At 32.7% G+C, this 144179-nt stretch overlaps 7 protein-coding genes across 10 annotated transcripts; all 7 read right to left on the reverse strand.

The window, feature by feature from the left end:
* Window positions 1-2248: 2248 nt before the first annotated feature.
* LOC148597436 (uncharacterized) lies at window positions 2249-10511 on the reverse strand. 2 transcript variants are annotated; one of them, XM_088563570.1, is made up of 3 exons: window positions 10281-10511; window positions 8796-9077; window positions 2249-4827 (listed from the first exon to the last, which is right to left on the reverse strand). In XM_088563570.1, the coding sequence occupies exons 1-3, from the start codon at window positions 10378-10380 to the stop codon at window positions 4568-4570; spliced, it is 642 nt and encodes a 213-aa protein (XP_088419696.1). In that variant the 5' UTR covers window positions 10381-10511; the 3' UTR covers window positions 2249-4567. The 2 variants fall into 2 exon arrangements, 1 of the variants encoding a protein (XP_088419696.1); XR_015919090.1 differs by lacking the exons at window positions 2249-4827; window positions 10281-10511 and adding an exon at window positions 6188-6516 and having other exon boundaries at window positions 8796-10144.
* Window positions 10504-25763, reverse strand: LOC148597437 (uncharacterized). Of its 2 annotated transcripts, XM_088563568.1 has the most exons (9): window positions 25038-25763; window positions 24414-24471; window positions 23520-23855; window positions 22549-22842; window positions 21951-22205; window positions 20809-21063; window positions 19539-19862; window positions 18701-19021; window positions 10504-15778 (listed from the first exon to the last, which is right to left on the reverse strand). In XM_088563568.1, the coding sequence occupies exons 2-9, from the start codon at window positions 24466-24468 to the stop codon at window positions 15357-15359; spliced, it is 2262 nt and encodes a 753-aa protein (XP_088419694.1). In that variant the 5' UTR covers window positions 24469-24471; window positions 25038-25763; the 3' UTR covers window positions 10504-15356. The 2 variants fall into 2 exon arrangements, with proteins under 2 accessions (XP_088419694.1, XP_088419695.1); XM_088563569.1 differs by lacking the exons at window positions 24414-24471; window positions 25038-25763 and having other exon boundaries at window positions 23516-23656.
* A 2094-nt stretch (window positions 25764-27857) lies between these two features.
* LOC148597438 (uncharacterized) lies at window positions 27858-38243 on the reverse strand. Its single transcript, XM_088563321.1, has 8 exons — window positions 35700-38243; window positions 34167-34219; window positions 32949-33266; window positions 31848-32150; window positions 30808-31062; window positions 29896-30237; window positions 29226-29554; window positions 27858-28879 (listed from the first exon to the last, which is right to left on the reverse strand). The coding sequence occupies exons 2-7, from the start codon at window positions 34213-34215 to the stop codon at window positions 29355-29357; spliced, it is 1467 nt and encodes a 488-aa protein (XP_088419447.1). The 5' UTR covers window positions 34216-34219; window positions 35700-38243; the 3' UTR covers window positions 27858-28879; window positions 29226-29354.
* A 132-nt stretch (window positions 38244-38375) lies between these two features.
* On the reverse strand, window positions 38376-48958 carry LOC148597439 (uncharacterized). Its single transcript, XM_088563322.1, has 9 exons — window positions 48801-48958; window positions 47655-47678; window positions 43602-44468; window positions 43196-43234; window positions 41432-41440; window positions 40274-40309; window positions 39692-39754; window positions 39163-39216; window positions 38376-38541 (listed from the first exon to the last, which is right to left on the reverse strand). The coding sequence occupies exons 1-9, from the start codon at window positions 48868-48870 to the stop codon at window positions 38438-38440; spliced, it is 1266 nt and encodes a 421-aa protein (XP_088419448.1). The 5' UTR covers window positions 48871-48958; the 3' UTR covers window positions 38376-38437.
* A 14627-nt stretch (window positions 48959-63585) lies between these two features.
* On the reverse strand, window positions 63586-85788 carry LOC148597440 (uncharacterized). The gene is made up of 24 exons (XM_088564402.1): window positions 85660-85788; window positions 81781-81816; window positions 81170-81190; window positions 80856-80885; window positions 80061-80078; window positions 79358-79653; window positions 78310-78604; window positions 77275-77576; window positions 76481-76766; window positions 75172-75504; window positions 74821-74949; window positions 73877-74095; window positions 73187-73240; window positions 72636-72686; window positions 71662-71850; window positions 71009-71113; window positions 70574-70726; window positions 69967-70077; window positions 69073-69258; window positions 68209-68298; window positions 67636-67743; window positions 66157-66201; window positions 64503-64556; window positions 63586-64203 (listed from the first exon to the last, which is right to left on the reverse strand). Exons 1-24 carry the CDS (start codon window positions 85721-85723, stop codon window positions 63647-63649), a joined length of 3732 nt encoding a protein of 1243 aa, XP_088420528.1. The 5' UTR covers window positions 85724-85788; the 3' UTR covers window positions 63586-63646.
* Window positions 85789-89326: 3538 nt separating this feature from the next.
* On the reverse strand, window positions 89327-113465 carry LOC148597441 (uncharacterized). Of its 2 annotated transcripts, none has more exons than XM_088564403.1 (32): window positions 113350-113465; window positions 112068-112103; window positions 111239-111271; window positions 109638-109676; window positions 109308-109346; window positions 108659-108697; window positions 107241-107279; window positions 106814-106849; window positions 106165-106460; window positions 104897-105185; window positions 104012-104038; window positions 103647-103682; window positions 103077-103112; window positions 102666-102692; window positions 102067-102093; window positions 100888-100914; window positions 100599-100634; window positions 100130-100156; window positions 99012-99038; window positions 98670-98696; window positions 98265-98291; window positions 97513-97539; window positions 97097-97141; window positions 96601-96690; window positions 95638-95763; window positions 95090-95197; window positions 94708-94815; window positions 94368-94412; window positions 93519-93644; window positions 93001-93108; window positions 90601-90654; window positions 89327-89557 (listed from the first exon to the last, which is right to left on the reverse strand). In XM_088564403.1, exons 1-32 carry the CDS (start codon window positions 113399-113401, stop codon window positions 89418-89420), a joined length of 2199 nt encoding a protein of 732 aa, XP_088420529.1. In that variant the 5' UTR covers window positions 113402-113465; the 3' UTR covers window positions 89327-89417. The 2 variants fall into 2 exon arrangements, with proteins under 2 accessions (XP_088420529.1, XP_088420530.1); XM_088564404.1 differs by lacking the exon at window positions 109638-109676 and adding an exon at window positions 109780-109812.
* Window positions 113466-120043: 6578 nt separating this feature from the next.
* On the reverse strand, window positions 120044-142442 carry LOC148597442 (uncharacterized). The gene is made up of 28 exons (XM_088564405.1): window positions 142314-142442; window positions 142055-142090; window positions 140717-140755; window positions 140137-140172; window positions 139114-139409; window positions 138127-138415; window positions 137693-137716; window positions 135880-135924; window positions 134967-135002; window positions 134669-134695; window positions 132974-133000; window positions 131170-131196; window positions 130387-130422; window positions 129791-129817; window positions 129022-129048; window positions 128590-128616; window positions 127484-127510; window positions 127124-127150; window positions 126674-126718; window positions 126007-126096; window positions 125071-125196; window positions 124778-124885; window positions 124335-124442; window positions 124156-124200; window positions 122210-122335; window positions 121357-121464; window positions 121000-121053; window positions 120044-120284 (listed from the first exon to the last, which is right to left on the reverse strand). The coding sequence occupies exons 1-28, from the start codon at window positions 142363-142365 to the stop codon at window positions 120160-120162; spliced, it is 2040 nt and encodes a 679-aa protein (XP_088420531.1). The 5' UTR covers window positions 142366-142442; the 3' UTR covers window positions 120044-120159.
* Window positions 142443-144179: the final 1737 nt, after the last annotated feature.

Genomic DNA, 144179 nt, shown 5'->3' on the forward strand with positions numbered 1-144179 from the left:
GTGGTCAAATTTTCTGGTAAATCTGTTGTGCCATGTTATAGGTAGTACTCCACTAAAAACTGGGAGCATGGACTAGGTGCACCGGTAGGGCAAACGTCCTCTGCTTTTTAGAAACACCCACCGAGTTGCTCACAATAAGTCAAGTCCCGTGGTACTGATTAAGCTAGAAGACGATCTTTTTAACAAAGTCGGGGTCAAAGGTCAATATTTAGAACACATTGAAATGTTCAGTGGTAATTGAAAAAACAACATATAGATCATTTAGGTTCTATTATTCTAAATATATTTTTAAACAGATTTACAAAAGTAATATAAAACATGACATTATTTGGAAACATCATTTTCTTGAAAATCACTAATTTTCTGCAAAATATGGGATTAAACTTTTACGAACCATATAGTTTTCTTCTTTTAATTTTCACACAATTATAAAATAAAAGGAGCAAAGTAATGTACAATTTATATTTTGGGTACAGTTTAAAGCGCTTTTAAATAAAAATGATTTCTTAAAATTGATTTATCCCCTGAATTTTCCCAAAAGTAGCATTGTAATCATTCTTATAACTCAAACTATGGTAAAATATGTTGTATAAGACATATTTATCCACACAGAAGGTAACTTCTATTTTTATTTTGGTAGGCTGAAGCACTTTAAAAGACGTTCACATGAAAAATGTCGTGATATACACAATACATAAGGCAAATTATTGTAAATCTACTTTAATTGTCTTATAGCACCTTTTCTTTTCGTGCAAATCTGTTCAGCCATGTCGGAGTTATTGTTGTTCTGCTTTTTACAATGCAATTACATTCAATTTTTTTTCTCATCAGAAACTATTGGACAGAATTCAAAGAAAGTTGGTATGATAGTTCTTTATGTATGAGCGTTAGGAAGTTTAATCCAAGACAAAACATGGCCGAATTTGCGAAAAAAATAGAATGAGGCTTAGGAGACCAGGCGAGAAATTCAGGCTCTTAAAAGCCTTTAATTTTCATCATATTAAATTACCTGGTTCTGGTAAGTCATTAGTGCAGAAAAATGAGCCGTAGTCAAATTTGTGAATGTTAAACCGACAATTTTAGATAGTATTCCTTGGTGATTTCTGAGATGTTCAAGTTAGGTTTGGTAACGGTCATACTGCACAAAGAAGGATGATTAGTTTTAGTACAAAGTTCATTTCAAACATGTGAGGAACTATTTTTAAAGCTCTAAAAGTACCGATTTCGCTTTATTGTTCCCATGAATATTTGTCATAAAATTTATGCTCTTAATGTTTTTTCCTAAAACAAAACAATATTGAAGACTAAAGATTACTTCCTTCATACTATGTCCTGATGATAACAAGGAAACAATGGAACGAGACATTTATAACAGGTGTTAAATGTTTACTTCCCTAACAACTACAAAATATATTGTCACATATATTACTGATGTAATAACATAGACCAATTTGGGAACCATTTTTAATTCATGTTATAGTTACAAAATCAGAAAAGTTAAACACATCAGTTTAAATAAAATTCAAACTCTGTTTCTAGAAAAGTAGAGGACGCTTACCCTACCGGCGATCCTGGTTCAAGCCCCACGTTTTTTGAGGAGTCCGAGTAGCTCATTTACTTATGTTGTTTAGTATGTATTATTTCATATTCTTTGTTTAGTGTGTCTGTTTTTCATGGCTGGTCTTTGTCTGAATTACATTCACATCCTTATGATTTCCGTTAGAATCTTGGTTCCCTTGATTACTCTTTCAGATATTTAACAATAACCCTAGTTCTTGTCCGTGTACTATTAAAATACAATTTAAGTATCACTCCAGGTCAGAATCGTGCAAAATGTGATTCATGGTTGGAAAGCCTACATATTTTTATTTTTTATATCTTGTTTAAAATGCTTAAGTAAACATATAATAACGTATGGATTTTCATAGAAACTGTGTTCATTGGAGATAAAAAATTATATAGAATGTACCGTAGAATTCAAAATTAAGGGAGATAGCTCTATAAATAACACTAAAATACAAACTGTTGAATTTTCAATGTAGATTATCTCCTAAGAGCAGACAGATTGGAATGAATAGTTAAATATTTCATCATATAGACCTATAAAGCAACTTAATAATAATAAAAATGTATGTTTCTTTTGGTTTATCATATATCACGAAATTTGCATGATTCTTAAAAAGACTGCTACTTAAATCTTCATCAGGTTTTATGCTGTGTTCATTTTCTTAAATGTAAACTGGATGAGCAATTTGTTAACTTTTTTATTCTTCAAAAAAGTGTTCTCACATATAAAACGATGTTTCATTAATATGTTGCACGAATTATCTTAACTAAACTTTTACTTAAAGTAACTAAAATAATACATACAAAGTAACAAAGGTAAATGAGCAATTCCGACTCAAATAAAAACCGGGTGCATGGACCAGGCGCACCTGTAGGATAAGCGTCCTCAGATTTTCTAGAAACACCCGCCGAGTTGCTCATAAAAAGTCAAGTCAAAGGTAGACGAAAGAGGAAAGGAAAACTATGACACGTTGAACAAATCAGTTTTCATGGTGCAAATGGATACACTGCAACGATCCTCGAGTTCATGATGACGAACATAAAACATTTTAAGTGATGATTTCAATCTTGTAACAACATAACCCTGTTCGAGAAGCCTAATTGTCTGTGTGATAATGGCAAGCTCTGGCATAATGTTATTATTTGTGATATGAAAATTCTGAATGAAAAGTAATCACGTTTTTCGTAAAGTCTGGCTAATAGTTTTCCTTTACCATCGATCTCTAAGTGTAGGTCAAGATATGAGACTGACTTCACAGTGTCTGTGGTATCCATTATCTCAAGTTCTATGGAGTAGATGCGATGTATCAAACCCCTCAAACTAGGATTGTTTAATGATAATTCGTCATCTATATAGCGGAAACTGGGATTAAAGGATCTAGCTTAACAATGTCCTATCTTCTGGATCAGATCAGCTATAAAGTCAGCTTTATAATAAATTTGAATTTCCGTATAGACATAAAATCATGAGGACGATACAGATAAACATAAACAAACAGATTTTCGAGAAAAAAAGACGTATTAGCGGCTGAAGCAAATCAAACATCTCTGTGCTCAAACTGTTGATAGAAAAAAAAACATGTTGGTCGATACGCTTATGGTGTGGTCCGATAAATTTCATAGAGATGTTTTCTTTTCGGAAGAACTTTATGCATATATAACGATGTTCGCTCTTTTGTTTAGAAAAATAAGGATTACAAAGGGCTGTAAATGCCTTAAAGATCTTTCATCCTATAACAAAATGAGTGGAGAAAATATAGGGGCAGTCTACTCATTTTTTGAGGTAGACTGAAAAAGTATTTGAAACTTTGGCGGAAACGGATTTCTCTTGATTTGCCATAGATTTTTTTCTTTGGAGGTTTTTTCTATTTTCACAAAAAGCCGAGGAAAATACAAGGATTTTATAAAATTTTCTTTACTAACTTGTAAAGGTAAATTTGATGAAATTATCAAAAGAAAAGTGGGCATCACTGCGCATGAAAATAGAAATAGAGTCTACAACTTTAGTTTGTTGAGTATGGAATTTCTAACACCTCAAGAAACTCGATATCGTTGAAGATTCTATATTTCTACTACTTCAGAGAAATTAAAAAAAATATAGAAGATATAAAACTAAAATTAAAAGTATAAATAAAATAAATTTACACATACAATGATGGTGACCTAACCAAGATAACTGAATTCAGAAATATTCACATATGTTTTCAACTAACAATTTTTTTTTCATTTTACCATCTATGACTTAAGATTCTAAAAAAAATAAAAGCTAAGTTGGTATCTTCAAATTATTGTCTGTTGTCTGTTGTATACACTGCACTTTGGTCTTATCTGTCACAAATATGTGCCATTGTCAACAGAGCTGTCATTACTATGAAGAGAATTGATGTCTCCACCGAGGGCAAGAGGATGTCGTATGGATTGTAAGGTGTCTATAGATGTCGACGTTCTAATTCTGTTTTCGTGTAAGTTATCAATATCATTATATTCATTCATTGATGAATTCCCGACTTCATTCCTTGTTGTTGTCATTTGTTCAGAGATAGGCGAAGGAACATTTATGACACTATAACCCAGAACACCTATTTATTCGTAGTTATGAGTGTTTTCTCCTGGTTCATTTGGCCCAAGGGACAGTATTTGTTGTTCCATTTGTCGGAAACATTTGAAAATTGTTAGAATTATAGCCAGTGCCACTCCGAAACCAATTAAAACAACACTTATCAATGCGTACTTGTTGCCAATGTGTACATTTTGTCTCTCGGAAAAATAATTTAAGCATCTTTAATTATTCAAAGACAAATGTATTCATAAGCCAGAAAGTCTAGAGCATAACGGATACGAAATTGGAAACAGTTATCATTATCTAATTACACATTTTCCATCTAGTAAATGCATGATGAGGGTCTTGTATGTTAGTTTGTAAATATTTACCTTCAGTTTCAACGTAAATTCGAAACATACTCTCCCCAGCGCTATTCTTTACCCATAGATCTATTAAATGTTATCCAGGAGATGTGATTGGTATATCAAGCGAAATATCATAACTTTTGATGAAGGTACAATTCTTCTGACATAACTCAAATAATGTCTCACTAATGATAAGTCCATGTATTTCAGCTTTGTTTAATGACCCATTATTTGACTCTGTTACGCGCACTGTTTTGATGTTTGTATAAATTTGTACCAAAACTTTGATGCTGACGTTTGAGTTGACTTTTCCTTGTAATACATTTCTGTTGTAAGGTAAAAATTCTGGTTTACCTGAAATTTAAGTTTGGTCTGCGTTTAAAATACAGATAGGATAAAATAGCAAATTTACTTATCAACAATTTACATTGGCATTTCATTTACTAAGTATAAACGTCTCTTAATTATACGACTAGTGTAACGAACTTGACTTCCTATACTGTATGCCTACATCCGAGAAGGGTATATATCTACCCTTTGCAATGGTTGTCTTTAACTGAAAGTGGTAATGTCAAATGTTTGGTGAAATATTGAAGGAACAATTGAAATAAGCACTTAATCTCGTGTTTTTCCCTGCTTTCATTATTCAAATTTGTAAGCTAGGTCTGTACACCATTTTGTTTAAAAAAATCAAATTAAAAAAATTAAATATACAAAAACATATCTAGTATTTATAAATGACATATGTAAACAAAATTTGATAATTGAATTCATAAACATATTTTAAGAATTTCGAAAGCTCCAAATAATAAACTGTATCAAATTCTGACATAAAACTGTAAAAAAACACATATTTCCTGAATCTTGGATCTTATAATAAAAAAAACTTAAGAGGGCATCCACGAAAAAAAACAGACAGTGGGTGGCACATAAAAATTCTGTTTAAATTTGTTTTTATCCATTTTATTTCCCAAATCTATCCTTTCTCAAAGCTGAATATTGGTTTTGATTAACGGCAACGATGCAAGATAAATTACATAGAGAGCATTGAAGCTCTTTGAAAAAGGAAGATAACTCTTTCATTTGTGCAAAATTTGGTTGCTTCAAGTCTGTTTCAACGTCGATCCGAAGTGGTTATTATAACAAGAACGTTGAACACAAAAAGGCATATAGCATCGAGAACAATGATAATCTTTAAACAACACATCGGATTTCTAAAAACAGATAACAATAATGTTTCATTATGATCTTTTTATTACCCTAATTTAACAGTTTTGGAGGTATTATATTTACCGGGTAGCTACTGACCGCTAACCGCGTTAAATTGACAAGTTCTTAAGGAAAACGCTCTACATACCACGATTACAAACATTTGTTTACGTAACCACTTCATTGTGTCATATAATGTAAGTGTAAGTTTTTGTAAAAGTCACGCAAAATTGAAAACATCAGAAATATGCATTTACAAAATTTACTGAGCTGACAACAAAATTTCTCACAAGGATGTATTTTCAATTAAAAGACCACTATTTGTTCTCTGCATTATTCGATTTGTACAGAAATTTGTCAATATTGTGTTAGAAAAATAAGGTTTTTGACTGAGTTTACTGACCTTTTCAGTGCATTTCAATGAATTTATAACTCAGTTGACCTAAATGACATGGAAAATCTTGTCATCTTTGTTTAATTCTATTGATCCAAAATGGATTTTTTTTTTACACAAAATATCACTAACGGCCTGATTCTTACAGAGAGTGGTACTTAAACATCGGCAAAAGAAAAAAAAACCTTTATATTTATAGACAAGTGACTTATTCTGTGACACTGCTGATTTTTTGTTGTCTACATAACTTATACATTGGTAAACACCATTATTGAGGTAAGGTATTGACAACATTGGTAACGTTAGTGTTTTATTTCCAAGAGCTTCAATCTGTCGGAGAAGGTCTCCATCATACCAGTGTTCTAGACGTTTGACTAAACTGGATTCCGTCGGTGTTTCTACACACATCACTGCGTGCCTATCTATCACTATTTTAATATCTGAAATAAGTTTATTGTTACTCATTGAACCAGTTTTTTTAACTGCAATAACTGTAGCTTAAAAAGACTATCCAATCCGTCCTAATTATAATATTATTGTATACAATTATAAATAATTGGTTTATGCAACCATATTATCACTGGTAGGATAAAATGAACTGAAGATAAATGTTGTTGCCTTTGTCATTACAACGCACGTGAAAAACGTTTAAAAACAGAAATGTATAGAATTTCCGAAAAAGTAAAAGTTAATTTTATTTAATTTGGTGAATACACATCAATACGCATACATGTGCAAGTCAACAATTAAAAAAAACACTATAGAGCTATTTAACCGAAGGTAATATTAAAGATCGTTTGGGAGGAAATCCCAATATTCTAGAGAAATAGGATAGATACAAGGAAACGTAGACATATGTGGGGGACGAATCAATGGCAGTGTCAATTCTCAACCTATAGATTGCAAGTTCCGCGTCTTGACCACTCGGCCACCACTCCATGAGTAATTTTTTCCCTAAACCATTTACGTATCGCAAAATTTCAACCACTCGCTTATTCAATAAAACTTTGATGATAAAAAAGCAATGATGCAAGTAAATAAATAGAATCTTTTTTATACAAATAAAACAAGTAACCCTTATGAAAGCGGGAGATTTGGTGCACACAAAAAAATTGTTAAACCGACAACAGTTTCATCGTCTTAAGGGATCATTGCATTTGTTTGTATGTTGCCTTGATATTACCATTTGTTAAATAAATATGTCTTTCTTTGATTTTTACGTTTTACAATTGCCTGGAAATGTTGCCTATTAGCTCGATACTTTTATCACTATCCTTTATATATATTTATAATATCGTCAGACCAATGGTTAAGATTTTATGTATGATGATTTGGTAAAGATTGAAACTTTTTTTTTTTAATTCTGAGATCATTTTCACAAAAAAATCGTAAGAGTAAAATTAGTCGTAAGTTATGACGTCATAGCAAATAAAAGTATTGAGACGTCATAACTTACGACTAATTTTACTCTTATGAATTTTTGTGAAAAGGGCCACTGGTTATTTTGGTTATTCTCATGCCAAAAGGTCATACATTGTGCATTGAAAAAATAATAATAGTAACTGCATACATTCCATCAAAATGGGTTAGTCAGTTCTTTCGTTATGGAGTCTATTGTATGTCAATGGTGATAAAATTGACCGTAAATGTAAACAATTATTATAATTGAAAATAATACAAGGAAGGTGAAACATTAAACGCTCCCGAAGAAACATGAATTCAAACACCTTTCATAATTTTTGTCAGCCCTGTTACTTTTAACTTCCAAATTGGTAAAAGAATGTACGCTTTTATTATGCTTATGCATTCTCCTATTTTCATGGGGTGAAATATGTATGGGAAGAAATGTCCAGATTTGGTAAATAATTGTGAGTTGTAATTGTCCGAAATATCTTTGGGTCGAGTTGTCCGGAATAAATTACGTCATTTTCCTAAAATTCTGGTGCAATGTTTTGACTATTCCTTTCATATCACAACTCATACGTTATGCCAGAGCTTGCCGAAACTACGCGCTAGAACTCTAACAAATAGGTTTCTGGAACAGGGTTATGATGCTACAAGATTGAAGTCATCACTACAGAAGTTTTATGGTCGTCAGCATCAGCTCGTGGATCCTTATGGTGTATCCATCTGCACCATGAAAACTGATTTATTCAACGGGTCACAGTTTTCCTCGTTAGTCTACCCCAGACTTGACTGTTTCTAGAAAAGCAGAGGACGCTTACCCTATCGGTGCACCTGGTCCATGCTCCCATGTTTTAGTGGAGTCCGAGTTGCTTTTGTTACTTTGTATGTATGATTTTAGTTACTTTATGTTCTTTGTTGTGTATGTCTGTTTTCCATGTCTGGTCTTTGTCCCTGGATTGCATTCTTTTGATTACCGCTATAACTTTGGTTCCCTTGATTACTCTTTCGATTTGTATTTAATCATCAAAGCTAGTTCATGTTTTCTAGACTGGTGTAGTCCCCAATCTCATTTGCCAAGTATACGAAAATGAATTTGCCATTATACTGATTGCAAGCTCCCGATTTTACATGCATAAACCGAATATTGATGCTTTTTCTGCCCGTAAGTATACAGGCCCCAGTTAATAATATAGCCATTTACGATCCCTTCGGGAGCCAATATGTTGACTGCTTCTATATTATAATTACAATTCATCAATTTAAAGTCTGACTTCGTGGCTTCTACAATCGGATTAAAACAACAAACACTTACTATATAACTTGAGGACTTGTAGGATGATGTAAGTAAAATAGCGTCGTTTGGTAGTAAATATATAGCACCCTTCTTGTTCATCTTTTACGTTGTTGATGACAAAACATTTTTCTGTCTCAAAACAATCATTGGATCTAACTCTTCGCCACTTCTTCCAACTAGAATACATTGTCGATTTGAAATTGTAAATAGTTGACTTGTATTTTCGACTGAGAGGAAACACAGCACTTGATCCATATCTAGCATAAACGACAGCAGGTGTATTTTGTTTGGATTCATCAACTGAAATAAATGTAATAAATTAGAATCAAGATTCGACTAGAAATCCAAAGATCAATACAAAACTAAGGAAAACAGTCGCATAAATAACATGAATGCCAAAATTACATGTATGCAAAAAAACAAAAGAATATGAGCAATACGGACAAAAAAACTGGAACTGGACCAGGTGCACATATAGGGGAGGCGTCCTCTGCTTTTCTAGAAACAGCTGCCCAAAATGTGTTCATCGTAATTCATGAACCAATAAGCCATACTATCATTTTTAAAAACGATTCATTGTTTGAAGATTGTTTATCTGTAACCTGAATAGAAAAACAAAACGAAACAAAACAAAACAAAAACAAAACTGAATAAAAAAGCAAAACAAAACGTAACAAGACACCAAATAATTGAAAGGTCAATCGTCATAATATTATTCCTAAAGAACACGCTTTTGCTATATGAGAAGGCAAATGGCTTTTCAGCTTTGCCACTCCATCACTTTGCCTTCAGAAACTGGTAGATGTCCATGTTTTCGATAAGCAATTCATATAGTAAGCAACAATTAAATTTGCATTTCAAATCAATTTGATTTCTTAAGTAGCTGTCTTTGTAAGAATCATGCAAAATCTGAAAAATGTGATACACCCTAAAAAAGACTACATATTTTTATTTTTGTAATTAAGTTGTTTTATGGATCTATACTATGAAATGTGTAATTATTCCTTCAAATCTGCCTGCTCTTAGAAGATAATCAACATTGAAAATCCAGTAGATTCTATTGTATTTGAGCGTCATTTACAGAGTTATCTCCCTGAATTTTGAAATCTACAGTGCATTCTATACAATTTCATCTCCTAAGAGCACGGATTATATGAAACCACTACATGTTAATTTCTGTTTACTATGACATTTCAAACAAAATATCTAAAATAAAAATATGTAGGCTTTTTACCCATGAATCACATTTTGCATGATCCTTAGCTGGAGTGCTACTTAAATATTGTCTGCAACTCAGTAACATTTTGTTCATTGAACCTACATGATAAAACGATTAAAGAATAAAGTGAGCAAAACGTATTTCTTAGTATGCACCACAAATTTGTAAGTGAACTAAGTGGACACCACGAGTTTAAAAGTATGCGTCTCATATTTAAGGTTTTTTTCCATAGACCACAAATAGAAAAAAAAATACAAATTCCTTAATTAAATCACTACACTTACTAGATAATCTAAAGGCTGACAATGGGAATATTTTAAACCTGTCACAAGAGCACACGTATAAACCGTCATCTTCTTCTATTATATTTACTATTGGGAACATGGACCACGTGCACCGGTAGGTTAAGACATCTGTTAGTGTTCTGCATTACGATTAATAAAAATAAATACGAAATAAATCTGTGCAAAACAATCAGAATCAAACTAATGCCTAAAAAGATATTTATTGACAAACATTTCACAATTACAATGTAAATATATATGACAATCATGAGAGGTAATTAATTTTATGTATCGATATTGATGTTCCGTTTCTAATGTTGACAACATTTTTTTAGAGTCTGTTCTGATGCTACCATCAACAACATTGTCGTTTTGTATTAAATTTTTTGTCCACTTAATTTTGTTTTTAATTTTACAGGTACATGTATCAGTACATGATCTTTGAAAATTTTATTTCCTGGTGTATTTAAATAAACACTTTTTTTTGGACATATTAATGCAGCTTTCTTGAAATGGATGAAGCATTTCTCAAAAATTTTATCAAAACAGAAACATAAACCGTCACGGTAATGTAAACTGTCATCGATATACATCATCTGAAAGATAATCAAGGTAACCAAGATTCTAGTAGTAATCAAAAGACATGAAAAACAGACACACACAACAAAAGAACATAAAGTAACTAAAATAATACATACAAAGTAACAAAAGCAAATGAACAACTCTGACTCCACTAAAAAAACTGGGAGCATGGACCAGGTGCACCGGTAGGGTAAGCGTCCTTTTCTTTTCTAGAAACACCCACCGAGTTGCTTACAAAAAGTCAAGTCCGGGGTAGACGAAAGAGGAAAGGAAAATAATGACACGTTGAACAAATCAGTTTTCATGGCGCTGATGGTCACACCGTAATTACTTCCGATCTACTGAAATAATATGTAAAAATCGAAAACACCAAATAAGTGACTACCACACATCTTCCTATGTATCTTCACGACAGTCTAAATGTATTTTTTACTCAGCGAATCAAGCAGTTCCTTCATTGACCTTTCAGCTAGTACATGTAATACATTTGGTTTAAGGAGGTTTTTTGTACAAATCTATTTTTTAAAGCTACGTTTTAAATCTTTTATTTGTATTTTAAGTAGCTGCGTCGGTAAGGATTATTGAAACTAGAATTATATGTTCAATGCTGGAAAAAAATGTCACCCATTTAAATGAAAGAGTAATCAAGGGAACCAAGTTTCTATCGGAAATCTAGTATCACCCTTTTTAAATTAGTTATATTTATATTTACCTTTATGGTTTTATGGTATTTTGGTTTATGTTTAGGAGTGTATCATAAAAAAAACCAAGTATACAAATAGGCGGTTAATTCAGCCTATGCGTCCTGTGGATCGTAACTGTAATACATCATATCATACTTGTTGTACAACTTAGTTCTGTTACTGACCTCACAAGGCTTTGGTTTTACACCCAGTAATCAAGGTCATAATATATGCAACTGTTATTGCATTTTATTTCCCCCATAGTAATTAACAAGACCCAAATATTTTACTATTTTCTTTCATTAACCATTTTAAAGTTGTGTTAAATTCACAATAAATCATTTAATTTGGTTAATTTGAAGTTCTACAATGATCAACACATGTAATGGAACCTCACTGATATAGAGTAATGTTTTATGCTAAGTTTTTGATTTAGTTAATTATTTCAATATAGTGTTTGTTACCTGTCACCTTACATTGTAATTTTAAGTGGATGCTGCAAAAGAAACAACAAAACACGAAAAACAAAAAACACAACACAACAAAATACAACAAAACAAACAAAAAAAGAACAAAAAAAAAAAAACTTTAGCATTTAAAATTTGATCGTATATGTTACATTGCAAAGCGATAAAATTCCAGAACCTCTTTCGAAATCAATTTTGGTTAAACATAAAATGTTCGATATGGGACGTTGCATAAGCGACGTCCTTTACATACAGTGGAAGTTGAAAAAACTATTATGTCGGAAAGTACTTTCATTCGAAAATTACTTTCATTATTCGGAAAAACAATTATTAAAATGAATACCCAGAAAGGGTGTTTTAGGGTGTATCACTTTACCCTGTTGGTCACAAAAGCACCGTTATTTAAGTAAATAATGTTGTAAATTAAATGAGTTTTGAATGTATCATTTTTAATAATGTTAAGCCCTTCCCACCTTGTTTATTAAAAATGTATTTTCAGATAGTGTATATGCAAAGTTCTTTTTTATGACTGAAATGTCATCCTGCTGTTTTTCCAACAAAACATAAGAAACTATGATGCTGACTTCCCTTCAGCAAAAGACACATTATTTTGAGATTTACTGAATTTAATTTGATTAAAGATCTCGTTCTCATTGTAGCCAAAAACTTTCTGATGTAAATGCAAACTGAACGAAGCAATTATTGACTGAAAACAAGAATTAACCAATATAACAAAAATGTCTCATTTTCCGCTATTTGGGCTAATGTTTTTGTCAAATGAAATGTCTTCTTCAGTATTGAATACGCAAATGTTTCATCGTTGAAGTATTATATGTCCCCGATTAAAAAAAAATATACCATGGATAAATATATCTTCTGTAGTTGTCTGTTTTCATTACACAGGCAAAATTATTTCACATGATTTTCACACGAATTTCACATGATTTTCACCTGAATTGAGCAAATAGACTAAGTGACAGAGTTCATGTGAAATTCGGGTGAATGGAGCCTTCACGTGAAATTCACACGAAATGTTCACGTGAAATTTGTGTTTAGTGAATTTCACATGAAAATCATGTTAATTTCATGTGAATTTCACATGAATTTCATGTGAAGCTCGATTAACATGAATTTCACGTGAAAAATATTTGCCTGTGAAGTGCTTCTGTTAAAAGAAAGAATAAACAAAATCGATTAGGTTTCTAATATTAAATTTGATCTACAAAATTAATATGGACACAGTTTTATCAAGTGTACAGCAACCAAAAACCTTATTCAATATTAAATTTTCATTATCATAAAATTGATGTTGTTGTCTTCTTAAACACATTTTTTATATTTCTTAATTAACACTTCGATGATTATATTATTATATCATATATATCTAGACTAAAATATAACTTTTTGCATATGCATTATACGTGTTGGTTTAAACATTATATCGTCTACCCTATACCGCATACACTATATCACACCACTAGACCTTTACCGCACACCCTATATCACACCACTAGACCTTTATCGCATACCCTATATCACACCACTAGACCTTTATCGCATACCCTATATCACACCATTAGACCTATATAGCATATTTTATATCGTAACCCTTCACATACCATACTTAAAGTATGGTTAAATTATACAATATAATAAACATGACATGTTCAAATTTGTATCATAATGCTATATCAACACTCGACCTAAGTCACCCCGCTGGCTGATGAACCTTGGGGTGATATAGGAGTCTCGGGTTGATAGAGCGATATCAAAATCGCAGTTATTATAATGTCATTGTAGAGTTTCGATAATCGATAAGTCTTACTTATCAAAGTTCGTATTTTTTAAGATTCAGCAAAAGTTAATATTCCTTAATGAAATGTTTTCATGGATAACTTTAATATTTCATTGCTAAATAAATTTTTATATGTACTTAACACACACACACACACACACACACACACACACACACACAAAAGTCAAAAGGAAAAAAACTGTATTATAACTTCTATATAACATTAACAACAAAAAAGAGCCATTTCTTTAAATTTTGGTGATTGGAGAAATTTTATGCCATGATCCAGCTAAATTTGCATTTCCGAACAAAAATCTGTACATTTATATCAACATTTGATTTGAACACTTCAGTTTTTAGCAAAATATGGCTGTAGTAACATGTTTTGTGAAGGAAAGAAACATATATTAAGAATATTCTATAAAGAAGCATTAAGCAAAACATATTTGCATTCTGAACATCCTATATTTTGACTCTGCATTATTCCTGTTCTTCCAAAATGACCAAATATATTTATCTGTTTGTGACGTATTTAAATGTCTATTATAAACATTATATTATCAGTACTATGACCAAATACCAGGAATAGTGACTGAATTAAATTATGATATTAAAACTGTATACGTAAATTCTAAGTGATATTCCTCGCAACTTCCGCTATGTCCTGGTCAGGTTTGGGAACGGTATAAGGGAACATTTGATCAGAAAGTTATTTATAAAAAAGGATAATGAATACCACTACAAGGTTCAGGTTAAACATATAAGGAACTGTTTGTGAAACACTTGAAGTACTAATCTCGCTGTATTGTTCAAATGTATGGTTTCATTCATGTATTTCCTGAAAGGACAATATAGTAAACTAAAGTATTCATTTCCTTTAGAACTCTGACATGAATTACAATTACAACTATTAAAAGTTTTCACATACATTACCGATGAAGTAACATAACAAAATTAGGATTTATTTCTATCGTATGCCATAATTACAAAATCGAAAAAAAAAACAAAACAAAAAAACAACGTTTCACACATTAGTCCAAATAAAAGTCTTTCCAATAATAAACAATAACACCAGTTCTTGTCCGTGTTCCCTGGCTAATAGTTAAATATTGTTACATATAAGAAGATACCAAAAACATTAAAAAAAACAAAAACAAACAAACAAAAAAACAAACAAACAAACAAACAAATAAGCAGATATACAAAATAAAACCTATGGCAGATCACAAGGGGCGGTAGGCTTATGGTGTGGTCCAAAGAACTTTGAAAAGCTGTTTTTTTTTCGAAAGTATTTTTTCCAAATATGTATTAAGGATTAAGGATGCTAACAGGAGTCACATAGTCTTGACTTGATGAGTTATGTCAATCGAATTATCCTCGATTTTGTCGACTTCTGATTCAGAAACACCTTCGTTTGGGATCTCATGAAGGTTTAGTTCTTCAGTTTTACAAACAATAGCTTGAATGTCCACCAAGTTGGTGTCTTTAACGGAAGCGTAACAGAATATGTTTGAATCAGATTTTTTTTCCGATACTATATTTCACTTGTTTAATCATTACTACTTTTTAAACAACAACTGTCACCACGTAATGATAAATAATCATGATAAAGATCGTTTGGGATTTGCAGTCCCGATAATTCAATTTGTGTTTCAATAACATTGTCAATATTATTATCGTGTTTCAAAAAGGTATTGACTTTTTGCATAACATTCCTGCGTACCACACGAGGTCGTCTTTCTGGGAGTGGAGGCATATTTTTGGATACTCTATAGTCTAATGTTCCAATTTCGTCGTATGCGTAGTTATACCCACCTTCGTTACCGGTTTCTATAGTGATTCCATCATTTCGTTTTCGTCGGAAACAAAACAACATAGTTGCAACAAGAACAACAATAATGAATCCGACATTAAATACGATACTGATTAAAAGATACTTGTCAAAACCTGAATTCAGTTGTTTATCTGAAACTGGAAATTAAATTTATTTAAACTAGAAAGAACTATAAGAAATGATCACTTCCTTAAAATCCTCTATTCCCCAAAAACCTAACATACACCTTTTAACCTCTAAATTTATTTGGATCAATGCAAATATGTAATTATGGTTCTTTGAAAGTTTCATCAAGTTCCATTCGGAAGTGCAAAAGGAGTGACGAATGGGTACCCTCTACTGAACCATGTAAATGGAAAGACGACCGGAAGGAAGGAAGGACGGATACCCCTATCACTATAAACCCCAACGCATAGTATGAAGTATTTATATAACTTAAAGTTCAACAGGTTTGATTAATATTGAAGACAAAATCGATAAAAATAAACACTCCACTAAATATTATACATTATTCAGGATCTTTACATATACAAAAACGGTTTATCAGTTCCATGGACTTTTTGCTGAAATGGGAATGAACATTATTTAAACATAATTCGAAGATCATTTATTTCAACATCAAAGTATTCACTTATGGATGCACAAAATTCCGATAGTTTTGATTCCCTGATCTTTGCTTCCTAGAGGAAACGAAAAGTATTTATTTGCTGGGCAATTGAAAAAAAAACCCCGTCGGGTTGCATGAATAAGATACATGCTCTTTAAACTCTTTTCACACACACACACACACACACACACACACACACACACACACACACACACACACAATAACATATTGTCAAATTGTTTCTAACTCGGATATAGAAAATGTTCTTTCATGGCCAAAAAAATTAATGTCAAAGAGTAATCAAGGAAACCAAGGTTATAGCGGTAATCAAAAGAATGCAATTCAGGGACAAAGACCAGACATGGAAAATAAACATACACAACAAAGAACATACAGTAACTAAAATCATACATACAAAGTTACAAAAAACAAATGAGCAACTCGGACTCCACTAAAAACTGGGAGCATGGACCAGGTGCACCGGTAGGGCAAGCGTCCTCTGCTTTTCTAGAAACACCCGCCGCCGAGTTGCTCATAAAAATCAAGTCCGGGGTAGACAAACGAGGAGAGGAAAACTAGGACCCCTGAAAAAATTAGTTTTCATGGTGCAGATGGATACACCATAACGAGTTCATGATGACGACCATAAAACTTCTGTAGTGATGACTTCAATCTTGTAGCCACATATCCCTGTTCCAGATGCCTATTTTTTAGAGTTCTAGCGCGATACGAAAATTCTGCGTAGTTTCGGCAAGCTCTGGCTTAACGTATGAGTTGTGAAATGAACACTCCATACGCAGGTGCTGAAGGGATGTTGCCAGGTGATGACAGGAAAGTTGACAATTTTGAATGAAAAGTCATTACGTTTGTCGTAAAGTTTGGTCAATAATTTTCCTTTACCATCTAGTGTAGGTCAAGATATGAGGCTGACTTCAAAGTGTCTGTAGTATCCTTTATGTCAAGTTCTTTTGGGTACATGCGATGTATCAAATCCCCGAAATTAGGATTGTTTAAAGATAATACGTTATCTATATAGCGGAAACTGAGATTAAAGGATCTAGCCAAACAATATTCTTTCTTTCGGACCAGATCAGCTATAAAGTCAGCCTTATAAGAGTAAAGGAGTATGTCAGCAAGTAAAGGAGCACAATTTGTTCCCATTGAAATGCCGACCGTTTGTTGAAAAGCACGTCCACCACACTGGACAAATATGTTGTCGATTAAAAATTCCAGTCTTTTGTAAACATCTTCCTCTGTATATGTGGAAGATGATTTTGAATTACTTCTTATAAAGTATGGGGAATCTCTACCAAGAACTATATATTTGTATCTATGTGTATCATCTTTTTTGAAAAAAAAAACAACGATGTATAATGTTTTTAAATCGGAATTTTAACTGAGTATGGGGAATAGAAGTATACAGTGTTGAAAAATCATAGGTTTTAATGCTATTATATTCAGAGAATAGACTTGAAGTGATTGTCTCCAAAAGATCTTTCGAATTGTTCAGGATCCACATTGCATTAATACCACTTCAGGAGTAACAAGTGTTGTTGTAGGACTGCAAACCTTCTTTGACAGTTGTGAGTATAGAAGTTAAACGTTTTGAAAGGAGGTTTGGTGGAACATTTTGCAGATCCAGCTATGAAACGTTGTTTATATGGATTCTTGTGGAGTTTAGGAAACCAGTACATAGACGGTAAATCACAATCATCGTCCCTGGTAGAGAGACCAAAAGAGAATAGCACATATTTATGGTTTTCAACAATCTCTTCTTTGGAGAGTGTGGTAGCAGTATAAAGTTTTATCACTGCTATCTATTATTTTCTACGTCTACCTCTGATAATAAACATTGGACGTAAAACGTTTTGCAGACAAAAAAAATGTTGTTTTGGGCGTTGTCTGCTGATACGACAACATATTTGTCATGTATAGTAGACAATGTTTTTGCTACATCGGGGTCTTTGAAAACCGATGTAGCCTTGGCACTCATCGACCTACTTAAAACTTTCATTCGTTTCAAAATTAAAGACCTCACGGCCTTTAACTACTCTGACAGAAAATCAATGTCTTCTTGTTGTCGTTTTATTCATGTTTTTGCATAGTCCTCGACGGCATCCATAAGAACTTTAAAGTTATAATTCCAATTTGTGAAGCGTGATTCACGGTACTTGGGACCTAAACTTGCAAGTAATGTTACATTGTAAATATCATGTTCTTAAAACTCAAGACCCACTACCGTAAAATTAGCAAAATTGTAATCAAAACCATAAAACAATATAAAGATTGATATTTTTGGAGTTTTTTTGTATGTTCATTTTGTATTTTGTACATCTGATTGTTTTTTATTTTGGTTTTGTTTGGTTGGTTTTTTGGTGGTATTTCACTATAACTACTAAAAAATATTGTTCTTTTAAATCACAAATGGCTATCAATAATTTTTTAAAATTACCTTTCACATCAACGAAAAATGTAAACATACTTTCACCAATGCCATTTCTCACCCATAAATTCATGGTTTGTTCTGTAGATTCGGTAACAGTCAGAAGAAATGAAATTTCATAAAAGTATGCACTCTCATAGAAATCGTCTGGCGAAAATTTGCTGATATTAAGATCATACATTTTAGCTTTGTACAAAGATCCGTTCTTTATTTCCTCTGTCCATACTGCATTGATTTCAGTACTGCTATGTACCTTAACTTGAATTTTAGTATTTGAATCGATGGTCCCTCTAAAACTATTCTTGTTATAAGGCGGAAAAACTGGAAGCACTAAAAGTACAAAAAGACTTTGTTCTAAATGTATTTACTTACTATCGATTAATTTTACCAGAAAAAAAGGTAAAAGGATCAGTACATATCGACAAGATACACCTCCAACGTGCCTTTAAATATATTTTTGTGGTATTTGCAATTTTATTGTGGTTCAAAAATCAATTTATTAAATAACCGTGAAATTTACAAACTATGTTACCCCAGTGATTAAACACAATTTACGAAACATTGTGTTCACCAATTGTTTAAAAATATTAATTGAATATACAAAACTAAACATACCAACAAATAACCAATCTAACTGTAAGTGTAACGACAATAAGTCTGGTTTTAATGACTGAAAACTAGTTCAACAGCTGTATATCTGGTTTTTAATATCATATAAAAATTCTAAAAACAGTAATTATGATAATTAAATTTGAGTTTGTTCCAACAAGTGTAAATGGGGGCTATATGTAGCTACCTGTATGTTTTATAAAAAGTCCCATTCAAACAAGTATATTGAGATAGTTACCTTCTACCTGGTCGAAATATCTAAAGACATTCTTTCCAGCAATGTTTTTTACCCAGATATTGATAGTTTGACCCCTCATAAACGCCATGGGCAGTTTGAATATCAATTCATAACCCAAGATTGATATGTTTTCTTTATGGTTTGTTTTTAACCAAGCGCGGCTAATTTTGAAGTCATTCACGTCAACTGCATGTAATCGATCGTTCTGTAAATGCTCAATCCAAACGGTATTGACGTCCGTTTTGCTGTACAACAACAATCTGACCGAACTATCTAACTCTCTTCTACGTACGTTTTGATTTTCTGAAGCAAAAACCGGTTTACCTGTAATATAAAAGAGCAGTTTGAGCAAGTCCCCTTAAAGAAGTGAATGCTCAATTTTCGCTTTAATTGCAAAAAAACATATTTTACCTTCCTTTACTCCCCTTATCTTTGCATTATATTTGAAATACAATAACAAATCTACATCATCAAATATCTTTATATCAAGACCATGTATTTTTCTTGACACCAATTGCTCCATTCGGAACCACGATCGAATTTAACGGTTCGACAAGAATATACGTTTGTACAGAATTTTAGTTGATAAGTCTAAATCGTTAAGCTCGTTTATTTGTGTTATTTTTCACGAATTGAAAGCATTATGTTCTTAAATATCCTAATTGTAAATCTTTGCAAGTATTGGCAAACTTTATGATCACGAATTATAATTTTATTAGAGTCAAATAATATACACTTTTATCATATATTTATATTAAACTATAACGTTTTTGTTTATGCACTATAAGTGATTGTTTAAACCCTATATTGTCTCCCTTTTATCGCATACCCTATATCACACCTCTAGACCTATATCGCACACCTTATATCGCACCCCTTCACAGACTAGACTTGAAGTATGGTTAAAATTTATGATATAATGAGCATTAAAATCTGTATTACGTGCTGTATTAACTCTTGACCTATAGAATCCCGCGGGCCGGTTGCCCTTGGGGTAATACAGGAGTCTCGGGTTGATACAGCATGTGATACAGATTTTGACATGTTACATTCAGTATAGATCGTGACCATTAGGATTCTAAAAGTATAATATCAAATATTGTTTTTTTTGTTTGCCTAAAACAAAGGATAAAGCGGGTGTCATCGTAAAAGGTATTGGCATGTAATCAGTGTCAAAATATTAATTAAATGTTAATTGTTATCATATTTGAATGAGCCACTCGTTTAAGTTGTGCGGTCATTGAGAGTAAAAGCAATAAATTATAAACACCTGTGTACTCATAGACAAGTGATTTGTTCTGTAATACGGCTGATTTATTGGTGTCCTTATAACGTATACACAGGTAAGCACCATTGTTGTTGTACGGTACTGGATCCAAAGATATAGAGAGTGTCTCATTACCATGGGATTCAATATGTCGGATAATCTTGTCGGAATAAGTATGTAGTAATTCTATATGGAAATTTGGTCGTTTAGGATCATCACGACATATCACGGAATACGAGTCTATTGAAAGATGAATATCTGTAACAGATTTAATTTTTTTTATATTTAAAATGATATTTGTCTATCAAGCTTACTGTCGATTTGCTTTCAAAAGACATATTTCAAGTATGAAAGTTATTAAATACCGATTTACATAAAATTCAGACATTGCTAGTAGTAAAGTGGTTCATGGTAAAGAAAAACCTACCAAACAAACTATGTTTTTTTCGGTCTACGTATATTTTCACATAGCGATAATTATTACTGTATTCAGATCTGCACTTTTGAGAAAATCATACATAAAACTTTTACTAAAATCAACCAAATTAAACAAAATCAAGAAATACAACTCTTGCAAAAAGCCAATTTTATGTACAATCTATATAATTATTATCTCAAAAGTGCAACAACCAAATGATAAACTAAAACAGGTTATGTGATCACAAACTGTTTTAGAACAAAAAATAAAACTGAATTTGGTGGGTTTTTTTTACATGCATGAATCACTTCCTCTCTGATTTTTATAAAGACTGATACTTAAAAAGATGTTTCATTTCAGTTAAATAAAATGATTCCAAAATTATATTAAGTACACATCGATGTGCAAATTGTCAATGCAGTGTTTTTCTATTGTTCTATTTTATTTCATATGTCTGTATAGAATATAAACATTTTAGATCGGTAACTATTTAATTGATTTGATAACAGGTAAAACAAAAAAAATATACCTTGTATTTCTAAAGAGCTCATTAATAAAAGAAATCGAATCATCATATCGACATGTTACACGTTTACTGAATATTGAGCAGTAACTGGCTTATTTACCGTATATTAACAAAAAAGCGCCATAACGTGAAGGTGTAAACTATAAGCACTTTTAATAATTATATATAAACATTTTATAGACAACTGTAAATGGAACATACCCGTATATTCATAGAAGATCGATTTATTCTGTGATATGGCTGATTTATTGTTGTCTGTGTAACTTATACACCGATATACACCGTTGTTTTCGTATGGCACGAGTGATAATTGCATGGTCAGTTTTTCACTCCCTAAGGCTTCTATGTATCGTGTTAAATTTCCTTCATCAGAGTGTTCTAAACGCATAATTACACGTGATGATTGGGGTTGCTCTATACATGTAATTGTTCCCTGATTTATTGAGAGTTGTAATTCTGAAATCAGTTTTATATTATTTACTGAAACTATGGACGTAAAGACGTCAGACCGCGAAATGGATTAACCGGAATACCGGAAAAACACACTGCCGAAATATTTACATTTACAAAATCCAGGAAAGCAAGCAATTGTACAAATTTGTATTTTCATATATAACTTTTATAACGTTTATTTTGTAACAAATCATTAACGAAAATACTGAATAAGATAATTGCATGCCAATCTGTCTGACGTAATGTGTTTTTCTTTTGGTAACCATTTGGACTCTCACTCCTATTTAAATAATACAGAAAATCGTAAAATGCGCGTATCATTATATCATTAATCTAATATTCTAACCATAAATCTGTAAAATCTTTTTTGCATTTATCTTTAAAGGTATTCTGGCATTATCAATAAAAATATAACATCCTTCTTGGTCAACATAGTCATTGCTTATGCTGATACAATTCCTCATCCGTTTACATTCCGTAGGTACCATATCATTTGTTATTGACACCCATCTATAATTTTCAGCAGTTTTAACAAAGAACCCTAAAGGAAATGACGTATCATGAAAGTGAATCAACGCCTTTGCTCCACGTCTTGCGTAAGCTATATCTATTTCTGACATTGTTTGTAGAACTCCTGCAACTGTAAAGGGAGAAAAAGATTTAAACATTTATTGTAAAAGTGAAGCAAATAATGTACAAATTAAATGCAGTTCTTTTATCCGGAAGTAGATATATACTTGAGGATATGTATGGGTAAGTTAGAGACACTAAATGTTCAGCATAGGTATGTTTCTTCTTATATCTTACTTTAAGTTTTACAATATTAACAGTGGATGTGCATGACTTGTGAAAAACTTCCACAATAAAATAAAAAATACTATATATAATCTTTTAGAAAACCGCTCATGAATTAGTCTTCTACATTTGTTTTGTTAAAATAAGAGAAACATATTTGTTGATTTTTATTTGTTTGGATGGAGTCAAATATATGAAAAAATTATCAACTACTTGGACTTCAGGAATGTTGTAAATTTTGGAACAGATTATACTCAATAACCTGGTTTGCGACAGTTTATACTTTTTACATACAGTTTGAGGTCAAGGTAACAAAAGGCAACCCATTTCACTTAAAGTAGACGGTCAAATGCCATGGTGTGTATTTTGAAAATTGTATTGAAAAGGTAATATAAATAATTTCCTACCTATAACAGATGAAAAGTGTGATTATTATCGTAAGAATTAGTGAAGAAACAATTTCTTTATAGTGCGAATTTTGATTTTCTTCCCTTTTAGTAGGCTTTGTAAATACTTACTTACTCGACAACCTAATCACTGACATGTTTAGTGGATGTTCACAATAATATAGATACAATCCATTATCTTGAATTGTTGTATTCGATATCTGAATAACTGTTTTTCTTTTCGTTTTAGATTCCACACTAAGTATGAAAATATCAAATCTTTTTTCAAGTAAGTATCTATTCTTTAAGATAGTTCTGTTTTCATACATTTCCCCCATCAGTCTTGGCTTATTTTCAGTTGTTAACCAATGGAAAAAAATTGCGGATTTGTAACACGTTATGTCATAATCCAAATTCACATTGCTTCCAATATATCCAGTTTTGGTTTTGTCCTCGCATAGTCCATACACACCTGAAAGATGAAATGTAAGTAGCAGAAGAGTAATCAAGGGAACCAAGGTTATAGCGGTAATCAAAAGAATGTAATCCAGGGACAGAGACCAGACATGGAAAACAGACATACACAACAACGAAAATAAAGTAACTAAAATCATACATAAAGTAACAAAAGCAATTGAGCAACTTGGACTTCACTAAAAGCTGGGAGCATGGACCACGTGCACCGGTAGGGTAAGCGTCGTCTGGTTTTCAGAAGTGATTAAATGAAATGGAAGCAAAATATTTTACACTTTCATAAGATAAGTTTCGCAAGTCAGCATGATTGCAGACATAATAACGCCTTTATGTGATATTTTTAACAAGAAATAATCGACAATTGTAAGGATCTTTATGAATAAAATTACCGTATTTGATTTTTTTTAAATATTGATATAAACAATACACATAAAATAATAGCAATGATTTTTTTTATAACTCCTCATATTAATAATATTCTCATATAAATAATGCAAATGTTGGTATATATGCTGTAGATATGTTTGAAGGAAGGAGCATCAGTAACTATAATTACCAAGTGCTTGAACTTTAATTGCTACCATAATGAGTACGTGAAGCAACATTCCCATTGCCTGTTATGGAAAATATCGTTATATAATAATTATAAAATCTACATATACACATATAAAATATATACAAAGGGTACAAAAACTTAAAAAAACACTGTTTCAACTATCGAATATGCAAAACAAAGTTATGAACGTTTTGGACGCTTTGATTTTAATAACAACGTCGCCTGTTTCTACGTCCAGGGTTCGTAACCAACTAGTATTTATAATGATATGACCTTCGCTGGCTAGATGATTCATCCTCGTAGGTTTAATCCTGGTGTTAAGTTACGAAAACGGTATATGGCACTACAGGTTATTTCATTTTGGTGATGTTTTATGTAGTTTTGTATCCTCGACAGGCTTGTGTACATTATTTGAGCTTTCCCCTCCATTTTGTTGAATCAATATTATGTTTGATACTGTAATATCTTAAATTATCGACATGGAGATTAATTTTAACAACAAATTAAGTCATCGAATAAGTTAAAAATATTGTGCTAACAGCCTCCCATGAAAATCAAGCAATTCAAATAGTAAAAGTACAAATAATAAAAAAAATGTTTTTTTGCAAAGGATTAAAAACTGACCTATGAATAATTGATCTTCACCTTCTTCACTGTAATATTGAATTCATGACATGTATTTATAAAATACGTGTATTGTAAACGAAATATTTCCTTGAATGAAAATAAACAAAACAAATCCCATGACATATTCTAATAAAACACAGACCGGAAATTTCTAAAATATTATTCATTACATTATTAAGCTGTGCTAAATTAGTCAAAGTATACAAATAGGCTCTATGTCCTTTTCCTCTACATTTGTTTTCAATATGCATGATAAAAAGATAGAAAAACAAAACCATTGTAACGTAATCTATTAAATCCATGTAAACATATAACAAATCAAAAGCCCTGACTAGACGTTGACAATACATCTATACATCCGTCAACATGAAAACAGAGATATAGTCATACAAGACTACTAGAGTTTTTATAGAAACTGTCAATCCAAAACAAAATCATAGTATCAGAAGGATTCCCTCAATGTGATTTTGTTTCTATGGGGACCACTATGAGATTTCCTTGCTAATACCTTTGAAGTTTTAATTAAAGTTTTTAAATGTTTTTGGTCGTGTTACTGTCTTGCGTTATTAAAGAATTAAAGATGAATACAATTGAAATTCAAACACCACCCCCCGTTGAGGTTAAAAGATACTGCTTGTAAAAGTTATCTACCTATATTGACGCCATCAAATTTTACATGATGCAATTGCTGAATAATAGGTATGCAATCCTTTGACATAATTGAATGTTGTTTTTTTTCATGTAGAGTATGATTGTATTTATCTAAATACAATAACATATAATGTATATATAAAACCAGAAAGCATGAAAAGTCTTTAACATTTAAACACAAACATCAGTTAGACATTTTTAATAGACATTTTATTTCAATGTCATTATTGAACGGATGTGATCACGGAAACCAAGGTGTTATCGTACTTTTTTCCTCGATATTCCAACATTTATTCTAGTGTTAGGGAAACGCATGATTAGGCCGGCAATGGCGGGCAACTAAAACTTTATTTGAAGCCAAGTGACAAAAAGACACCAACTGAAAACAAGTTATTTAGTACTAAAGGGAACACATAGAAACACACAGCATGACCAAAGGGGGTAAATCCAATCGCTCTGAAAGTGTGCTCATTTTTTGTGCAAGACACGTTCAAAGCGTTATCCTGTTAGGTCAAGCCCATTGAAAAGGGAAAGACATGATATTTTTGAAGTGTCGACAATGGCCATTATAACTTTGTTCTTCGAAATTTTGTGTTACCATCGAGCTTTCTCCCGAATATCGGTTTATGATTGATTGATTGATTGATTGTTGGGTTTTAACGTCCGAGCAGCAATATTTCAGCTATATTCAGACGATGAAAATGAAATGGATGAGAATATGAAATGATGATGATGAAATGAAAAAAGGGACGGGACGCAAGTATAATAGGGTCGGGAAATATTGATTGCCACAAGAGAAAAGAGAGGGATGGGTAGGGTTGGGCAATTTAGCCTCCTGTGACGGAGCGCAAAGGTTCTTACTCCTATCGAATACCACAGTAGGGTTCTTTAACGTGCGAGGAACGTGGCATCTTTCCCAACAGGGTGCACCACTATGGTTGGCTGTCAGATTTTCCGAATTATAGCCTGCCAACCCCAACATGTAACACGCCAGTGGGTACCCCATTCCACCACCTGGTGCACACATCCCAGTTGCTCTATGGGAAGAGCGCCTAGCCCCCAGCTAGGTTTCTTAGCACTATTTAGTCGCCTTTTACGACAAGCTTAGCGCTGCTGCAGGCCTATTCTTTTGACACCCAGACCTGCACGGGGCCAAATATCGGTTTAATGACGACTATTTCTAGTGTGTATGAATTTATAGACAGAAACATAATGTCGCCGGTCCTGCAGTGAAACGTTATAGGACGGGACGTTAAAAAAATGGGAAATCATCGAGATATTAATGTGTTTAGTTGAAAGCTCCTTTTCAGTTCCGAGTGAATGTCAATATCAAAGGCAGACTTGTCATGTTCTACCGTTGTTATTCTAAGTTAATTTTAGTTAGATTAAATGATAAAGTTAATATATCACATGGAATAAAATCTTAATCTAAACGGGTAATAAACGAATTTTGTAACAAAATGACAAAATAGGTCTTAGTCAAAAAAAAAAAAAAAAAAGAAAAAAAAAAGCGGAAAGTACATACAACAAATGGCGATATCAAGTAAAACACCAGATAGATGGAAACAACCGCAATGGTTCAGACGTAGGCTTGGTATTGGCATCTACGACAAAAAATGTAGTTTAAACCTGGTTTTAAAGCGCACTTAACCTCCCTCGTCATTACTGTATAACTATGTGTTTAGTCACATCAATTTGTACAGTTTCTATGACCCCTATGTTCTATTTTTATTAACGGCGGCCATGTTTGTCGATGAATCAAAAATCCCACATCAGTTCTATGCAAGATACCCAAAGGAATATTCATACCAAGTTTGGTTTCAATTGGTCAAGTAGTGTCAGAGGAGAAGATTTTTAAAAGAAATAACATTAAAAATAGCAAAAAATCATTGAAAAAGGGCAATACCTCCAACATGGCTTAACAGATCATACTAGTTGATATATTCATATTCTCTTATATGTCAAACCTGATGCAATTTTACTGAAACTGAAAAAGTGCAAGTTGGAGTAAAGTTTCACGGATAAGTTCAGTGGTTGTAAAAAAGAATAAATCTGCTAACTCATTTTATGTTACATAAAGCGTAAACCTATATATGTTTAAACTATGTTTGAGCAATTTAAAGCTTTTGAATTTTGGAGAGAAAAAAACTGGCAGTTACACATGTATCACGAATAATGTTTTTTACTGGTTGTTTTTATTGATTGCCCATATCACCATATTTGTAGATTCGTATATTGGTTTTCAGACGTCTTGATGTTTTCATCAAATTTCCCATCAATGCTTGAGATTTTACATGACCCATAAACATGCCCGGACGGTCTATCCAATGGAATTACAGAGTACGTATTTACATTCTCGTCAGTCATAAAAGGAATCCCATCACTAGATGAACTGTCATCGCTGTTTTCATATTCTATGTTTTCGTTTTTCAATGCATCAATGCTTATATCAGCAATTAAAGGATCAGAGAAGATTTCACGAATCCTGATCGTTTTTGTAGGAAAAGTAACTTTGGTAATAAAAGGTTGATTTTTGTCGTCATTTGATTTACTGTTAGAGTGTTCTTTGATCGCAGGAATTGAATCTGCATTGATGTTTGGCATATTTTCAAGTACACTACCTTTTGCTTGCAATACATGGGAGGTAATGCCTCGAGTTGAATCACATGAAACACTGTCATTGTCAGACAGATACTTCCTTACACTTTCATTGTTCATCGGAATCAATGCACATGCGCGTTCGCAATTTATTGGAGATTGATTGTGGGTGCTTTCATCTTCATCTTCGTCCAATTGGTGGCTGCCAATATTTATGTCGAAGTCTATACAAGTTGATATATTTTCTTCGGATTGTCCCGTTGGGTTTGTAGTTAAAAAATGGTTCGATACCTCATCTACTTCAGAATATTGATTTGTCGCGTTATCTCTAACATTTACAGCCTGAATTGCTCGAGGTCGTCGTTCCACGATAGGTGGAGGTTCATCAATAACTCTATAATCCAATGTTCCGATTTCCTCGTATGCATATGCGTTTTCCCTTCTTTCACTTGTGTCTATTGACGTTTTTTGTTGTTTTCGTAAACGACAACAAACGATTGCTATAGTTGACAATATCAATACCAGCACTACTAGGAGCCCATTCAAGACTAAACTTATATGGAAATATTCAATTACAATCTGTTCTCTCTCTAAAATAAAAACAAAATCAGGTTAACTATTGTCTTCATTCGATTTGACATCCGTATATTTCTTTTTGTATAACGAAAAGAAACGTGAAATTGTTTTTATTGTATTTGCAGTACATGTCGATGGAAATTCGACATTATATGTATCTTAATTTTTTTGCTCATACCATTGCAGCGTTATAGAAAAGAACTAAGTCTTTTAATCATAATGTAACAAGGTTTGAATTCTACTATAATTTTCTTGTATCAGCTGATTGTATTGACTATCATGTTTATCTAGTAACATCTCAGACATATATGTATAAAACCCTTTACTTTTAAAACGTATTTATGGATGTATTTATTGTACCTTGAACTTCAATATAAAATCTGAAATGGTTTTCTCCAACATTATTTTGCACTTTCAAATCCATCGATTTTTCAACTAGAGATGTGAGCGGAAGTTGAAATAATATCATATAGCACTGTTGTAAATCCATTAATGCGTTACATGAGCGGAATGGAACGTATTGATATGTAAATCATACATGTTAGCTGTGTATATAGATTCGTTCTTTATCGACTCTATCTCTGCATTAATTATATCAGTTTGACTTAGTATTATTACTTTGATGGTGATATTTGTGCCGATTTCTCCTCTAAATACATTTTTGTTTTCTGGTGCAAAGACAGGAATGTCTGGAATAACAAAAAACTGTTATTATTAAGTTGCAACATGTAAGTTAAGAACAACTTTTTACCTTGTGGTCTTTGTTGTGTGAGTCTGTTTTCCATGTCTGGTCTTTATCCCTGGATTACATCCTTTTGCTTACCGCTATAACCTTGGTTCCCTTGATTACTCTTTATCAAAACATCGAAAAAGTTGCTAATTTAACCTATACTACTTTTTTTTATCAATTTTTCGACGACAGATGCAATAGTATCTGCTACATAACCATCTAGCAATTAACTCTCATCAATAGAGAACATATTGGTATAAGAAAAGACAGTTCATCTTTTTAAATGTATGCTTTGTTTACCTGTCAAATGAATTCCTGATGCCTTGACGTAAAACATCAAAACATTTTCTCCAATATAATTTCGCACCCAAAGATTTAGTGTCTGTTCCCTGGGAGAAATAACGGGTAGATCAAAATGTATCACATAACCTTGAATTTGCTTCGTTCCTTCATGAAACGTTTTTAGTGAGACTGAAAAGAGGTTTATACCAGCTTCAATAATAAATAACGGTCCATTTTTTGTGTCTTCAATCCATGCTGTTTGAATCTTTGGGTTGCTGTAAACATTTACTTGTATGTGAATTTTTCCACCTATTGCTCCTGAATACACATTTCTATTCCTTGGATCAAAAATAGGAATGCCTGTAAAGCATGAGAAATTAGTAAGCAAATAATATACATGGGTCTCCTCTTAACACTACAGGGCAGGCTGCAAATGGTCCCAATACAAAAATATACGCAGGTAAAGCAAAATAGTTGGCCATGTATACTTTAGTTACATAAAAGTAAATTGAGCGTAAACTGAACAAGACATACAGTGGCCAATTAAAAGCAAATCAAAACTAAACCAAACCATACATACATGTTTATTGGGAAATATTTTAGAAAAAGTCTTTATGAGATAAAGTAATATTAAAATCTTCATAATTTGCCGCATGTAACCGATATTAACAACATGTCAGTGATAGATTTTATTGTCCTTCGAAGATACAGCGAACAAGATTCAGCGCAGACAGTATATAAACGATTGAAGTTATTGTCACCCTATTATCGGTAAGCAGATTTGATAACTGTTAAATAAAGTAAAATTACTCAAATGCGGACTTGACAAAGACAAAAAGCACAATAGGATGTGAAAAAGGTACCAAAAACTAAAATAGGTTTTGCGTCGCATGAAAGATGCACATAGATCATACGGTAACATTACTTTACCTGTGAATCTGTAAACAAGTGTTCTTTGTGTTGACACAGCTGACCTATTTCTATCGAGATAACTTGTACACTGGAAAACCTCTGTACTGAAGAAAGTATTTTGTTTTAACGGTACATATGCGGTATGGTTTCCAGGGACTTGTGCTTCTTTGACAAGTCGCCCATTCTGAAATCGTTTTAGTACAATGACAAAATCTGTCCCTTGGTATTCATCAGAGCATGATACTGAGTTGTTAACTATAGATAGAGAAACATCTGAAAAGCAAACATACTTAATTCATCATTTTAAGTAATCATTTTGAATATTCAATATCACATTGTTGTTTTTGATCACAGAATTCCCTTACCATGCAAAGCCGACGAAAAGCGTTTTTCACGTCTTTGTTAAAAAAATGTTACTATAAAATTCAAAACTAAAAGAAAGAAACTGTCTATTATTACACAGGTAATTTGATTTGTAAAGTATCATAGAGTATACTAAAATAATGGTACTGGATTTTTCAATACAATCTTAGAAATATAGGCCTTAGTACTTATGTAAAATACCAATAGTGAGTGAGTGGGCGTATGATTACTGGTTAAACATTAACTTAATTTAAACACACTTTTGTTACAAATTAATTATCAACAATGTACACTTAAGTGCAACTCTTTCTCAAAAGCAGGCCAAAGCTTATGAAGAGTGATTCATGCATTTCTTATATCCAAATATTTATTGATTGCAAATCTTTCAGTAGGCCTCATGAAAACGGTATTCAAAATTAAGTGCGAATAAAAGTTGCCCACTTGAGATATTAACACTTAAGATTTGGCTATATTCAAGGTCTACTTAAAAAAAGTACCGGGAAATCAAAACTTTTATCCTAAAATCACTCAAAACTATTTCGGAATATACAGAATGTCCAATAAAATTAACTTAGGAAGAGTTTTTAAGGGTGTATAAAATGTATATGAGCAGTATCATTGATAATCATGAGATGTGATGAATCACCCCTGCCTGATTTTGAGACATAATCATACTTTAAAGTAAAACTGTTTACCATATAATTTTATGATCGGGATTTTGGTTGTCTGTAATGATGGAAAGTAGAAATTGTCAACTGAAATATAACACCCTTCGTGCTTCTCTGTAACGTTATAGATAACCACACAATAATCGTTTTCTTTACATTCTGAGGTTGTAGAGTAGTCCGCCATTTCTACCCAGTTGTAAGAGGCATTCGGTGGTTTTAAAAAGTAACCAAGCTTGTTGTTAGAATTAGACGAATAAAGAACAACTTTTGATCCTCGTCTAGCATAAACTGTATCATACAGCTCTGTTTGTTTTTGAATGAAACTTCTCTCTGTAAAAAAAATATCTAATAAAAGTATATCATAAGTATGAAAGTTGCGTATACATAAAAACTAAAATTGTTTTTTTCAATGTTTGTTTGTTTGTTGGGGTTTAACGTCCGAGCAGCAATATTTCAGCTATATTCAGACGATGAACATGAAATTGGTGATAAAATGAACATGAAACGATGATGAAATGAAAAAGGGATGGGACACAAGGACAATAAGGTCGACAAATTTTGATTGCCACTGGAAATGGGGAGAGGTGAGTAGGGTCGGGCAATTTAGCCTCCTGTGGCGGAGCCCTATGGTTCCTACTCCGGGAGAATACCACAGTAGGGTTCTTTAACGTGCGAGGAACGTGGCATTTTTCCCAACACGGTGCACCACTATGGTTTGCGGTCAGGTTTTCCGTATTATAGCCTGACAACCTCAGCATGTAACACGCCAGGGGTACCCCATTCCACCACCTGGGGCACACATCCCAGTTGCTCTGTGGGCAGAGCGCCCTAGCCCCCGGCTAGGGTTCTGAGCACTATTTAGTCGCCTTTTACGACAAGCTTAGCGCTGCTGCAGGCCTATTCTTTTAACACCCGGACCTGCACGGGGCGTTTTTTTAATGATGATCACGACTATTCATCAAAATCTTACTGAACAAATGTCAAATGCAGTAATTATGTTTTGAAATGACTTAACACTCTGTGGTACCGTATAATTATGATCGAGTTTCATGTAGCTTATTTTGTTTGATTATTGCATGCAAGTATAACGCTTACACAATTTATGATCATTTCCAGTTATAAACTTACGTGATAGCTTTATAACTGACAGTTTAAGTAATTCAGCACAAACATAAAGATAAAATCCGTAATCGTCATTCGATATGTTGAGTACTCGTAAAAAAACTGTCCTCTTCTTGTTTGCATTAAGGATGTGTATCTTATATTTATTGTCAACAAAGTAGGCTATATTATCCTGGCGAATTCGCGCTATCCATGTGGTTCGATTATTGCCTGCATTATAATGAAAGACATAACCATAATAATTACAGGCCAAATTTAAGTTTAATGTCACGTCGTTTCCTACATTTGATGTAATAGTTGTGTCTTCACATTTCCCGTCGACAGCTGAAATGTAATTTTTTTTTATTACATACAGTTTTCAGTGATTTTTCAAACAAATAAAACTACTGTAAAATCTGTCCACCAAACCCCTTAAAGGAGGTCGACCTAGGGTAAGGGACACAACTCTTAAACATCATTGGAACGTTTGTATTCAGCATTTAACATCAATTTCATGTAAGCATCTAAGCAATTTAGGTTGATTTTATTATTCTGCTTCAAATGGAAGCTTGATAGGCTTTGGTGAAATTGAATATGATACAAACATATCACTGATTTCAAGAGTTATGCCCCTTACCCTAGGTCTACCTCCTTAAGAGGTTTACTCTTTTAAGTCAGGAGTTCGGTCTTCAAATACAAAACGGTTATCCGTATTCTAATGAAATTCATCTAAAGGAAATATGAAGCGTGATCTTTCATTCATTAAATCAGGGTCCTAGTTAACCCTCATTGACCGCTTCACAAAATAATATCAAACAAAGTTCGCTCAAAACATGGAGATTCGGGAGTTAATTAGGGTTTAGCTATCTTGTTTTATAGGGAATTTGCGTACAAAATTCATTTGATTGACATGAATACTCTACAAAAGCGTTATCTTCATTGTCAAATGTAGGTCAGCCAACATTGTTGTTTTGCAAATTATCTTGACCGCATATGTCAAACGCGTATAATTCGTGAGTCGGCTGCGACAGGTAGATTCAGACTTTTAGGCGTGAAAAGTGCCAACGAAAAGCCCTGTTATATAATTATTACACTAGAATAATGAATATTCCCCTTAACAATATTTGCTTATTAGCATATACTCGTCTACATATAACTTACGGTTACATTTTGTGTAGTGATATTTTGTCGTTTGAATTATGATAAGCAATATGTTTCTCTTAAAACTTTATCCAAAATACCTACCGAAGGTGCAAAAGGTCGTCAGGAAAAATGCAATCAATAACATTTTCATTACTCTGAAACATGACATTGATTTTTTATTAATCCATAAGTTATGAATATTGACAATAAAAGATAATTCAATAAATATTGAAATCGCAAAGTGCATGAAAACAGGAAACAGAGAAGGCTACATTCAGAGAACAGAATAAAGTATAATAACATATAAAAACTGAGGAATAAAAATAATAACATCAGGTGTCTATTTTGACAAAAAAAGAGACCGTAAAATTGTACGAGGAAAAGGTACATCATAATGCTGAACTGGATTTAATAATCGAGATCCACGCAAGAGTAGACGTTCGTACCTCATCTTACTATACACTGTAGACATTCCTTTTGAAAATCGACGACAAATCATACTGCGTATGCATTTTTGGGTAAATTGGTAGATTGTGTGGGTGAAGTGGATAGAAAACAGGAGGGGGTCCGAAATATATTTACAACTTGCATTTTAAATGGGGTGTTCGGACGTGCTTTCTCCTGAATAACTGACGTTTTGCTAGAATAAACACAGATTTGCAAAAGAATTAACGAGCAACCCTGACTCCATTGAAATATAGAAATACGTGCCAGGTTCTAAGGCGATGTGAACATCAAACAGCAAACAGCAAAACTGCGCAATGGAGGAGCAAAATTAACATTTTAGAAAGAGTAATCAAGGGAACCAAGTTCTAGCGAAAATCAAAAGAAAGAAATCCAGGGACAACAAAGAACATTATATAAGTAACTAAAATAATATATACAAAGTACCGAAAGCAAATGAGCAACTCAGATTCCGCTAAAAAAACTTGGAGTATGGACGGGGTGCACTGGTAGGGTAAGCGTCCTCTGCTTTTCTAGAAACATCCGCCGAGTTGCTCATAAAGAGTCAAGTACGGGGGAGACGTAAGAGGAAAGAATTGAAGAGACAATGAAGGGAAATGTTTTGTAAGCACTGAAATATCATATCAATAATGTATTGCATTGATTCTTCGTCTCTCCTTTTGTTAGATTCGCCATCTTCTTTGAAGCAAGCAAGTTTGAAATGAATTCTAATTGTATCTTGATCTGTCTCTTTTCCAATTATCGCTTGGTTTCAAGTCTTAAAATTTGCTAATACACTTGTATCTACTCATCGCCTGAAAATTTCATTAACCTTTCCCCGGCTTTACAGGACAGTGGACGTCTCCAGCGTATTAAGTGAATTTTAATGTAAGAATATGTTCGAAGCTTGTTAAATGATAAGTATTTCATTAAGAAAATGGAGATGATACCTTTGAGTCTATAGATTGTAAAGAATTGCAAAATAAAACTATATACTCTAAAAGCGGACATAGAACATTGTTTGACCTTTTAACATAGTATAAAAATGTTACACAAGTTTTAATGATACATGGAAAAAAAGTGGTTTAATCAAGCACTAATGTCTGGAGTACAAACAATCATGTGTTGGCCACTCAAAAGATGATAGAGTATCTTCACCGCATGACATTACTAAAATAAAAGTCAACAAACCTAGGAGTGCGTAAATGCAAATTCACTGCTAAGATGGCGGAATAATAAAAACAGTATTTACTATTAAATGTTTCCTAGTATTATATACAATTTTATTTTCATAAAATCGATTATATGATATAAATATATCTTGACATTTGGCGATCATCACTAGGAAACATAACTTTGTTTATTTCAAAATAAAATGTCAGAAAACGTCAAATATACTTGCTACTGTTTTAGTCATCAGATCTTTTAAGTTAGTCCTTATTTACCAATTATCAATGCTCAGGCATCTTGATATCTTTAAACCCTGTCTATTTTTTTTATTTCAAATAATGGTTGTGTAAACACAATTACTAACATGTAGTAGAGTTTTGTAAACTAAAGTCGAAATTCTCTTAATCTGAAAAAAAATCAAAATTTACCGTCATTTTCTTACATTTTAGCATTTGATATGATGTTTTAATGTTAAAATACCACAACTAACATACAGTCCTTTCAAGTTTGGCCCTAATGATTGAAGAAAACAATTATGTGCGTTCCTTCCTAGATTAGTGCACGGTGAGGATGGAATGGAAAAGTCAAAATTCTGTTGACCTGTACATGCAAGGGAAATAGTCGGTTTCCAAAATACCTTGTGCCAAATTATCAGGAAATAATTCATACCAGGAAAAAACAGCGTTTCCGGTGTTGTATTACAAAAAATAAAAAATACTACAGATCAAATATTACTGTTTTAATATTTTAGGACGTATTTTTTTTTATTTCCCCTTCTTTGTAGATATTAAATAGATATTTTTCAACATATTAAATGTTTTGTTTGAAATAAGATTGCTTGAAGCATGTTCAGTTATATTTCATCATGAACTGTGTTACTGATATCTTTCTAGCTGAAGTAATTTAAATCGTATTTCTGTTATTAAGTTGCTTTACCCTACCCATCCCTCCTTTTTTCTTGTGGTAATCAAAAGTTGTCGTCCCTATTATCCTTGTGTCACATCCGATTTTCCATTTCATCATCATTTCATGTTCATTTTATCACCCATTTCATGTTCATCGCCTGAATATAGCTAAAATATTGCTGCTCGGGCAATAAACACCAACGATCAATCAATCAATCAATCGAGCTTTATGAGTCTATATAATGAAATGTATAATTATTCATTCCAATTTGTCTGGTCTAAGGAGATAATTCACATCGATAATCCAAAAAGTTTCTATTGTATATCAGTGTCACATTGACAGTATTATTTCACTTAATTTTAAATTATGCAATGTACATACATAATTGACTTTTTCTCCTAACAAGGGTTACTTTAAAAAGCCAAATGTTATTTTCTGTTTACGTTAAAATTTAAACAAAATATGAAAGTCAAAATATGTAGACTTTCCTACCGTGTATCACATTTTGCATAATTATTAGCTGGAGTAGTACATGTATTTAACTCATACACATGCAAGTCCAGTGTGAAGTCACACGGGGTTAGATTTATTAGCAAGCCATACAAATGTCGCTTAAGGAGGTAGGATTAGGGTAATAGACATAAATATTGAAATCACTTATATGTTTGTATCATATTCAATTTCAATTTCGTTCAAATGATTTGCAAGAGTTGTGTGACAAGGATGGTTAATACATTAAAATTTTAAGTTTGAATTTTTAAGATTTCTGCATCACTACTATTAACTATCATAATCCTTCAAACATTTGACGTGTTCACATCATAAAATCGTTAATTGTTATTATAAGGTTATAACCTCCATGAAACGAAAATTGTTCACAATGTCGAAAATTTCCGTCTGTTGCTTTAACCCTGATATAACGTGAACATTTTAATATTTTAATCATTTTTTTTCTAAATATTTTAATCATGAGAGGCCACTTACCATATTGGTGCACCTGGTAAATAAACAGTTTTATATAGAATTCTGGTTGCAAATTTTTCCTTTTATTTCTAGGTGTTTTATATCATTTTATCTGTGTTTTTAATAAAAACAGAAAGCATATGGTGAAATGCAACAAATATACAAGCGTATAAATTCAAAGTAGTACTTACTTTCAGATATCACCAAAAGCCTCATTAGTGTAAACAGATCTTAAAGTATGATCTGAAAGGCCATACAGCAAAGAAATAAACTCCATGGTGCCAGCCAGAACTATGACAATATATGCTTTCGTATTCTTGTTTTTGTCTCAGGATTACAAACATTATGTTTTACTATATTCTTCCAATCATCATTTCTCTGTTGTTACCTTATTAGACCTTAAGTAGCATTCAAGATAATTGCTAATTTCATATGAATACCTTAAAATTAAGAAGCACTCCAGATAACAATCATGCAATATGTAATTCATGGTTGAAAAGCCTACATATTTTGATTTTTTATATTTTGTTTAAAATATTATAGTAAACAGAAACATATGGTTTTTCATAAAACCCTTGTTCTCAGAAGACAAAAAACTTATATAGAATATTATGTAGATTTCAAAATTCAGGGAGACTGTAATTGACACTCAAACTGTTGGATTTTCAAGATGGATTATCTCCTCAGATATTTCGTCATATGAACCTATAAAGCAACTTTGTAACAAAAATCAAAATGTGTAGCCTTTTCGGGGGGTTATCACATATAACAGAATTTGCATGATTCTTACAAAGACTAGTACTCTATACACAGATACAAACAAGTACAAAGTACAAAATACAATTTATTTCATCACACGATTGTCTGTAAAATACTCTTTATGTGATGGTTTATCCGTATGCCGGAGGAGCAGTCCATGCGGTCCAACCATGTCCATGTCCGGCGTTCCAAGCAGTCCAAGCCTTGGCTACGGCTTCCTTGATGTTCTTTCTCTCTGAAAGTACAACATGAATCATTATATGTGTCCTTTTGAGTTTTGTAAATATCAACATTTTCTTTCTAATCTGCTATTCAGGAAGCAAACAATTGTTAACATCCAAGTCAATCTCCTTTACGAAGTATTTAAGGAGGTAGACCTAGGTTAAGGGACACAACCCTTCAAAATAATTGGAATGTTTGTATTCAGCATTTTACATCAATCTTATGTAAGCATCTGATTAACGTGGATTGATTGTATTCTGCTTCAAACGGAAGCTTGATAGGGTTTTGTGAAATTGCATATGATACAAACATATATTCCTTAACCTAGGTCTACCACCTTAATGTGGCTCAGAACTTATGGATAATAGTTGAAGAAAGGGTAGGTAAATCATAAACAAAGACACTGAAAATTGTGTCAAAAGTAATCCGATTATTTATAACAAAACTAATGATATTAATTCATTTTTTAGTTGGGATAGCAAACGGCTAGAATGCGTTCATAAATATACTTCTTTCTATTTGTTAAATTCATTTAACTGATCTTATACAGAAACGGAGATTTAATCAACAATAGATGTGCATATACCAAGTAGGCATAAACTGTCAATTGCATGAATATTGACATTAAACTTACCAATCTTTCCGATTTTCCATTTGCCATAACCGTCAAAAACGATGTGGACGTAACCTGTGAAAATAAAATGTCAGAAAATGTCAAATATACTTGTTATTGTTTTAATCATCATATCTTTTAAGTTAGTCCTTATTTACCAATTATCAATGCTCAGGCATCTTTATGTCTTTAAACCCTGTCTGTTTTTTTCTCGATTTAAATACCTGGATAGGTCCTATTGATTATTTGTTTAATCCATATATTTTAATGAGTCGTAAACGTTGTTGTATGCAATTAACTTATTGGTTATGTAAAAATGTTCTTTATTCTTTCTAATGAATAATTTTGGACTAGAGTCCATAAGCATTTTGTTAAGGTTCGTTTGAATTATATTTACAAAGTCATGGTTTCATAACCAATATCTGAACAATGTACGTGTGTATACAGCATACACTGCTCCGTATTTGGACAAACTGCATATCTTTTCCAAATATTAAAAAAAAAAACTTTAACGAGAATATTGGGATATATAAGCAACAAATGATCTAACCGTTCCTTCCTGGAACACCTGGTTTGCCTGGGTATCCTGGTGGACCTCTCTTTCCTGTAGCTCCTGAAATGTAATCAATTTTTTTGGTTATTATCGTCGCTTAATATTAACTTTAACGAGTATGATAAATTGTAAGCTTTTAAATTGGTAAATATGTATTGTAAAAAAAAACACTTTACAATTTCAAACTCCTACCGTATTTAATAAATAAGATCTATATCAGCGTGAAAGTTTTGCAGAAATAGACAAAAGGACCAGCCTTTGTGACTACAATGCACAAGTCGATGACAAATATTAGCTATATTTATTTTCTCAATGGGAACTTCCGAAAACGTTCTATTCGTTTTATTTTTTTTGGTAAGGAGAAAAACATCATTTGAAAAAACTCACAAAAGAAAATCCCTTCTCCCCATCAAGTAACCACAATTATGGTCAAGGTTTACTTGTGAACAAGATCGTCAAACGGTCGTCAAGTAGGAAAGTTGATGTCGCTACAACCTGAATTCGAATCACAATTAAGTGCATTCTTATATAACGTTTCTAAAATCGTAAGTAGCTGTGTTAGTTTTATCATTTACTCACCTGTTCTTCCTGTCTTGCCGGTTGCACCTGGAGGACCTAAGGTAGATATTTAAAGGTATTTTAATAAGTAAAATGTTCATGATGCCAAAGTAGGTTGAATAGTTTGGGCGACCAACAGGTCCATTTTTTTCAATTCATCCCGTATCATGAAGTATCATAAAATATCATGACCTATTGCAGAATGTTTGAAAAATCATAGTTTTCAAATAAATTACAATTTATGTATAAGGTAAAACTGGTAACAGATTTTAAAACATCTTTTAATTTGAAAGTGAGGCGGTCCATAAAATAGGGATAAATGGAGCAGCAAATATACTACGACATTTAACAAATAAAACTGTTAATAATTTTTCTAAAAGAAATATTCCATTGTGTAGTGTATTGCTGTTTTGGAGTACTGTTTCTTCATCTTGTTTAAATCATGGTGTTTTGTTGTTTTTCCCCCACACAATTTGGAAAGGTAGAATTATTAAATACACCGATAATAAATCACAGTAATAGACATATTTTATAAAACGAACGGTAACTCTAAATAAAATAATCAAATACTTGGTAAGATAAAACAAATAAATTGACCTCTGTCTGTATTTAAATACAGTAACTAAAATAATACATACAAAATAACAAAAGCAAATGACCAACTCGAACTCCACTACAAACTGGGAGAAAATTTTACCTTTGAATACGTTTTATATGTATTTTATTTGTATGGAAAAGAGTAATCAAGGGAACCAAGGTTATAGCGATAATCAAAAGAACGTAATCCAGGGACAAAGACCAGACATGGTAAACAGACACAACAAAGAACATAAAGTAACTAAAATCATACATACAAAATAACAGAAGCAAATGAGCAACTCGGACTCCACTAGTAACTGGGAGCAAAATCATATTACCTTTTAAATGTGGCTATTGTTCACTTAATTATTATTCTTGTGTACGCTTAACTGAGCCTCCTCAGAACTTATACTATTCTTTTTTATAGTGAAATAAAGTTTAATTTTGCTGTTATACAGATTGTTTTCGGTGTCATAACTCGCCGTGTTGTTGACATGATTAATCTCCTCTACTCTGTTATTTGTGAAAATTATGATTTATTTATCTACCTTATTGAATACTAATTATTGTATCGTAATGAAAATGAAACAACAAACTTACCAGCTGGTCCTGAAAAATATTAGATATCGTTGATAATTTTAATAATATGCATGTTTTATGAGAGTTTCCATGGGAGACCTAGGCAATTTATTTTAGAAGGAAATTGATAAGTTGCGCTGTTCATAATTTAGTTCATTTGTTCAGGAACTATTTTGAACATATACTTTTGGAGTCATCCATAATTGATGAAATAATATTCAAGTTCTTTCTGACATTGTCATGTGTTTAATATTACACTGAATCGCAAAACAAATGAAATAAAATTTGCCATGTGCTTTCCATATAGTATAGGGTTTGTCTAGATTTCCAATTGACAAATTGAAATTCAATGAAATTAATAATTGAGTAAAACTGTATGAAATAAAGATTGTGTGTCAATTGCCATACTGATAGATAATTTATATTTTACATTGGTACATGCTTGCAATTAAAAGTAATTATTAGTCCCTCTTCAAATATAAATATATTGTATGGATAACTGGATAGTGGAAAAGGTTTGAAGATAATCATTCACGAGTTCCATATTATGGTTGTGTTATGGATGTGAAAATAGAAACACACATTAATATACATATATGTTTATATCTATATGAGAAATTATTAACAAAAAAATGTAAATGAAAATTGAAATGATTCCTGAAAACAGCATATGCATAATAAGGTTAAATTGATTCAATGCCTACGTAATGTACTGTAAAACCCCTAGAGTTTATTAACTATTCCTTTGAGTATAATCGAGCATGGAATATCACCATCATAAATCCGAAGTATTTAATGAAACAGATGGTTTAACGCATGATTAATAGGTGCTCAATTACCAGAAAGGTGAAAAATCTACTTAATTGACTGATAAGATGATTATGCGAAAATATCACAAAGGAAAGTACTTAAACTTTTGCATTTCAATTTAGTATAGTGACTATATATATATATAACATTTTAAATATGTGATGACCAACGTGACGTCGCACATGTTAGCGTAATTAAACTCCAACTAGAGTAAGTTTGCTTGTTTCAATATTGGTGTAAAACTAAAAAAATCTGTCACTTAAAAAGTTGTATAATAATGTATATAATTGAGAAATCGTATTAGTAAAAGGCTCATTTTCCTTACATCTAATGAAGAATTTCTACAGTATCATATATTTTATTATTATTATTAATATCTTTATTATTGTGTATAGACTTCGTGCAAAATGATGCATACATCAGTCTTTTCATGATATACATTTAAGTGTCAATGTCTGTAATAATCAGGCGGCGGGTGAAACATGGTATGAAAAATCCTACCATTTTGAAAAATCCTAAACATATCCAATGACCCAGAGAGTAAATTGTGTTCTCTTTTTCATATAGAAAAATTATCCTTAAATAAAATAACATTTTGAGATCGGCGGGGTTTTAACATGCATGTTTCGGTTATTTTGGTTTTTGTTTTTTAATTTTGCCTGATTCTTACAAAAACTTACACTTAAGGATCAAAAGCTACTTTTCTTAGTATAGAATTGTTACAAGCTTAAGTAAGTAGACCTAGGGTAAGGGACATAACTCTTGAAATAAGTGGTATGTTTGTATCATAATCAAGTATATCATATACCAAAACCTTTCAAGCTTTTCTTTGAAACAGAATGAAATCAATCCAAGTTACTATGGTACTTACATGAAATTGATGTAAAATGGTGAATACAAACATTCCAGTGATTTGTGAGAGTTGTGTCCCTTAACCTAGGTCTACCAACTCATATGAAAGATAGAACAACTTACCTCTTGGGCCTTTAGAACCGGGTTTACCTGGTTTGCCAGCTGTTTGAAAATAAAGTTAGAATTAAAACAGCGTGTTTCTTATTAAATATACCTCGAAGATATTTTGTGGGAAATTTGACCTGTACTTGTTAATCTTTTATAAACATTCAAGACGTTTTTGTAGACATTCATCATACTGTTTTATACCAATATATATTTAAGTGATAAGGTCAAGTGTTTTTTTTTTCACACATACATTTTTTCTTTTACAAAATTGTGAACCTCGAGTTGGCCATAAATTTATTATTAGAATTAATACCATGAGAATATACTGATAAAATGAATTATAAAATAGATAACATTTGACTCAAAAGTAAACATGGAATAGGGCAGTGTATACTTGTGTTTTACTAAAAATAATACATACGTTTGCCATATCCACCATAACCATGTCCATGCCATGCAGTCCATGTTGGTGGTGGGGTTGCCCTCCAAGCAGTCCATGGTTTAGGGGTTGCCTTCCATGCAGTCCATGGTTTAGGAGTGGCCTTCCATGCAGTCCATGGTTTAGGGGTTGCCTTCCATGCGGTCCATGGTTTTGGTGTAGCCTTCCATGCAGTCCAAGCAGGTGGAGGGGCTTTCCATGCAGTCCATGGTTTTGGCGTAGCCTTCCATGCAGTCCAGGCAGGTGGAGGGGCTTTCCATGCAGTCCATGGTTTTGGCGTAGCCTTCCATGCAGTCCAGGCAGGTGGAGGGGCTTTCCATGCAGTCCATGGTTTAGGAGTTGCCTTCCATACGGTCCATGGTTTTGGTGTTGCCTTCCATGCAGTCCATGGTTTTGGAGTTGCCTTCCATGCGGTCCATGGTTTAGGGGTTGCCTTCCATGCGGTCCATGGTTTTGGTGTAGCCTTCCATGCAGTCCAGGCAGGTGGAGGGGCTTTCCATGCAGTCCATGGTTTTGGTGTTGCCTTCCATGCAGTCCAGGTCGGTGGTGGGGCTTTCCATGCGGTCCATGGTTTTGGGGTAGCCTTCCATGCAGTCCAGACAGGTGGAGGGGCCTTCCATGCGGTCCATGGTTTTGGTGTTGCCTTCCATGCAGTCCAGGTCGGTGGTGGGGCTTTCCATGCGGTCCATGGTTTTGGGGTAGCCTTCCATGCAGTCCAGGCAGGTGGAGGGGCCTTCCATGCGGTCCATGGTTTTGGTGTAGCCTTCCATGCGGTCCATGCAGGAGGATGTGCTTTCCATGCAGTCCATGCAGGTGGATGAACTTTCCATGCAGTCCAAGGCTTAGGAGCTGGGAAAAAATATGTTTAACCAATCTTATCATGGTTTTTATGCTGACGATTTCCCTGATTCAGTATGCAATAAACAATTCATTTATTTTTAATTATGATACTTTTCCAGAAATTGAGGAGTTTAGAATTTTTCTGTAAGAATCCATTAATGAATCAATGAATAATATATGGATTTCAAATTAGACCTGACGCGGTGTATGTCGTATAAAACGGATCAACGGAAAATTATGTGCAGAAAACATACATGTATTCCATGGTTTGTTGGGGTTTAACGTCCGAGCAGCAATATTTCAGCTATATTCAGACGATGAACATGAAATTGATGATACAATGAACATGAAATAATGATGAAATGAAAAAGGGATGGGACACAAGGACAATGGGGTCGACCAATTTTGATTGCCATTGGAAATAGGGAGAGGTGGGTAGGGTCGGGCAATTTAGCCTCCTGTGGCAGAGCCCTATGGTTCCTACTCCGGGACAATACCACAGTAGGGTTCTTTAACGTGCGAGGAACGTGGCATCTTTCCCAACACGGTGCACCCTATGGTTTGCGGTCATGTTTTCCGTATTATAGCCTGACAACCCCAGCAACATAACACGCCAGGGGTACCCCATTTCACCACCTTGGGCACACATCCCAGTTGCTCTGTTGGCAAAGCGCCTTAACCCCCGGCTAGGTACATGTATTCCACATTTAACTTTCACTTTTAAAAATTGTCTACATATAAGTTCTTTAAAACGCCTCTATTCTACTTTGACCGAAATATATTAGGGCAGGTATACCATTTACAAATAAAATCTTTCGTTAAAACGTTTTCCATGAAGTCCGTTAATGTGTAATTGAAGTATGTTATTTGTAACATGTTCAATGTATTTTTTTATTTCATGTATAGCAGCAAAATAAATAGTGTAAGTTTCATATTTGTAGGTTAAGAACTGCTTGTGAACTTAAACCGTATGAAGTTCTGTGAAGGTACTTGTATTCGTTGGTTCCAATTTTCGTAGTTTAGTGAAAAAACATCAAGTCTTGAATTCGTGGATTTGAAATCTCCGTCATGCGAATGCATGTGTATTTTCCTTTTTCGTTCGGAACAGAATTTCGTGGTTTAGCGAACTGATGAAAACCATGAAAATTAGTATCCCAAAAACAATGATACTTTCACAGTAGTTTGTTCGGTTCAAACATGTACGTGTGACTTTATCATTTAAGTATCAGTCTTTATAAAAATCAGACAGGAGGTGATTTATGTATTTTAAAAATCCAACGAATTCAGTCTTATTTCTTGTTGAGAAACAGTAACTGATCACATAACCAGTCTTAGTTTTTCATTAGGTTGCTGCGCTTTTGAGATAAAAATCATATAGATTGGACATGAAAATTGCACTTTGGAAGAAATATCGTTCTATGATTTTCTATGATTTTCCTAAAAGTGCTGATTTGAATGCAGAAAAAGATTGTTGTTATATGAAAGTGTAGCATATGTAGTCTAAAAAGCATCGTTTATTTGGTGGGTTTTTCTTCATTATGAATCACTTTACAATTGGCAGTGTCTGAATTTTAAGTGGATTGGTACTTAATAAACAAGCTTTGTGTTTGGTCTTAGTCTAACTATTACAATGCAAGATCGAGTCTGCAATTAACGTTGAAAAAGAGTCAATGCAGGTGCTAACACAGCATTAAACATTTGTTATCTCTCAATCTATCCGCCACTGACAGGCCTTAGAAAATTTCTGACATTACTTATATCAAACTTCATTTGACATTGACGTTTCATAATGTCGCGTGAAATCATTTGCTTTTGGCGTTTTGCAAATGTTTTGCTTTATTTTAGATGTTTGTCTACGACAAGTAAAGAAGGCCAAAGGCCTTCTGAAATATTTTCATGACATATTATTTTTTTAATTAACATACATTTGTTTTACATTATTACATTACTATGACAAGGCCTAAGACTACAAATCCGTTCACAATATCATTAAGAAAAATGGTAACTTCATCGATTTATCCTGACAGACAGATCCTAAATCGAAAATGATGTTTGCATTGAATGGTGATCGTAGTTGAACAAGAAAAACTGGCAACATACATCTTTCATTATTACAATTGGCTTTCCAAAATGTATACTTATACTTAGTATGATAGTATATACGTTATGTGTGGGTCATGGAAATGACTGTGCAAATAAAAAGAAACGAAAAAAAAAAAAAACAAAAAAAACAAAAAAAACAAAAAAACAAAAAATAATAATAAAAAGAAACAAATATGTTTAATATATTAATGTATGCGTTCAAGAAAAAGTTGAGATATTATTCGGGTAAAATAACGGAGGTAAACCTAAGGTAAGGGACAAAACTCTTTCAAATCATAAAATCGTTTGTATTCAGCATTTTACATCAATCTCATGTAAACATCAATGTAACTTGGACCAATTTTATTCTGTTTTAAAGGAAAGCTTAATAGTCTTTGGTGAAATTGAATATGATACAAACATATCACTGATTTCAAGAGTTATGTCCCTTACCCTAGGTCTTGACATACCCTTCCCATTATATGTTTAATAGATAAATGACAAAAGTGTCTTCATTTCGGGTATATGAAATTGATGTCTTGCACACATTCGTTGCACAAATGACCTTATTCATTTCAAACTTTGAAAGTAAGGAAGATTACCGAAAATCACCGAAAAAGCAAATTGTCAAAAAGGAAAGTCATGAAGGAAGTCTGTTGAACAAATGGCAATATAAAGGTATAAATTAGACAGATGGAAACCAATATAATGGTTCATACTTGCGACAGGTATTTCTGATGGAATATGGAAACGTTGGGTCGAGATAGGTTTCGGCGAAGTTTTCAAATATAATGAAGAATAAATAAGTGTATGTTCTATACGAAATACGGAAAGAAGGAGAAAAGGGTAAACAGCGTATATGGGCAGTTTATAATGTGAAATACAGAACAGCGTTTCTATGTCGAGACCAAAATTATCACATTGAACCAAATATAACGAGAAGTGATATTCTGTCAAGACCTTTAAAACTGAATCTGTTCTGTTTATCTGTGACGTCCCTGTCGATTTAAAGTAACGATACCATATCACTTGAAATTGTCTGTAATGTGAGCTATAGATAGCTTTAAAACGTTAGTAAAAAAAATCAACCAGAGTTTGTATATATTGACTCACCTATCCAAGCCGTCCATGAAGGAGCTGAAAAACAAGGTATTTTACTTTGTTTCAGATTTTGTTGGATACTTAAGAAGTTGTCTTTGTAAGAATCATGCAAAATCTGAAAATGTGATACAGCCAAAACAAATGCTGCATATTTTTATTTTTGTAATTAAGTTGTTTATGGGTCTATACTATGAAATCTGTAATTATTCATTCAATTCTGCCTGTTCTTAGGAGATAATCAACATTAAAAATCCAATGGATTCTATTGTATTTGAGTGTCATTTACAGAGTTTTCTCCCTTAATTTTGAAATCTACAGTGCATTCTATATATTTTTTATCTTCTAAGAACACGGGTTATATGAAAAACTGAATGTTAATTTCTGTTTACTAAAACAACTCAAACAAAATATCAAACATTAAAATATATAGGCATTTACCCATAAATCACATTTTGTATGATTCTTAGCTGGAGTGCATTTTAATTTTAATGTATTCATTTGAAATTAGCAATTTGTATGATCCTGTATTGGCGTTCCTTATCTATATTACGACGTTTTTGTTATTAGACATTTGTGCACATTTCTTTAAAAGATAAAAATCATATGCATTTGCCTTTTAACAAAATACTTGAATGAAGACAAGAATTGTCATTTTGTTGTAAAAAGTCTAAGTATGTAAATGACGATGAATTAGATTTTCAGTGAATTTTTCAAAATTGGAATTTTTATCTAAAATGAAACATTCTGTCAAAACTTATAGCCAATTTATCGGGAAGGAACGAACATATCTTAATTTTAACAGTTTGGCGACATTTTTATAATCTTATATTTTGAAAGAGTAATCAAGACATACACAATAAAGAACATAAAGTAACTAAAATCATACATACAAAGTAACAAAAGCAAATGAGCAACTCGGACTGAAAGTTACGAAATTAAAACTTTGTTTTCGGTTTCTTTTGATGATAGCGTTATTGCCTAAGCAAAGTGAATTATTTCTTTAATGACTACGTGTTCATGTCAAGCAGATGCTATGAGATATATTACATATCACAAAAGAGGTAAAAAAAACAGCTTAAATCATGGAAAAAAGTTCAACTTCAACAAAATGGCGCGTTTCTGCAGATTAACTTTCATAAATTGAATACAATAGCTTACGGTGGTAAACTGCTGATGCACTTCCAAGAAGGACTGCAAACAGCGTCAATATGTTCATATTCCTCGCCATCCTGCCAAATCACTCAGTCAGACTCCAATGCCAGTTTTATACCTTTTTTCCAACTCATTAAACTCCTAATGTTTAGTCTTTTCAAGCAGAATACGGCCAAATTGGGCAATAAGTCAGAAGGAAGATAATTTATACGGATAAGGCAACAGTTGTATGTTATATGTTAAGTCCAAGAACCTTTCCATTTAATCATATTAGTGATACACATCTAAATTTGTAATACATCTTTCATCATAGGAGTGAAGGAGAAAAATTAAGAGGCTTCAGTGATTTGATAAGTCAAAGAAAAAAAATACCTCAGTTATAGATGACATATATATTTTTTTCCATTAATAGGTTAATAATCTACAATTCTTAGTCAGCATAAATCAACCATAGGCATTATATAGTATTAATAATGCGGTTATCATAATTTCTACAATAATAAAACGCTGTAAAAATTTCAAATTCAAGTCATTTTTTATCTCCAAACACATTCTGTTGAATTATTAATTTTCGCGTTGTACTAATTTTTGCGTTAATATAAAAGCTCTTAAAACAATTACCGCATTTTTAATAATTTTTTTACATTTTATGGTTTCGTTAACGTTTTAATTAATGTACGAAATTCAAACCAATGTAGGTGTAGATCGCATAAGCGATTCGAATTCGGTCTACACCTATGTTAAACTATTATGCAATTTTATATATATAAACACTTGTATCTATGAATACTTTTTTAGCTGTGGATAATAATAAGAATATATTAATATAATTTTAATACTATTTCTTATCATAATAGAAACAGGTAAATAGGAAATTGAAAAGTGACAGTAATTTATGCAATCTTTGCGACAGACGACGCAAAATAGGTAAATCTGTCTGTGAACATTATTTGCGGTATGTATACTTGTTTTGGCGCATACTATTGTAAAATAAATTTACTTTATCATAATAAGTATCCTACATAACGAACGTTTGGCTGGTTTACCAACGGAACTCTTCCGCCCTTCTTGTAGCTGTTTTGGTTCATTTGTTTTTTCGCATAACATTTACTTTGACATGACCGTCCTTCGTCGTTTTTCAAGATAACAATACTAAATTTGAACCATTGATATACCTCATTACACACTATTTTGCTAGATGAACCTTTTGTGCTATCTTTAATACTTAATTTAATGTTTTGAGGAAAGTACCTGAATAAGTATCATATTCAATTTCACCAAAGCCTATCAAGCTTTCCTTTGAAACAGAATAAAATCAGTCCAAGTTACTTTGATGCTTTTAGAACAATTGAAATAAAAAGGAAAACAAGACATACCGAGGCAGAAATTTCTGACATGGGGCATGCGCAAAAACTGCGATTTGATTCATGATATATTATACAAAAAAAATACGTTCTTGTCTTTTGTAACATACAGTTAGGACATTAACAGAACAAAACTACATGTAATATCATGTTCCCTATGTTACAATCAGATAACTCGAATTAGAAGCATGTACATGTACATTTGCCTCTTGTTATTTTTAATTAGTCTCTCTCATGGGATACTGTGATTAAAATGCAATGCGAGCATTGTTCAAGTTATAAAAGTAGATAAAGTATAATTACAAATTTACTTGAATAAAAATTTCATTAACAACTACAAAAAAAAACGGTTTGTATAATATGATAATATGTTAGGTGTAAAAAAAATACTTCAAAATTTTACGAGAATTTTTAACACTCACATGTGAAGGCAAATTACATTGTTGTTATAAGGCATAAATGCATTTCAAACAAAAGCGATTATTCTAATTTACTGACTTCTAACAGCATACATTTTACTTTCAAAGAGTTACATAAAAATAGAAACACTTTGATGATTATCATAAACATTAACCATTCTAAGTAGGATTACAAGTATATTACATGTTAAATAAGTAATAAGTCTTTTATCCAGAAGTATGTGTTTGCACAAGGTAATAAAACCTAGGCTTTTTTTTCCCTTTTTGTATAAACTGCATTTTATTTTTATCGATAAACGGTTCTTTCTGTCTTTGATCTTCTTTGTATTACTAACCAATAAATGTCTAACTGATCCTTAAAGAACTTAATTTAGAAATGTTCGCTTATAACAATAGCATGTCAGTAATACACCATTTTAAGTTGACGTAAAGTACATACCTAGAAAGATACTGGTGCACATGTTTCCAGTTGTCAGTGGAGTCCGAGTTGCTCATTTACTTTTGTTGTTTTGTACGTATTATATTTGCTATTTTTGTTCTTTGTTGTGTGTGACTGTTTTCTCTGTCTTGTCTTTATTCCTTGATTACTCTAACAGAAACATAATAAAACCTACGCCATTTTGCTACACCTGGTCCTTGCTCCCAGTTTTTAGTGGAGTCCGAGTTGCTCTTTTACTTTTGTTACTTTGTATGTATGATTTTAGTTACTTAATGTTCTTTGTTGTGTATGTCTGTTTTCCATGTCTGGTCTTTGTCCCTGGATTACATTCTTTTGATTACCGCTATAACCTTGGTTCCCTTGATTACTCTCTCTTAAACTGCATTCCGAAATAAAATGAACATATTTTCTCCTGTTTTTTATTTAGTTAAAGGTTTTTATAAGTAGCAGTCTTCATAAAAAATAGACTGTAAGTGATTCATGCATTTCCAAAAACCATCGAACTCACTTTAATTTTTTTGAGCAAAAAACAATTACTGATCACATAACCAGTCTTAGTTTGGTAGTTGTGCTTTTGAGAACAAAATATATAGATCGTAAAGATATAAGTTTGATTTAGCTTGATTTTGGTTGCTTTCAGCGGGAGATGAATGTATGATGTACTAAAAAATACAGATCTGAATACAGAAATGATTTTCGTACATAATGTAATGTAAAAATATAGCATATGTAGACAACTTTAAAAAAGCATCATTTGTTCGGTGAGGTTATCTACACCGTGAATCACTTTATCATTTACAGTGTCTGAACTTCATATGACCTGGTACTATTGGTAATTGTTTTAATAGAATGATATTGTATTTTTTTCTTAGGATTTCTGGTTTTTTAATATTATTTTGTCTACTAAGAAATTACTTCAGACAGATAACTGATTATTGTTAAGCACCTAATTTTAGAATATATCCATATATGAAAACTTAGGATAAGAGCAGTACTTTTTTTGTGAGCCATCACATACGCACATGTAAAAAGTGCAAAGCATTGGGACATGATATCAGCCCGATATCCTTTAAGCTATGGTATGTGATTTCTTTATCATGTACTAAGTCTTCGCTGTCGTCTGTCATGTGTTATTGTCTTACTGAATATAATGCGGCAATCGATTAATGACATGACCGACTAAGCAATTACAGAATACGAGTGATATATGAGATTTAATGCGGGAAAATGATATAATCCACAATCATTCTATAACAACTCCATAAGTAAGATAATTCTTGAAGACATTAAAAAATTATGCATATGAATATATATGTTAAAGTTAAATTATATCAATGGGTTTAGTAAAAGCTTATTTTTTATATTTACGTGATTTGGTAATGGTGGGGAAAGGGGGCTTTTGTCGTAGTTTCTCTTTTTTCTTTTTGTTCATTCTTTTTTTTGTATTACATGTTGGGCTTTCTTTCGGCTGTAATATTTGTTTTGTTCTGTTCTATACTTTATTTCAATTATTTCATTTCAAGAATAAAAGATCTATGTTTTTCTATTTGAAATATGGTAATTAACTCTACTGCTTGTATGATTCATTTGTCCAAATCAAATCAGCTTGAACATTTTTGTGTTATTTCCAACAAATAGAATTCTAACAAATAGCCTTCTGGAGCAGGGTTATGTTGCTACTAGATTGAAGTCATCACTACACAAGCTTTATGGTCGTCATCATGAACTCGTGGATCATTAGAAACTATCCATCTGCGCCATGAAAACTGATTTGTTTTACGTATCATAGTTTTCCTTTCCTCTTTCGTCTACCCCGGACTTAACTTTTTATGAACAACTCGGCGGGTGTTTTTAGAAAAGCAGAGGACGCTGACCCTACCGTTGCACCTGGTCTATGCTCCCAGTTTTTAGTTGAGTCCGAGTTGCTCATTTCCTTTTATTACTTTGTATGTATGATTTTAGTTACTTTATGTTCTTTGTTGGGTATGTCTGTTTTTCATGTCTGGTCTTTGTCCCTGGATAACATTCTTTTAATTACCGCTATAACCTTGGTTCCCTTGATTACTCTTCCAAATATGTTACCGGTTTGTACCCACTACATGCATGGTTCTCAAATGTTAATCAAAGACCTAAATTAGAGGACATTAACCCAAATATACATTTTTAACTGCAATTTGATCGAACTGTAATTATGTAAATGAATACGATTTTGTTCGAATGAATAATCAAAATCATAATACCTTTCATCACGGAAGTCATTGACCTAACCTGTTCTGTGTATACCAACATATTTTAACAAGGTGCTTCCTTTGCCTGATTTTATTGCCGGGATTTCGTAGGAGTACATAATGCAATTATTTTCGTGTTTTTGTTGTATTTTTCTTATCTTCAATTTTCATTCGTAATTGTATTTCATTGTGATCGCTACATTGTGTATGTAGATCATCTATGTTTTCCGTTTTCAAGTTTAGATCATAGACTTTGATTTTGATGTCTTTCTACATCGTCATTGTCGTTTATGTTTAAGTATCTTTGCTGATATTGATAACTACCACTTATAATTTAATACCGGTCTTATGATTGGTTTAATTTTGGTCATGACGTCATCATATCAGGTTGTATTGATATTTAATGTTACGCAAAAATGTTGGGTGAGTTCGAGTTCTAATTGTAAATTTTGTTGTTTCAAAAATGTAGAGAAAGTGAGTTTTACATTATAAGTCGTTGATTAGTTCTTATAGTAAATCATATATATTGTAAGTTCTTTCTGAAGCTTGTGTTAGAAGTGCCAGAAATGCTCTCATTTAACCAACTCGGATAGTAAAATTTGATAATTCATTCATTTATTATTACGTCTTATTGTGTTGACGGCACATATTTCAGCATTACATGTTTATCAACATAGTCGGTATAACTATGCTATTATTACATTTCGTATTTTTATAGTTTCCAGTTAAACAATTTATTTCTAACACACACATATTTTGTGATACTGCACTCTTGGCGTTTTGATTCCAAGTGATATTGCAAGGCTGTCGTCAGCTGTTTCTATTCACTGTAAAATTGTTTTCTGTAAGAAAGTCATCATAATTAGAATTGGTTTAATATCTAACTGAAGGTATTTGCCTAAATAAATTCAATAATTAAGACATCCAAAAACAAATATATATATAAAAAAAACTGTTTATACTTACTTGACTCGAACACAGTATACGAAAATATGTGTTTTAAGAATCAAGATGAAGAGTAACCTACTAACTGAGTGGGAAATTCTAATGAAAATACAGAGAAATGTAATAAAACAATTATGGCAATTCAGTGCATGCAATTTCATGTTTTATGGAAGACTGAAAAAATATCAACCTCGGCCTTGGAGTTGGTCTTTATCTCTTTTAAATGTTCCATAAGACGTGATGTCGCATACACTGTGCTGCCATAACCATACGTCATCCTCTGTTTGTCGATATGATTTCAAACATATATGGAATATTTTAAAATAGACTTGTGTCAAAAGCGCTTCCCACGTCCTCTACACTAATGGCGTTTTCATATTAAGGAGGTAGACCTAGGGCAGGGGACACAACTCTTAAAAATCATATGAACGTTTGTATTCAGCATTTTACATCAATCTTATTTAAGCATCTAATTAACTTGGATTCATTTTATTCGGCATTAAACGAAAGCTTGAGAGGCGTTAATGAAATTTAATATGATGCAATCATATAACTGATTTCATGAGTTATGTCCCTTACACTGGGTCTACCTCCTTAAATAATCAAACATTTGATAAGGTTTCACATTACCTCTATACCAATGAACTTTATATAAAATGAATATCAGACATAATAGTCCTGTCATGTGTCTGAACCTTTTCTTGAACGCTTATAATTAAACAAAGCGAAGGGAGCTGTTTCCATTTGTGTTTACATTTTCAAGCTGTCCCTGTTAAAAAAAGATTTCGTCATCGATAATGAATGTAATATAGGTCATCAAATTTCCTTCTAATGGGGGAGAGGGTTGCTGACCCATGGTCTAGTTTATACAGTATTTTGTCATTTTCACGCCACAGCCTTTACCATTTCTTTATTCCTGAGTTAGCACTGCATTATGCTCGTCAAACAGAGAACTGTGTTTCAAATACACAAATAATGAATGCTATAAAGGTCTACAAATTATTATTGGAGAGGGATTATGCATGCCCATGGTATGTGTGTAAGAAATTTATATACCACAGTTCATACGTTATACAAAAGAACACCGAAGTTACACTGTTTTTGTTTTAGATATACTGCTTACGAATAAACTAAAAATAGTACGTATTTGTTTTTCTATGAAACAGCATTTACCTTTTCACACTTATCAACAAATTTATATATATATGATTAATGTTAATGTATTCCTTTCAGTAGAGTGAATGATTTGTGCACCAAGGAATATAACATTTATAAACGCCTTCGTTCGTGCAAATGTGAAAAATCATTGCATTAAGCCTATAATGATTAAGATAAGGCAGTCGTAAGGTTGAACTCATCATTCTGATAATGAACCTTTAAACGCAAATAGATGAGGCATTAAGAGCTAAAATACAAATGAAATTTACGCATTAAAATAAAAATAAACTTGATTCCTTAGCGTGTGCAAAAATAGTTGTTTCTGAAGAGTCTTTCTGTAAAATGAAAAAAAAAAAAGAATTGCATGAAATTCAGAAATTATGTTCCTTCTGTAGTTTTTGGCTAAATTGCCGAACCTACACATCCCTCCCTTTTATCTTGTGGCAATCAAAAATTATCGACCCTATTATCCTTGTGTCCATTCCCTTTTTCATTTCATCATCATCATTTCATGTTCGTTTTATCATCCCTTTCATGTTCATCGCCTGAGTATAGCTAAAATATTGCTGCTCGGGCGTTAAACCCAAAACAATCAATCAATCAATCTTTTTTATCACTATGTTTTGAATTAATTTTGAAAATTTTATTAGAACAGAGTTGGCATTTTTGACATAATGTCCATATAGCTTACACTTCAAGCGATAACGACTGATTAAGGAGTGAGACCTAGGGTAAGAGACGCCATTCTCACAAATCTCTGGAACGTTTGTATTCAGCATTTTACATCAATCTCATCAAAGTAACTTGGAGTGATTTTATTATATTTCAAATGAAAGCTTGATAGCTCTGTTGAAATTCAAAATGATACAAACATATCGTGATTTAAAGAGTTATGTCACTTACGCTAGGCATACCTCTTTAAATCTACAAAGATAAAGTTCAAATTGAATTGGAATTGTCGGAACCTGTTCACTAGATGTTTTAAAAGCTAAAATGGCAATGCATTCGAAAAATTAATCAATAAAACAATCAATAATGATAAGGCAAATTATTTTGACTAGTGACATACATGTATCAAGCCCAGTTCGACGCAGCGGTAGTCGTTCGTTTCCTCTCTTATTACATGTAACAGTTGCAGAAAGACTTTTCCAAATTCTCGGACATTATTCAAATAAAATATCGTTTGAAAATCAGACAACGTCGGCCAAAATAATTCACTTATTCTCGACTTTTCAAGATTCCTTAAATTACTGAGAGGGCTGGCTGCAGCGTATAAAGTGATTTTTGAACGTCAGACTCTGTTTTGGAGCTTGGTGTTAAGCAAACATTCTAAAAAAAACCATTTTTTTTTGGTAAATCAAAACTACGGAAAAATTTGAATAATTAGCCTATATTGATTTACGTCTTTTTTTTTTACAAGTTATCTCATCAACAACTTACTTTTGTTAACATTTTGTTCATGTTAACAGATGGCGATATTTAAGCGTTCATTATTTCTACGGATTTAATATAAAATAGCGGCTATTAAATGATGGCAATCTTATTTCTTATATCTAAAATACAATATTGCAACTTGGATATATATCGGCGTCTGAAATTGCCTTTTGAATTCCGTACAAAACTTCACCAAAGCGATTGAAAGTTTACCTGTCTAATTTCATTTCTGTCGTCTTCTAAAAATGTACAGTGTACTTTCGAACAGCACAACTGTGTGTATAAAAGAGTTTTAAAAATGGAGTTCTAAATACTACTTTGGCGATAAATCCTACGTATTTACATAGACAAAAGCTCCTTTTGTGCCTTCTTTGGCAGTTCCGGATTCTACTGGTATTTTTTGTATAAATACAATGTCTTGACCATTTAAAACAAATCTCAATCACCCCCGGAAGACGCATAATTTGTTATTGCTGATATTAAACGAAACTATTACATCAAATACAGAATTGCTGATTTAAAATTTCTTGAAATATAGTCAACTGAATCAGTCTGTGACCTTAAAAAACTATTCGAGTTGATTTTAATTATGCTTATATTAGTTACCAAATAACAAACGCAACTATTGGTTTGGCGAAAATTGTCATGACTTTAATTAATTCAACAGAATCAACTTGTCAACAGACAAATCGTATGTTGACGCAGGAATGAAATAATATATTGATGTTCAATGACGGACAACTATCATATAGCTTGTGAAGTCACGACCTAGCTACCAGTAGAACGATTGATAAACTCCGCCAACACACACGGTTTTTCTAGACACATTGTATGCTAAGTCATGACGTTTTGTGGTTACTGATAATACTGTTCTATCTGAAAAAGAAACCACACAGCAGAAAAAAAATCTAAATGGGGGATTTTAGTGGGAGAGATTCCCGTGACAGTGGTGGGAAAATTGTATGCCTTTGCACGGTGCACGGACGCAATCGCTTATACCGTTCAAAATTATTCTTTTGAAAGTGTAATCAAAGGAACCAAGATTTTAGCGGAAATCAAAAGAATATAATCCAGGGACAAAGACTAGATATGGCAATCAGACAGACACAAAAAAGAACATAAAGTAACAGAAATAATACATACAAAGTAACAAAAGTAAATGAGCATGTCGCTTAGGTATTGAAAAATTTCAATTAAATGATAAGAAATAAGAGATAACAAATTGTATTAATGCAATAGACGAATTGAATGGTTGATTCATTAAAGTTAGATAATTCCAATATAATATATGGCGTAACAATGTGAACGGTGGAAAATCTACTTGAAATTTTAAAAGTGTCCGTATAACAAAATTATCCTCCCACAGTGGTTTAAGTTTTGTTAAGCGACTGAATCAAAAACATTTATTTTTTTATATTCTTTTCCATATGTTTTGACAAAATTTAAGAATAAAAAGTGAAAATAGGACATATTTGATTTACATATACCATTATATGTTAGGTGAGGTTCATCATGAACTCGTGGATCGTTATGATGTATCCATCAGCACCATGAAAACTGATGTATTTAACGGGTCATAGTTTTCCTTTCCTCGTTTGTCTACCCCGGACTTGACTTTTTATGAGCAACTCGGCGGGTGTTTCTAGAAAATCAGAGGACGCTTACCCTACCGGTGCACCTGGTCCATGTTCCCAGTTTTTAGTGGAGTCCGAGTTGCCCATTTATTTTTGCTACTTTGTATGTATGATTTTAGTTACCTTATGTTCTTTGTTGTGTATGTCTGTTTTCCGTGTCTGGTCTTTGTCCCTGGATTACATTAATTTGATTACCGCTATAACCTTGGTTCCCTTGATTACTCTTAAATATAAAAAAAAGTCATGAAATGGTACCCATGTATCATTATTCCAATAGAACACTGCTTATTTCACCGATGTTGATTCCGATAATATTGAGTTTTCAAATGTTATTACAAAACAACATTCATTTGTTGTTGAAATGTTGGGAGAGAGATGTTTTAACTCTAATTCAAACATACAAATGTATCTAAAACATTGATTCTTCGAATAGTATGATAATGCAAGCTCATAAAATGTAATATCTGTTCAGGACAATATTCGCCAAAATGAAAATTAATGCATACCTTGAACCATATTACATACTGCATGAGAAATACTAATATCAAAGTAGGAATCTGATGTAGAATTTGATTTGAAAAAATCATTATAATAACATCTTATTATTCATCATTGTTTATGACAGAAGACTAACCTATTGTACCATTTGTAATACTTTAAAGGATTTAATTTTCGCGGTTGTTTATTTTCGCGGATTCTGTCAAGTGAACATATTCCTGGGTATCAATTTGCGCGGTTTCAAAAAAAATGATTAGCGTTGTGAAGTGTTAAAAATCAATTTCGCGTGAACTATTTTTCGCAGTTTTCTGTCTACCCCGATAATAGCGAAAATAAGTACATCGCAAAAATTAGTTTACAGTACTTGTTTATCTTGAAGATAATATTTTCCTCTGAATTACATTCTTTTGATTACCGCTATAACCTTGGTTCCGTTGATTACTCTTAAGTAGACAGGGTTGTTGTGTCCTATATATCAATTCAGTTTATAGACATGTACTTTAAAGCCCTACTTGAAATTGAAATGATCAATGATCTATATTTTGTTGTCTTGCGGGCAGGTTTTACTTTTAAACAAATTTCATATTAAATAGTAATTTGTTGCTATTTCTGCACGAGGGAACATTTGTTTCCCCGGAAACGAAGATCTGATTGGTTTCTCATAATGCGATTTGTTTGCAATTCGGCGGAAATGTAAGAGTATTAGAGATGCGATTAGTTACCCATGTAATAGACTTTGTTGACTGACATGAACTTGTACCGTAATAAAAAAGAAAACAGATGTGCAATGTATGTGTATCTACGTTTTTTTTTAAATCGGTGAAGTGAAAATGTATGTGCATTGTATATACAAATGTACATGTACTTGAAATATTGCGCAGTGGGAATATATTGGTTTAACGGAAATTAAAGCTAATATAGTTGTTTTTTGTCGAATGGTTCAACTGTTTTGGTTATGTTTTTTATATGAAATTTAATTAAAACAAAGGAAATATTACCAATTTCAAATGCTGAACTATCAGAAGATCAAGGACAAAACAACGTAAAACGAAAACAAAATAATTGTTGAAATGTAACGAAAGCTATGATAACGCCAAGAATAATAGGATATTTCATTGGAAAGAGTGAATAACCAAAATATTATCACGAGTGCCGAAGAACGACTAGATTTAACGAGTATGCGGAACTTGTTCCGTGCACGAGTTAAATCCTCAAGTGTTCTTGCCATGAGTGATCATATTTTGGTTATTCATGATAACTAATTGATTATCCTATTTATTATATAGATTTTCTTCATGATCTATCGATATTTTCAATATGAATATTAAATTCTGTGATTGGCGGATTGATATCAAAATTGCGACGTTTTGGTGGGAGAAAGCACGAGAGTGAAATTACCAAATTTATTTCACCGTGTGAATTATCGAAATTTATTACACTGGTAACATTCGGTAAAACATTGCTATCTATATAATAAATTATTGGGATGCTTATTAAAATCAAACAGTAGGTGATTCATGTGGATCAAAATCCCAACAGTCACTTTTACGTCTTGCTCTGACACTGTTACATAACACATTGTCAATCTTGTATTTAGTTGTTGCGCTTTTGAGATTAAATTATAGTTTACATGAAATTGGCTCTTCCTTCTTGATATGGTTGATTCCAGTGTTTTTCTCCTAGAAGGCGATCTATATGCAGGAATATGTGTAGTAACTGAAAAATATGGCGTTTGTAGGTATTGTTTTACCTGTAGATTCCTTTTTTTGTTTGTTTGTTGTGGCTTTGAAATGATACGATTTTTTATTTGTTTTATATTTGATTTTTATTTATATCATGTCTCTGATAACTAATTAACGAATGTCCCTTTCTATGCGTGTACGAGTCTTTTATTTCCTTGACAATCAATTGTGTATTTAATATTATTAAATCTTTTTCCATTTACATGAACATGATACGAACTACAATAATCTTTTTGAATAAAAAATTTTTTACATCATCCTACAATGACCTTTGAGTTTGATATCTTTTTAAAATACATCAAACATTAGGTGCGGGGAAAAAAACTGTCAGTGAAACTTTCAATAACGAAATTCCCGATTATACTTAAACTAGTTTAACCAATATTTGAGTGAAAATATTTTTTTGTTTTATTAATCACAATTTCAATCGGCTCATTAAGGTGTTATATAGAAGGATCCCTCTTAGTTGACTTCCTTATGAAGTTCTGTCGTATTGTGTTCCACCATAACTTGAATTCCATTGTATTAAAAAGTAATCAATGGAACTAAGATTCTAGCGGAAATCAAAAGAATGTTATCCAGGGAAAAAGACCAGACATGGAAAACAGACATAACAAAGAACATAAATAACCAAAATAATACGTACAAAGCCAAAGGTAAACGAATAACTCCGACTCATTGACCAGATGCACCGTTTGGGTAAGATTCCTCAGCTTTTTATAGAAACAAAGGACGAATTGCTCGTAAACAACTGGAAAATTTATGAATGTGGCTTTATTTTTTTAACGATGAACACTTTTAACTGCCCATCATAAAACCATAGTTCATTTATCAATTTGCAATAGCCAATTTTGTCTAAAATAACTTTTTATAACACGTTGCTTTATACGGTAAGTTTAATGACTTTTAGTACACTGTACAAGATAAAAAAAATTGATGCATGATGCAAATGATTTCAATTTATCATGTAGATGGAAGAAGTTGGGACTAAAGTGTAAGTTTTTGTAAGAATCATGCGAAATGGGAAAAATCAGAAACATGCATGTCAAAACCCACTAATCTGACAATATAATTCATTCAAAGATACTTTCTCTATTTGAAAAGGCCATTATTTGGTCTCTGCTTCACTGGATTTGCTGAGACATTTTTCAAAAATGATATTTTCGACAGAGTTTCTGTCGTTGAAATGCTCATTGCCAGTTCATTTCATCCAATTATAAGTCAATTTACCAAAACTATATGGAAAATCTTGTCAATGCTGCTTGATTCTGATAGTGTAAACAGTCAAATTAAACTCTAAAAATGGTAGTTTTTTCAAAGAGTAATCAAGGGAATCAAGGTTATAGTGGTAATCAAAAGAATGTAATCCAGGGACAAAGACCAGACATGCAAAACAGACATACACAACAAAGAACATAAAGTAACTAAAATCATACATACAAAGTAACAAAAGTAAATGAGCAATTCGGACTCCACTAAAAACAGGGAGCATGGACCAGGTGCACCGGTAGGGTAAGCGTCCTCTGTTTTTCTAGAAACACCCACCTACTACCTGATTCTTACAGAGTCTGGCACTTAATGCAGGAATACTAATCATACAAATATCTGTATGCTGTACAGATGTTTTCAGGAGTGACTTCTCAACAGAAGCATTTAAACACAATACCATATCTCTATTACTTGAAATGTATTATATCTATTTGTATACATCGTAAGAAGTATTTTGAAAAGTATCAATATTTAATTTGTTTACAACATCGGCTTCATTTGTTCCCTCAGATCACACTTGTCCTACCTGTAAATTGCCGAAAGATATATCTTTAGCTTGTGACGTCACAAGCGTTGGAGTTTGGTCCCTCTTTTACGTCTTTTTGGAATTATTTCATTTTGTTTCATTTATTGCTTTGTTTTGTTTTGTTTCGTCTTGTTGGTTGTTTGTTTTTGTCTCATTTCATTTGATTTCAGTTTAAGAGTTATCTTGCTTAACATTTATTAACCACGTATTTGTTAGTGTCAATAACACAAATTAATTTGGAACTATTGCAATTCGTTTTTCATATGACTAAGCTGAAAAACGGTATAGTTGTTTTTTTCTTTTTTTTAATATAGATATGATAGTAAATTCAGTGAGTTTCCTCTTTCAAAGCATTTATTCATATTTAAGCATTTTTTAGGATCAATTGGCCACAATTTAAACCTACGAATGTGTAACTGCTTTGCTTTTTAATTTTCGGAATTCCTACTTCAAAATCTTTAAACGAATGAAATACATGTAGATCCTTTGGTGTTAAATGCAGGATAGTCGATGGAGATGCCTATTTCTTTTTCTTGCAAGGGAAAATTCTTTTTTTTTATCCCATGCAATACGTCGCTAGAATAATTGTTACGCGTGCTAAATGACCAATGAAAGTTACACAAAACCTTCTACTGCTTCGTAAGTTACATTTGTACCTGTACATCATAAAAAAAAAGAAAACACGATATCAAAACAAAAATTCACCTGTGTGACGTCAAACATCTGATGTAAAAATAATCTTATTCAACCAGTAACGGACAAATGTTTTTATATGTTATGTTTAAAAATGAAACCCACTCCAAAATTGAATACATATATAGCCATCAATTAAAACAGATAGCAAGATGAATGGTAGTAATATTCAAATGCAGTACCGTTATTTATTTGACCGTTAAATGCTCGTGATAGTAGAGGTATCCATGCTGTCGATGAAAATGCAAAAGGTTTGATGAATAGAATAATTTTGTGCAGTGAAGTATATAAATTTGAACCAATCATTCTTTGTTGTTTAAGATGTTTCACATAGTGCCATCTACCTATATAAAACAAGCTCATTTTAAAGTACATGTATGTCTTCAGTTTTAAAAGTGTGTAAGGGTTATTATTATCATTCATTGATAAACTCAAACCAATATACACTTGAGGGAAATTTATTCAAACAATATAAATGTCAATACAATAAATCAGTAAAGCATTTAATAGTAGTTATCGTAGTAATTGTCATAGTAATCTCCTCCCCATTGGGACCAACCAGTTTTTCCTGCAGTTTTAGGGATAACTTTGCCACCAGCTGACCAGGCAGCCCATGCTGATTGACTGGCAGTTTTCTGAGCAGTAGGGCCGCCAGTGCCAGTTTTATTTAATGTTGTTACAGCAGCTGGACCTTTAGCAGTCCAAGCTGACCATGCAGTTTTACCAGCTGTTGCAGTTTTGCTAGCAAGTGCGCTTTTGAGTAAAGGAGCGACTTTTGGGTTAAGGGCGGCCCATGCAGCCCATGTGGCTGAGGCTTGCTTATTTCCAAGACCGGTTGCTGTCCAAGCTGCCCAAGATGCAGCTGTTTTTCCGGTTCCTGCAAGTGTGTTTCCGGCTGTTGTCCAGGCGGCCCAAGATGCGGCGGTTTTCCCGGTTCCTCCAAGTTTGTTACCGGCTGCAGCTGTCCAAGCTGCCCAGGCACTTTTGGTTGCTGTTGTTGGTCCACCCTTTGCGCTCCATGCAGCCCATGCCTTCACTTCTTTTTTGATTGCAGATTTTTCTATAAAAAAATATATCTTTTCAATATAGTAACAATGTTATGCCTTAAATGTTTCTGAACAAAACAAATTTGTCATTTTAAATCTCGGAGTGATTTTTCGTTACTTAAATATTAATTTTTACTTCAATAAAATTGTGTACAATTTGTTATTTGGCCACACCAAAACATCTTTTACATTTTGACTTGTTTATAAACACATCCCAAAATATATTAGATAATAAAAGGATATGCAGATGTAGTTTCATCACAACTGTTGATTAGAAATTCTCTTTATATGTATACAGTTTATCTACACCTACCCACATCGCCTATTTTGTAACTTCCTGTCTTGTCAAATACGATATGCAAGGTTCCTGAGAAGAGAGTAAACACATATGATAGCAAATGGTTATACTGTGTAATGTACTTCGTACATCTTTTAACATTAAGTAGTTTTTTTAAGAGTGCTTTGGTGTTTTCTGTAGTTCTTTGTACACAGTAAATATTTTCACTATATTTTCACTTAACAGTTTTGTAAACTGTTCACCTTGCTTTGTTGTGTTTGGGGGCTTTTCTACGTACTTTAGGTTTGATAAATGCCTTCTCTTTTTTAGTTTTCATCTCTAACGTGTAATTAAGTAGTACTCAAGATAAGAATCATGCAAAATGTGATTCATTGTTGGAAAGCCTACATATTTTTATTATTGATAGTTTGTTTTAAATGCCATAGTAAACAGAAATTAACATTGCTTTTCATAAAAAGCGTGTTTTTAGGAGGAATCAAATATATAGAATGCACAGCATAATCCTAATTTAAGGGAGAGAACTCTTAAAGTGACACTAAAATTCAATAGAATCTGTATGATTTCAAATGTGGATTATGAAGAACAGACAGATTCGTAAGAATTATTAAACATGTTATCATACATGTTATCTTTTTTAGTTTTCATCTCTAACGTGTAATTAAGTAGTACTCAAGATAAGAATCATGCAAAATGTGATTCATTGTTGGAAAGCCTACATATTTTTATTATTGATAGTTTGTTTTAAATGCCATAGTAAACAGAAATTAACATTGCTTTTCATAAAAAGCGTGTTCTTGGGAGGAATCAACTATATAGAATGCACAGCATAATCCTAATTTAAGGGAGAGAACTCTTAAAGTGACACTAAAATTCAATAGAATCTGCAGGATTTCAAATGTGGATTATGAAGAACAGACAGATTCGTAAGAATTATTAAACATGTTATCATACAGATCTACAACGCAACTTAATAACAAAAGTAAAAATATGTAGCCTTTTTGGGGAGTATCACATATTACAGAATTTACATAATTCTTACAACGAATGATACTTAAACGCAATATGAAACGTAAAAATATAATTATCTGTCAACCAAACTATTGATTGGTTTCAAATTCATCGTATTGTACATGTATCTGAACATGTGCACTACTTTGCACAAAGTTGCAGTCTTTATAAAAATCAGACAGGAGGTAATTCATGCATGTCAAAAAACCCACCGAATTCACTTTCATTTCTTTTTCAGAAAAAGCTATAGACAATATAACCAGTCTTAGTTTTCCATTTGGGTATTGCGCTTTTGAGATAAATTTTATATAGATTGCACACGAAATTAGCACTTTGCAAGAGTTATTTTTCTTGATTTGGTTGGTTTTAGTGGGAGGCTGAATTGTATTTTCTCTAAGGTACTAACCTAAATACATAAAGGACTATTATCAAATAAATATATAACATATGTAGACCGAAAAAGCATCGTCTGTTCTGGGTTTTTCAACAGCATGAATCACCGTACAAGAGGCAGTGTCTTAACTTTATATAGACTGGCACTTAATTCATTATTTCATATTTGTTTATTCTTTTGTAAACTGGGTTTTCTATCTAGATTTGCAATGTACACAACATTAAGTTCAAATGAAGTTCTATTGTTGTTTTAGAAATCGTCACGTACCATCTTTTCCGTCTTTACCAGGGATGCCGTCTTTTCCTGGAATACCTAACAAATAAACATTACATTTTTAGGAGCAACCTATAAATAATAAGGCAGGAGGTGATATATGCATGGCAACCCACCAAATTCATTCAACATTTACACTGTAACGCAACATCACAAGTCTTACTTTTCATTCGGTTGTTGCACTTCTGAGGGAAAAAATACATAGATTTTAGAAGAAACCTTTTGCATTATTTGTCTTTCTTGATAGGATTAATATGGGTGGACGTTGGAAATATGGTTCTCTCCAATATACCGATATAAATGCAGAAAGGATTACAGTAACAAAAGTACGGTATATGTGTGTTTTATTGATGGATATGTTTTGCACCACAAAGCAACGATTTTCAAATAAATTGGCATTTAAATCTTATCACAAAAACAAGAGTACAGTACTAGCGGTAAATCATTAATTCAGGAAGACGCATTTTTGAACAGTTCGGTTGACTAAGTTCATTGCCATACATGGACTAATTGTTGTCCAAGAAGTTCTTTACTAAAGGGATTGTTATGCTTAATCAACATAAATTGATTTATTGTTGCCCTTAAAACTTTTCACTGGCCATATTCCTTATCAAGTGAATTTGTTATACAAGTCTATAGAATAGACAAGTTGCTCATATTAGAGAATTACACTTTGTTGACGTAACTAATGAAATACACCAGGGTTGTCTCTCTTTTACCACAAATTTGAATTTGCATAGTCAGGTTCGCAGGTTATGTCATTTTAAAACGTGGGCGCTTTATTTTGTCCCCATTTCCGCTTGGTCTGATCAAGAAATGACATTTTTTATTCTCTACGGTAAATTTTAGCAATTAGCATTTCCAACTGTGTATACAAAGGGAGCATTTTACTTTTATGAATTGGTATGTCTTGCTCTTTTCTATGGCCTCCAGCTAAGCTTATTTATAAAGGTTTTAAGTACTTCCGTGTTTAAGAATCATGCAAAATGTGTATTAGGTGTGGCACATGAACAAAAAAAACCGCAGAGATTTTGCTGCATTATCCAAGTATTTATACCTCATAAACTTGAGAAACAACGATGAAAGTGTTAAATTTCCCTTTTTAAGATATTGCTATGTCAAACTTAGTTGAAATGCACTAAGGAAAAATGGCAGGAAAATTTTCTCGCACTTTTTTCCTATGTAACAAGCAAAAAAATATCTACGTCACAGATGCTTCAGGATAAATATAAATAGTTTTTCAGTCTTTTTCTACAAGTATTGAATATACTTGAGGCGAAAAAGACCAAATTAAGAAAAAATATGTGTCATCCATTGCCTGATTTTTACATAGAATGGTACTTAATGCATTTTATTGTATAGAGTCCTGTCGCATATATTAGAAATAAATTACAGTATTTGATAAGATGTGTACATTATCGTGTTTCCACGGACAATGAGAAAAAAATGTGTAAGTCTATTATTTATATTTACCATTTCTGCCTGGTTGTCCTGGGGCTCCTGGTTTCCCTGGTAATCCTGGGGTACCAGCAGGTCCTTGATCGCCTGGTGCACCTTTATTTCCATGTACTCCTGGAACTCCTTTAATTATTCAACAAATGTGGACTTAAAAACAACTTTGTACTTCTATGGCACTATTTCTCGTCTTTATGATTCAACAATGAAAGACAAATAACCATTTTCACGAATTTTGTCTAGTGAACATATTCGCGGGTATCAATTTCCGCGGTTTGAAAGAATGATAAACTTTAAATAGTGTTAAAAATTAATTTAAAGGGTCTATTTCTTAAGCTTTTCTATCTACCAGGAAAATAGCGAAAATAGGTACACCACGAAAATTAATACGTTTACAGTTTTTAATCTTTGATGCAGGATTTTACAAGTTGGTGAAGTATTTAGAAAAGTACTTTACTGACTTCACAATTGTTCATCATTCGTTGTACAAATATCTTGAGTTCGACAAAGTCGTTGTTTATCGGGTTATTGTATGAAGTACTGAACTGGTTATACGATGTATGTTACAGTAAAGGGGTAAACTCATCTTACCTGGGGCGCCTGGACTTCCATCTTCACCTGGGTGTCCTGGTGTACCGTCGGAACCTGCGTCTCCAGCAGGTCCTTTATCTCCTGTTGGTCCTGTAAATTCACGCAGCAGTTAGGTTTTATTGGCGTACAATACTCAATAAATAAATTTACAAAAGAAACTGAAATATACAGAGCACAACAAGCATCACATGGTTAATTAAGTAGCAGTCTTTCTAGTAATCAGACAGAAAGTGATTCATGCATGTCGAACCTCACCACATTCAGTTTTATTTCTTTTTCAGAAACAGTTACTGATCACATAACCAGTCTTAGTTTTTCGTTTGGTTGTTGCACTTTTGAGATAAAAATCATAAATATTGTACATGAAATTTGCACTTTGAAAGAGTAATCATTCTTGATTCGGCTTCATTTGGTTGATTTCAATGGTAGATGAATGTATTATTTTCTTAAAAGCGCAGATCTGGATGCAGAAAAGATTGTTGTTATTGGAAAGTATAGCATAAGTAGACTGAAAAAGTGTCGTTTGTTTGGTGAGTTTTTCTTCACCATGAATCACTTTACCATTGGCACTGTCTGAACTTTATATGGACTGGTACTTAAAACAATCAGTAAATGTTTCGCGGAAATGGTGTACTCGATTCATTAAACATCAACATTTCTTTCTATATTATAATAGTAATGGGATTTTTGACAAATTAAAGCTCACACACTAAGTTGTCACACTGGTTGCATAAAGCAAACACCGAAACTGAGAGGGATAATTTTACATCATAAAACAAAAACCAACTTTGGTAACTAAAAGGTAAAACTTTTGAAGCACTTCAAATAGACAAGGTCTTTATTTATTAATGATATCACTATTACCTGGTGGTCCTGGGGGTCCGGGTGGTCCTGGTTCACCTGGGGTACCTGGTGTTCCTGGAGAACCTGGTTGACCTTGGCTGCCTGGACTTCCTGGTGTTCCAGGGTTTCCATGACTACCTGGAGTACCTGGGGTACCATGATAGACCTGGGTTGAAGGACTACTTGGTGGACTGTATACAGAAATTCCTGCATGTGAAAATAATTTCAATATTGGTCAGAAAACTAGCATATAATTGTTAACTGTAGAACGTTTTAACAATATAACCAAAACAGACAACAAGTTGTACTCTTTCAATGCATTGCAATAAATCGGAGAGACATATTTGCTACTTCTCTTATCAATTTAATGATTCATATTTAGGTTTTTAATCATAACTTATTTTACTTTTTTTTTTATCTTTGGGAGTAGTCGAATTTGTCAATGGGTTTATCGGACAGAAAACACAATTCACAACTGATAATCGTTATCAAAGGGCTTCAAAAATTGGGACAACGGTGAATTTCTTAAAGAACTACGAAGTTGCATTCGCTGTCGTGCTATGGGAATACCACAAAATTAGAAGTTAATATCTAACATTAAAAGCATTACAATCTAACATCATTTTGCCCAATTTACATATCCATCTTGGGGAGTCGAGATAATTTCGACGAAAATCGGACTGACGGACGAACAAGATATTTCCAATAAATCAATAAATCAACCGCTCATTGAGTGTGCTATAATATTGAAAAAAATTCACATGGTAATTATTTTCTTATGGGGATATGAATAGTTTTGTTATAAGACTGATTGTGGTCACATCTTAAGATTCCCTGTCTCACTAACGCAACTGTTAGGGTTATACAATAACTGACAGAAATAAAGTGATGAATTGGCCAAGTCTATAGTATTACCGGAGTCAGATGAGGATCCTGTTGAGTAGGAGTCATCATAGCTGACACCAGAGGAGCTGCTTGGGGAACTGCTTGGGCTGGAGGCTGTGTAAGAATCGTGGTATGTGATACCTACAATAAAAGTATTCATTTACTTAGCAAATATTTCATGATGCTTAAGATCAGTACGCGTATGCCATATGAAAGTTACTTGTTAGTCAATCCAATAAAATATCTGGACCGAATCGAACCTGAGCCCATGGAATTTTTGGGCGACTAACTGTTCTGACCAATTTAATTATTTGTTACATTATGCTTTTCCGATGTTGTTTACTCCGGAGTAATTATGTGGAAGAAACGAGCAAATCATACATAAGACGTCATGCTTTTATTTCGAAAGTGAGGCAGTATGTATAAATTTCCTGCCTGGCGGTCTATGACGTTGTATGGACTCGCTGAAAATCCAAATAGAGCGATATGAATATTTGTAGCATGGTTTCTTTATGTTGCGAACCATATGGTGCTAAACTATCCATTATATTATTATGGATATATTATTCGTTGTACAAACAAGACCGTTTAACCGTTCAAACCATTGAGGATACCCAACGTATGTTTACAAGCCTACCTGGAATACCTCCACTGCTACTGCTGCTGGAAGATGGACTAGACCATGAATCAGTAGAGGGACTGGACCAAGAATCTGATGAAGAGGAGTCTGTTGATGGTGATGACCAGGAGTACTCGTCAGTTGATGAGGAGCTGGAGGAGCTTGTTTTAGCTGTCAGTGTGTACCAAAATATTTATAACACAAGCTTTGACTATGTGAAATAAGACGTTTGCAGTGGATATAATCTTGTGAGTCATGCAACGTCCGGACGTGTCAAGTGCCTTTTACTTATTTTACGTTTCGTTGTAAAATTGTTTCAATAAGAAAACAAGCATACAGATTAGCTTTCAGAAAGCCGGTCTTATTATAACAGTATTAAAGATATTTTGAACTTTTGTTGTTCTCTTGTTATATTATTTCCATCTCAAATGATTTAACAAACACTATACTTACACTCGCATGTTTTACCAGAGTAACCGGCGGAACAGATACATTTAGGTCCATTTCCAGCTTCGTAACAGAATCCGTAATTCTTGCAGTAACCGTTACTACATTTATCTGTATAAATCAAGAAATCTAGTCAAGATGCTGCAAAATGACCTTGAAGAATGTGAACACCTCAAAAAGTTGGAATAAGTTGGAATGATGATATTAAAAGGCCGGTGATTCATTTCATTTTATATTCTCTTTTGATAACGTCGGAAAATTTTGGAAAAGCATTTTAGAAGTAACCAGTTAGAGAGATGTGTCTGAAGCTTTATATTAAGAGAACGAAGTTTTCATCCGGAAATAAAATTCTTGCTGGTGATTGGAGATTGGAGATTAATACTCAAAACGTAAAGTCAAAATCGACCTTGTCGAAATTTTAAATAGTCTTTAATGTATATATCATAAGATTTGGCTCCAAATCACAATACATATATTTTTTCATTAACAGCTTAAACTTTTTTTTTAAAATTGAATGTTGCTTATTATTTATTCTTTAACTCCATGAAAACAGATATATTAAAGTTAAGGAGACACATGAAAGGACACACATGTAAGGAGACATATGAAAGGAGACAGGAGACACATGTAGTGCCAAAAATATTTGTGTAGACAAGTACCTGCACTAGAGCTTGATGAAGATGATGAAGTATAGGTGTCGTCGGCTGGTGGGGAGTACGTGTCGGCTGGTGGAGAGTAAGTGACAGCTGGCGGAGAGTAAGTGTCGGCTGGTGGTGAGTAAGTATCGGCTGGTGGAGAGTAAGTGTCGATGGATGGTGGTGAGTAACTTTCTGCTGGTGGTGAATATGCTGGAACCAAAAATATCTACATGTACTTCGGATTTTGATCAATTTTGATGAATTTATTAAATATTTGAGGTGAGGTTCAAGGCTGTAGAAACCATGTTTGCAACTTAAATAGTTCCAGCTCTAATTAGAATAAGAAACACTACTCACAATTGAAAACTCATCTATCTAAAAAGAACATCGAGTTGTTCTTAACTTTCAAGGAAGATTTCTAAACGTTGTCGTTATTCCAACATTAGTTTTTTAAAAAATAATAATATTCTATGTTGTGAAGTGTCTCAAATTAAATGTCAATAAGAATAATAAACGATAGCCACGTTTAAAAGGTAAAAAAGGAACTAAATACAAATAAGATACGAATAAAACGTAAAAAACAGATTGATAAATGAATTGATAAATCTTTTTTTTAAATACAGACATGTATAACTCTCGTTAAGCGTTTGATTGAAGTTGTAATGTTTAACACTTTCGAACTCTGCGGCCGATCTGGAAATTCCAAAAGAGGCTGGCATTTCAATGACTTCCACTTTTTGTTTTTGACTTGGGTATAAAATAAATAAATTTTACAATCATAAAGGCACAACTCCTCCATTTTATCCACCTCTTGAACCATCAAATCATTTTTTTTAATCGAAAAACCGGGAATGAGTTGCATTCAGGATATTTGTAACATGCGCAGACTGTACAGGGCGCCTTGTCGCGTCGTAGGACCAAAACACAACAGTTTTTTATAAAAGAAATTAATCATTCATTAGAAGACTTACTTCTCATACTGTGTATGTACTTACGTTCGTATTTAGTTGTGTCGGTACTAGAGTCGGCAACGTATTCCACAACACCTTCAAATAAAATTGTACCATCGGTATAAACATTAACATGTATAGAAGATCACATGACAAACATGGGAAATATTTTCGCAAATTTGGGTAAAGATAGCTTTATTAATACCAACTAAAGGAAGACTGCATGTACATGTACCCTAACCATATTAAGAACCATATTAATGAGAAATTTGTAAACAACTGACTAAGAATCCGCTTATATAGAATTACCGTTTCTTTTTTTTTTACATTACATGCGAATTTAAGTATTTCATAATTGTGGTTAAAGAGAGATAATCCTTGTGTACGAACAAACATCATGTTACGTTAATACACAAGTGTGTTACAAGTATTAGATACGCACGTTATTCCAGCAAATGGCCATTCTCTTTTATTATTCTTCCTGTACATCGATTTTTTTTTATTATAGATATATTCTTGAGAAATCGAACTGCAGTAATTGTTAGTAAACATTTATTTGGAATTTAGGATTCCTTTGGCATAATTAGTGAACTAACCGTGTTTGTTTATCTTTACTTTAGATGACCCGGATGTATCAGTCTGGGTTTGTTCTGGAAACAAAAATTGAATTAATTAATAGTATGTGTTTGTATTCGAAATTCGTCAAAACATCAGTGACTTTCTCAATAAACTGAAATGGAATCACAGATGTAATAATTCTATATTTTGCTTCTCTCCAATGGAAACTAATTTATTGGATGCAAGATGGAAATATATTCGGCCATATCAAATCGCAGGAGGAGCACTACGCGTTTCTGTATTTCTTTATCGGCCAGTACTAACTGTTTCTGCATTACTGGACTGACAAATACATACTTACAGTTTCTGTATTACTGGAATGACAAGCACTAAGAGTTTGTACATTTGCATTACTGGACTGGCATAACTTACAGTTTCTGCATGGCAGGACTGACAAATACCTACTAAAAGTTTCTCTATTCGTTGATTGACAAGTTCCCAAATGTATGTACTGACAGTGCCTGCATTACAGGAAGGACTGAAAAATATTTTCACTGTCTGGATTACAGAACTACAAAATACTTACAATGTCTGCATTACTACAGTGCCAAATTATTTCAATGTCTTCATTAAAGGACTGCCATAAAAGTACAGTGTTTGCATTACCGAACTGACAAATACTACATTTGTATTACAGAGTTTGAATCACCGGATTGACGAATACTTACTAACAGTTTCTGTATCTCCAGATGTGGAAACTACTTCAGAAGTCAATGACCCTGTTTGATAGGTTTTGTCTGTTCCTGAGCTGGTGTCAGTTGATGGAGCTGGTACATATGTAGTGGTGTCAGTTGATGGAGCTGGTACATATGTAGTGGTGTCAGTTGAAGGAGCTGGGACATATGGTTTAGTGTCAGTTGATGAACTGGTGTCATACTGAGTTTGTTCTGTAATGAAATAGTACAAATACTGGGTCTGATTTTATAAAGAATCTAAAATTGAGCTATTTTCCTCAAATATTTGAGAACAAATCTCAATCGAGATTCAATGCAACAAGGGTCTGAAGATAAATGTATTAACAGAAACGAAAGTACAAATTGTGAATGTCAAAGTTGTCATTGACGCCACTTTAAAAATGAAAATCCTTTTAGATTCTAACAAGGTACATTATTCTGTGTTGGCATGTAAGGAAATGTTCTTTTCCTATGCTATTTAACAATTTATATCATTATTAATTTTTATAGTGTTTGATACAGTCATTATATTGATAAATGGTTGTGCTATAATACAGCACATTACTTACCAGCTTATGCCAAAATACAGAACATTACCTACCAGCTTATGCTGTAATACAGAACATTACCTACCAGCTTATGCTGTAATACAGAACATTACCTACCAGCTTATGCTGTAATACAGAACGATGCGTATTTTTTCATTGTAGCAACACTAGATACGTACGATGCGTCAACTTATTGTCGTGTGCAATTCAAAATAATGCAGCTCCTCCTGTTTATATTGTCTTAGCCGATTTCTAAAAGGAAACTTACAATTTCTTACAAATTTTTTTCTAGTTTGTTTTGTTGTTTTATTTATCAACATGAGTTCAGAGATTAAGAGACACGGGTACTTACTGTTCCAAATCGCCTGATGTAGAGATACGGGTACTTACTAACTGTTTCCATACCGCCTGATGTAGAGACGACGTCTGACGTCATTGATCCTGTTTGGGTGGCGACTTCGTCAGTTGAAGGACTTGAAGCAACATATGGAACGTCCACTGATGAACTTTGTGTTTGTTCTGGCATAAAATAAGACAATGGTGAGGTCATAAATGTACATATGTTATTTGTAAAATAAAATCAGTATGTAAGATGAACTTGTGGGCATCAGTCAGTACGTTTTCGTTTTCTAGATCTAGACGTGTTTTAAACACCTTAACTCCTTTCATTATGCAACATGGAACTCAATCCCTGGAAATTGGTAGAAAACATGTTATATACATGAACTTGTATGAACTTACTGACTGTTTCCATATCGCCTGATGTAGAAACGACATCAGAGGTTACTGATCCAGTATCATATGGTGTGGCTGATGATGAACTGGTATCGACGACTGGTACATCAACGGCTGTGTCAGTGTATGGAACGTCTACAGAAGAACCGGTTGATGATGTTCCTGCAGCTTGGTCGGTGTATGGGACGTTGACGGAGGAACCAGTTGATGATGTATCTACGACTGGAGCTGGGTATGGGTTTACGGTTGGGGTATCCGGAACGTAGGATGGGGCGGATGGGGCTGAGTATTTCTTTCTTGGTCCTTTTGGTCCGTGACGGACTCCGTGAACAGCGCACACTGTATAAAAATTGTACGTACAAGAATTAAAAGTGTAATGATATGCGTTGCATTTCAGGCGAATAAATGTCATTATACATATAACTCTCATCTTCAGAAGTTGTCTTACCTGGTATGCATTTACATTTTATCCACACACATTTTTATTCGACTTATATATTGATATACTTTTTGTAAGGGACATAACTCTTGAAATCAGTGACATGTTTGTATCATTCAATTTCACCAAAGCCTATCAAGCTTTCATTTGGAATAGATTAAAATCAGTCTAAGTTACTTTGATGCTTACATGAGATTGATGTGAAATGTTGAATACAAACGTTCCAATGATTTGTAAGAGTTGTGTCCTGTTTATTAAATTGAAATACATTAGATAATAGTAAAATATTACCCATATATTGTATTAAGTACAAGTTCACATAAAATTCAGACACTACCAATGGTAAAGTGATCCATGGTAAAGAAACACCCACCAAACAAATGGTGCTTTTTCAGTCTACATATGATATACTTCCACAAAACAACATTTTCTGCATTCAGATCTGCACTTAAAAGAAAATCATACATTCATCTTCCACTGAAATCAACCAAATGAAGGCAAATCAAGAACGATAACTCTTCCAAAGTGCAAATTTCATGTACAATATATATAATTTTTATCACAAAAGCGCAATAACCTAATGAAAAATTAAGACAAGACTCGTTATGTGATCGGTAACTGTTTTTGAACACGAAATAAGACTGAATTTGGTGGGTTTTACACATACATGAATCACCTTCTGTCTAATTTTTAGAAAGACTGGTACTTAAGTTTATCAATGTCATTGTATTATGAAAGACATGAAATTCATACTGGAACTCCTATGATGGGAGTGACTGCACAGTTGTTACATCTTCACAAGTGTACAAAATGTAGTGTCGAAAAATTTTTTTCTTAAATTTAATTTATCTAATTTTATAGAACATGGAAATATACCTTCACAAGCCATAGACACGACATCATCCAAAATCTTAGCTAGTCCATCGAATGTTGCGGTTTCGAACACGTAAGATGGGTCAGTTGCTATATTCATCAACTCAGATTTTTCATATTTGTTTCCGACACCAATCACGACGATTTGTGCTTTGTACTTTTTCTTCAGTTCAGCAGCTGCAGTTTCTGGGTTTTTATATCCAGCATTATTCTTTCCGTCAGTCAGTAGTATAACGATGGGTTGGACTTCCCCTCCTCGAATCTTTTTAAAGGTGTTTGTAGCAATGTACTGTAAAATTAAAACATTACAATAACCGACTTTAAAAATGATTCCCATAATGTGGCTTACAAGACCTTTAGTGGATTATTTTTTGCTTGTAACCTCCAACGAAATGTAGTTTCAATCTCCGGGTCTTATGAATCCGCTACTGCATTTTGTATCAAATGATCAGTAGAACAAGGGGCTATGGATGGGAATTTCGAACTTCATTTGATTACAATGGAGATTAATAGAGAAGTGGCGTCATCGATTTGAAGTGGATTTTAAGCATAAATGCCTCAATATTGTTCTGTGGTAATTGACGTACATAATTCGGAAGGGAGTTCGTACGATTACCAAAGACAAAGAGCGGGTATTTTAGAAATCTTGTATATTCTACTTGGTTTAAACATTATTAAACATCCTTACTTGAAAGTAGATAGTTTTGTTCTTCATAACCAAAACATGTTATCCCATTACGTTTACACGGGCGAACGAGCTCTTAATAGATACCATTTCTTTAACAGATTTTACTTACATCCAATCCGTCACCTATGGCAGTCGCCCCACCATTACTCGTATTCATCCTATCTATAGCATCGTGTAGATCCTTTAAATTTGTAAAGTCACCAAAACCGAAGTGTTCACGTACTCTGTCGGAGAAGAGCACAGCGGCAAATTGTGTTCCATTATCTTCACCGATGCGATCGAATCTTCCCATGGCAGCTTTGATAAATTCTTTCATCTTTGGATAATTTTCTTTGCTGTCCTCGCTGATGCTAGATGAGTCGTCGAACAGGAAGGCGATGTCGGCATTTCCATCACAGTCAACCTCGCATACTATAAAAGTAAATTTTTAAATTAATTTTGAACATTTGATTTTTTTTCAACTTTTTGGATACCCCCTTTTGTTAGCAGATTTTGTTATATGTAACATCCTGCAATATTTTGATTAAATGAACAAATGAAACCATTTTACTGCAAACAAGTTGTGGATCTTTAGATATGTGTGGTAAATTCTAAAAATTAAAATCACTCTTTTATCCCAATAAAATAAATCTCCTGATATTATAAAAAGAACAATAGTGATACTTGGACTTCTTCTGCAGATCATAACTACAGTGTACCAATAAAACGTACGCATGTAAGCAACATTAATACAGGCGTATAAACATAATGGAATCTGTTCTGTGAAACAAACAGGGATCAGTTAGAAAGATTGAGTTAATATTTAAGATGTCTGCTTATCTAAATTAGATACATTCCGCTTTCGGTTTCTACAAGCTTACTTTATCTGATTTTTTTGTTAGTGTAAATTGTCGCAGTCCTTTCATAATATAAACCAGTGAGTAAAATATACCTGTCTAATGTTGATCATACATTTGTCTACTTCGATTAACCAGTTCACAAAGACGTAGGAAGCAAAACTTACTGGTATTGTTTTTGATATCGAGACACGAGGCCTTACCACGAAAATGTGAAAATTATTGGTACGACATACCGTACCTGTCAAAATTATTGGTACGGTCGGAGCAGTACCAACATAACCGCTTCCTACGCCAATAATTCATACCTTCACAAGCCATTTGTACAACTTGATCAATAAGAGTCTTAAGCTGTGTAAAAGAGGTACTGGTCAGAACGTAGTCTTTGTGTGAGGCCAATTGTTCAAGTTCTCCCTTTGCGTCACCGGTAGTAAAATCACTTCCAACACCGATGCCGATTATGGTAACGTTTTCTCCTTTCAGTTTATTAGCCCACGTAAGTGGTGGAGGTTGGGCGTTATTTTTACCATCAGTTAGAAGAATGACGATTTTCTGACGTTTTGTGCCATCTCCGCTTGATGTGAAAGAGTTCTCTGATACATACTAAAACAAAAATGAAGATCATGTCAAATACATGTACATGTAGGAAAAAGTACAAATATACTCTACTGCAACCACATTTAACCCGTCTTTGGTCTAAAACAAAACTTGTTATGTCCCTTACCCTAGATCTACCTCATTAAGTTACAAATGTATTATTTATCAGTTATGTAATTTAGATGAAAATCAATGTGTTATGTAATTCAAGTATAGGATACCACATATATATGTAAGTTAGACAAGTAAATCAGTTCATAAAAAAAATATGTGTAGGCGGAACATGTTTTGGAACTTTGTAAAATTAACTACATCGATCAAAACTTTTTTAGAAAACTTTATTTCTTGTTCGTCACGAGTTCAATATACATATGTATTTATAGAGAATGCTTTGGGGGATCCACCGATATTGTAAATGTTGACATTTATCCGAAATGGGTTCAAATACGACGGATTATAACTAAATGCATATTATATACTGAATATTACTTGTCAAAATCTGTATCACATGCTGTATGAACTCGAGAGACCTATATCACCCCAAGGGCCTTGGGGTGATATAGGAGTCTCGTGTTCATACAGCATATGATACAGATTTTAACATGTCATGTTCATTATATCATATTTTAATGTAATTTTAGTATGGTTTGTGAAGGGGTGCGATGTAGACGATTTTGGACTTAAGCAAACACTAATAATGCGTGTATAAAATAAGTTATATTTTAGTCTAAATATATGGTATATTTAGATAAAACACACCTGTAGCCCAGCACCAATGGCTGTCTGTCCACCATTGGTAGGTTGGATTTTGTCAATGGCTTTCAGAATATCTTCTTTGTTCTGGTATTTGGTCAGAGGGAACTGTTCCGTTACAGTGGCGGAGAACATTACCACACCGAATCTAGTACCTCCAGGCCCGACACCGTTGAATTTGGTGACAATGGTCTTCATGAAGTTTTTCATCCTTGTCGGATTTTCCTTGTCGTCGGCAGTAATACTAGACGAGTCGTCGAACAGGAACATAATATCAGCTTTAGCATCACAAGTTCCATCGTCTGAAATTTAAGAGCCAATGGTAAAAAATTCATTTTATCCATGAAAAAAAAAATAACACGTGGTTTTTGTCATTTCCCGCCGGAATAAAATGTATAATATATCTCTTAAACAAAAAAAAATCCTGCTAATGTTCAAAAACAGTTTACATTATTTAATTATAATGAGATGTTCAATACAATGAAAAACTTACATTTGTTTGAGTTTTACGTTTATACAAGTAATGCATTTAATATTTTTGAATAGAATTTCGCAAATGTCTGTTTTATACATTAATTAGCAATAGAAAAAAAAACTTGCCTGAGTCGATATTATTTTGTAAATGGGGTACTTGCTTATGAATTCTGGAAGTGAGGTTAAATCGAAATTTAAAACTAAAAACAATATATAATTTAGTTTATATACTTACTATAGCCGTGACTGTGTTCTGAAATATAGAACACAGATTAATTTACATTATTTAATTTTAATGTGATACATGTACATGTATCGATAATGGTGATTAGAAGGCATATTTAATACATTGGAAAACTAGCACTTGTTTGAGTGTAAAGTATAACGATCTTGAAATCACTACATGTGTATACATTAGTGTTGGAGTGTCTATCATCCACATGTATATTATGCTTACATATGCATGTACTCGTTGATTTCCGGTTCCGGCTCCTGGATTTCTTTGCTTGGTATTTGTCTCTTGGGCTTAAGCCTTTCTGACTTGTTTTAATCATTGTCATTGATTTTACTTACATTGTATGCGATAAGTTTTGATTAATTCCATTATAAAAGAACAATTTTTATATGGCATTGTTTGTGTTACATGTATATAGAGGAACGTATTTAACAGATTTATATTTTTATTGACTTTGGTTCAAACAGTTTATGTAACTTTTTCGTGCCTTAATTCCATAGCAAAATCCAATGAACATTTTTTTGCCAAGACGTTAATTGTTATGTGATACATGTAGAATTTACAACGTTAAACCGTTATCAAAGCTTATCAAGCTTTCATTTGAAATAGAATGAAGTAAATTCGAATTACTTCGATGCTTAGATAAGATTGATGTAAAATACTTTATACAAAACGTTCCGATGATATGTAAGAGTTATTTCCCTTACCCTATGTCTACCTTCTTAAGTCAACATAGATTTCACATTTCCAGATAAGACTGATTTCTAATATAGACAATACTGGCTTCCTACATACCTGTTACCTTATGCTTTACTGGTACAATTACTATAAAAAGATAAAGTTATAAATGTATTACAAACTAAACAACCACCTTATATTAACATGCAATGATGGATTAAGGGGCATGTCAATGGAGAGCCCGTCGAACCTACTTTCAATATTTAGTCTTCGCCAAGGCATGCTTTTTGATGTTTAGAAGTTAAATGGAACTTAAATAAAAGTTCATGCTTAATTTGGAGAAATTGCAAAATTAATTCAAATATCAAACGCAAAACTAGTGGCAATACAATTAACGGACTATTTTGACGTAAAGCACTACATGTACTTACCAGGTTGGTATTCTCCACCGCCTGAAAAATGAATATATAATTTATATAATGAAAAAAAAATATAAGAGCGTTGTTATTTTCCGACGCAGTCAGTATAGTTTCGCTTTTTACCCTTTGACCTGACAGACGCTTCTCCATGGAAACGCAAGTCACCTGATCGCAATTCTATTTCCTGATTGGCCAAATACCGATAAGTTAGTGGCGTTCGAAAAAGTTGTATTGGAAATTATTAGTAAAAAGAAGAAATTTTACTGCGTCTTTTTAAAGATAGTACTTGTTTTTTATTTGATTTTTTTCCGAGTGTGTAATCTTGTCACTACATGTATGTAGTACATGTGCATGTAGTACAAATGTGAATCCAGTAGTAAAGAATCTAGAAACATACTACATAAACTAAGTAGTGTCATATATTTTTTAAATTTATACTAAGAGAAAGAACACAACAAAAAACCCAGAAAAAATAAGTAGATTTTGCTCATCTTCCGACGCTATGTTATTATCACCAGCAATGTCATTGCTTTCTTTATTTTTCGTCTCTCGATAGTTTTTTCTATGTCTCTCGATAGTTTTTCCATGAAAGTCTATTCTAAATGAAGTATATGAACTCTTACCTGTGCTAATTTTATAAGGTGTGGCGTGCATCATACCTGTAAATTAAAACGAAAACAAAAACGATTGTTTAAGTTTTAGTTATTGAAAATCAAAGATCGAAGATAAGACCCTTGTCATATTGTATTTCATAATTAAGATTTGTTTATTAACCAGGGTGTAAGCACATTATCTGGTTTGTGTATGATTAAATCTTCAATCTAATTCTCTGGTTATGTTCAAACTCTTTTGTCAAATTCTTTTGGTTTTATCCATCTCATAGCATTGCTATGTTTTGCCTAGGTACCTCCACTTTTTAATAAATTATATCTAAAAAAAGAACGCACTGACCCGTCAATTTTTTCTCTTTATATTATTGTAGCATAAAAGATCTTAAGAGATTTCACAACCCTTTGAATTCCTTATTATTCTTAAACACAGAACATCCTTATATATGGTAATAATCTGAATCAGGAATATCTGAATTAACATTACAGAAATTTTAAAAGACATGTTATACAATCCGTGTACTAGTAAATTGATCGGAATCTGATTGGATAGGGACACATCCTTACCCATCCCATAAAGATAAGTGTTGCTAAACCATATACCCGGGTGTGACTAACCATTTTCCCGTTGAACATCGTTGTAAAGCACTAAAAAGCTTCAAAAATATCACCGAGATTTAAGTTCCTAATTTAGGTGTGACAAACATGATTGAAATATTCTCTAGCATTTCCAAAGTATCGTTGTTCTAGTATATCTGATAGTTATGCTTTTGTGCACGGACTGCAAACTATCACGTAGATATGACGACTTTACATGTAATATCAAAGTATGGTGCCAAAATCAAAATTATTAGGTCTGTATATATGTATATGTACATGTAGATAGTTTTTCAGTCCGGACATATTAGCCACATGTTTCGACAACTTAACATCTAATCAAAAGATGCTTTGGTACAATAGACTTTCATGATTGAAATATTTAAGTAGTCAACCAATGTGGCCAAAACCTCCTTCAAAGGATGCAAAAATGTAAAGAAAGCAAGTGTGTTCCACATTTTGCTCCATTTGGGCTAAGGTTTCCATGTTTTATGTTGATAAACAGTTTTGTTGCTGAGGTACGCTTTTAGTTATATAACATTTCCAATATATTTATCTATGTTGATTACACCAAGTTTATTTTCAGGGTTGAGCTTCATATATACCCCTTTGTCTTGTAAGATAAGAGATGCATGTATATTGAATTAAAACGGTTAAATGATATGATGAGTGCGGATGCATCAAGTGTCAACGTATTTCTGTGTTAGTGAAAGGATAGAGTACACTTGTTGACAATTGCATGTACATGTACATAAATGAAGCCACATGTACACATGTATGTTGTTTCAAATTATAATTCTTGGGCGTTTATTAATTTATAACATGTTTCTATTTGCTTCCTGCCTGATAATTATTGTTGCCTATAGTTTGCACTGATTTCCGAAGATTTTTACTTCCTAGAGACATTATTCAATTATGACAGCTAAGTGCATGCTATATCATATTTTATGGAAATTTAATGATTAAAATAAAGATATCATACGAGGCCAACGGTCGAGGTCGATATCTCGTTTAAGTATCCCATGGGCATGCACTAATCTGCAAAGATTGCTTTGTTACATTTTTATGTAAAAAAAAGTAAGACTTTCCCATTCTGTAACTATTTATTGCTATTGTTGAAACTAGCATTTTGGTATACAATAAATGTGGTCGAGTCAAATGGAATACCGTGCAACCATTTTTAAAATGGTAACTTCAATGTACGAAATATAATAATTGCTTAATTTAAACATAATTTTTATTTATTTGCTCAAAACTACAAGCACGGGGATAGGATTTAAGTTACGACAACATTGTGAATTTAGCTATTACCATGTATGTACTTTTTATTTTTAAGTACGTGTACGTAGTAAGCAGATTAATCACGTCTTTAAGTCACTTGAATTAAGAATTGATTGTTGTATTTAATTAGATATCAATATGAATTCTGATCCAACGTCGAAAGGTCATGTTATACAAATATTGTATATTAACATATCTTTTGTTACCATGTGTTGCATGTGTATTTCTACAGAAATTATTTTGTTCAATTTTCCAGATCGTTAAATATACTTTTAGATCTAAAATTAATCCTTATCCATACATAATGCATTTTCTTTTATAATCACCGTTTCATTATTGCATTCGTGACGACCATGGGTCTTCTTGAATCGTTGAGGCAGAATGCATATGTTACGTGTATTTATGTAGAGCGGTTACTTTTACACGTAAAAATAACAGTGCAGAATGATTTAAAATTGATATTATACATGCTACTGTGGACTAAAAACATTAAAATATAGTGGATCCGTGAAGAAAGGTTGATACACAAAAACTAACAGTCGATCTCTTTTTATCCAAAATGAAAAGAGCAAACAAATAAACCACCATTTAAGAAATACCATGCAAACTCTTGTGATCAAGTTAAATTCTTGAGAGCGATAACCGTTAAAATATTTCTAGTATTTAATGCATAGGGAAGGACTATCTCTCTTTGGGAATTTTTATCTGTTCTCCTGTTCGTAAAGAGTAAGAAGTTACGGTTGTTAAAAACGTAAATTTTGTTATTTACCTTCATAAATGAATTATATGGAACTTTATCGGATTTTTCTATTGGTAAGAAATTTTATTGGCTTGGATTTAAGCCTCTTACAATCCCTATATTACGGCACATACATGTACATGTACGAGTCAGTTATAAGGCAATAGGAGTTAACACAGAACTTGTCTTTGTCAGAAAGTACATGTACGTTCTTTTATAATGTAAAAAAATCAAAGCTGGCAAAATTGGCCAATATACAAATTCTAGGGACCAATTTGTATTTATGAAAGAGCTCGTTTCGCTCGAATGTTTTTGAAGGTTTTCTATTATTTTAAAGCATTTACTGAAATTAATAGATGTAAATGAATGGAATTAACAATATTACCGAACTGATTAAATCTAGAAATAACCAGAAGGACTAGTCAAAAGGACAGTTCGTATAACAAAAGGTCAATATAAGGGTAAAAACCAGAAAGTTGGAAACCAGCTCAATGGTCCTGACTTGGTTCAGGCATTTCAACAGACAGCATGTATGTGGGTTGCGAAAAATAGACGTCGTTCGTTAAAAAAGAAGTAAAAGAGGTCTTTATGTAAAAAGAAAGTATAAGAAAAGTTAATTTAATATCAAATTAGGAACACAAACAGAAAATTATGCAAACTCTTGAAGTAGTTTTGCTTCGACATTTGTTTTTCTTTTTGGTTTTGCTTTGTTTCGTTTTGTTTTTGTTTAAATTGTCTTTTATGTTTTACGTTAACTATTTTCAGTCGTCGGTCTTTTTTTTCAAATTTTAGGATCAAACAGATTTGTACAAAAACAACACACTATCGCCGTAATCAGATGCAACTTACCAAAAATATGACGAAATACATTTTGAGACATACGTGTAAACGAATGTCAATAGCAAGCCAGAAAAAAAATGTTCTACAGACTTATGAGGATTTATTTAAAAAATACTTTGAATTTTGTACTTAACTTACCAAATATAATACAAAAACTCGCATCATTATGATCTGTTTACTTTTACACAGAAAACGACACATTTTGGACAAACTACGAGATATTACATATTTAGATGTACATGTAACAAATGGATGATTTAACACCTGGATAATCCTGCATTGCGCATTTACCGAAATACAAATTACTCACCAATTTTCAAAGATTCTTGAAAGACATAAAATTACAGACATCAAGTCTCAGCCTTAGAAATATCACTATAGATTCCGAAAACAAATGATATGTTTGTATCCAATAAAAAAATATTTGAAAATCTTACTCATTGTGCTGGCATGGTGGACTAAAGCCAGCAGTAAAGTTCCTGCAAACAGACACCACTTCATGGTCAAGCTTGTGTGGCTCCTTTCCCTCAAAGGACTATATCGGAAATGACTGCGTTTATATACCTCTTTGCTATTATGTCGTCACTAGAAACGTCACATTATTTGCCAGAACCTGAGGAATTACCGGGGAGAGTGTAACATTTGTATAGATGCTTTATTTGACAGGATTTAGTATAACATTAGTCCTTTTGTAAATAATATTTAATAAAACACGACGTTGACATGTGGTTTTCTGTTGTTTTTTTTCTTATGTACTTTTGTTTTGATGAGTATTTTGAATTGAGAAAATAAGCGAAACAATGGGAAAGTATTGTTGATGTAAAGGTCAATATTCGAAGCATGCTACCTGTAACTCAGGTGCAAAAAAGTAATATTTTAAATGTATTCCAGTTTAATTCTTTTCATCAGCGAATAATGGTTTGCTGCTTATGGTGAGGATCTTTTTTTTTGTTCTTATAACCACATGACTACAAACAAATGATTTTTTTTTCACGAGACCTGATTTGCTTAACCTTTCTACTTAAAACAATGTCTATTTGAATTTCAAAATTTGTTGTTGTTGATGTTTGTGTGTGCGTCTCTGTGTGTGTGTGTGTGTAAGGGGGGGGTATTTCGTTTTGTTTTTTGTCTGACCGGCAAAACTCGTCCCCCTCTCTTTTCAGTCAAATTACCAAAATCATCCTTCTCGTATTGATCTTACTGTAGGTGTAAATGTAGAGCAAGAACATTCTCCTTACGACCTTGTATCATTCATATTACGTTTGGATTTGTTGAATTAGAAATCAATATCGTTCAAAGGTGTAGCCTGGAATGGTGCTGTGTGCAAATCGTCACGGAATCGAAATGTAAACTGCCTTGACGAGTTTGATAGGATTTGTGAATAACTTACACACTTAATAAAGGCAACAATCTACCGGAACTAAGAACGTCAAACCATACAACCTCTAACAAAAACAGGGAAGTGGGAGTCTTGTGGAAAGTTAGTGTGGAACATTTATTGACAGTAAGTCGAATTCACATTTCTTAAATGGTCAAACAGAATAAAATCCATATGAGAAATTTTCGGCTGCAATTTTGGTGATATTAAATTAGATTGAAATGGTTTTGCTGTTATAGTACTTTTGTTTGGTTACTTTTTGTGCAGATTTAAAACTAGTAGAAAGCACCTTTTCATGTGAGAAGGTGTTTTTTATTGGAATAAAGCTAGTTTTGTACAGAAAAAAAAATAGAAGCGACCAGCCGAGTCCCACAATCTCAGTTTCCGTTATATCGATGATGCCTCCATTATATCTGAATACTCCTGACCTCTACATCAAATGACCAACTGCTGCACACTAGCCTCCTTGATACCCATACCTCACTTTTTAACATAGATGACTCTTTCACAGTACAGCTAGGATGCAGCCATATCAGCTGCTAAAACAGCCGTATGTTCATCTTTTGTTGCTATCTCACCACTACAGAAGTTTCATAATCGTGATTGATCACAACTGATTCATATGTAGTTTGCATCTCAAAGATGTAACAATACAGTTTCAGTAATTTGTACGTTTAACCGTATTGACAACACACCGAACTTAATGCTTATCATATTTTAATTAATTGCAACTTGACTGGCGCCGCTTGTGGAGCAGGTTATGCTTACCCTACCAAGTCATCTGATGTTTTTCCGGGCTCTTTTTTTTGTGGGAGTTCATATTGCAAGTATTTTGAATTTTTGTGTCCTCTCAGCATGGGTATTTTTATCCTGGTTCCCGGGACTACGTTCCAGGTATTAGTAACTAGAAATACTCTCTCATATTTGTAATGTGTAACATACTGAATACTGCGGTCGGGAACCAGTCCAGGGTATTTTATTCTTAAATTGTATTTTATTGTCTGCATTGATGAGCATCATGCCTTTGGACTGAATTGTCCTACTGTGTAGAGGCTTATGTATTTTTTGCCGTATTTAGCAGGCGATCGTTGTGATCGATATACCCTTCTTTTCATAAGATGACATCATTGTTTGAAACATTCTGAATAAAATCGTTCGATAAGACAACTGCTTGTGTGATTTGTAAATACATAGTATATCAAGCCTGAAAATGTCAATAAGAAAAATAATTTCAGAACATTATGCCATATTCTTGGCGTCTGAAACGATATATATAAAGTATAAATATATAAAACCCCAGAGTTTAAGGAGGTAAACCTAGGGTAAGGGACATAATTCTTTTAATCAGTGATATGTTTGTATCATATTCAATTTCACCAAAGCCTTACGAGCTTTTCCCTTCGAAATAGAATGAAATCAGTCCAAGTTACTTTGATGCTTACATGAGATGTTTGTAGAATGATAAATACAAACGTTCCAATAATCTGTAAGAGTAGTTTCTAAGAGTTATGTCCCTTACCCTAGGTCTACCTCCTTAAACTATCGTTAACATTTACTAAACCTAATTCAAACAAGGAGTAATAGAAACGTAACAAACTTAATTATAGGCTAAAGATAAAAAGCTCTGTACTTGGTTTGAATTCCTACAGCTTAAATAATTGTAAGTAACGTTACAAGTTCGTAAATGATTTTAATTGAGTTCTAGTTGGTCATTCATTTCAGGTTCTCAGTGTGAATTTATTAGTTTCAGATATTTTATGTAGGTACCGTAAAAAAATCTTGCTCAAATTAGAATTTTATATGAGATTTAACATAATATTTCAGTGCTATTGAATGTCACGTGACGCAGCACACGTCTCATTTTTATATTAATTTTTAATAAATTAATGTATTTACTGTTAGTTTTTTTAGTTTTGAGTTTTCTGGTAACGTTTTTGCTGAGAATATCTTTTCAGTAGAATAAATTATGCTGGTAATTTTTGGCCAGAATACTTGTTTCTAGAGGACATTTTTCATGTCGACTTAAGGAGGTAGACTTAGGGTAAGGGACATAACTCATGAAATCAGTGATATGTTTGCATTATACTCAATTTCACCAAAGCCTCTCAAGCTTTCGTTTGAAGCAGAATAAAATGAATCCAAGTTAATTAGAGGCTTACATAAGATTGATGTAAGATGCTGAATACAAACGTTCCAATTATGAGTTGTGTCAATGTAAACATTAAAGAAATTAACAACAAAAACTACGCTTTCCAACTACACGTACCTTTCATGTCAGAAATGTTCGTAAGTTGTAGAAAAAATCAATTTCAATATCCACACAATACAGCGGTTGATGAGAGGAAACAAATGGTCAAAGAGTAATCAAGGGAACCAACATTCGAGCGGAAATGAAAACAAAATATTTCAAGGATAAAGACTGTACAGAAAAAATCGACACCCAGAACAAAAACATAAAATAATCATAATAACACGTACAATAGACAATTGTAAATTAAACCCCGGAGTCCACTAAAAACTGGGACATTGACAAGGTGCACCAGTATGGTAAACGTCCTCTGTATTTCTAGAAACACCCACCGAATTACAAATGAAATGTCACGTCCGGGGTAGACGAAAGAGGAAAGGAAAACTATGACGGTTAAAACTGAGATTAATTCCGAAATAATTATAAACTGCTGTATGGAGGAAGAAAGTTTTTCTTCAATATTAATAAAAAAACACGATAAGAAAACAGAAATTTTTAATGTCATTTAATTCAATGTGTGACTCGTTTTATACAACATCTAAACTCAGTGTTTTAACGGATTTCATGCATTAATAGTTCCATGCCACCCAGTTTGATGACGGCTTATTTTGAGTCCAGCTACTCCAGCTAGTCCAGCTATTCCATTCACTCCAGCCACTCCAGCTTGAGAAACTAGCGTTGGAAATGATTTTCTTTAACTTGGACTTCTCTGTAAATATCGAATAGCAATAAGACACTAAAATCAAATCACTGTTATTTGGTGATTTGTGTGTTGGTTGCTTATTGTTTTGTTTTGTTTTGTGCTTTGTTTTGTTTTGTTTTGTTTACACTTTTGATTTGTAGATGAAAAAGTTCTAATATTACAATTTTCGCCATTTCGACAACTGGTATAAATTTAATGTGGTAGACCTAGGGTAAAGGACAAAACTCTTTTAAATAATTGGAACGTTTGTATTCAATATATTACATCAATCTCATGTAACAATCAAAGTAACTTGAACTGATTTCATTCTGTTTCAAAGCTTGAAAGCTTGAAAGACTTTAATGAAATGTAATATGATACAAACCTATCACTGATTTCATGAGTTATGTCCCTTACCCCAGTTCTACCGCCTTAAGAGAAACCACATAACAATTTACTTCTATACAAGTTCCATAGACACACAAAATATATAAAAAGGAAACAATGTCGCAATATTAATCAAGTTAATTCACAGGAAAATAAAAATACACAACGTGGATTCGATCGATCCATTATATTCATATACTACATTCAATACATTGTTTTCTGCTAGTCGTAACAAAGCATGTGAAATACTCGCTGAGGATAACAACGTAAAAAGAGCAACTATACAATGTAGCAAGCTCATGTATCACAGTGTTGCTCTCTGGAATAATGTTACATTTATAATAAGTACATTTTTTGTAAAAGTAGTTCATGAGACAATGCAACACATTATAAAAACTATTTTAGTAACGCAGTAACCGGAATTTTTTTTAAATTTTGGTCGCATGTAAAAGCGATGCACGTTTATAAAGCAATTACGGATTCAGTATTGACCCCACCATATATATGTATGAACATTTTGCTAAATGTAAATTTGCGCAAAATATGAGCAATTATGAGCAAATACATATAATAGTACGTAACCTTCTTTTTCAAAATCTGTTTTCGAATATTTAGAATATGCCCTGATAAATACATTCAAAACTCGAGTAGAATTGTTTACTCGGTTCTGGCCATATACTTACGGTACTTTCCAATTTTAAATTTTCCATAGTTGTCAAAGATAACACGGATGGTTCCTGTATGTAGAAAGACAGAAGAATGTTATATATATTTCTATTCTACCATGCATATAATTAAATATTTATTTCGTTATGATTGTTTATCTTTATGAACAAAAAAAGGTTCTTAAACTGAAATTATAAGTTATATTACATAATGATAATTAAGAGCTGCCAAAAAAGTAAATAAAAATGAACACAAAATTTGGCACTATCATAACAAATGGTCAGCTTTCAACGATTTTTCAACGAATAAATTTCCTTAGCCGTTTCTGCCGTTTTTCAAAGAGTAAAACTTTTTAACATGGAAATATGAACTCTGACAATTATACAAATCGGAAGGGAGCATATTTTAAAAGATGTGAAAAATTCACCAAAGATTCATAAAAGTTATTGTGCGAAAACTTGAAAAATCCTCTCTTATTTAGTATAAAAATTCATACCACGGAAACAAAAAATCTGAAATTTATAAAAATCGGAAGACAGCTTACGTCATAGATATGGACAATTCACCAAAGTTTCATAAACCTTGGTGAAAGTGTTTCCAGTTATTGTCTGAAGTGTTGATGACGGACAGACGGACGGACAACGGTATACCATAATACGCCCCGTCGTAGACGGGCGTATAAAAATAGTGATAAGTAGCAGTTTATGTAAGAATCATGCAAATTCCGTAAAATGTCATACACCTAAAAAACCTAAATATTTTTTATTTTCGGTATAAAATTGCTTTGTAGGTCTATATGATAAAATGTATATTTTTTTCATTCCAATTTGTCTGCTGTTAAGAGATAATAAACATTAACAATCCAATAGTTTCTGTTATATTTTAGTGTCATTTACAGAGTTATCTCCCTGAAGTTTGAATTCTACAGCACATTTAATATGATTTATATCTGCAGTGAACAAGGGTTACACGTAAAGCCACATGTTACTTTCTGTTTGGTTGCTCTTAGAAAATAATCCACACAAAAAATCCAACAGTTTCTATTGTATAGTAGTGTCATTTACAGATTTCTATCTTAATTTTGAATTATATGGTATAATAGAATATTTATATTATAATTTTATTATCGAGCTCCTAAGAACAAGTGTTATACAATGTACGAAAAGCCACATGTTAATTTCTATTTACTACAACATTGAAAAAAAATATCAAAGATAAAAATATGTAGGCTTTAAAACCATGAATCACGTTTTGCGTGCTTCATGCTCCCAGTTTTTAGTGGAGTCTGAGTTGCTCATTTACTTTTGTTACCCTGTATGTATGATTTTAGTATCTTTATATTCTTTGTTGTGAATATCTGTTTTCCATGTCTGGTCTTTGTCCCTGGATTACATTATTTTGAATACCCTATAACCTTGGTTCCCTTGATTAATCTTTCTTATGTGGAGGGCTACTCATGTCCTTATCGAAATAACATATCAAGACCCTAAATTACCCCGGCATCTTATTTTGGAGATATTGTCTGAATATTTTGTTTAAAAATAGTAATCAAGAGAACCAAAATTCGAGCGGAAATCAGAAGAATATAACCTAATGATAAGGACAAAGACAAGGAAAACAAACACCCACAACAAAAAATATAAAATAATTAAAATAACACGTAAAAAGAACCATTAGTAAATGGGCAACTCCGACGCACTTAGAACTGGGAGTATGGACCAGATGCACTGGTAGGGTAAGCGTCACCTGCTTATCCGAAAACATTCTAAATTTTATTTGATAAGTGGCCATATTATTTACGAGGCCTAATCGCATTATTTTTCACGGCAATCTCTTGTATAACGCTTGAACCTCATATGTATGCGCTGTGGGGATGTTGCCATAGATGAAAGGAATTCACGTAGTATTATGTAGCACAGAAAGGTAAGAAGTCTGATAAGAACTAATTTTGCCTAACCTAATCACAATAAAAATAGACGACTTTACCGAATCTTATAAAACAAATGTTTTTTTTTTCAATTAAAGAATGCAATCATATTATATATTCAAAATAAAGGGCAAATGAATAACAGGTCTTTCTGAGAAAGTTCAACTATTTTTTTCAAATACGAAGAGACACTCCTCGGCAGCTTCACTTATTAAGTATCACTCCGCTAGCTTTGCTATACAGGATAACTACTGATTAAAATTCTGCAGAGCTGTTCCCAGTGTACTGTACTAATTTGCATAAAGAGGTGGAGTATTAGCCATGATTGGTAGAAATATAGGTCTTTGAAATAGTGAATATACCCTCTCTGCAGGATATTGATGTAGCATCCACCATAAGAAGATACTATCGTTAGTTTATACAATGCTCCTACGTCATTAAGTAAATCAACCTGGATAATATAAAATGCTAAAGACAAATATAAACATACCATCCTTTCCTGGAATGCCGGGTGCTCCTCTGTCTCCAGTTAATCCTTTATCTCCTCTTTCTCCCTTCATTCCCGGAATACCATCATCACCATCTTTTCCAGCGTTTCCTACATTATGTATCGGAAATATTATATAGGAAAATAAAGGGAAGGGAAATCTATCTTTTACTTATCTTTTTCCCAAACGTACCAAAAAAAGACATGTACTATATTCTATAGCCGACGCAGTAATTTTTTTTTAAACTTCTAAGTTTCCACATTTCTTTCAAGAAAATTACACTTGACACGTAATTGCAAATTTTCTATACAGTATTTTTTTCGAACGCCACTAATTTATCAGTATTTGGCCAATCGTGAAATAGAATTGCGATCAGGTGACTTGCGTTTCCATAGAAGAACGTCTTTAAGGTCAACTGCGTCGGAATAAACGAGTGATATAAGAATAGTAAACGTAAGTAAAGGGTGGGGAAATCATACGAACACGTATAGTATGAAGAGTAAATAACATAACAACTCACCAGGAACACCTGGTCGTCCAGGTGTACCAGGTTCTCCAGGTTGACCCTCAAGCCCGGACATTCCTATCATTCCCATAGGTCCTTCATCGCCACGGTCCCCCTTTGCTCCCTTTAGCCCAGGTTTACCTACAAACATATAAACGACATAAACACTGACATTATTTTCTCTTGCTAAAAGATGGATGATCAATGATCTGAATGTAGCGTATTCAGAATTAACTCATAAAATCATTGAAATGCATTTCAAGAAATACAGTCGAAAATGCGATTAAAACAGTGTATCTGCGCCTTGTAAAAATGTAATAGTTGCGGTATTAAACACATAACATGTATGTGGCGTTGTTTGGTGACAGTAGTTAAAATAGTGCAATGAATATATGATATTACAAATGGAATAGAGATAGAAATGTATTTTCTCCATTTTTCATAAAAATATGGATACTCACGGGTTGCAGATTTTTAACAATAAACACAGAAGAAAGTACAATTACTAAATAAAAAAAATCATGTATATGAATGTAAATATATATGATATCTGATTAACATTTTTGTCTAGCGCATGTTCAAGTATGTATAAAAATGTAATTGACGACCTAAAAATCTATTCCTTTTGGCTATGTGACGACCTGAAAATCTATGCCTTTTTAATAAACCATGGCTTTTGTAGGCTGAATTTCTAATCCAAATCATATGTTAACTATGCCTGGTCTCTCGTATATTAATTGTAAAAAACGAAATCATATGTTGTAATATACTACCTTTAATTTGATGATGTAAATCCTCTTAGATATACTTTCTTATGGAATAAATTTATATATATTTAAAATAATAATAAACACAGTATATTACCATTCATTCCGTTTAATCCTGGTATGCCATCTCTTCCATTTTCACCTAACAATGAAAAAGGTTAAGCAATATTACAAGTTTCGGTTGCGAAGTATGGAAACAATGGGAACTTTAAATTACACCATTGTACAAGAAATTTATTTGATACTTGAAGCTTGAAAAATACTCTCATTTACAAAATGTAACGTAGGAATTTAGAAAACTGCTTAAATACGTATGGTCAACTCTCTTGGGATGTATTTTTATATTCGCCTATAATGGCTTACTGTGGAAAAAAAAACAAACAAAAACACGCATGATATTGAACCTTCCAAGTAAATGCACATATAAAAAATCGAACCATTCGTTCCTGGTTCTCCTGGTTTTCCAGGATCTCCCCTGCCTCCTGGATCACCCGATGGACCCTTATCTCCTCGGTCTCCCTTTACTCCTTTACTTCCCGGAATTCCTAATAAATCAAGACAACACTGATGAACTAAACACCATTTAACATTACACATCCCTCTTCAAACAAATTAGATAAACGGCGTAAAATGTGAAACATTCAAGAACAAAATTTAATCACTCAATTTGTATAAAATGATATGTGTGATGTGAAAATTTTCCCACTAATATAAGGCTTAATACTTAACACAATCATGTATATATGTTAAATCACAAGCTAACTAAGACAATTTCTGACTTGTAAGCGAAGTTAAAACAAATTTTGTATTCTAACAAACCATTTAATCCGTCGGTGCCAGGTGCTCCTCTATCTCCATGAGCACCTTTGTTTCCGGGTATACCATCTGTCCCTGGTACGCCGTTCTCTCCATCTTCACCGTTAATTCCTATTAATATGTTTTACAACATCATACATCTACTTACAGACATTTATGATCGCTCATCGCATGATATGGTTTTGTATATGCAAGGAAATTAAACTATAGTTAAAATTCTTCTCCTGTCCATTGCACGTGTTCTTAAATAAAAAAAAATGCTATAACTGAACAGTAAATTGGCGTTTGCCTTTCCTTTTGATATGAAAAAAAATCGTGAAAAGTAAAGTTTTAACAATGCATCTGCCCTAAATCATTTGAATTAACTTACTAGCAAACACGTTTTTTTTACCGGCTGAAAAAATTAATTTAAAAACCAAGGTATATCCTAAACCTTGCATTAAATAAAATTTAATATATCAAAAGGTCTGAAAATAAAATGTATGAAATAAACAGAGACACAAGATTAAAAGCCAATTATATAATCAATGATATAGTAGATATTCATTTACCTTGTACACCTTGCTCCCCGGTCATACCCTTATCACCCATTTCCCCCTTTTGTCCTGGCCGTCCAGGTGCCCCATGATAGCCTGGTTCACCACGGTCACCCATTGGCCCTTGAACTCCTGGTTCACCTGTAGTGAAAACGTAACCATGTCAGTTATTTACCCGGCAACACATAGGCTAATTTCAGAGGACGCTTACCCTACCGGTGCACCTGGTCCATGCTCCCAGTTTTTAATGGAGTCCGAGTTGCTCATTTCCTTTTATTTCTTTGTATGTATGATTTTAGTTCTTTTATGTTCTTTGTTGTGTATGTCTGTTTTCTATATCTGGTCTTTGTCCCTGGATTACATTCTTTTGATTACCGCTATAATCTTGATTCCTTTGATTACTCTTTCAAGCCATATAATAACTACGTCTTCAATTGTTTGTTGTTAATTGTAGTTATGGTGTCTCTTTGACCTTATGATAAATGATCTTGCAATGCTGTCGTTCCCACTTTTTTCATTCGTTTTTTATTTGCATTTAATCATTGATTTAAATATGTGAAGTTGTTACACAATTTACAATTGTTCCCTAATAAGAAAATGCTAAAGAGTATTAATGTGAAAACAATTACGTTTTGATTTTCAGCAACAATCCTTTGAAATGCTGAAAATCGACAATTTGATTTAATTCACAGTATTACAAATTGCAAAATAAATAAAAATTGGCGCGTCATTTCTTGTATAACAGATGGATTTTGGCTTTCTGTTTCGATAGTTTTGGTTTTGAGTACTTTTTGGATTTAGAATTTCATATTTATTTGATTATAATGGTGTTTTTGTATTTACCCCCTTGACGTATGGAATCTTATCACTTGATGACTTCTAATTGTCCTCACCGCAGATTTCTAGTTATCGGTCTAATCTTGTTCATGTTTCGTTTTTTTAATTGTTGTCCGGGAATGCCGACTGGTGATAACTTACCCTTTTCTCCTTTCATTCCTGGTATACCATCACGTCCTGGCTTTCCATTTTCGCCTCTCTCACCCTTAGCCCCTGGAATTCCGGGTTGTCCTGAATAAGAGGAATTATTTTGCACGATTGGTATTTCGAGAAAACAATGGGAAACTAAAGAGACAAAAAACAGCGAATATAAATATTTTACATAATTACATTTTCGTTCGATATAATAACTACTGTTATCAAACAAACGTTAGCCATACCAGAATTGAGCAGATCATTTGTTGTATGGGTAATAATAATGTAACATGGAAAGACAAAAATATGCCTAGCTGTACAGAAACGGTTTATTTTGGGCTTTCTAAAAACTATATAATAAATATCTTAAAAGAGTGAAAATAGGGTGAAAAAGTCATTGCTTCGAGACACAAAAAGTACGAAATCGACATTATATTACATGTGTTAACCACGAGTACTTTATATTCCCAGGTCATATAAGCTCTTATATACCATTTCTTACCATTTAAACCTGGGTCGCCCGACTTTCCCTTTTCACCGGGTTCTCCTGGAACAACATAACATGATATGAAATATGACACTGATTTAATGTCATCACTTCTTTTTGTTTTTAGTTTTTTGGTATGATTATTATTTTTCACACTGAATTGTTCAAAACACTGCCAAAGAGTTACATGTAATATTAATTTCATTCGAAAAATTCACGTAATAACTTTGTAAACTATTACTTAACATCAATATCACATGCATTCCGTCTCCATATTTGTTTCTGAATGCTAGTTAAAATTGCTTGTATTTGATTTTTGTGTAATGGTGTTTTTTTCTATACAAATTAATTCATTAGTACACAGAAAAAAAATGAAAACTAGCTATGACCATTATCTTAAAAACAATTAGCATGTTATTTAAAAAAAATACCTCTGTACCCTGGTAGGCCACGATAACCTACAAAATAAACACAATGCAATCTTGTCTAAGGCAAAAAGCCACATCAAAGAATTATTTAAAACAGAATCATGTTCGATTATGAATTATTTTCACATGTATAACAGTAACTTTAAGGAAATGGAATATGACAATTACATAATTATGAACCTGACTATGAAAAGAAGACCTTGCACCTGCTGATGCTTAACAATACTTGGATTTCTTGCAATAAGTATGAATCATTTAATATTAATTAAATAAAAACAAAAACTCTATAGTTACATCAATACACCTTTTCTTTCATTTCTCATACAAATTATGGTTTCTTACACGCTAGAAAACCCTTTATAACTTCAACATGTTTCTAATGATATTAATGCGGCGCCAAAAGAGACCACAAATAATCATTTTCCTTGTGTTCGGACAATAACTGAACAATTACAAAGCCGAATTTGCCACATATGATAATCATTTGATGCTCAGTTCATATTTTAATCATATGATAGTTTACATATTATTGTCATGAATGTAATATGATTTTCATACATGTATGTTAACTTTGTGATATGATAGAACATATGATCATCATATGATAATCATATCTTGCTCACTTCATACGTTAATCATAAGACGAATACCATATGATTCTCATGTGTGTGCACGTAGTCAGTGGAACTCTGATATTTTACCACTAGTAGAGCTATACCACCTAAATAAGGTTTGGATTTCTTTAATAATCATACCTTGTTCTCCCCTATTTCCTTGTTCACCTAAAATGTAGAACACAAACGTATATCATTTAAAATAATACTACTAATAGTTAAAAGATAATGATATATCAGCTTATTTCAGCCATGTTTGTACAAATTACAGGTATAAACAGATTCAAGCAAAATTTTCATTTTTTGTTATTGTGAAATACCTCTCGCAACTTAACACGATATATGAATGATATGAATTTTAAACCATCTTATATATGTCTTCTTTCTTGGAAGGGGAATCTTACTGTAAACAGGGACCCTTGCACCTGGTCATTATTGCTCCATAAGGTAATTGTTAATATCAAGTTTGTCTTTTTTAAATCCCTTAAACAAAATACTTAAGGTGTAAAATTAGGTTTTATGTCAAATAATATTTTGAGATACTACCTTTTCTTCCTTGCTGTCCTGGTGCACCTAGAAAAAAAGACATTTGACTCAAAGTAACTTATGTTAACAAACTGTTAATACTCGGAAGGACGACTTTCATTTTTTACTCCGGATAATAGTGAATGAAGTGTATAGTGTGTAACAAATACGCTGAATTTGAACATCGATAGCTATACTGAGTGCTAAAAGTTTAAGACAAGATACCGATTTTTTAAGGGAAAAAGACAATGCTAACATCAAATTAATCATAAAAATGAAAATTTGAACACAAAACATGCAAATTTTCTTACTTTTTCAATACTGCTATGACCATATTTGTATGTCCATATTTAGTACACATACCTGGTTCTCCTGGTTCGCCTTTTTGCCCTACAATATGAATAAACTTATATCAATGTTTTTAAGGAAAACACCATGTTGTTTTCATTGTATATGTTTTCTACTGTAATGGACAAAATTAAACTAAAAAAAAAGCAAACAAACAAACAAACAAAACAAAACCAAAACCAAACAAATACAAACTAAAGAAAACAAACAAACACACAAACAAAAAGAAATCTATAATTTCTCGAATAAACTATTATTTTTATTCATATAAAGGACATAGTGACTGCCCACTGTTTGTACAGAGTACTTTGTGGAAAATTTGTGAATATTTTTAACGTAGCTTATTTTTTTGTTTTTCAAATCCTATGTACAATAGTTGCTCCCTTTAATCTGATATTAACGAAAATTACAGTATAGTAAAATGCAAAATTGCAAAATGTACCGAAAGAGAAATGTCATGCAGTTGCTCAATATCCACTACTCTCGAATCGAACTTTTACATCACACACTGTAACCACTATTCCCCTGTAATCTTGTAATCTTATCCAATACTCCATTCCAGGGAAAGAATGTTTAATTTTTTTTCCAGTTTTAAATTACATTAACTAAAGTATTCTTTATTCATATTTTTAAACATTTAAACTACATAAGCTTTATTGAATAACATATAATTTGGAATTTGACATTTAGAACTAACACCGCTGATAATGAATGACAGAGAAATCTCTGACACCCAAGGATATGATTTCAAGTTTTCCAACGAGGCTCAGCGAATCAGAAGACCATTCTCAAAAATTGATGTTGCGATTAGTACGCCAATTAATAACACTTCTTTTGAATTAACAGGACTTCATAAAATGTTTTATTATGACGCCAAAAACGTCGCGTATTTGATCTCACCAGTGGGTAAGGTAAGAATATTTCATGTGGCTGAAAATAGGAATATGCTTGTCTCTTTAGTAAAAAATACATCTTTACAAATGTCATTATTCTCCCCAGTGAATATACTCAACTCTCTCCCTCACATAAAAAAATCTGTACTGCCTGCGAGTAGGAAATGACAATAAACTTAATTACACAATTTAAAATGATTTGAGAAAATAAGAAGTGCATGGTATTTTATAACTGTTTACCACTCAATCCTGGTCTTCCGTCTCGTCCTATAAAATAAAAAAAGCATAATAGCAGTAATATCCAGCATAAATGTTAAAACATAAAAGGACAAAAAAATCGGTTGACATTCACCAAAGTTTAGTTGTTCCGTTCAATTTGTACTTTTTTGTCGCTTTCCGGTAATTATTCTGGGTGACAGGTTTAAACAAAATCATTATTACATAGTTTATCATATGTGTAAAACGACAGATGTTTCATGGATGTGGACACAGTTTTCTGGATGTTAAAATGTCCTACAATCTACAATTCTCATGATTATTTGGTAAATGATGAATAATTGTGACATCAATTTGACGTCATTACAATGAAGTAAAACCACAAGACATTTATTCTCCAAATATTAATATATGTTTACTATGATGCGAATCATTTTATGTCATTACAACAAAGTTGTTAATTGGGCCATTGTAAAAATCGTTATATACTCACCGGGTTCTCCTCTGGGACCTTGATCACCAATGCCACCTACAAAAATATTACATTTTTACGACAGAAATAAAGGACCAAAATATACTAGGTTTGAACGATGATAATCTAAAAGCATGATCATAAAACAATGGTTAACTTGGGAAATATATATATGTAATGCACGAAACTTGAAAACAAGTGAAAGAATTTTTTTTTCTTTGAACAAACATTGCCCATATTTTGAACATAATTGTTATCAAAATAGAACTCTGAAAAATGGCATAAATTAATGTTAACATTTTATTCATACCTTTATCCCCAGGCATTCCAGGTACACCTACAACACAAAAAATTCCATGATGCACTATTGTAACGAATGAATACCAAAGGCTCCAGGAATCCTGAAAAGCTCACCTGGTTTATTTTTCGACTTTCAAGGGTACATACGCTAATTAGGACGTTTGTACTACAAATTAATGAAGACATTTGCTGATCAAAATTTCATAAATTAAAATTTTTTTCTGTCTATTAAAACTTTCAAAATATTGAAGAACAGCAAAAAAAAATAAAAAAAAAAAAAGAAATGACTGTTTTAAATGTTTCGCTTTTCACGACCAGACGATAACTCTATCAAGGCTTCTACTCAATCGAAACTTTTATTAAGCTCTCAGAGCTGAAGAAGAAAGTTTGCATTTATTTTCCAATATATCTTCTATATTTTGAAAATGTGAAAAATGGTGCCTTGACTCTTGTGGTCTAGAAAAAGCGAAATGGCTACTTTCGTAGAATGAAGCAAAGTAATCTGTACTCAAACATTATGGTGAAAATATTCATATGTCAAAATGATATGTTTTGATCTGAAATCGTAATCTTCAAAAAATAAAAGGGTGCAATATAATACACGTGTATTTGGCTTCATTGGCTTCGCCCGCATATCGATACAGCGTTCAATACCATCTATGAATACATATTTTCTACATTACTCTTTCATCCAAATTATGATATAACACGACCTATATCTTGATGAAGTCGTGCGACTTGAGAGATAAAATGACATCTTAATGATACATATTCAGTCTCTGCACTTGTCTAAGTTCAGTGATGATGCCTATTTTGTAACAATGGAAATTAATCTGATCAAATTGTAGAAAATCGATAGAATGAGCGCTTTGTGATGATTCAATCTTTGTATTTCGATGATACTTGAATCTGATTAAAGTATCAAAAAGCTATTTATGTATGCCGGTACTTCACGTAAACTTTTAATCAAGATGATAATAGTAAAACATGAAATTCTAATGTATATTTTTAAACAGTGACTTGAAAAGAGTATACAAAACGCTGAGTGCGTAAATTTCTTATGTATTTTACATTTGTCACATATATGTGCGTTTATCCCTTCTCAATTATTACAAGTTTTATCAGATACAAATATAATATGTATGACCCACTTCAATTGAGTTTTACTTTCTCGTTGATAAAAATGTACCTCTTTCTCCAACTGGTCCTTTGTCACCTGAAAAGATATATATTTATTTCTTCATTTTAATGTCTGTGCAATAACTGAGTTTCATCATTTACAGGAAGATCGACATCTGATAATTATATTACACATCAAACAATGAATATACGACGTAGTATTTCTTTTACCAAAATTTATTCTTCACTGTGGAAATATTATTTTTAAGGTGTTAAGGGCACGGTTTCATTATGAAACTCAAACGGAGATATTCGTAGACTCAGATGTCGACAAATCACATTACTGATAATACATGTATTCACACTTGTAGGTTTGCTCCAAATGACCCAAGATTTGTCTCCGAATAACCTTTTGACGTCAATGAAACAATGTAGTTTTAAATTGTGACGTCATTGAACTTTATGTTGAAAGAGAATTCAGCAAGAAAACAACAGGAAATATATAATTTTCGTCATTGGCGTACACAAGTATAAGTACGTCTATGGACGACATTATGGAAACTCAACGATTAAGGGAAAATCTAAAGTTGAGATTTTTTAAACACAACTCAGTTTCTCAAACTTAAACACGATAACTAGTATCAAATTTAAAAAAAAAATGTAACTTACCTCGAGGGCCTTTTGGTCCTATCTTTCCTGTAACAGATACAACATTTTTTAACGTAAACATTGTTTAATGGGAACGATTGTTTGTATGTTTGTCTGCATTGTTTTGTTTGGAATAACACAATTCCAAAAAGAAGACCAAAAAGAAAACTTGCATTAAAGCCGTAATAAGATAAATAAATTGAACATAAAATAGTATCCATCACTCAATAACGTTTCCTTATTGGGTTTGCTTTAAGCCCAATGAACAATACAGTTCTATCCTCCAGAAAATAAAAATGGAATCCAACTGTTCTGATTCCGATTCTGATTAATTTGACTACTTCACTTTAAATTATCTATTTTATATCAAAATATCAACAAAATATGGATAACTACTTGTATCTGTTACTCAAAAAATAGAATAAACCTAACCTGGAGGTCCTGGCTCACCAGGATCACCCCTTTCACCTGAAATGCAATATACAAATACATAACGATATTTCATTTTTGAGAAGAAAACAATTGTTATAGAATTTCCCGGTTGGTATTTCATTTACAATTAAATTGTATGTTTCAACACGAGTCGATATAAATGACAATCAGCTTCAATGAATTGATTAAACACATGAATTACATATTTTCCTCAAATTAAATAGAATTACTACTTACTTTTGATGATTTAAGCCAAAATTGTCAAAGCACTGTAGTATGTAGCTAGTGTCTCAAATAGATATAACTAATGCATATTAAGACATTTCTGTTTTTTTTTCTAAATGAATTGTGAGTTCCTTTATCGCGACATCCAATAAATACGAACTTAAGCACTTTTGATATACAATCAATGTTTTAAAGAAGTAATTACTCTGGCGACTGAAATTGCCCCACAATCTACAAACATAAATTAAGAAAAATATATAGATAGATATCAAAATAATGACTGAATTTACAGTATTGAATTTTGAAAGACAGGATGTCTTTGAGTGTAAATGGTCTTTTGCTTACCTTTTGGACCAGGTGGTCCAGGTGGACCTGGTGGACCTAAAAACAAAATGGACGTACACAGAAAAAGGTTTTCTACAGACGACAAAGGTAGCCAAATTTTCATATTTATTATATTATTCATTACCAAAATTGTATTTTAATTATGAATTAAGTACATCTTTTTAACAAATCACTACAATTGCCATTTTTATATTGACTTGTTTTCACTATTTGAATCTTTATGAACACTATGCTAGGTAAATGATATTTCTATAAGTGAGGGATTATTTCTCAAACACGAATTATTTATGTTAAACTGTACCAAGTTCCAAAAGGAATTTAAATACCAGACCAGAAATACAAGATATATGAATAATATTACATACCATGAGGATTCATTCCATTTTCACAAACTGAAAAGACAGAAAGTTGTTGAGAAGTCTTTTTTAATATAGCATTGCTACAATAACTTGTAAATAATATTCAATTGGCTGTCAGACATTCATTTAAACATATTACCAACACACCCTTTATCAACATAATTTTATAAATATACGCAGACACAACTTCGTTTGTCCTAATATTTATGAAGTCATGTTCTGATATTTTTATCATTCGTATAAAGACGATCTTGTAAGACTCTCAAAATGTACATACCAGTTTCAACGTGTTTTCCCAATAAAATGTCTTTTCTTGTTATATATAATATTTATTCTCATTAACCGAGATTTTTGCTCCTGATGACGTCAAAAGAGTCGGGATTTCTCACATGTATAAAATACAGTTCATATACTCAAGTTGATATCTTGGCCTCATACATCATTAAAACTCGACTCCACGTTACAAAGTACAAACAAAATATTTCAAAAGGGTTTAATTTTAAAAAATACATATGACAAAGAAATATGTAAGAGGGGTACACCTAATATATAAATGATAGGTATATATTCGAATGTTAAAATCAGGGATAGATTCTGTTTTTAATACGAAAAAAGAATTTCTTTAATTTTTTCATAACTTTTGTCTTAGTGGGTTTTAGACACTGAGGAAATAACAAGGATTCAATAAAAAAAACTACCAGAGTAACATTTTTGGTGTGTTTAACGAAATCATAAAATAATAGTCGGAGTCTCTATGCAAAACATATTTACGCTATGAAATGGATTAAAACGGGACGAATTTGAAAATCTGACGAAAATGGAAGAACATGATATCGAACATCCTTAAGCACAGATTAAGATTTCCTTATAACTGGACATACTTCAACTTACCGTCGCATGCCATTGATAGAACGGAATCCAAAATTGAGTTAAGTTCTGCAAATGTATCTGGATGGAAGACATAATCATCCCGTGATGCTATCTGACGGAGTTCGTTCATTTCAACATCAGAACCGACTCCAATAACAATGATAGTAACATCCTGATTTTTTAGCTTCAATGCTTCGTCAATGGGTGGTGGTTGACCGTTATTTTTCCCATCTGTGAGAAGAACTACAATTTTCGCAACTTCATCTCTGCCACCTCCGTTAGCAGGCAAGAAACTGTTTAATCTTACATACTGAATAAAAAAATCGTAGCATATCATATATTTTAAACTTAATTATTATCGCTTAAACATTTGGCAGAATAAAAGGGAAAAAAATCAATGATTGGTAAATACTCACAAAAATTGTAAAAGTACACAAAATAATTTACTCCATGACCTCAAAGTGTTTTTGTAATATATTAAATGTGCGCTAACTACCGCTATTACACATACAAATACTAAAAAAAAACTTATGAAACTTTGAGATGTTTCAACCTTTCGTCGTGCAAAAATCAAAGCAAACCAAAATAAAATTAAAATTAAAATTAAAATTAAAAAGAAACAGTTCGTTTTTGAAAGCATAAATTTAAATTTTACTCTGGAAATTTACCCCAAAAAATGATAAAAAACAAACACAAAAAATAATAAATAAAAACAGCAACATCAACAAGACAAGTTGTAAGGCTTTATGAATATATTGTACAACCACCTTCGTTTTCATAAAAGATGTAGTCTTTAACTTAGAGTATGAATAAAATCACAATTTGTAGTTCAGGACTACGTTTAATCAAATCAATTTATTTCATTGAATATATTTGTCTTTATTTCATATACTAAACACCACTTAATTTGCAGATAGAGTAAGTTCCAAATTTCAATCTGACAGGAAGTTAACCTGGAGTCTATTTCACAAAAAATCATTAAGTAAAATTGATTGTAAGTAATGACTTAAATAGCATTGTGACATCATAGTTTACGACCAATTGCACATTACCGACTTTTTGAGAAATCGACGCCTGTATTACAGAGTAAAGATCGTTAATTGATTCGTATCTTTTTAGAAAATACTCTTTTTTATCAGTTTCTAGCTCATATCATAGAGTTGTTGTGAATCATGGAGAGAACTAATTTCCAGTTGATGTAAACTGTCAGAATCATGATTATTTTTAAAGATATCAATATATGTATATCAAATTTCGTCCTTTTACAGGTTATACCAGCCTCTTATTACCTCTATTCCAGCGCCTATTGCAGTTGATCCTCCTTCTTTAGGTATGATATCTTGTACTCCTTGTGTTATTGCCGCCTTAGTGCTAAACGTGTTCAAATGGAAGGGTCCGTCAACTCTATCAGAAAACATGACGGCTCCAAACTGTGCTCCAGATGGCCCAACTGTTTCAAAGCTATTAACGATTTTCTTCATGAAGTTCTTCATAATTTGGAAATTTCCTGGACTATTGTGACTGATACTTGAGGAATCGTCAAACAGAAATACCATGTCGGCATTGGCTTCACACTTTTTCCCATCTTAGAAAAAATTAAATTGTTCAATTTTAAATCTCTTCCATCTAGACAATACTTTCCATTGCTTTATGTAAATATATTTTATTCTCAGTATAATTTCAAAATTTAGTATTTTATCACCTAAGTAAAATTTAAATGTCAAAATATTGCATGATGTTAATAGCAATGAAAAGAAACCAAAGATTGTTTTCAAAAATAAAGATAAACAGAAGTCATAAGCTATGTTGCAATGTATTCATTAACCTTTTATAACATGTTGGATAGATATCGTCTAAAATATTTTACTAAGTAAACAAATTAAAATTAAATATTCAAATACGCAAACTTACCACTAAATGATTACAAAAAAAACTTACTTGTCCATTCTCCCCATGACGGAGGCGGTTTAGTACCTGTATCATAAAATAAAAAAATAAGAATGATAAATTGCTTTGTTTGAATAATGATTTTCAAATTCCTTAATACCTTAATTAAACTTAAAATAAATATAAAAAAAATGACAAAAGTTAAAATAAAGTATTTGGGAGTGATCATGAGGCATTTTCACTAAATTCATAACTATTAAATTAATTAGTCGTAAGATATGACGTCACAATATTTGAAATTATATGACGTCATAACTTTCGACTGTCTTTGCACTTCAGTGAGTTATTGACGTTAATATGGTGTTTGTTGATGTCATTGTCCGCACTCACACTCAGATCTTTTATCAGAACCTTTGATACATTTGTTCAGTAAGCAAATAATAGTAAAATATCAATAAATAATTTAAAAGCAACTCACTTGACCAACCTCCCCATGGCTTTGGAGTTGTAGTAGTACCTGGTATTCAAATGAAAAAGTGAAAATAAGATAAAAATCATAAATTATAAACTACTTGTGTACAAAAGAAAACGGCAGTGTATGGGCGAAACATGCATATATTAGAAATATACTTACAGTACCTGAACTTATCCGTGTAACTATAATTTCATTCGGTTATCGATCAAACATCAGTCATTGATCCATCAAACTTATACGTTAAACTCGTGTGGTCGCATCAGGCGACCAGTGACTTTACATTTGTTTTATTATAACAAAATAAAATATGTGGATTTAGAATCTTTAATTTAAGATAAAATTGATGCGGTTTATTGGATTCGTTCCAACGGAAATTCTCAAATTTACATGAAACGGTCATCCGTCATTTTACATAACAAAACTGCGATCAGATCAGTCAGCGGTCATCGATCCGTCAAATAGTTGCACGGATCGGTTTTAAGACCGTTTATAGTATTTGAGAAACTATTTTGATGGAAAGGTGTTGAGACTAAAAATAATACTTTGGCTTCATTTTTATTTCATACTCTACTTTTAGTCTCAAAACACCAATATCTTTGGTACAGAGATACAGGAAAACAAACATATATATATACATTCAGATCAATGAGAATGATAAAACACATACTACCTGCGAAACGGATGTAGTTCTTGTAATTATGCTTGAACGTGCACTAAATAATAATAAAAAAAACAAGAATGCTACGCGTAGCCATATGTCCCCCGCTGCTGTAGAAAGAGTTGAACTACAAATGTTTGACACTTGTATAAATAGCGGATTCAAAATTTATGTGCTTTGGTAAGTCCATGAGGCGATTCAAGGTTAATGTATCTTAATGAATCAAATTAAGTTAGGTTAAGAATTCTTCATACAACAAAAAATAAAAAATCCGCAAAAAAAAAGAATGTGAAAAATGAACAAAGCCCCATATCTCCGATAAAAATTGTCGAATCAAAATAGCGGTTAAGTATGATCAACTACATATGGTGCCAAAAATCCTACAAAATGTGGACAAATTCTGTTAAGCGGTTTCTGAGGAGTTGCTCCCACAAAGTGTTCCTATGAGAATAATGTGAAAAATGAACAAAGTCCCATAACTCCCATAAAAATTGTTGAATCAAAATAGCGGTTAAGTATGACTAGCTACATATGGTGGCAAACAATGCTACAAAATTTGGTCGAATTCTGTTCAGCCGTTTCTGGGGAGTTGCATCCACAAGCTTCGGACGGACGGACGGACGCACGGACGGACACCAGCATTTATATGTTCCCACTCCGAGTTGCGGCGGGGGACAATCAGTTCATACTACCATATTGAGATCGTTTATCAAAATTGATGAATTGTATAGATAATAACACAAATGATATTAAAACAGCTTACTTGACCAATCACCCCATGGTTTCGGGGTTGTAGTAGTGCCTGAAATATAAAGGAAAAATTAAATCAAGCTAAAAATTATAAATCATTAGCTTACTGTGTGAAACAGGCGAAAAGGCAGTTCACACGCAAAAAAGTGTATATATTTTAAATACATCCTATTTAGTATCATAATATATTGTGGGAAAGACGAGAAGTCAAGTCTACGTTTACGTTTAATCCATCATTCTCGAGCCGGTTATTGTTTATCAAAACTTTGATATACTGGTTCAGAAAAGATAACAGTACAGTGTGAAAAAAGATATCTAAAACAAACTTACTTGATCAATCTCCCCATGGCTTTGGGGTTGTAAAATTGACAGTTCTAACGTTGTTGGAAATTTTTCAGACCCTTGTATATATATAGAAAAATTCCTAACGAATTATCAGCTAACTATATATAGCAGTGTACAACCCAAAAGTGTATACGTTTTAAATAAATCCTGTACCATATTTAAAAATATTGAACAAGATGCCTGAAGTTACAAATATGACTTTATCTAGTGTTGTACTTCTTCCGGTCTAAATGGATATCTTCTACAGAACGTCGACTGACTAGTCTAGTAAAAGGTAATGATAGAGTGTTAAGAATGGACAATGAAACAGAACTTACTTGACCAATCTCCCCATGGCTTAGGAGGTGTTGTTGTGCCTGTAATTTGAATGAAAATTTCAAAGAAAACAAAAATTGCAAATCATCAGCTAACTATATACCACTGATGAAAAGCAGTATATGAGCGAGCGAAACATGTATATTTCAAATCTTATAGAATGCTGGTATGTTTGGGAAGTGAGAGGTCTTAAGACTCAGTATTAAGATTGTGGTTAATGTTTTTTTTTTCAAAATTGCTCCACAGATGTCGTATATTAAAACTGTTTGATTTCCTTAATCATGAAAAGATAATAGAAGGGTATTTAAAAATGATATTCAACAACAATTTACTTGACCAATCTCCCCATGTGTTTGGAGTTGAACTAGTGCCTGAAATATAAATGAAAAGTTATAAAGATAAATCGTAGATCAAGAGGAATCATTAACTATAACTTGTTAAAGGAGTGTCAAAAAAGATAAAAAAAGAACTTACTTGACCAATCTCCCCATGGCTTTGGAGTTGAACCTGAAGTATAAACGAACATAAAGTTGAATTTTATAAAAAAAAAAAAAAAAAAAACAAACAAAAAAAACAAAAAAAAAAAACAAAAAAAACAAAAACAAAAAAAAACAGTAAATAAATGAAATAGTGTAAGAAGGAATCGTGTATGTATTCTACATGGTGTTGACAAAGTTATATATATATATGAAAGTATAAAACACTGCTTTTTTAGATAACGATTGTCAGGATTACTACAACAAAATTGAATTTTAAAACACATGAATGAGAAAAGATGTATATATGTATATAGATTCTCCTTCTGTCTCAAGATGATAACAAGATTTCTCCACTCGAAATAGATACATTTTATATTTCAATACACGAACGTCAGGGAGTTCTAGGTTAAAAATTTGACTATATGTAATGATGAAATCCTGTAATCCGTGAAATCGTCGGAGGACGATCTGCTTCTCTCATAAAATCTGTACAAAAATTGGAAATGTAAAATGACAGAGGCAAGGGCATTTTATAGCTGCTCAGGCGTCAAACCCCAACAATCAATCAATCGATCAATCAATCAATCAATCAATCAATCAATCGCCTGAATATAGCTGAAATATGAATGTTCGGGCGTTAAACCCCAACAATCAATCAATCAATCATTAAAACACACGTATATATATATTTAGGTGTTTGGCGGGGAGGTGTGACTCATTAATAAGCTTATGTCTTGTCTACCTGCTTGATCAATAGAGATCAGTTTTCCAAAGAGTAATCAAGGGAACCAAGGTTATAGCGGTAATCAAAAGAATATAATCCAGGGACAAAGACCAGATATGGAAAACAGACATACACAGCAAAGAACATAAAGGAACTAATATCATACATACAAAGTAACAAAAGTAAATGAGCAACTTGGACTCCACTAAAAACTGGGAGCATGGACCAGGTGCACCGGTAGGGTAACCGTCCTCTGCTTTTCTAGAAACACCCACCGAGTTGCTCATAAAAAGTCAAGTCCGGGGTAGATAAACGAGGAAAGGAAAACTATGACCTGTTGAATAAATCAGTTTTCATGGTGCTGATGAATACACCAAACGTATTTATTTCTTACCAGGTTAATCATAACAGAAAAAAAAACAAACCAGGAATTGACTCAATCGTATATGTATATATATATTTATACTCTATATAAAATGATAAAAAAAAAGATATTAACATAGGCTCATTTGAAAGTCTAAATTGCGGTTTGTTAACAATATCATTTGTTGAAGTTTTCAAACAAAAACAACACTAAATAAAATTTAAAACAAAAGTAAGTTCTTTGTTTCTTTATGGTAACTAAATATGATTTAATGTTGTTTTTAATCATCAAGGCCAATTAGGAGAAAAACGCTTGGTGTTTTTCTTAAGATATGATTTTTAGTTTTATATAAAGGTTCATACTTGCCTCCCCATTCAACCCATGGCTTAGGTGTAGTTTCTACAACAGCAAAACAAAACCATCTATGGCTTGAATTTATAACACATGTGAGAATTAACCAAAAAAAAAATATTTTTAAAACAACAGTCTATATATTATATAGGAAATTAGTTACCGAAAATGATCAAATTGTAATCATTCATGCCGAGAACGCAGATATGTTACTAGTGCATGGCGAAAATTCCGCAAACTCCCTTAATCTTTGTCTTGTCATTATTCTGCACTATCAACTTTTATTTAGGAAGTGTTTCCAATGAGTGTATTTGAATACAAAAACTTTGAGCAAAGGTTTCTTTGTGACTCCCGACTCCGTCTCCTTAAACCGATTTAGGACAATCCAATTCCATTCGACAGTTGTAGACGGGTCGCTGATAAGAATGTGGCTGCCCTTGGTCGACCAAGGCAAAGTAAATTTTTAACACCAGGAAACCCCTTAAATCATTCATATAAAAACGAACATGATAATACTTTTGACAGTAAATGTTGGAAATTTTCAGTTAATTCCTTTCGGCAGATGTAAAGGAGTTTCGGATTATAAGATTGTCCCTTTCCTAGACTAACTACCGACAAAGTCCATGTTCAGGATCTGGAAACTCCTCAAAAAGTAAGTCAGATGTAAACATCAAAACATTAGGTATCCGATGGCACCGTTCAAAAAGGATACAAAGGTTTCACCTAATTCAAAACTGTTTCAGAGAGGAAAGGTGGCGGTTTAGAAGTTGGTACAAACAAACGAATGAACAGAATGATCTATCTATCTATATATTTATCTTCTGGAGTATAACAGCATGCCTACCTTTGTTCCAGTTACCCCAAGCTGGAGGAATTGCGGCTGAAATACAAACAACAATCATTTAACATAAACGTTTGAACTGGATGATTTTAAATTTAAAACCAAATTAATCGGATGGTCAGATGGAATAATTCAATGGTGAAACTATCTTAAATAAAATTTTGTGCTGTTTGCTTTTTTTTTTGCGATTAATCTTTATCGTTCTGAAATTTATGAGATATCTGTCTAATGACGATATCCAACACTCGATCAATCAATTAATCTTTTTACCATTGAAGGATTTTAAAAATCGCACCACAACAGAAAAAAAAATGAAAAAAAAAGAAAAAAAAAACATTAACAAAGAGCTTTGTTTCGTCTTTATAAATTGCACAGAGCGTTTCTTTATGTTTCCCATATTTACCGATATTTGAATTACAGATCTTGGATGGTATAAACTTACATCATACACCATCCCCCATTTCCTATTGTTCCCATCCCCATTCCCCATAGAAAAATCCCTATGCCCCTCTGAATCCCAATTGCATATTTCTTATCAAATATTTACATTATCAAATTACAGTTTTTATTTATAAATTTTCAACATTTAAACTGATAATTTAAATTTAAATTAATATATTTTTTACGTTAATAAATACTTTTAAAAACAAATTTCCTCATCCCCCCATTCAAAATCCCCATCACCCATGCCCATTACCCATCCCCCCATATACCATTGAATGGGAAGCTTTCCCCATACAGGTACTATATTCCTATATGAATAATACAGTTGACAGCATGAACGCGTTGATTATTATCGTGTGACTTTACAAAGTTTTTGTCTTTTTTCAATCTGCAAACTTACTATGTTCACGTATGCCGGGGTTTCATATTTATTCTGTCGTTGTGTTGAGGTATACTATATCTGTTATTGACGGTGTTTGTTCGTTTCTTGGTATCGTCTGTCCCGGATTATGAACTTTCTGTTTAATTCTAATCAAGGTCTACATACTTTTAGCATTGGACACCTACCCTACCGATGCATCTGGACCATGCATCCAGTTTTTGGTAGAGTCTGAGGTGCTCCTTTACTTTTGTTGCTTTATACATATTGTTTTGGTAATTTAATATTCTTTGTTGTGTTTGTCTGTTTTCTATGCCTTGTCTTTGACCCTGGATGACATTCGTTTGCCTTCTGTTAGAATCACGGTTCCCATGATTACTCTTTTAAATGCATAATCTATTAAAATCATGGGAATTGATGTACCTTGAAGTATGAAATATAGATAGACGATAAATAACTGACCTGTTAGATGACATAGAGCCAGGGAAACGTATCCAACCAGGAGCTTGTCCATTTTCCGTCTCTAGCGCCCGACGCTGAGTGTTCTTTAAATACTACCAATCGTTTACGTCTGATGGATTAAACCAGTCCTTAACATCTGTATTTATTTAAGGAGATTTAGATAAGTAACACTTTGTTATATTGCTGTTTTAGTGCTAACTTAAGATTTTCGTTTGCTTGCTGGACATAAAATGAGGAATGCGATAAGTTTTATCATATAATACCAGTATGGCCGAGTTGTAATGAGTGAATGACGGAAATAAACAAAAGAACATAAATACAAAGGTGCAATACAATTGGATAAAGACAATACATACCTACCAAATGCTAAAACATTATTTTTTTCTTAAAGCATTCGTAAAAAGCTTTGTGTAAAAGAAGTTAATGGGTTAAATAATCAATCACAGCTCAAATCTTATAGCCCCGTGCGGGCCTCGGTAGTTATGGGGGAAAAAGACCCAAAGCCCGACTCAGCTTGTCGTAGAAATCGACCAAGAATACTTAGAAATCTAGCCATTAGTCGAAAGCTCAGCACATACAACTATGAATGAATGTACTTACAGGTGGCTGAATGGGGCAATCTCACACTTTGGAAATGGTCAGGCTATAAGAGGAAAACTTGACCGCCGACTATAATATACATTTGTGGATAACGCCATGTTTCGTACTCTCAGTTTTTACTAGAGTCAGGTTTGCTCATGAAAATTTGTTTCTTTTACTTTTTATTTTGTTTATTTCATGAACTTTTGTGTGCTAATTTTTTTCCCTGTCCATTCGTTATCTTTGGCATATATGTTTTTGACCTGCACTCGAATTTTAAACTTCCCTTGATAACTCTTTCAGGCACAATACGGCCCCAATCTGTAATTCTCTTTCAGAATAGGATCCTCTTATATAAGCAGTGAAGTAAAAAATGCTATGGAAAGTTAATGTTGAAATGTGTAAACAGAGTTTATATATATATATTTTTCAGCGAATGTTATTCAATTCAATTCAAAACAACTAGTCATCCAATAAAGTGACACTGTAAATTGATCATTGTTTTCGTTCGTTTGCTCTACCCTAACAATAACAGAGGCTCAAAAAGTTTGGATGTGTTCCAAATCTCTTCGAGAACATACATTTTGGTCAAGTTTGATGGTATTTAATACCTTCCCGAATGAGGCGTTAAAACAGCTTGGTCCTGCATACTTATAACCAAAAAAGTATCCATATCCGGTTTGTATCTTCATTATCAGTAGCTGAAGAACAGCAACTTGGCAGGCAGCTTCATTTGCGTATACTTTGTAAATGCCATTGAGAACCAACCCCGGAAAATATTCGCTACTTTCGATTTATGGTCGACCAAAATAGTCTGCCATATGGCATCTAGATGGTTACGAAAAATAAGTCTTTAATATTACGTATAATTCTTGGGTACTTAAACTGCAAAACAATAGCGAAATGAAACGAAACGAAACGTTAAAAAAAAAGAATCGAATCGAAACAATTCGAAAAAAATAAATCAAAATGTAATGAAAACAAAATTAAACGATACAAAACGAAACAGAATGAAACGAAACTAAATGAAATAAAAGAAATCTTTTAAGACGTTTCACGCCCCGTGCAGGTCCGGGTGTTAAAAGAATAGGCCTGCAGCAGCGCTAAGCTTGTCGTAAAAGGCGACTAAATAGTGCTCAGAACCCTAGCCGGGGGCTAGGGCGCTCTGCCCACAGAGCAACTGGGATGTGTGCCCCAGGTGGTGGAATGGGGTACCTCTGGCGTGTTACATGCTGGGGTTGTCAGGCTATAATACGGAAAACCTGACCGCAAACCATAGTGGTGCACCGTGTTGGGAAAGATGCCACGTTCCTCGCACGTTAAAGAACCCTGCTGTGGTATTCGATAGGAGTAGGAACCTTTGCGCTCCGCCACAGGAGGCTAAATTGCCCGACCTTACCCATCCCCCTTTTTTCCAGTGGCAATCAAAATTTGTCGACCCTATTATTCTTGTGACCCATCCTTTTTTTCATTTCATGTTCATTTTATCATCCATTTCATGTCACTGTCTGAATATAGCTGAAATATTGCTGCTCGGACGTTAAACCCCAACAAACAAACAAACAAATTAAGACGTTTCACAGTTTATAAGAACCATAAAGTCGACCCAAACCATTTCTGACCATCTGACTACACATACTTCCTTCCGAATATCGGCGGACATTTCGGCCCATAGACATACTTCAACATGTAAGAATAGTGTATAAGCCATTTGTGGTATTGCTGTGACATCTATGATTATTATTGTGTTGAACATTTTATATTCAACATTGTAGTATACATAAATATCTGCTTTTGTTTCATTGTATACAATAGTTCTATATTTGTGCACGTTTCACATTTTTTCTCTATTTATATTTTACTGTTAAGGTTTTTGTATGTTTGCGATTGTACAGTGCTTTTGAACGTTTGTTGTACCTGTTGAATGAAAAGAACTATCTATCAATGAGTTTATAACAAAACTAGAACATATGCTTATCTAGTATTAGGTAGTGAGATAGCTTACATGTACTCTGTGAAAAATCAAACTGATTCTAACCAAAATACCTTGAGTCTAATGTCAAAATATTGTAATTTCTAATCTACAATAAGTTTGTCGAGTTTGAAGGACCTGTGTTCGAATAGTTCATAGGAATAGATATAGGAACAAATTGTACGTCACTCTTGTCCAATCCGTTTCTTTAGAAGAAGTAAAAAAGTAAAGAGACTAGGCAGGTCCTACAATTTCAGTTATATTGATGATGTAATTTCTCTGAATAACTCTAACTTCTACCAACATGATGAACTCATACGCTTTAACCTCCTTTGTATTAAGACTTTACCTTTTACATAAATGACACAGTACGTTTGAAAGCAAAATTGAATCTTTATATAACAAGTGTGAGTGATGATAATGACTTTCCCATTGTTAAAGTTCCCTTTCTTGATCGCAATATACCAACAACTCCAGCCTACAAATGTATTTAGTATACATTTCTCAGGTGACACGTTACGTTTGTGCTTGTGATCTGTACTCTAGCTCACATATTATATCTAGGATAGTGTCAAATAAGTTTCTAAGTCAGGGATGTGTTCAGCTGTTGTTGCTACCTCTTCACTACAGAAGATTTATGATTGTAATCATAATTGACCGATATGAAGTTTGAATCTAACAGATAAGACAAGATATCTTCGCTCAGAGTGGTAAACTTTCGAACTTACTGGATTTTTATAATTTGTAATATTACCAGCAAGCAAGACAAACATACCTTTCAATAACCTCTGACCTCTTTGTGGAAGTTCATATTACAAATAATTTAGTTTTTATGCCCTGTCATCATTTTTTGTCGTAAGTTTTTATATTAAAATTTTGTTTTGTTTTCAACATTGATTATATGGATCGTATCTGTTTCCTGTTTTGTTTTTAAGCAATGTCTTTGGAATGAATTGTGCTACTGTTTTGATGCTTCTATATTTTGTTTCCGAAATAAAGAATACGGTTGGTGGGATCGATTTCCACAACGTCTTTTTTAAAAGGCATCATGTAAAACATTTGGAGAATCGAGTTCTCAGACGCTGATTGGTCTAAATACTGCGGGGGCGATTGGTTCTTGTGTCTATATCACTTGATTTGAGCTTTATATGTATATTTACCACGTTTTTATCTATGTGCTTGTACCCTGGTATTCATGTTATGAGACAGATAAAACCTGAAACGCTCCCAAAGAAACATAAATTCATACCATATTTTATTTTGGAAACAGTTATATTATTCCTGTATACGGCTTAAATTTTCCTATACACCCTCCGAGTTGTCATGTTCCGAAATGTCTTCCGTAAGATATATTTGATTCCGTCATTTATATTATTGATATTTTTATATTTTGAAAACATTTGGGGCCCATCATAATATTTACTGTTTATCTTAAAAATGCAAAGATTCGATTTGTATTTACAAAATGTACTTTTCGAAGATAGCGAATATTTCCGAGACTGATTTAGTTCCTAATCAATTTTATAACGCAAAGGAAAATAGAGTTGCCATGATGCTATTTTTAAGCTTCTGAATGAAGATGCAAACCAGATATTGATGCTTTTGTTGTAGCCATATGTATAGTGAATCCAGTTGATACAACCATGTAAAGGGTAATATAATTATTGTTTGTTTGGTTGTTTTTTTCATCTAGCTTTGTATGACAAGACAGTCAGGAAATCTTTGCAGTAGAATAACAAGGTGATTTTGGAAGAAAAAAAACCATTCTAGTGATATATTCTTTATACTTGCTTAAATGTAATAGCATGTAGAGAATATATTACTTTTTCTTGCTTAATTTTACTGTGTATTTAAATTTTTTATGCGCAGAATCGTCATACATTGTAGAAAACAATTCAATACAAATAACCAAGACTTTATTCATAAGCAATACAGATCATAGAATGCAGTTTACACAAATATATAAATCAAATATATAAATCATCGTTGAAATAATCAAATTATAACTTATTAATACATTTACATTATCAATTTTGTAAATAGACAAGATACAATTTACACGACAGAGAATATGTAGGGTTTATTAATTACAATTAAACATTATTTCTAAGTTTTTCAGCTAGACATAAATATTTACCAAGATTGTAAAAAAGAACTAAAGATGAAACCGAAACAAGAAATACAGAGGCCTGAAATTCTTGACTTGGAACAGGCACATATCAATCCTTTATAAGTACATCTATTTTTGTATCCGTTGAAAAAGTACGTAAATTTTTTTTTGAGCTTGTGATATCGATACCTTTAAATATGATGTACACATTTCTCGGTTATTATCATAATTCATTTCTATAAAATGCGAAACATTTTTACGGATACAAGCAAATCGAACTAATTGTATATGTAATTATCGTATACGGGCGACAATGGGACGTCACCATATAAAAGCGGAAATTTGACAGTGTATAGAGGATCCAGTTGATGCAACCATTAAAAGGGTAATACAAATTATTGTTTGGTTGTTTTTTCATCTAGTTTTTTTTATGACGTGACATTGGTGCTGAGGAAATCTTTGCAGTACAATAACTTATGTGGGTGATTTTGGTAATTTTTTTTCCAGTGAAATATCTTCATTCTTGCTTAGATGTGATAACATTTAGAAAATATACTACTCTTTCTTGCTCAATTTAACTGTGTTTTTATATGTTTCATGCAGGAAATCTTCATACATTGCAGAAAACAATTTAATACAAATAACCATACACTACAGTTATTAGGACAAAGTTTAAACGACCTAAACCTAGGAAGCCTGAAACAGTTTTAAAATAGTCGTAAAGAGAAATATAACGCAAAAAGGTATGGTGTGTATGTCAAAATGAAACTACCTCACCAGGATGAAAATGTAAGCCAAAGGCCACCCATTGGTCTCTAATGAACGACAAGGAAACCTTATACTATCGGACAGACTACAGCTGGCCCCAAAACATCATTATACACTGGCGAAAGAGTTGCCTTATATACTCAAGTAACATGAACACGAATCAAGATATACAACGCTTAAAATTCCTGACTTGGGATAGGCGCAAAAAATGCGGTGGGGTTAAAGTACACTGTTGAAAAATATTACAAAATCAAACTCACCTAAAATCAGTTCATAAAGGACTCACTTGTTTTAACTGAAATAAAGAAACTGAATGTAAATTAAATCAATGTATAAACTAGTAAATACTAGCATGACTAGTATGCCAGATCCAGACAAATTTGAACCTAGAAAAAAGTAATGTCCCCATGGTATGTAAAATCAATCCCAAATTCTTCCCATTTGGGATTGAGAATCATGGTATATTATAAGTCATACAATAAGGCCATGTCAGATACTGCTTTAAAATATAGTTTTTTTATTTATTTTTTAAGACCCTATGAGCGAATCATTGTTGATATAAAAAATTGCCGTGCTTAACGATTTGACAATATCATACGAATGCGCCTTTTTTATCAGTTTAGTTTAATTATTGGGTGCAGTTCGAGCTTTCCGTGCCTTTTGTTGAATATTACCGTAAAACAAATGGTGAGAGATACCCGCACGTATCAATCCTTTGCAATAAAATTGTATTTGAGAGGGAGTTATATAAAGTTCCTTTCGTTAAAATTCGTTAAAAGTCATCGTAGAGACAAAATATTGTGTGTTATCAATTTATTTAAGTGAATAAAGTTTGGAAGGGTCTTTATTTATTATAGCCATAAATTCTGATTCGAAACAGTACAGAAAGAAGTCTGCAAAAATTGGTGTACAATTGGTCTCAATGGGAATTCCAACAGCTTGTTGATAAACGTTTTCGCGAAAGCATACAAAAATAGTGTTAAACAGGAATTCGAGTGATGTAAGCATATGAAAGTTCAATTGACATAATGTTTTCTGTTACTGAAAAATGATCTTAACGAATTCGAACAAATATATCCACATCTCGATTTATTAAATTTGATGAGATTTATGAACTTTTGTGTTATGAGATTATGTGGAAGTGTGTTTTATAAAGATGAAAAATCAAAACAAACTTCGAAAGATTCAGATTCGAAAGATCCCACATGGGCATGCACTTTATCAAGCATTTGTTTATTTCCATATCAATACAAAATTAAACAAAATAAGAAAACATAAATTTTAATAGTTTGAAATTCAATGACGATTCATTCAGTACAATTCACAATAAAAAAACATGGCAGCTGTAAATTAGAATTGTTTACAAATTTAACAGAGTCCATTAATAGTTCCATGCTACCCAGTTTGACGATGGTTTGTTACCAGTCCAGCCAGTCCAGTTACTCCATTCACCCCAAGCACCCCAACTTGACCCGGATGTGATCTTCTTTGTTAGCTTGGACTTTTCTGAAATACAATTAATGTTTTAGATTACTATTCCTTAGTTTATGCTTGCCGTAAACCATGATTAGGATTTCTGTCAGTCCGTTCGTTAGGGTTTTTTTCCTTACTACTTTTAAGCGGTTTGATATATTTAAAGACATATTGAAAGTTTTTTTTGTAAACAAAATTGATCTGGTTGTAAATTAAGGTAATACTGACTCAGATAAGTGATACAGTAGTGTACTTTGTAATTTGATATGAATACAAATATAATTACTTACATAGACTTTGCAATTTAATGAGATTTTATATTCAAAACTCTGTATAGATTTATTGAGAAACACTACTTCCCCTAAACTGCTATGTCAACTTATTTCTATTTAACTGGTCATCTGAGATCATTGACTTATGTTTGGATTTGCTACATGTTTCAACTAAATTGAGGCAAAAGTTTGCCTGCATCCGGGAAACTTCCAAATTAATAAAGCTTTTGATATGTAAAGAGTGGTAAAAGATTGGTTTCAAAATCTCCCCGCTGTATTTTTGCTGTTGCATGAAAGTGTCCATTTCCGCTTGGTGGTCACCTAACCTGCTTAAACGCTTTATTTGTGCTCAATCGTATATTTCATTTACAAATTTGATTATACATACATTGTAAATTCTTATAAGATTGTTGTAGGTAGAATTAGATATTGTTTACAGCAGTTGACTCAGATCTAAGCTGAGGTCAAGTACTTACGATATTTTCCTATCTTGAATCGGCCATAATTGTCAAATATAACATGTATGGTACCTGGATATAGAAAATTGAAATAGTCGTATAATAATATACATGTATGTACATGATAATGGAAACTTTGTTTATCCGCAAGTAACTAATTTTGTTCCAAAGTATATATTTTTTTCAAAATGCGTAATTAAATATATGTCTTTTTTTTCATTTTTTTCATTTTGTCTGGTGAACGAACAAAGTCTTGATAGGTGTACTATACTCAGATATTTCAATTTTATCATATTTTTAGAAAATTAGGCAAAACATCCTACTTTGTCACATGAATACATGTAAGCCATAATAATATTAAATGTTAAATCCTACCATCCTTTCCTGGGATGCCCGGTGCTCCTCTGATACCTGGTAAACCTTTATCTCCTCGTGGACCATTTTCTCCTTGCTTTCCATTAGAACCATCCTTTCCAGGTTTTCCTATAGTGTAAGCAACCATGTGTGACCAGCGATAGTAACAGAAACGAGCGAAAATTATAGGTTGTAAAATTTTAATAAAATTTATTTTTACCAAAACTTAGTACTTTATATTACATATATGTATCTTAAATATTTAGTTTGTTTGTTACCAGCGAGTTATCAAATCGATATTTGTATTTGTATCGAGAGTAACAACTATATATTTTGAAACATCTACTTAAAAAAAGAAATAAACACATTATTAACTCGACATCAACCTTACAAAAAAGTGTTTTGTCTACATCTTTACCTTAGTCGAACTATATAAAGATAATCAATAACTGAAATAATGAAGCATGGACTGGTAATAATTTCATAAATACAGTTGTCCGATTGATAGGGTATGAAAGTCTCGTCACCTGACTCCGTTGTTTCATGAGATTGGGTCCTAGACTACCAATCGAATACATGGTTATTGGTCATTTACAGAGCTTTGATTTCAGTATTAAAAGCAAAACATTTTTTTGTGTAAAAACATCGATTACAAATTACAAATATCCAGCATAACATCTTAAAAATGATAAGAAAAGCAAAACAAAATAGAAGAATTTGCAACATTTTGAGATCCCGGGAGTAAACAATAGAAAGATCGGTCTTCGGATTTCAATTATTGTTACACCGGAAATTCCGGAAATGAAAGTAGAACGACCTACAAACCCTATTAACCATTAACCCTAAATAATCCAAATTACGATGTAAAACATACCGGGTTCTCCAGGCAGTCCTATTTTACCAGGATCTCCACGCTGACCTTTATCACCTTTCATTCCTGGAATCCCAGGGATTCCCTTACTTCCACGTTCTCCTTTTGATCCTTTTTCGCCAGGTTTTCCTAAAATGTTAAGCGTCAAACTAGTAAACGCAAAAATACTGTAACGTCTGGAAAGAATACATCTACGATCATACCTCTCCATATTATAAATAAATCTTTAGGTGCGTTCACATAAAAGTATTTTCAACTTTTTGTAACCTTTTTGTCTACATAACGAAAAGGTCTGGTTGAGACAGGTTTTCATTGTATATATAGATAATATATTTTATTAAACCATTTTTTTATATTGGCAGAAACGTCTTTTGAAAGGTCAAAAATGTTTATGGAAGACATGTATTGTATTATACTGATTCCCTTTTCAAATGACATTTTTCAGTAAACAGAGAATGAACTTATTATTTTACCATCAATTTGTAAGTTTGCGTAAGATTCAAGCAAATTTATAAAACTGAAAATTGTATATAAAAGATTAATGTACTTTTCCGCGTAGGTGTTTTCCATGTAGTGTGTTTATTTCGAGTGTGGAAAGTTGCAAGTTCGACCCACTGACAAACGCTTTGAAATTGTGATATAACGTACACAATATGTTGAAGCTATAGTGACGGCTGGTGTCCGGAGTCCTGGTGAGACGGCTGGTTTGCCCTACCGGTGCACCTGGTCCATGCTCTCAGTTTTTAGTCGAGCGTGAGTTACTCATTTGCTTTTGTTACTTTGTATGTATGTTTTGGTTGCTCTGTGTTCTTTGTTGTGAATGTCTGTTTTCCGTGTCTGGTCTTTGTCCCTGGATTACATTCTTTGAATTACCGCTATAACCTTGCTTCCCTTGATTACTCTTTCAGAATAATGTAACCAAGTCAGCAAGCTCCGAATAGCGTCTGACGTACGAAATTCACTTATACTCTGCAGTCAGCCCTCTCAGAAAATACAATAATCTAACAAAATCTTGAAAAAAATGAATAATTTTACGCGGCGTCACCCGACTGTCCAACGACGTAAGATTTGAATTACGCCCAAGAATTCCGAGATGTCTGCCTGCAGCGGTTAGTAAGAGAGGAAACGAACATTTGCCGCTGCGTGAAGCTCGTAAAGTAAAATGACATGCCTACTTCGAGTTAATTGGTTCCATGAAATAGTATAGACATTATAAACTGTTCAGCGCACTGCACTACATAAAATACAACTCAGGGTCAGTTCTATTGTTCAAACGTTCTCATCGTAAAATGCAGGAAATATCTACCATTAGGCATTAAACCACAATTAATTTAAAAACTCAATAAATTCAACAAGAGTTTACTGGCCGAGTTGTCTGCATTGCAAAACAAATTATGACGCGTTTAAAGAAAGATATTGAAATACCGGTTTTCTTCGTAACAAAATTGGAAATTACACATGCCAACTGTCATGCTCTTATAATTTCATCCACTGCTGTATTTTGAGAAAGGGATTCTCCCAAACACATAATAGTTAACCTCCATTAAAGAGTTTAATTTTAATGATAATATAAAAGGTCTGCTGATACTTTGTTTCATACGTGAGGCTATGGTGGGTTATCCTTTCAGTATTAGAATAAACGATTGGATACGTGACGAAGAAACAAATATACGGATGAGCCGTATTGCTATAGAATTATTTTGTAACAACAAAAGATAATAGTGAGCAGCTAAATGTTTATATAGTGGTCTACGTGTATATACCTGCACATATAAAAAATAATGAAAGATTATACGTATGGGTATACCTTTTACATATGGGATTTATTATGATTTTCAAAATTAACAAAACAATATATAAATATGTAAAACAGTTTGAATAGCGTAAAACACATCTACACTTCCGTAACCTTATTCACTAAAATGGGATAATTGTATAAAGTATATTACCGTCTTTTCCATTTAAGCCTGGTTTTCCATTTTTACCGTCTTTTCCTACAAAAATTAAACGCACAAAAATTAAATGTAAAACATATCTGTGACAATGCAAAAGTGTTAGTATGAATATTTTTATATCGTTTTGACTTCAATATACCGGACTTCTAGATCTACTAAAATGTAAATCATACCGTCAATTCCTTTCATACCAGGTGTCCCATTGTCTCCTCTACGTCCCTTCTCACCCCATGGACCCTTGTCCCCTCGGACGCCCTTCTCCCCTTTCATTCCTGGTGCTCCTACAAAATATGTTAAAGTAAAATATCAAACAGAAGTAATGTACATCAAAAGGAAATAAGAACAAGTCAGAAATATTCAACACAGACATGATTCCAAAACAAACAAAAACAAAAACAAAACAAAATTAGCAAAACTAAGGAACACTTCTTTTTCCCGTAAGCATTAAGCTACTAGTAAAGATAAATCTGAGATAAAATAAATAGCCAGCTGTGGTAAAACAATTATAAAAGTGGAGTCTTCGTGAAACATTTGTTTAATATACCATGTGGAATTTTATTGTAACCTTAATTTATGGGGAAAGTTTGTTTAGAAAGTACACTTCATAAAATTTTACCGTCTGTTCCGTTCCGACCATGTTGCCCATCGTTGCCAGGAAGCCCCTTATTACCGGGTCTGCCAGGTTTTCCAGGTATCCCATCCTTTCCATCTTTCCCAGGCTTTCCTTGGTGAAAATAATTGTTTTAAGAATGCAATAGCCTAATGTCAACATGCAAACATTTGCACACAAAAAAAAATCGAAACCAGGGCTGAATGCTAGTCAAGTTCATTTTTGTAACTAAGGGCGTTTTAATTATTTCAGTGATTACATTTTGACCAAAGAACAGGCAGCATTCATAGATCATATACCTGGCCTGCCTGGTTCTCCAGGTGGACCTTCGTCGCCCAGTGCTCCTTTCTCTCCCTTTTCTCCATGACGCCCTGGATATCCATTACCTCCACGCATACCTTTTTGACCTTTTGCTCCAGGTTTACCTACAATGATATCATGATAAGAAGATCAAATTAACTAATTAAAACTTACAAATGACATGTCAGAAATTTATATAGATTAGTTCAAATTGAAAATCGAAAAATAGGTCAACTACCATTTAGCATAAATTTGGGATATTTTGGCGGTTTTCTGCAAAAGGTGCATGTTTGATGTGTTGCATTTAGAACAATGAGTGCTTTAGTTTTGCGTTATCTTCACGGTGGAATCAAATTATCCTTTATTATCCTTAAAAGAATCTAACATTACGGTTAAAAGTTCCTAATTTACGGTATTGTAAACTGATTACGGAAATAAACACCAGTAACAATCTACAAGCTAAACGATTTATCGCTAAACCTATTGGAAAGTAAGTAACTATGTAAAAGAGAGGAAAAATGTTGTGGATTTTAAAAAAAAAGTTATCCGCAATTACTCCAAAGAAGCCTGTTATATATTTTCCCATATACCAAAGGAATAAATAAGCCCAATTTAAAAAAAATATAATCTAATTATAAAAATATAATAAAAAAAATTGTTTTCTTCCGTGTGTACAGGATTTAAAAAATGAATTGCTTGATACAAAGGCATCTGGTGGTTTTAACCATTTCCATATTTCTTTATTCTGTAGTTTGAGATGGTGATTTTTTTTCTTATTTGTTTATAGCATGTCTGTTCGTTTGTTTGTTTTTGTTTTGTTTTGTTTTGTGTCTTTTCAATTGTCTTGTGTCTCCCTTGATTAATGAAGCTGAAGTATTCATATTGTGCCCCATCATTCGTTATATACATTCATCCCCTGGTGCTTTACTACTTACCATCTTCCCCTTTCATTCCTGGTTCCCCATTTAGCCCTGGTGTTCCATTGTTCCCTTGTTTTCCTTTTTCTCCAGGCTCTCCAGGCAGTCCTTCACAAATATTGTATTTAAATTAATATATGTATATATACATATATATTACCAATTGATTTAGTGCGACAGCGACAAGTGAGACTTAAAGTTAATATTCAATTTTGCATTAATTTTATGTAAGTATCAAACAAAAGTTACAAATATGATATCTTATATTTTACTTGGTCTTATTTGATTCTTGGCATACATGTACAAGTATGAATCAGTGTCACAGATAAACGTGTTACGGAACTGTTTAACAAGCATAATTAATTTCATTTCTTACAGCTTGTATGACATACATTCCATGCACTGTTTAATTTAAAGGTAAGTATTTATTATTATTATTTCAAATATTTTTTTTTGATGTGTGGATTTATATGTTTGTTCGATTAGATCTGTTTTGCCAAGAACCGTGTAAATTATTTACCTATCCGGACAAGACTTCCTACATTTCTTAGGAACAACCGAAATATGATTTGTATTACAGGATTAACATAATATAAAAATATGAGTTAAAACGAATGATTAATAAAATATGAGATGAATAACATGGACCATTTACGTATAAAACATTGAATAAATTCAATCTTACCGTTAAGACCAGGGGATCCATCAACACCATCATTACCTGGTTGGCCTACAAAACAAAGACAATGCTATACACAATTCTAAAGACCATTTCAAAGGAACAATTGGAAGAATGAGTATTTATTTTATATGTCATTGGCATATTAAAGCCTTATTTATAAACAGTCCAATGTTTTACTTTCACAAATAGGGAGATGTTATAGCACGTTGCTCACATCATTGATTCGTCTGTGCTGTCCTAGAAATATTTTTAAGCTTGGAGATTTGAACGAGCAAGTTTACTTACATATATCTAATTATTGTAAAACAACAACCTTATTAGCAAGACATATAATCCCACAATATCGTAAACGATAATATTCAGTAACGATTTACAAAACTTACGATTTTTTTTTTTGCGACGACTGAAATAAGTTTCCTTATTTCTTTACATCCTAACGTAAAAATAACTCACCTTTATATCCTGGAAGTCCCCGATAACCTACAAAGATTGTATGGATACAATAATACTTTAGCAAGGTTTGTCACGTGACATCTATGTCTATACAAGGTTTTGACCTAAATCAAAACCAATACAAAGGACGGCAATTTAAATACAAATTAAGGTTTATGCAACTGTATTTATGTTATAATATAAAATGAAAACTAAAATTTAAATGGACTGTACATCATCTTCGCTTATACAATAGTCCACAATGATACTAACTTAGTCTGTAGAATGTTTTCTTGTACTTTTTTCGTTATTTTAAATGCTTGTATAGAAGAAGACCATCGTAATTGCAGGTTCAAATGTTTCAGTTGATAGACATATTACCCATTTCTCCTCTTCGTCCCTGTGGACCTGGAATAAAATATAAGCTATCATTTGGTAAGAGTTGTGTAAAATTGTAAAACATAGATTGATTGTTATATAAATAAGCCTGTTCATTGTATTAACAATAAGACCGAGACGTATTAGGCTTTTTGTTACATGTTAGAAATAGTTGACATACTATTTGGCATATACAATTGTTTTCGAATGTCTTTGTTTGATAAAAATAAAAATGACGTTACTGAAATTCAGTCAAGCCTATCACTCATTTATGTATATTGTTTATGAAGAATACTTGCCCGATCTTACCCATCCCCCCCTTTTTCCAGTGGCAATCAAAATTTGTCGACCCTATTATCCTTGTGACCCATCCTTTCATTTCATGTTCATTGTCTGAATATAGCTGAAATATTGCTGCTCGGACGTTAAACCCCAACAAACAAACATACAAACAAACCATTTTATTCCCAGCACAAATATTGGTTTTTGTAATGTTGAAAGTTTAAATGTATGTTTAAGAAGATTGATGACGTTCACTTAAAACCACAGTCTCAAAGATTCTTTTTTTCACCAAAAAGATTTTCTAAAGGACTGATTCACTAGAAAGGGGGAAAAAGTCATGCTGAATGCTTAAGTGGCATGTTTCAGTTGTGGGCCAAAATGACACTTTTTCTCAAAATAAAATCTAATGTAGTAATATTTCAAAACAAATTGTCCCAAATTCAAACATATTTTTACTACAAATGAGTTCCCATGGAAAGTTTTAGAGATATATACCTCTTTAAATTTTGAAAAGGTTAGTAAAGTTTACATCTATACAAAATACAAACAACGATTTGTTAACAAAGATATGCAGTGTGTATAGCATCAGAATTTTCACAACATTAACGATACAAACTTAGACAAGATATCATTCAATATATTGAACGGGTTGTGTTTGGAAGTAGCCAAGAAAAATCTCTGATCTGTTTTGCTAGTGTTTAGCTACTAGATGTAATTCAATATAAGTCATGTGAATGTGACTGTGGACTTATTTATATTGGTAAGCGGGTTATCATCATTATTACACATCACTTTGAATGTAATACTGACAATTAATTTGTATTTACCTTCCATTCCTTTTTCTCCTGGAAGACCTGCAATGAAAATTAGTAACCGAAGTATGGTTGTCTAAGCAATACAATTTACAATTAACCTTGAAATCAATGATGTTTGTATCATATCCAATTTCACCAAAGCCTCCCAAGCTTTCGTTTCAAGCAGAATAGAATGAATCCAAGTACACGAGATGATTATATAAAATTGGTGTAAAATGCTGAATACAAACGTGCCAGTGATTTTTAAGAGTTGTGTCCCTTACCCTAGGTCTACCTCCTTAAACTAAAACTACATAATCTTCAAGAAAGCAACCTTTAAAATTAGATATATGAATCATCTGATTTGCGTACAACATATGATAATTTAAGGATGCTTAAACAAAAATACATTTGCATTAAAAAAATGTTTTAGAAAAAGTTAAAACATAATAATATATGTCTTACCTTGGTCGCCTGGTTCCCCCTTTTCTCCTACAAAAAATGAAATTATTTTAAAACTAAAATTATGGTGAGCAAATTGAAGCTCCTTAAAAGATACTCCTGCTCCTTTTCATACAAGAAGTTGAGATACCTATATCAAGTTTGTGTTAAAACGACTGTAATTTAAGTCTCTATAGCGCCCGAACCTGTCATCTGGTTTGATAAGAATTCTTTTGGTAAAAGTGGCCATATCTATCTTGCATAAAAATTCAAAACGCTCATTCCTAGGAGCAACCATATCATTTTGTATCTAATTCTATCAACTATTTTCTAAGATCTACCTCCTTAAGTGAAACCTGTCTAAACCGTCTTGGACGGTAGAATCTGTTCGGTTTATACCGGTTTAAAATACATTCATACTCTTATGTAGGAACTCTAAAGTGTCCGGTTAAGGAGGTTGACCTGGGGTAAAGTGCATAACTATTACAAATCATTTACATATTTGTATTCATTAATTTTCATCAATCTCATTTAAGCATCAATTGTAAATTGGACTGAATTCATTCTGATTCAAATAAAAGCTTGATAGTCTTTGGTGAAATTGAATATGATACTAACATATCACTGATATCAAAGATTATGTCCCTTACTCTAGGTCTACCTCCTAAGACAAGTTTTGGGTGTATTTAGGACTCGGTTTAGATAGGTTTCACTACCGTCACAATTAAGACAGTATTTTACCACCACCTGAATCGTAATTTTAGTATATAATAAAGTACATTTGTTCTTATACCTTTTATGCCTGGCCAACCATCTGGACCTAAATGAAAAAGAAAATATTCAGTCGATAAGCTAATAAGACATGTGAAATATCAATTATCAGAAAAATAAAGACTTTGGCATCCTATTTTCCAACCTCTCTCTATTTATATAGTTAACATTACAAAATAGGTAAAACATTTCTTAATATATCATGTCCAGAAAACAAATGTTTAACACAACTGCTATTTTTCATAGATATTAAACTAAAGATTACAAACTGAAACCTTTTGTCGGGTATTTCTTTGAAAGCAGAGGACGCTTAACCTAACGGTGCACCTGATCCATGCGCCCAGTTTTTAGTGGAGTTCGAGTTATTCGTTTTCTTTTGTAGCATTGAATGTATTAATTTGGTTATTTTGTTATCTTTATTAAGTGTGTCTGTTTTCCTGTCTGATCTTTTCCCTGAATTACATTCTTTTGATATCCTCTAGAATCGTGATTACTCACTCACAGTCAAATTTAAAACCACTTAACTACATACTCGTAAATGATTTAAAAAAATAAATCTTCAATCGGGCGACATTTTCCCCATGTTTTTTCTAAATCATGTCATTTATCTTTCTTTACCTGCTTTGCCTGGTATACCCCTGTCTCCAACTGGACCTTCAAAACAAAACAAATTTTGACGTATACATATAATTATATAAAACATCTGACTCGAGAAAAAAATTAATACCTAATCTTTTCGAACAACTTAACTACTATTCAACATTTTGCAAGAGATACGTAACTTAGTTAAAAATCTCTCGCTATTTCTAGTGGCAATCAACATTTGTACACCCTATTATTTCATGGTCATTTTTATTGATTATTGGGGTTTAACGCCCGAGCAGCAATATTTCAGCTATATTCATGCGATAAACATGAAATAGGATGACAAAATGAACAAGAAATGATGATGAAATGTAAAAAAAAGGATGGGACAAAAGAATAATAGGGTCAACAAATTTTGATTGCCACGAGATAAAAGGAAGGGATGGGTTGGGTCGGACAATTTAGCCTCCTGTAGTGGAGCCCAAAGGCTCCTACTCCTATCGAATACCACAGCAGGATTTTTTAACGTGCGAGAAACATGGCATCTTTCCCAACACGGTGCACCACTATGGTTTGCGTCAGGTTTTCCGTATTAAAGCATGACAACCCCAGCATGTAACACGGGTACCCCATTCCACCTCCTGGGACACACAACCCAGTAACTCTGTGGGCAGAGCGCCTTGGCCCCGGCTAGGTTTCTGGGCACTATTTAGTCGCCTTGTACGACAAGCTTAGCACTGCTGCAGGCCTATTCTTTTGACACCCGGCCGGACCTGCACGGGGCAATTGTAAAACGTATGAACATTGTTATCATACCTTTATTTCCAGGCTCCCCACGTCCACCTGAAAGACATAATGAACATATTTGTAATAATAATAATAAAACGAGATATTCGTTAAGTCATTAAAAGTAAAATATTCATAAGCTATAAGATCTTATGTTGTTTATTTTGCACAATAACATTCTTTATTGATTCAAAATTGCACAACCGTTCACGAGATTCATATTTTTCATTGAGAAACATACATGAACTGAACAAAACTATTATCAAATAAAGTAATATTGGATTCTTTAGTTTGTATTTATTCTAATAACCATTTTACCATTTTTTCGAATAATTTCCACCTAGAAATAATGCAAACTGAGAATTTTTGAAAAGGAAGGACAGACAGTTTCAATTGAGATGTAAGTTAGCTTCATACATTTCGTTTGTTTGTTTGTTTGTTGGGGTTTAACGTCCGAGCAGCAATATTTCAGCTATATTCAGACAATGAACATGAAATGGATGACAAAATGAACATGAAATGAAAAAAAAAAGGATGGGCCACAAGGATAATAGGGTCGACAAATTTTGATTGCCACTGGAAAAAGGGGGGATGGGTAAGGTCGGGCAATTTAGCCTCCTGTGGCGGAGCGCAAAGGTTCCTACTCCTATCGAATACCACAGCAGGGTTCTTTAACGTGCGAGGAACGTGGCATCTTTCCCAACACGGTGCACCACTATGGTTTGCGGTCAGGTTTTCCGTATTATAGCCTGACAACCCCAGCATGTAACACGCCAGGGGTACCCCATTCCACCTCCTGGGGCACACATCCCAGTTGCTCTGTGGGCAGAGCGCCTAGCCCCCGGCTAGGTTTCTGAGCACTACTTAGTCGCCTTATACGACAAGCTTAGCGCTGCTGCAGGCCTATTCTTTTGACAACCGGACCTGCTTCATACATTTCAAAATGAAGTTTATTTTTCCATAGAAAGTCGCTTAATTATTCAAACACAAATTTCATTAAGCGCTAAATTCATACTTATACTTGTTCGTGAAAATAACATCAAAAAATGGCGGGAAGTTTTTTTCAAAATATATTGGCAAATATAGCTTTATATACAACGAAATGTTATTGTGTACTTATGAACAGAAAATGATGGTGCAATTCTTTGATTTGTGCAAGTTACAAGAAGAAAACTAAATGAAACTTTAGTTGAATGCAACAATTAAGCTATTTATGTACATGAACTTTTCTGTCTAAAAATCAGACAAAATAAATACAAGGCGAGGCACACGAAGGAACAAAAACAAATATTTTATCGCACTTTTAAATAACTATATATGTCAGAAATTGTCATGAAAATTTTTGTGAAGTTTGCATTTTGCAAGATATTGATAGGTCAAATTCAGTTATTTTGCTATATGGAAAAATGGCGGGAAGTTTTTTTCCGCACTTATAAGCAATAAGCAGTCAAAGATACGTTAAAGAGGCTTAAGTATAACTTTAACATATATAGTATAGTAGTTTTTCGATTGTTTTTAATAGATACATTAAATATACTTAGCGACAAAAAAAAACAAAACACAAACTGAGAACAATGATGTCCTATACATTGCCTGATTCTAGCAGGAAATTGTACTTAATATTATTATACACACTGAAAATAATAACCATCTACATGATTTGTAGATGAATGTCCATCTAATACGACTGAAGGGTACAAGTAAGCAATGAAAATATTAATCATCTTATTAGAATTATACTAAAGTCGTTTATATTGATAAAAAATATATCAGTAATATTCCGACTTCAAGAACCAATTTGGCCTGTATTTATTATAAATTGTGCGATTGTTACCTGGAATCCCTGGTGGTCCTTGGTCTCCTGAAATAACAAATATGCAAATTGATATGTACCTTAACGAAATTGAATATAAAAGAAAGAGCATCTTGTTATAATTGTACTTAAAAATGAAACAAGAAAGTAAAAAAATAGCGAAAAGTACCAACTTCCATTATTACTTTCCGGATGTATCGTAAAAACTGCTTATTTATCCATGTACCATATGATTTGCTTATATCAACTGTTTATATAATATTTATATAATTATTGTAAAAACGATATTGGCAATCATTTGAAAACGTTGAAAGTAAATCTGAAATATTTATTTGAGGAAAATGAAAATGACACCAAATGGGGGAAAAATAAAGATAAAATGTAAATAGCAGCCGGCAAAATCAACAACACATTTGACATTAAACAAGTATACGAAACGAAAGGACTAACTAAACAAGAGGCTCCCAGAAGCCTGAATCGATCACCAGTTTAAATTTTTGCCTTTCAAATGCAATAAGTCTAACAAGGAGTTGTCCGACAATTTTAACTGAAAGACTTCGGTAGGACTAATTATAATTAAGATCATTTCAACGATTGATACTTTCATATTATTAATTATAGTTTTCAAGATGAAAACTGCTAAAAACATAATTTTTTGGCTTTCAAGGGCAAAAACACTAACAAGGAGTCCTTCAAAACTTTTGATTCCCACGAACATGTGTAGGCCTTATCATCAGGATCATTTCAGCAACAGAAAGTTTCACTCTATCTATCATAGTTTTCCAGATATTGGCTGAAAACTGAATGAAAAGTCAGTTTTCACATTTCAAGGGCAATAACTCTTACACCCAGTTAACAGACAACTTTGATCCCTTGGAGACTTTTGTGGGCTTGTAAAATGAATCATTATTTCAGCAATTGAAAGACTTTGGCTTAACCTAATAGTATTGGAGATATATGAGAAATGATCCGTTTTTTTCTATTTAAGTTACAGCAGCCATGTTTTTCCACAGATCAAAACCCCCTAAAGCAGTTCTATGAAAATACACTAAGGAACATTCATACCAAATTTGGTTCCAATTGGTTAAGGAGAGTAAGAGGAGAAGATTCTTGAAAGAAATAACATTAACAATAGCAAAAAACATCGAAAAAAGGCAAGAAATCCAACCTGGCTTCGCAGATTAAAACGAAAATTTCACCACAGATAGATCTCATCATGCTGAACACTTTTACCTATATCAAAATTTTTATCAATAACGGGTTTAGTGATTTATGCGGAAAACTACTGTCTGACCCCTTATGTTCTATTTTTAATAACGGCGGCCATGGTTTTTAGCGGATAAAAAATTCCCACATTAGTTATATGCCACAAGAAACATTAAAACCAAGTTTGATTCCAATAGGTGAAGTAGTGTCAGAGGACAGGAACTTTGAAAACAAATATTAATAACGACGACGGACGTCATATAAAGGCAAGAGCTTACCTTGGGCCAGATGAGCTAATAAGGATATCTTGACCTTCTCTTACTAGCGGACGATGACTTCAGGTGTTCAAAATAAAACTCAAACGTGTAATAGGTAACACTCTCATCCATTTTATTTACATTATATCTGACCAGATTTGTTTTGAACTTGACTCGACTATGGATCTGATTAGTATTTGGTAATTTTGTTGTTACCATTAGTTACAATGATGCTTTCATAACATATATTTACCTGTTGGGCCTTTTGGTCCTATCATACCTATAATAAAAAATCTAATCATTAAAATAAAGACAAACGAAATTCGGTTTTCAATTCATTTGCAATGACAGGTGTGAAGTTTTGTTGACGAATGCTCCCTGCATGTACCAGTAATTGAGCAATCTGACATTATGGCTTCATCAGATTAAATTATGAACATTTATATCAATACAACACATTGATTTATAATTAATATTTATAATGTCATTACAATAATAAAATATTGTGCAATTTGAAAACAAATCTCCAACGAACAAATAAAAATATATACCTCGGATTCCTGGCGGACCTCGGTTACCAGTTGAACCTGAAACACACATTTTAAGCATTTACCTTTTTCAAACAAAAAAATATCTAACATGTGTTACCCTCATTTTACTTTTCTGATTTGTTGAGAACATAAAATGGCAATAGTTAAGTTAGGCCTTTCATTAAGAGGCAATACCAGGTACTTTCATCCTCCTAGGCTACTGAAGGGTACCTCCAGAATTTTAAACTTTTATACAGTTTTATAAAAGAAAATGATGAAAAGTACCATCTACAAAAAAGGTACCTGAATTGCAAAAGAAATGAAACCCCTGGTAAAGTGTTACGATTTTTTTCATTAATAAGATAAACAGAAAAATAGATAATTGATTGTAATACATGCATTTCAAATGAATGATAATATCCATCCTTCTTCTATGATTCTAAAAGTGACTGAGGACCTCTAATTAAAAACTCCATAATCTGATTCCTAGAGCATCTCAAATATTTCTGAACTCCTCATTCGATTTTAGGACCTTCTGAGTTATTTCAGGACATCAACAACTAATGACTTAACTCCAGAACGTCCATTAATTATTTACTGAAAATCCAGTTGCGCCATTCTAATGGGTAAATAACATTGACAGAACAAAAAAAAGTAATATAAAAAAAAACTCGTTAGCATGTTCGCAAGTGAAGCACACAGTTTATACAGGAACTTGCTGATAGTGACAAGTGACTGAAAGCACCCAAATTGTTGGTTTATAATAAAACATGTTATTTGTTACAAGTGGCTGAAAGCACACAATCTTGGTTTACAGGGAAACATGTTTATTGTGCCAAGTGACTATTTTACCATAACATTATTTATATTGTATCCTATTACTTCTTCTAATTGAAGGGCTACACCAGTATCTTCATTCTGCACCGTAACGTACCTTTATCACCCTTTGGTCCACGTGGACCCGGCGGACCCGGTGGACCTAAAAGAGATAAAACTTTTTTTGCAAAAAAGGCTTCGTTTATAATATTTATATTTTAATTATTTTGTGATAATCTTGAAACGTAGTTTTTGTAATGATAACAAAGTATAAAAACAAAAATCCAATAAAGCGGAAAGAAAAAAAGGTTTTTCTTTCATGTCAATGACTAGAACACACATCATTCCATACATTCTTTAAAATTCAACATAAAACAAAAACAAAACAAAACAAAAAACAAACAAATCAGAACTTGAATGGGAAAAACGTTCCGTTCTATGGTATATGAGGGATGAGTATAGTGAATGGGAGGTTGGAGAAATTAGTTTTTGTAGTATTTATTGATATGAAAAATGTATTAAATTTAAAAAGCTCCACCGACAGAGCGCAACATGATACAACTGCAGCCAGTAGAACTAAGTTCACTTCAGGCAAGTGTGGACACAATATTAGTTTCTGACACAATAAACATAGGGACTTACAGTTCAACAGGGACACATCAACTCATTGGACACAATGTTTTAAAATTCAATTTAAGTATAAATATTTGCCTCAGGATGCATTCATGCAACACTTTGTACCTTATTATCTCAAAAACAGTAAATGATAGGATTAATTTGGTAGGCATACTTCTGAAAGCTCTTGTATTTAGGCTGGGATTTTCATATGAAATAAGCCCCAAAAAATCAAATTTGCATCAAAAATAAAAAGTTTTTTTTTGAGGGGCGTGGTCGTTTTTAGCTGAAGATTACTCAAAATCCGTAAGAGATCTGAATTTGATTGAAAATACACGCAGGGATTTTTCTCATGAAGAATTTAATGAAACACCTTCTAAGTTAGACCGGAAATAAACAAGATATCGTCAAGAATTCAGAAAACAATACTTGTTTCTGGCCCCTTTGTGACCCTTTATTTTGGCATTGCTCAAGTCACAACCCCATTAATTAATCCAAGTAATCTTTTTGTGATATGGCACCTTGTACTACAATTGTTAAAACATCATTCAATAGAAGTCAAGTTTAGACATTATAGAAATAAATGTTCCTGGCTCCACTGTTATGCCCCTAATTTCTGAAACGTTCAAGTCCTTATCCTAAAAATCAATCCAAGTCTGAACATTGTTGTATAGAATATTGTTGAACAATATCATACACATTCCTGTACTTTAACTGACGTTATACAATTAAATTCCATGAAAGTCTATTTTTGTTCTAAAACTGTGGGGCCAATAGCTCCCAATATCTTTACCAACATTCCTATTGTGGCTTGATGTTGTTTGTTGTTTGTTGGGGTTTAACATCCGAGCAGCAATATTTCAGCTATATTCAGACAATGAACATGAAATGATAAAAAAAAAGGATGGGTCACAAGGACAACAGGGTCGACAAATTTTGATTTATTGTGGCTTGAAACTTTGACACAAAAATATTTAAAATAAACTAAATACTCAAATTATCGCACAAAACATAGGTCTACAGACGACGACGACGACGATAACAGCCCAAAATCAATATACGGCTACAAATATTCAGCGGTCGTATAAAAATAACAGTTCAGATAAAATGTTAGAGTAAAAAAGAAATATAAGATTGAATTCGACAATGTACATATTTGATACAAAATATGCAATGGGGATTCTGTAAGAGGATTGGGATTTTTCTATTGGGAATGGGGATTTGGGGGATAGCATATGGTGTTAGTGGAAAGTTTATATCATTCAAGAGCTGTATTAATGAAATATAAGGTAATGTTAGATTCATTTTTTACATACCCGTATTTCCTCCATTTTCACAAACTATAAATGAAAAAAGCATTGAAATATTAAAACGAACGGAACAATATAACAATTCATTTTCAATAAGATAAGTTACAATGATTCAGTGTAAGGTAAAATTAATCTCAATTCAAAATTGAGTACTTTGAATTAAAACGTATTATCAGAGTATATTTCATCTCAAATATTGATCGTGAAAGATTAAATCAACGTTTGGTATGGATTGTCAGTGCAATCAGAATATCATATTAATGAAATGTATAATTAAAGATTAAAATAAATTGAGTGTCGTGATGTGTCGCTGAAAAGATGACGCTGATTAAGATGTTCTAATGCATATGTGATTAACTAAGTTTAGATATTTTCATCCATGCTGAAGTACGGTTTACATTAATAAATGTAACGTGTAAAATGAGTATTGGTATCCTTACCATCACATGCCATCGACAAAACTGAATCCAAAATTGAGTTAAGTTCTTCAAATGTATCTGGATGGAAAACATAATCATCCTGTGATGCTATCTGACGAAGTTCGTTCATTTCAACAGCAGAACCGACTCCAATAACAATGATGATGACATTCTGGTTTTTTAGCTTTAAAGCTTCGTCAATGGGTGGAGGTTGACCGTTATTTTTCCCATCTGTGAGAAGTATTACAATTTTCGCAATGTCATCTCGTCCACCTCCGTTAGCCGGCAAGAAACTGTTTAATCTTACATACTGAAAATGATGCGTTGCACGTCATATATATTTAACAGGTACTAATTCATTTTCGCTTAAACGTTTTTTTTGCAGTTACTCTTGTTGAAAGGGTAATGTTTTATCCATAAAGTGGAAACGAACAAAAAATAATGCAGCAAATTATTTTATAGTCTCTGATTGTATTTGTAATGTTCTGTATTTGTGTTCACTACCGCTCTAACATGTAACAGAGAAAAGGATAACCTATAATTAAACATGTCTTTGGTCATTTGTGTCTTTATTACATGAACGTAACACTAGAGTTATTACATGAACGTAACACTAGGGTTATTACATGAACGTTACACTAGAGTTATTACATGAACGTAACACTGGAGTTATTTTGTTCAGGTACACTATATTCCATGCACAAACAAACGTAAGTTCAATGACTTTTTTTCAGTAGTATGACCTATCTGCCAGTACTTTCTGGGGCTTTTGTTAAATTGAGAAACAAAAACAAACACAAAATATGAATTAGTTAACTACAATAAATGGACGGACGTGCAGTCTGGCAAGTAGTTAAGGGGTATTACAGAGTAAGAATATATTAGTTTCGTATCAAACAAACTTTTCATCTGTTTATAGCTCACATCATACCGTTTGGGTAATTTATGAAAAAAAATATCGATATATCAAATTTCGTCCTTTTACAGGTTACACCAGCCTCTTATTACCTCTATACCAGCGCCTATTGCAGTTGATCCTCCTTCTTTAGGTATGATATCTTGTATTCCTTGTGTTATTGCCGCCTTAGTGCTAAACGTGTTCAAATGGAAGGGTCCGTCAACTCTATCAGAAAACATGACGGCCCCAAATTGTGCTCCAGATGGCCCAACTGTTTCAAAGCTATTAACGATTGTCTTCATGAAGTTCTTCATAATTTGGAAATTTCCTAAACTATTGTGACTTATACTTGAGGAATCGTCAAAGAGAAATACCATATCCGCATTGGCTTCACACTTTTTCCCATCTTAGCAAAAAATCACATTGTTTAATGTTAAATTCTTCCATCATAGTAGAAGTTTTAATTGGTCAAAGTAAAAATATTTCCAACTTAGTAAATTTCAAATTTATCAATGTTTATTTTTTTCCAACTTAGTGAAAAGTCTAAATTGGACTATGTTAATCTTTCTCCATTTTAGTATGATTAAATATTGGGGTTTTACGCTCGAGCAGCAATATTTCAGCTATAAAAAATCATTGTTAAAATACTTTAAGTTGTTTATATCAACGATAATCAAATAAAAAAAAGCCAAATATTGTTCAAAATAAATGTACACTGACTTTAAAAGCCATAAAATTAGGTATTCATTATTAGTCAAATTTCAGAAGTAGCACGGGTTCTGGATAAACAATTTCATCCATCATCTAACAGACGACATGACAACTATTGATTTACTCGCTGAATTTTGATACGTAAAGTACATTATAAGGAATGACTATTATATTTTTTCAGTCTATTTGAAATAACCTCAACGCCCGTCGTGCATACTTAAAAGATAACCCGCATAACAGGTTATTTAGTGCGTGATTGAGATTATTTCTTCATAAGAACCGAAATATGTAATAGTCTTTCCTTAAATGTGTTGTGTCATGCTTGGTAGATATCGTTTATAGTCTAGCTTAGTAAAAAAATAAAAGTAAAATATTCAAAAGCTAATCAATACCACTTTTCATTATGATTAAAAAAAACTTACTCGTCCATTCTCCCCATGATTTTGGAGGTTTGGTGCCTGTTTTATAAATCAAAGGTAAAACAATGTAAACATAAAATAAGTAAAATATGCAATAAACAAAAAATGTTTTGTGTAAAATAACCAAATTTTAATGTTAATACAATTAATTTTACTTCAAAGGAAACACAAACGACAAAGGTTAAAATATGTATTTATTTGGAAGGTTAAGACTCATTAATTAGGTGTCCAGTTTTCTTTTTTTTGTTACCCGCTTAATAGAGATAATTTATGAACGCTACGGTATCCATTTGCTCAAAAAACTTGCTGTAAAAACTTTGATTTGAAGGAGTAACCAAGGGAACGAAGATTCGAGCTGAAATCAAAAGCATGTATTCCAAGCGAAGGATAAAGACTAGTCGGGGAAAACAGACACACAAAACAAACAGCATGTAATGACCAAAATAACACTTAGTTTTGTCATGAATTTTCCTTTCTCACCTATCTCAAAAGTCTAGCGAAAGTCAAGATATGAGGCTGATAATAGCGTTCTTTTGGGAAGGCGCGATGTAAAATGTGAATAAAGGATATTAATATAACTTACTTGACCAACCTCCCCATGGCTTTGGAGTTGTAGTAGTGCCTAAAATACAAATGAAAAAGAACATGGAAGTTGTAAATTATCATCAAGTTACACAATCCCCCTTCCAAACCCCCGCAAAAAAACCAACAAAACCACAGTGAAAGAGTAATCAAGGGAACCAAGGTTATAGCGGTAATCAAAAGAATGTAATCCATGGACAAAGATCAGACATGGAAAACAGACATACACAACAAAGAACATAAAGTAACTAAAATCATACATACAAAGTAACAAAAGTAAATGAGCAACTCGGACTCCACTAAAAACTGGAGAGCATGGACCAAGTGCACCGGTAAGAAAACGTATTTTTCGGGGGTGGGTGTGCAATAAAATAAGGTCCATCTCCGTGCTTGCTAAGTAGAGATAGATCGTTTAACAAAATGTCTTCAATATAAAAAAGTAAATAGAACATCAAGAAAAGGATATAAATTAAAGTCTAAAAACAACATACTCAACCACTTCCCAAGTCTTTGTATTGCCTAAGTATAAAGTCATCGTTTATCGGCTTTTACACAATAGAAGAGGGGGGTATAGTTGTACATTTAACGGTATTAAAATAAACCAAAAAAAAAAGATTATATTAAATTAAAATTTACGAACTATGTTTATTAAACAGAAATCTAATATTATTCACGCGATGCAAATAAAATGAATGATAAAATGAACAGAAATGACGATGAAATTAAGAATTGGCAATAATAAAAAAAAATTGTCTATTGAAAAAATTACATGAGTTTTCCATGTCCATATTGTTTATTGCGCGAAGTGCAAAAAAAAACAGAATATGCACATGGAAAATGTGTTATTTTTCAATAGAAAAAGTTTAAGAGTAGTTTCTACAACAGAAAAAAAAAATTTTAGCTTAAATTCATTATCCAAGTAACTTGTAACACAATTGCATAAAAACAACAGAAAAAAATATTAAGAAAATCAATGTATCAAGTAGAAAAATCATCTGGTTAACGAGGATGATAAAATATAATCATTATTCCAGATTGCTAATATTTAACTCATGCATGACATAAGTTCCGCGCACTCGATTAATCGTTTTCCATTATTAAATTAGCAAATTGTCAAAGAGGTGTGACCTATGATTCTTTAAGAACGGAAATTAGTGCGCAAAGCCTACTTTGTTTGTTGATACTCCGACTCATCTTCCTTTTATGTACCTTTTTATATGTAAATAGCTGTTTGTTTTAATTTCATTATTTTATAAAGAGACTTTGATTTAAACGGATGGACAGCTATATCATAATATATATCTGTCAATGCCGGGGAGGGGCATAACAACATGCTTACCTTTGTTCCAGTTACCCCAAGCGGGAGGAATTGTCGCTGAAATACAAACAACCATTTTTTAATATCCATTATCAATAGGGAACATGTTTAATTCAAACCCCCAATTAACCTCATCGTATGATAGATAAGGTATATTATTATATATTATTATTACTATGTCAATTGTAGTGTTAAAATTATATTATGATAATCCAAAATTATGTATGTTATGAGATATGGATGTACCTTACAAGTATAAATATACTGTTAATAAACAAACCTGCTTGATGACATAAAGCCAAGGAAAATAATCCAACCAGAAGTTTGTCCATTGTTCCGTTCCGTTTGTCTAACGCCCGCCGCTGTGTGTTCTTTAAGTAGTACCAATCGCTTACGTTTGGTAGATTAATATTATCCCTAAGATTTGTATTTATTTAAGGAGATTTAAATAAGTAACACTTTGTTATATTGCTGTTTAAGTGCAATTTCAACATTTTCTTTTGCTGGATGGACATCAAGTAAGGAATGCGATATTTTTTATCATATAATACCAGTATGACCGAGTTGTAATGAGTAGACTAACGGAAATAAAAGATAGAACATCAATGAAAGCTGCAATAGAATGCAATGAAGACAATATAGCTGTAGATGAATAATGCCAACATATTAGATCATTCAATGGCAAGCAACCTTAAAATTATTTTTTTGACATCCCGAAAAATAGGTCCACAGCTGCGTTAAGCTTGTCGTAGAAGGCGACTAAATAGTGCTCAGTAAGCCTGGCGCTCTGTACACAGAGAAATTGGGATGTGTGCCCTAGGTGGTGGAATGGGGTACTCCTGGTGTGTTACATGACCGCAAACCATAGTGGTGCACCGTGTTGGGAAAGATGCCACGTTTCTCGCACGTTAAAAAACCCTGCTATGGTATTCGTTTGTTTGTTTGTTTGTTGGGGTTTAACGTCCGAGCAGCAATGTTTCAGCTATATTCAGACGATGAAATTGAATTGGATGATAAAATGAACATGAAATGATGATGAAATGAAAAATGGATGGAACACAAGGACAATGGGGTCGACAAATTGTGATTGCCACTGGAAATAGGGAGAGGTGGGTAGGGTCGGGCAATTTAGCCTCATGTGGCGGAGCCGTATGTCTCCTACTCCGGGAGAATACCACAGTAGGGTTCTTTAACGTGCGAGAAACGTGGCATCTTTCCCAACACTATGGTTTGCGGTCAGGTTTTCCGTATTATAGCCTGACAACCCCAGCATGTAACACGCCACGCCATCTCGAAGGCGATGAATAAAATATAAAATTTGTAAAATAAGAGTTTTTTTTCAGTTTGAGACTCTCAATTGCCAAACGACTGCTCAACGAGTCAGAACAAATAATCAACTGTGAATGATTAGATTGAGTAATCAATTTAAGTGCTAACAAGATGGCTCCAGCTTCAGCTGTGAATATGGAAGCGTTCGATGGCAACCGTTCAGTTGCAGTTCTGTCACCATGGACTGCAGCAGATGCAACGCTATCGCCGTCTTTTGAGCCATCTGTATACACCGTCGAAAAATCTGGATAATTTGCTTTGATTTCAGAACATTTAATGTTAGGAAATATTAAAAGGAAGATCAAAGTCTCTTCATAAAATAATGATATTAAAACAAAAAGCTATTTACATATAAAAAGGCACGTAAAAGGTTAATATAAGACATTAGATGCATATAGAAATATTACTTCGATAAAACATTGAAAAATTGAAAAATCAAGAAGGTATCAAAATTTAGATTTTATTAAATAAACTGATGTCCCGTAAGAAATCGATAATGTTTTCACATCTGTAAGTAGATACATGTGTCTAAATAGATAATTTAAAGGTATGCACGTAATTAGCACAGCTCTGCTAAGTCAAATATTATAATCTGAAGTCTTCCGCTGTTCCTTACTCCAGTCAGACAATAAACTAGTTTCTTCCCGTAGCTCAAAATGAAAAGTTAGTCTGGAATGTGAAAAAAGGAATAATGCTATTTCCATCCTTCTATTTAACATTGCCTGTACTCGCCCTTTTAAATGGATATACAATAAGCAAAACATATTTCAGTTAATAAAAATCATTTTAACTTTTGAAGTTATTAATGATTCGCAAA

This window comes from Perna viridis, chromosome 15 (genome assembly GCF_037379345.1).
Source record: "Perna viridis isolate PV_CMFRI_1.1 ecotype Kerala chromosome 15, ASM3737934v1, whole genome shotgun sequence".
Classification (NCBI taxonomy): Eukaryota; Metazoa; Mollusca; class Bivalvia; order Mytilida; family Mytilidae; genus Perna; species Perna viridis.

Coding starts and splice junctions, on each gene's coding strand:
- LOC148597437 (XM_088563568.1), bottom strand. CDS start 24,468: ATGGGAATGTTGCTTCACGTACTCATTATGGTAGCAATTAAAGTTCAA. Junction 23,856..24,413: donor AATTAAAGTTCAAGCACTTG/GTAATTATAGTT, acceptor TTCATCTTTCAG/GTGTGTATGGACTATGCGAG. Junction 19,863..20,808: donor ACTTGTCTATGAGTACACAG/GTGTTTATAATT, acceptor TTTATATTACAG/GTAAACCGGTTTTTGCTTCA.
- LOC148597438 (XM_088563321.1), bottom strand. CDS start 34,215: ATGAAAATGTTATTGATTGCATTTTTCCTGACGACCTTTTGCACCTTC. Junction 30,238..30,807: donor ACTTGTTTACAGATTCACAG/GTAAAGTAATGT, acceptor CATGCTTTACAG/GCATTCCTATTTTTGATCCA. Junction 29,555..29,895: donor ATCAGGAATTCATTTGACAG/GTAAACAAAGCA, acceptor TTGTTATTCCAG/ACATTCCTGTCTTTGCACCA.
- LOC148597439 (XM_088563322.1), bottom strand. CDS start 48,870: ATGGCGAGGAATATGAACATATTGACGCTGTTTGCAGTCCTTCTTGGA. Junction 47,679..48,800: donor TGCATCAGCAGTTTACCACC/GTAAGCTATTGT, acceptor CTTGTTTTTCAG/CTCCTTCATGGACGGCTTGG. Junction 44,469..47,654: donor TTCATGGACGGCTTGGATAG/GTGAGTCAATAT, acceptor ATTTTTTCCCAG/CTCCTAAGCCTTGGACTGCA.
- LOC148597440 (XM_088564402.1), bottom strand. CDS start 85,723: ATGAAGTGGTGTCTGTTTGCAGGAACTTTACTGCTGGCTTTAGTCCAC. Junction 74,950..75,171: donor AGGCGATATGGAAACAGTCA/GTAAGTTCATAC, acceptor ATTTTATGCCAG/AACAAACACAAAGTTCATCA. Junction 74,096..74,820: donor AGGCGGTATGGAAACAGTTA/GTAAGTACCCGT, acceptor ATTTCATTACAG/AACAAACTCAGTATGACACC.
- LOC148597441 (XM_088564403.1), bottom strand. CDS start 113,401: ATGGACAAGCTCCTGGTTGGATACGTTTCCCTGGCTCTATGTCATCTA. Junction 108,698..109,307: donor GCCATGGGGAGATTGGTCAA/GTAAGTTCTGTT, acceptor TTTATATTTCAG/GCACTACTACAACCCCGAAA. Junction 106,461..106,813: donor GTCATGGGGAGAATGGACAA/GTAAGTTTTTTT, acceptor ATTTTTTCTAAG/ATGGGAAAAAGTGTGAAGCC.
- LOC148597436 (XM_088563570.1), bottom strand. CDS start 10,380: ATGTTCCCAATAGTAAATATAATAGAAGAAGATGACGGTTTATACGTG. Junction 9,078..10,280: donor GTCAGCCTTTAGATTATCTA/GTAAGTGTAGTG, acceptor CATTTATTTCAG/TTGATGAATCCAAACAAAAT. Junction 4,828..8,795: donor ACAAGTCCTCAAGTTATATA/GTAAGTGTTTGT, acceptor CTTAAATTTCAG/GTAAACCAGAATTTTTACCT.
- LOC148597442 (XM_088564405.1), bottom strand. CDS start 142,365: ATGGACAAACTTCTGGTTGGATTATTTTCCTTGGCTTTATGTCATCAA. Junction 124,443..124,777: donor TGGTCGGAACGGAACAGACG/GTAAAATTTTAT, acceptor CATATTTTGTAG/GAGCACCAGGAATGAAAGGG. Junction 124,201..124,334: donor TGGTATGAAAGGAATTGACG/GTATGATTTACA, acceptor TAATTTTTGTAG/GAAAAGACGGTAAAAATGGA.